This window comes from Barbus barbus (genome assembly GCF_936440315.1).
Source record: "Barbus barbus genome assembly, chromosome: 31".
In the NCBI taxonomy this organism is placed as follows: Eukaryota; Metazoa; Chordata; class Actinopteri; order Cypriniformes; family Cyprinidae; genus Barbus; species Barbus barbus.
Window position 1 is genome coordinate 25288314 of NC_136759.1, and position 144179 is coordinate 25432492.

The following is a 144179-nucleotide window of genomic DNA, read 5'->3' on the forward strand; positions in this document are numbered from 1 at the left end:
CAACATGGGCACTATCTTCTCTAATACATTAGAAGCTGTTGCCCCCCCTCAAATTGAAAGAAGTTAGAGAAAAACGTACTGCTCCATGATACAACAGTTATACCCATTCTCTCAAGAAAGAAACTCGTAATCTTGAGTGCAAATGGAGAAAAACTAACTTGGAAGTTGTTAGAATTGCGTGGAAAAACAGTATGTCCAGCTACAGACAGGCTCTAAAAGCTGCCAGGGCAGAGCACATCCACAAACTCATAGATAATAACCAAAACAATCCAAGGTTCTTATTTAGCACAGTGGCTAGATTAAGAAATAAACAGACGCCACCCGATCTAAATATTCCCTCACAGTTTAATAGTAATGACTTTATGAATTTCTTTACTGATAAAATAGATAACATCAGAAATACAATATCAAATGTAGATTCTACTGCGTCTAGTATTTCAGCTTCATTCTTCGCACCCAAAGAAACTGGGGTCCAGTGCAGTACTCTCTAGCAGATAATCCTGTACTTCTGTGTATCTGCCTGAGAGGTTTTGCAGTCCTTTCTCGTCCAGTGTCATGCTCTGCTCGATCATGGATTTCAAGGGCACAATGAGTGACAGGGTGGTGCTCTTTTCATCAGACAGGACAGTGGTGGCTTTTTTTAGAGGTTTAAGAAGGTTTACTATTTCTTCTGCATCAGTGATGTCGTTATCCAGAGTATCAAGTTGACTGGCATTTTTGCACACCTCTGTGCTCAGGAGCTGCCGTTATAGCCGCTTGTTGCTCGAGATAGCATTCCAGCATATCCATGGAGCTGTTCCATTGGGTTACCACATCCATGATAAGCTTATGTGTTGCGATCTCAAGCATCTTTTGATTTCCCGTGAGCACAGCTGTTGCTGTGGCACTGCGGTGAAAGAAAGCCACGACTTTTCTCACACAACCAAGCACCGTCTTTGGGACTCCGGGGCTTTTATGTCTTTTAATGTCGTCTGTGCTTCTCCAAATAGTGTCAGTTTACCGCTAACTCATAAGGAAATCACCCCAAAACGCATCTATGATCGCCAAAGTCTTTTGGATATCGGCAACGCATACAAACAACAACTCTTGCCGGCGGCTACTGAGAAGCTACGAGGCCTTTGTTTACTGCTGGAGCCGAACCTCGAGACCGCGGCCTCGCCTACTGATGCTACCCGCACAAGGCAGCGTTGCAAGCGGTGTGAGAGAAGACGGAAACGCGGTAAGCGCGAAGGTATACGAGCTAGGCTAAGAGCTAACCCCACAAGACCGGCTCTTCCAACACTCATGCTCTCAAACGTTCGCTCTCTGGAAAACAAACTGGACTTAATTCAACTCAGTCGGTCTACACAGCATGAGGCAAGGGATTGTTGTGTGTTTATTTACACCGAAACATGGCTAAACGACAACATCCCGGACTCCGCCATTCAGCAGCACGGGCTAACCACCTTCCGAGCGGATAGAGATTTGTCACTGTCTGGTAAGACCCGCGGAGGTGGCTTGTGTGTGTATATCAACAAAGACTGGTGTATCAATGCTGCGGTATTATCAAAACACTGTTCATCGCTGGTGGAGTTTATGTTTGTGAAGTGTCGACCGTTCTATCTGCCGCAGGAGTTCACGGTCATTGTTATTGTTGCAGTTTACATTCCCCCGTGTGCAAACACTAAGGACGCGCTTCGTGAACTGTATAGCGCCATCAGCGAACAACAAACAAATAATGCTGACGGCTTTTTCATCATAGCCGGTGACTTCAACCACGCAAACTTAAAGACAGTTTTGCCAAAGTTCTACCAACATGTGAACTTTGCAACAAGGGGAAACAACACACTGGACTTTGTTTACACAACAGTAAAGAACTCTTACAAGGCTGTACCCCGCCCCCACCTCTGGTACTCAGACTGCATCACTGTTATGCTAATCCCAGCATATAGACCACTTCTCAAACTCGCCAAACCGGTTCAAAAGCAGATAACAGTATGGCCAGACAATGCCACCTCAGCACTGCAGGACTGCTTCCAGGACACAGACTGGAACATGTTTAAAGAGGCAGCCACCTACAACAACCACACAGACCTGCATGAGTACACTGAAACTGTGACTGCTTACATCAAAAAGTGCACTGATGATGTGACAGTCACCAAGACCATCACCACACGTGCAAACCAGAAGCCATGGATGACAGCAGAGGTTCGTGGGCTGCTAAAGACCAGAGATGAAGCATTCAGATCAGGAGATAAAGCAGCCCTCAAAACAGCAAGAGCCAGTCTGTCCTGTGGCATCAAAAATGCAAAACGGTCATACGCTCAAAAAATCAACAATCACTTCACAGACAGCAGAGACACACGGAGCCTGTGGCAAGCCATTCAGACCATCACTGACTACAAGCCCCCGCCACAGGCCTGTGATGAGAACACATCCCTCCCAGATGCACTCAACCACTTTTATTCACGGTTTGAAATGCAGAATGACACACCTGCACAAAAACTGCCCACACCTACCAACGACCGGGCGCTCTGTCTGTCTCCAGCCAATGTAAGGAAGACCCTATCTAGGATTAACCCATGCAAGGCTGCGGGACCTGACAACATACCTGGCCGTGTTCTGAGAGACTGTGCTGCACAGCTGACAGATGTCCTAACAGATATCTTCAACACCTCGCTGAGCCAGGCAGTCGTCCCCACGTGTTTCAAATCCACAACAATCATACCGGTACCAAATAAATCACCTGTGTCCTGTCTAAATGACTACCGTCCCATAGCACTGACTCCAATCATGATGAAGTGCTTTGAGAGGTTAGTCATGCACAACATCAAAACCAGACTCCCCAACACACTCGACCCGCTCCAGTTTGCATACCGTCCAAACTGCTCTACGGACGATGCAATTTCCTCCACCCTCCACCTGGCTCTTACCCACCTAGAAAATAAAGACTCCTATGTTAGAATGCTGTTCATTGACTTCAGCTCGGCATTCAACACAATAATCCCACAACAGCTCATAAATAAACTAAACCTGCTGGGCCTTAACAATTCCCTGTGTAATTGGATCCTGGACTTTCTAACCGGAAGACCTCAGTCAGTCCGTGTCGGCCACAACACCTCGAGCTCTACCACACTGAGCACAGGTGCCCCACAAGGCTGTGTGCTCAGCCTGCTGCTCTTCACACTGCTGACCCACGACTGCACTGCCAAGTTCAGCTCAAACCACATCATCAAGTTTGCTGATGACACAACAGTGGTAGGTCTCATCAGCAACAACGATGAAACGCACTACAGAGAGGAAGTGGCACAGCTGGCTGAATGGTGTGGCACTAACAATCTGTCACTCAATGTGGAGAAGACAAAGGAGGTTGTGATGGACTTCAGAAGAAACTCCGTTGACCACCCCCCACTGACCAACGACAGCTTGACTGTGGAGAGAGTCAGCAGCACTAAATTCCTGGGGGTGCACATCACAGAGGATCTTCACCTGGACCACCAACACCATGTCACTCTCCAAAAAGACAACAGCGCCTACACTTTCTCCGCCGGCAAAGAGCAAGTCTCCTTCCACCCATCCTCACCACATTCTACAGGGGCACCATTGAGAGTGTGCTGACCAGCTGCATCACTGTCTGGTACGAGAATTGCAGTGCTGCTGACCGCAAGACCCTCCAGCGGACAGTGAACACAGCTGAAAAGATCATCGTGCCCCTCTCCCCTCCATCCAAGACATTTTCCTTATACGATGCTCCAGCAAAATCAACAGCATCGTGAAGGACTCCACCCATCCCTCCCACAGTCTCTTCCAGCTCCTCCCATCAGGAAGACGGTACCGGAGCATCAGAGCCCGCTCCACCAGACTGCTCAACAGCTTTTTCCCCCAGGCTGTGAGAGCCCTGAACTCAAACCACCCCGCCCCCCTCTGAAACCCCATGCAAACCCCTACTTGCTGAAACATGGACCACGCCAACCTTACCACACCGAAGAAAAAACTATATGGAACTTTTTTGTGTGCAATTTGAAGTGTGCTACACACAGGTGAGTGGGCCTGTACAAACCACCTGTAGTAACACACTCTCCTCTATGTGCACTAGACAGTTTACACACACTGCTGCGTGTACACAATCCCACAAAAGACTCAGCAATATATGTATTTACATGCTCAGGCACTACAAATCATCCTGCTCTGTTCCCCAACCAGCTGCTTGACTCAAAATGTCTCTCTTTGCACATGTACAGTATTTGTGAAGCATTCCTATAGTTTGTATTTTTTATCTTATATTTTTTAGTTTGTATAGGGTAAATATTTATGTGAAGCATTCGTATAGTTTGTATTTTTTATCTTCTATTTTTTAGTTTGTATAGGGTAAATACTTATATATATAGTATACTTGTAGTTAAATCTGTCAGTAGGGTAGTTGTGTATAGGTTTATAGTGTTTTTTTACTTCATTGTTGTATGTCTGTATTTATGTAGCACCGTGGTCCTGTGAGGCATGACATTTCGTTCCACTGTATGTCCCCACATGTAGCGGAATGACAATAAAGCTCAACTTGAACTTGAAGCAACTGACGCGAGAAACATTTAAATCTGCTTGCGACGAAAGATTCAATGTGTGCGCAAAACACTTAATATGCAGTGACAACCTTTCTCTCACTGCCACTTCCATGTTGTGTGTGTTGTCAGTAACAACAGCAGTACTATGAGGTGCCCTTTCAAGCTCCCACTCTTGTGTAGCCGCTTTTAAAACTTCGTGCGTGACTCAAAAAGCAGGCGAGTCTGAAGCACAAAACTTTTAATTTCCCACTCCGTGGTAATAACGTGCTGTGACTGTAATATAGCTCTGACAAGCCTGTGAAGTCCACCCATCAGTTGTTATTGCCACATTCTCTGCTTTTTTCAGACCGTCGACTACCTTTGCTTTAGCTTCGCAGTACAGGGCTGGAACTACCTCTGGACTGAAGTGCGGGCGTGCTGGAATATGGTACCTGGGCTCCAGAACCCTAACCAATTCACGAAATCCAACATTGTCGACCACAGAAAATGGTCTCATGTCTTTTGCAATAAAAACTCAGATGCACCTGGTTATTTCTTGAGCTTTCGCACTTGACTGAGACCACGTTGCAGCAAAACTGCTTTGTATAGATGTTTGGCCTTCTTTCAACCTTTTTGTCACAGGAGTTTGCAGAAGTTTGTTGTTGTGATGCCGTTTTAAATAGCACATCATATTCAAAGTGTTTGACATTGTGTATGGCAGACTTGTTTTACGGTGTTTACAAACAGTTTGTGTTTTGTCTGTAATTTTTTTTTACCATCATCCCGTCGCGTGACCGGAAAACCAAAATGCTGCCAAAAGTCGGACTTATAAGACGACGGGTCATCTTCAATTTCAGTTTCAGCCGAACTCATGTTGCCCTACTAATGTTCAGTTCAAGCGATTTCTGCAACTGCGATGAAAGCACATGTGACGCTGTTGCAGAATAGGTCACGTCGGCAGCTCAACCAATAGGATTAGACTGTCGCCATATCGTAAAAGTATCGCCGCCTATGATACATATCATATACAATCGCTCAACGATTTTTTTTGACATCACATCGTACTTCAACATCACTTCAACAAACTTTCTGTCCAATCAAATGCTCTCTAGAATTCGAAGCGCCCGCCCCTATGGACGCTGAAGCCGCGGCTGAAATAGGTCACCTGTTCACAGAATTAGTATTTTCTGTATGGTGAATGGCATGTAGTGCACTATATAGGGGACAGGAAACTATTCAGACAGTGTAAATATGCTTTCCATTGAAGAAAAAAAGAAGACTGGTTTTGCGCTGTCACGCTAACCATCGCATCGCATCGCATCGCACCGCACACACACTCTGCTCCAGTCCAGAAAGGATCACATGCACGAATCGGCGCAGATCACAAAACTTATCGGACCTATTTGAATTCTATACAGAATACTATATTTTGAGACTCACATGTAATTTCCATGTACAGAACTCTTATTATTCAACTATGCCAAGGTAAATAGTTTTCCACTCTATGGCACCTTTAAATTAATCACCTGCGTTAATGCGCTAATTTCGACAGCACTAAGCTTTATTAATACAAAATCCAGGTCAAACAGGCAGTGTTCAAGACAGACACGGGATTGTGGGAAATTAAGTTGTTACAGTTAGTTTTCGGGTGTTGTTTTCCTCTGGTGGTGATCGGAGGGAGCCATGGTGGCCCCCCACTCATCTACGATGATGGGAGGGGCTCCCTGGTCACTAGCCATCTCCTGGTCCTCTACTCCTCTCGAACTACCAGCAGGCTTAAGCAAAGAAACATGTCAAGTGGGTGAGATACGATTTTTTGAGGGTAAAGCCAATCGGTAAGAAACAGAAGTATTTGTCAGAGAATTTTGAAAGGACCCACGTACCTGGGACTGAGCTCTCTGCAAGGAAGTCGGAGATGGAGGTCTCAAGTGCACAGCCAGACCCATTGACTAGGACGATACTTGGTGCGCTGATGGATTGGGGAACGCTGATTACAGGCGCTGATGACGATCAGCCTGCACACTCGTTCTGCAAATACGCCATTGCAGATGTGCGTGTGCCTCGTTCCAGGTCTCCTCGCTCCATTGTAGCCATGAGTTTATGGCTGATAACTCTGATAAGGTTCTCCGGATGAAAAGCGATCAGTTACAGACAGGATGGTGGTATGACCCATGGATAGAGGCAGATCGGTGATGAAGGTCGTTGGCGAGAGGATTTGGTGACATTTAACGTTGGACAGTCCCGGATGTATGATATCGTGTTGGCCTGCAGTGTGGACCACCAAAAACAGTTGGTGAGTAGTTGCATGGTAGCGGCAATACCAGGATAACAAGAGCTGGTGAGTGAGATATGATGGGCATTCTGGTGGTGGTGGATCTGTGGTGGATCTGTGACGTGAGCCTCCGTGATCTCTGTCATGATGTCCCACTGTACTGGAGCTAGAATGATTGTGAGAGAGATGATGGGTTCGTTGGTTGGTAGTAACATGGATGATTCATATTGTTGCGATATGAGCATCAGCCTTGGTGTTCTGAGAGCCTGGACGATATGTCACTGTGAAATTGAATTGTGTGAAGAACAAAGCCCATTTTGCCTGTCTGTGACAAATATTTTGGCAGATTGAAAATATTCCAGGTTGCGATGATCTGTTAGTACTACAAAGGGGTATTTTGCTCCCTCGAGTGAATGACAACATTCCTCGAAAGCTGCTTTCATGGGGAGAAGTTCCCGGTTGCTGAGATCATAACTTTGTTCTGTGGGACTTAGTTTATGAGAATAAAAGTTACAGGGAAACAATTTGAGAGGATTATGTTTATGTGGATTAGAGGGACCCCCCAAGACCCTCCCCTCTTCGTTATTGTTGCTATGTAGTTGCTATGTGTGGCTCTCACGCCACACATAATGTTCTCACACAGTGAAAATTACATTGCGAAGCAAAGAGGACACCAACAGACAAGACAGAGTAGGTTACTTTTGGTGTGAAACAAGGACTCAACTTTCATATTTTGTCTTTTTTTAAAGAATTTTAATCACCAAATACCATTTTGTGGCTCTTTAATGTGTCATGACAGATCACTGTAGCGCCTCAGTTCAAGCGACACTTGAACCGATCATCTCTTTCTCTTTACTAGTTATAGCATGAAATAAACATCAGAAGGTATCTTATTTCAGCTGCGGAAAGACATCAATACACACCATTTTTCAAGTTCAAGTCCACCAACGTAAACCTACTTTCCGTTCTGGTTTGTTTTCAGACAAAAATGGCAGATTCGGTGTTGTGATTGGTCAGATCACTTCTCAATCAAGCTCCCTGTGAAGAGTCAATTAGATGTAGTCTCATACTTCTCATGCTTTTATATCTTTATTCACAACACTTTTTGATAACACATTGGATAGATATTACAGGAATGATGGATTTTATGTCAGTTTGGTAATTTAATTACATTGTGATGACTTGAGCCGACAGTTCCCATTCAGCACCTCTAAGGGTGATTCGAAACATATGTAAGGCTCCACCCATCCGGCCCAAGGAAGGTCTCCGGTGGTGGATGAAGGTTTCCTGCGTGCTCGGTCTTTCCAAATGTGCACAGTTCTTCAATTTAAGTTAAACTTTAATCTGACTCCATTTTATCATTTAATCTGACTCCATTTCTTTATGACCTCGTATTTAACTTGAAATACAAATTGATTGCTTGTCCATTTCTAATTTATTATTCTGATATTTGATTATTCTAGTTAACTCTTGACTTTATATTTACTCGTTCATTCGGTTGCTCATGTCTTTAACAAGGATGCAACGTAATCTACTAGAGTCAATAATTACAGAGTAGAACAGAATAATGTCAAATGTAACAATTTATTATCAGTCAGGTAAATACTGTATGTATTATTTCAATTCCACAGCAATTCAAAGAGATCAAATCATATCAATACAAAACATCGAATTCTCAAAGATAAATCTATGAGTAAAGAATGCATACCTGACTTTATAGAAATACATAGTGTAAGGTATTACACTACGGGCCTCTGACTACAGAATCGCCCTGATCCTTTTGCCAAACTTCCTTAAGTACTTCAGACCAGAATAAACATCCCCCAAACTCGAGACAGGAACTAACAATTTGGATTTGCTTTGATCAAGCCGAGTTAGCACCTTTTTGGGACAGAAGGTAATTTGCATGAAAACCACTGGGAACTGACCCACCCTCTATAGTATGCAAAATATCTCTGAACTCTCAGGATCTGTATTCCCTTTTAGTTTACTTCTTACAAGAATGAGACCATTGTACCAGTCGCCCTGAGACAATTCAAATGATACCAAACATGACTGTAAATAACACTTGCATTAATGCAGAACATTACATTTCTGCTATTGGCCATTCTGAGTGAGCTGAGTGAAAGGAGAGATGGGTGAGGGGAGAAGTGGATGAAAAGGAACTGATGCATATGTGAGAGAGGCATTTTCTTGTATTCTCTCTCAGTGGGATGTGGAGACAGATGTCTGTATGTTAATGTACTGTGTGTGTGTTATCCATCTCGGGAGTCCAAAGTGTCTGAGTTTCTGTAATTCTTACAGATTTCCTCCCTTTGACCACGTGGGTCAATTCCAAATGATTCCCAAAGAGGTCACTTGTCAGACACTTGCTGTGGTCCTTGTGATGTAGTATTTGCAGCTGTGTATGCCTTTAGAAAGGCCTCTGTGTGTACCAGTCTCAGCAGGTGCATGTAGCTTGAACTCAGCAGGTAGATGAACGGGTTCAGGGTTTCACCTGTCTGGTTGAGAACAACACGTGTGCATCCTTTCATTTCTTGAGTCGTTCCATCATGGAGAAACCTCTGTCTCTAGTGACACTTTCCCTAGGACTTCCTTGCCTCTTTCGTTGAATCTCGTCACCTTCAATTGTGCAGATGTCTGGGCAGACTCCAATAGGTGAAGGTTTCTCGCTGGTTACATACTGCTTTGTGTGAGACACTTAACAGCATCTTAATGGAACAATGATGAACTCGATGTAGAAAGCTGTGAGATTTGGCACAAGAACATATAACAAGGCAAAAAACATAATATCATGTCAACAAGTGCGAATGGTACATTGGGTCTCTGGTGTCATTTGAGGTCTCATTTTAAAACAGTCAAATCCTCACTACCGCTCTGATGGATTTTTAATGGTAGTGGAATTACAGAATGCTTGGTCTGAGTGGCTTATATGAAAAGTAGCAAAAAGTCAGTGTACCTTACATGTTTATAAAAATGGTATGCATCATTGAAACATATGACAATAATAATAAACATTCAATCTCAATTACAAAGGTGTAGACATACATATAATTCTCCAATGCAAAGTCACCTAAGATTTCAAGGTAGTGATCTAAAGTGTGCTTAGGTACGAGAATGGAGATCCTGGATCCTTTGTAATTGTGTGTGTGTGTGTGTATATGTGTGTGTGTGTGTATGTGTATGTGTGTGTTATACAAGCTACGTCACATTCGATGGCATATTCAAGTTGTAAATTTTGTAGTTAATGAACAGAAGTGCCAACACTTCATATAATATTTCTGTTATTAGTGATGTGTTGGGAAACCAGCGGGCCCTCTGGTTTGTCAAAACATCCCAATACCAATCAGAAAGTTTAAATCTTTTGAATTTTCATGGCAGATTTGACTCTGCATTCAGAATTATACATCATCGATTTGTGACAGTAACCATACAAATGTATTATGTTTTCCATGAGTTGGCAGATGGTTGTAAATCATAACTATTGTGTGTGTCTTTCTGAGACTGCCATCATGGGATTAACTAAATCCTATGTGTGAGAATCTATGTGTTTCTGTCAGTGTGAAGATGGACAATAGATCTTTAGTGGGGTACCACATTTGGAATCTAAGCCATCATTGTTTTCTGTGGTGTGCAGTGTTCAGACTGGACAGTCTAGATGAGGTGATGATGCGATGGTGGGGATTTGTGTTCTGTGCTCATGTCTGGGAGATGGGTGAAGTCTAATCTATAACAATCTGTGTTGCAAAAATTTAGTTCCGGTGCTAATCCGGAAAGGCCATGTAGATATTTGTGTGGTAGTGTGCTATTGTGAGATGTGACTGGCCTCTTGAAGTGTTATTGCACCCATCTCCTGCAATTTCAGGTTATTTCTAACAATTCCGCCGTCCTGGCTTGATGCAGCTGGCATCAGGTGCCTTGCTGGTATCTCACTTTCAAGGAATTGCAGTGGTCAACCTGAAACAGAACCAAATACTGAGAGAACCACAGTTAATTTTGAGTATTTTTCACCTCCCTTTTAGCATTTTTCTAGAAAATTTAGAAGATTGGGTGGTTAAAATTTTGGTTGGTGCTACCCAGCGACGAGTGAATTGGTTTGCATTCGCTTGTGCCACACTTATTAAAATGAAAACCCAACTCCTCCCTTTTGGCACTGGGTAGCATAGCATATCAATCTGCAACAAGATCTAAGTTGTCACAAATAGAATTCACGTGTTAATTCATTTAAATATGGAAAGGCAGGTCAGAGCTGATGCAATGCACAATCACTGTTTTTATGTTTTCAAAGGACTATTTGTTTCATTTAGTCTTGCTGATCATTTTCATTAAGACAATTGTGAAATCACTCTGTGGCCACATGGCAATTCTATGCTCCTGTATCTGGTTAAACTGACCAATCAAGATAAATTAAACATAGACACACACATGTAACTTAAAATTGCTATGCAATTCCAGTATTACAGTTATTCTAATTTCACACAAGAGACACGGTCTAGTATGTATGTAGCATCTACAACCTTAAACCTAAGTGTTTCGTACACTTACAGTGAAGCAGTCATGTGTTTCATAAAGAATAAACTTAACTAGCCTATGTGCACATGTAGTAGCACAAACAACTATAATGTGTGTAGCATGCGCACATTGTGTTTAGCACAATTACAAATTTGAAAATTCAAACAAGATCATTGAAACTGGGATGTTTACATATTAAAGTCATCGCTAGTAAGCTGCTAACCCACTAGCAAGTGAAGTCAACATCTGGAGGCCTTGCATCACCAATGCAGTTACCTCACAAAGAGTTTTACATGAGGATGACTTGTTACATATAAACAATTGGTCTTCGCCTTTAGAAGGTGATATCCTATGTTTCAGAAAATAAGGTGGAGGTCTACCTCTTCCCAGTGACCAACATTTTTCCTCTGTGTGGCCTGTTTTAAGACAGGAACTACAAAACCTGCTGTCTTCACCATACAGTTGTCTGCTGTGTTCTCCTGGAGTTTGAGGTTTTTTATGACTCCCTAATGCTTCCTTTACACCATGCATTCTGGTACATGACTCTGTGCTATTATGGTGTTGCATCACCTTAAGGACTGAAACTGGCACGCTATCTTGAGTAGTAGCACATGCTTTCTCTGAACTGAAAGTTCTAGATTTCCATCTGTTGTATCCCTGTTCTATCCTTGAACCCCAACACACTATCGTTCTGAACGTGTTTTCAGTTGGATCTACTCCATTTGACAATGCATTTTGGACTGGAGTGCCAGCATTGTTCTTTATGAGTTGTAATAACGGTTCGTCATCACGGCTTGTATTTTCTAGACCGGAATGTTCTTTGTATGTTACCCACAGACGTTCGGCGTATATTTCAAACGGCTCGTTGCTGCCCTGTTTAATTTCTAGTATCCTGCCCCAATCCGCGCTTGTTGGTCCTCTCAAGTCTAGCAACGCCAGTTTTAATCTTTCATATATAGCCTCGTCAGATTCATTATTGTTTCGCTTGACTACGTCTCCAGATTTCATTTGAGGGGTTAATTTTGATCGGAGTTCTTCCGGGATGGTTAATAGTGCGATTTGCCATACATCTCTAGTTTCTAATTTGTACACTGTGGCTTGTAACATCAGTGCTTCCCAGTATGGTTGGAATGGCCCTCTTTTGGGCATCATTCCCACGATCTGCTTATGTTTTGAACACTCTTCACATGTTAGTGGCCGGCTAATCTTGGTTATTTCATCATTTGCGTTTGTCATGGTTTTGAGTACAGCAACTCTAGCTGACGCGGAGGGCTTTTCGCTGGGTTTAACGTTAGCTCTTGTTATAATCGGACTTCGCTGACTTTGTTCATGTCTCTGAACGGGAGCTCGGTTACGAGTTTCTCTCCGTGTTTGACTCTCTAATGTGGCTACATCATGATCGCTGTTTTTATCAGGATCAAAAGTCTCATCCAGTGCTGCTTTCTTAACTGCGGCCACTGGAAATCCGACATTGTCGCAACATTCTTCAAGAGCAGATATATAATTACTGCCTGTTTGGAGTTTCTCCTGAAGCGCATCTATTTTTCTCGCCATGTTTTCGCTTTTCCTTGCCCAACCTTGTCTTTCGTATGTAAACGCCTCGACCTGTGCTCTAAGCTTTTGTAATTCATCCGAACGCGCTTTCTCAATTTCTCTGAGACTCGCCATTATGTGCTCATTTTCGGCTAATGTTTCTAGGTCGTTTTTCCGAAGTAAGTAGACAATGGCAGCTGTTGTCTTTTTATCTTTTGATTTAGATGTCAATTTTTCTCCTGCCAAAAACCAGGATATGATTTCATTGTTTTTCCACGTAAGGTTTAATCCTTTATCGTTTAAATGAAGAAGGATATTTTTTATGTGTGCGGCGTGAATTCCCATGATCTCTTGATCTGCACTGCTGCTGTACTGTCCCTGAAAAGCCATGTTTTCCAGCTAATTCTTTTGCCCACCGGATTTTTCGGCTCCGGTTCTAAACAGAGGGTATTCCGACCCGTTCTAAAAATGTGTCTATATGTGAGATGCAAAAAGCTTTCCCTCAACACAAAAGTAAAATGAAGGAACTTACCGCAGCGGTTGCAGACAGGGAAGGAGAAGCTCAAACCTCAATATTCTCCGTCAGTGAGAATCAAAGCGAAATTCGCGCTGGAAAGACGTTGCTCGTCTCTTGCGAGATCACGGAGGCTGGTCACCACTTTGTAAGGCTCCACCCATCCGGCCCAAGGAAGGTCTCCGGTGGTGGATGAAGGTTTCCTGCGTGCTCGGTCTTTCCAAATGTGCACAGTTCTTCAATTTAAGTTAAACTTTAATCTGACTCCATTTTATCATTTAATCTGACTCCATTTCTTTATGACCTCGTATTTAACTTGAAATACAAATTGATTGCTTGTCCATTTCTAATTTATTATTCTGATATTTGATTATTCTAGTTAACTCTTGACTTTATATTTACTCGTTCATTCGGTTGCTCATGTCTTTAACAAGGATGCAACGTAATCTACTAGAGTCAATAATTACAGAGTAGAACAGAATAATGTCAAATGTAACAATTTATTATCAGTCAGGTAAATACTGTATGTATTATTTCAATTCCACAGCAATTCAAAGAGATCAAATCATATCAATACAAAACATCGAATTCTCAAAGATAAATCTATGAGTAAAGAATGCATACCTGACTTTATAGAAATACATAGTGTAAGGTATTACACTACGGGCCTCTGACTACAGAATCGCCCTGATCCTTTTGCCAAACTTCCTTAAGTACTTCAGACCAGAATAAACATCCCCCAAACTCGAGACAGGAACTAACAATTTGGATTTGCTTTGATCAAGCCGAGTTAGCACCTTTTTGGGACAGAAGGTAATTTGCATGAAAACCACTGGGAACTGACCCACCCTCTATAGTATGCAAAATATCTCTGAACTCTCAGGATCTGTATTCCCTTTTAGTTTACTTCTTACAAGAATGAGACCATTGTACCAGTCGCCCTGAGACAATTCAAATGATACCAAACATGACTGTAAATAACACTTGCATTAATGCAGAACATTACATTTCTGCTATTGGCCATTCTGAGTGAGCTGAGTGAAAGGAGAGATGGGTGAGGGGAGAAGTGGATGAAAAGGAACTGATGCATATGTGAGAGAGGCATTTTCTTGTATTCTCTCTCAGTGGGATGTGGAGACAGATGTCTGTATGTTAATGTACTGTGTGTGTGTTATCCATCTCGGGAGTCCAAAGTGTCTGAGTTTCTGTAATTCTTACACATATATTATGCTTTGTCTGCTATAATGTTCTGACTGTTAGAATTTCTAAACTGAAGATCAATTGTTGGTCAATTTCTGCAGCCCTGATGTTTATAAAGATGTCTCATCTGTTGTTTATCAGTTCTTGAGCTTGTGTGAGGCATTCCAGATGCTGCTTTAGATCAACTCTCCTGCATCCTTGGTCTGAGTCTTCTTTTAGTAGTTCGACCCCATTCTTTGAGTCGGTTAGGCCCCAGTCTCCTTGGGCCCCACTCTACCTATGTATCCCCAGTGATACTATTTGAACGGGGGCTACTACTAATGATCTGTTGATACAGTTCCTTCAGCGAGCTCTTGAGCAAGCAGTAGCCCCTGGGTGACAGGCCAGGCTTAGTTACTATCCTAAGCGCTTGGTCGTATCCCCTTAAAGGAATCCTTCTTTCTGATTCCAAGCCTTGAGTTTACCCTAGGTCCAGGAGGTCCGGCCTCTATCAGGTAAGTTCCGGAGTATGAAACTCAGGCCTTTGGCCGAAGGGGATAATGTCACTGACAGCCGTCAATTCATCCCAGGGACAACTCCTTTATTTTTTGATAAGAGTTGATGCTTAGTGCTCGCCTTTGGAATGGCATGCACTTCCCTCAGCATGGCGGCATGGGTATATCGTTCCTCATAGCGACCTCTAGAGGACGCAGTTCGAAGTTCCCTTGATAGGGAACGTACCAGGTTACGTATGTAACCATGGTTCCCTGAGAGGGAACGAGACACTGCGTCCTCTAGACTTTAGGCCATGCTTCGGATGCAGCTTCAGACGAAGAAGTGGATGATGCTTTCTCCCGGCGCCCTTTTATACTGTGGCGCACCGGGAGTGACGTCATAGGCTGTCGCCGGCCAATATTTGGTGTTTTTGTATATATGCTTCAGACACGGGTCACGTAGATGGAGTTCCCCCATAGCGACCTCTGTTCCCTCTCAGGGAGTGGTTACATATGTAACCTGGTACGGTCTACATGTAGCGCCATTCTAAGTGCTTCTGTTGTTGTTATGTCAACATTGCAGGGCACAACAACTAAAATGATGGTTTCACTTTTGGAAATATATTTCAGTATCAAGTTTTTGATCTAAAAAAAAAAAAAAGACAGATTCTGATTACAAAGGAGAGAATCTTTAGATCAATATGAAACACCACTGAACCCATTACACTTCCATAATATCCATGAAATGTAAAATGTTGTGCAGGGAAAATAATGCCCATTTTAAGGGAGCATTATATTAGTATGTGGGTCAGGTGACCCAGAATGTATTAAGACACTAAATAAATACACTCAATTCTGAGTTCATGTTGACTTTAAATCACACCAGTCAGCTAAATATTGACTACCTAAAACATTGGATTTTTATAGATTTTAAATTGAATGTTATCTGTCAAAGAGGCAATATGTCAAAAATGTTTCTTTGTTTTTTTTACAGATAATAATGTAATAGCTATTGATCATGCAGTGAAGGCACCATGTACACAAACTTGGTTTTTACAGCAGTTGCTTTGAGGAAACAATACATACTGTCACATCCTGACCAGTCTAGGGTTGGCCAGGCCGATGACAAGAATACAATTAAAGAATATTTCTGCTTCTCATCTCCTGTCCCAGCTCACAATGACCACAAAAGAGGCTTGTTCACAAGCTGAAAAGATTGTTTATTACATCTTAAATCATGGGTTAGAAGCGCATCTCTTCGGAAGGGAATCCAGGCCAAAAGAACAAACCAAAGGAAAACTAATTAGGAGTTTAGAGAGCTTAAATTACCTAACAAAGAAAATTCCCAAAATAAATACAGAAGTCTTCCCTAACTCCCTAGCTAGACAAAAAACAAACAAACAAAAAAAAAAAAACAGGAGAAAACGAGGTTCACAAAAATAAAAGGCAATTCCCAAATCAGGAATAACGAATAATTGTTTACAGATAACAAATAAATGATACATATAACAAATAACTGTCTATGAACAAAATCCCTTGAGTGTTGGATTATGGAGGACTCAAATATAGCTTAGTCCTTGCCGTGCAGGAAACAATGTTTCCGCGGCACAATTCAAAAATGATTACTCACACTATTTTAATGGCAAGTCAACAACACCGTCGTTTAACAACACTACACAATCAATCGTTGTCTGCAGGCGTGCAGATGGCACTAGGGACGGGGGGACATGACCCCCTCAGATTCATACTGACCCGATCCATCCCCCTCACTGTCTCTACGAAAGGTGACATTGGTAAACAGAGGAGTAATCAGGGTTTCCGCTATGTACATTAGCCTAAAGGCCAAAGTATACTTCACTTTCCACGTTCCGTTCCGTCTCGCACACACTGTTTATGTGGTAAGTGAAATTTTAGGTACTGTAACAGTCAACCTTTTAGCAATAGTTATTTGTTTTCAGTGCCTTTCTGAATATGGATTCACACTTCGTGCTTGATCTTGCACAGGTACACCGGTTATACCAGATAGATTGATCAGAGTGAGGTCACAAATACGCAGGAGTATAGTTTTGGTATTGGTAAATTCAAATCTTGTGAAGTCCACCTCTGGACACCAGGGCTGTGTGACGTTCACGACTGAATAGGGAATAAAGTAATTCCAATTTTAATCCCAATACTGAACAAGCCTACTGAGCATAGCTAATTTAATTCATACTCATTATTAGAAAGGTAATCAAATCTTGAATTCTGAGATACAAGTGGTTGGTGCTGGTTAATTTGAATGAGTTCTCATTTTTGTAGGGTTTGTACAAATTACATCATACAATTTCCACCTCATAAAAAATAAATAAATATATATATATATATATATATATATATATATATATATATATATATATATATATATTTTTTTTTTTATACTGACCTTTTCTAACAATGTTAACAACTATTAATAGGTCATAAAAGGTTTCTTTGTGACCACAGTACGAAATGGTCCCTGACCATGGTTCTTTTTTTGCGTTTCCGCAATTTCACCTCAAGAGGACAGCGAATGACAATACTATAAAAGCATAAAGTTTTTCTCTGTACAAATGCACCATTTCACACACAATTTGCACATAGATTAATATTTTACTAAAACAACACAAAACACAGACCCCTTCAAATAAATTAATTGTACTATAGTGTAATATAATACTTGAATGTGATTGATATGACTGGACATAGACAATGAAGTCTCTCCTGCTCTGGTAAGTCAAATGGAGGAGGGAAAAAGGCTTGAAGGATGACCAAATGGATTACCAAGGAAGGCACCTTAGAGACATGACTTGGTCTGGGGTATAGAATCACCTTTACCAGTTAAAATCTAAATGAGAGGAGGCAGCTGTTAAAGTCTGCAGATCTCAGACTCTCTTATAAGTGATGTTAGAGCCAATAACAGAGCAACTTTCAGTCAGAAATGTTTCTGCTACTGTCATAGCTTAGACGGAGCCCCAGATAATCCTTCAAGAACTAGGGAAAGATCCCAAGAAGGAACCCGCAGCCTGCTGCCCACTGAGGCTCCATTGATGAGATTGTGAGAAAGGTGCTCCTCCAGAAAATTCATCACTGAACCAACTGGGCAGTGAACTGGGTCAACTTCAGAAGGTCAACCTCAGAAGACTATGTAGGCAGGCAGAGAGATGGAAAAAGAATAAACTTCAAATCCATTATGAAGTACTTAGAGATTCTTTATTCAAGTTTCAGAAAGCTGTAACGGAAGCAAAAAATACCTACCTTTCTAATCTTATTAGGGCTGAGGCCAGTAATCTGAAATTACTGTTCTCTATTATAAATGCGGTTATAAATCCACCAAATAATATGCACCATAAGTCCTCATCGATTTCCTGTGATAAATTTCTAATTTTTTTTAGTCAGAAGATCGCTGACCAGCGTCTCCAGATTCCGACAGTGGAAATGGACCCATCAGATTCCCCTGCCTGCTGTGCAGAGTGGAGCGAGTTCCAGCCTATTAATATATCCATATTACAAACGATTGTTCAAAACTAGTAGAGAGTCGGCACTACTGAAAGTTTTCAACGATATTTTCTTAGCGTTAGATAAGGGAGACTGTGTTATTCTAGTATTATTGGATCTTAGTGCTGCTTTCGACATGATAGATCATGAAATTCTCATCCGGCGCCTTGAAAATCTGGTAGGCCTGAACGGCACGGTTTTGACATGGTTTCAATCTTTTTTAAGCGATAGATATTTCTCAGTTAATTATGGGGATGCAATTTCAAAGAAAAGATTATTATCATGGGGGGTCCCACAGGGATCAATTCTCTCTCCCACATTGTTTTCTTTATATCTGCTCCCCTTAGGTAGCATTTTTAGAAAGCATGGAGTATCATTCCATTGCTTTGCTGATGACACCCAATTTTACTTGCCACTTAAACATCCAACTAAATCTTTGGCTTCCCTCTAAGCGTTTAGACGATATAAAAAATTGGATGGCAAAAAATGTCCTAATTTTAAATGAAGAAAAGACGGAGGTTATTGTTTTTGGCCAGCCAAAAACTCTACTATATCAGTTTTAGACGTAAGCCCATTAGATTTAGGTTTTCAAATCGATAATAATTTAAAAATGGAAAAACAAATAAATTCTGTGGTACGTGCTTGCTTTTATAAGTCTTATAGCTAAAACCAAAAATTTCTTGTCAAATGCCGACTTCGAAAGAGTCATTCATACGTTTGTTTTGTCACGTCTTGATTTTTGCAATTCGCTGTATGGGGGCATCTCCGCTGCATCCTTGGCTCGATTACAATCAGTCCAGAATGCGGCGGCGAGGCTTCTAAAAAGGGTAAAGAAATTTGACTCTATTTCCCCGGTACTTGCAAACCTGCGCTGGCTTCCTGTGTGTTTTAGAGTTAAATACAAGATTTAAATTTTTGTACATAAATCATTAAACAACCAGGCACCGTTGTACCTCACAAACCTTTTGACACCTTATAACCCCCCTAGAGCCTTGCGCTCAGAAAATTATAAACTTCTGGTAGTGCCTAGGACAATTCGTCATCAAAAAGGCGATAGAGCTTTCTCAGTAACGGGGCCGAGATTGTGGAATGAGTTGCCGCTACATATCAGATCTGCTAAATCTCTGTCAACGTTTAAGAAACTTCTGAAAGCTCACTTTGGGGTGGCAGCTTATGGGAGTTAAACTATGTGATTGTCAGATTGTTTATATGCTTATATGTGTGTGAAGTTGTTTTGGTTGTTTGTTTTTATGTAAAGCACTGTGGGTAACCCTGGGGGTTCTTTTAGTAGAGCTATATAAATAAATAAACTAAACTAAACTAACTTGATGTTATGAAAACCACACCTCAAATAGATGCCTTTTCAGGGCATGTTTTCTCATAGAGAGAGTTCTAACTTTAAAGATGGTCTCAATAACCTGAGTTGCGAGACCAGACTATATTATCTGGGCCATCTCAGGGGCCAGATACACAGCTTCCAAGTCTTGGGCTTGGGGGTCATGTTGTGCCTCGAGTTTGAGAGAGAAGATCCCTCCTAGTCGGAATCTCCTAGGAAGAGCCTTCCAAGAGAGGCCATGTCCGAGAACCACAGTTGGGCTGGTCAGAATGGAGCAACTAACAATAGAGCTGGAGATATTATGGAAAACCAGAGTGGACAGTGGATCAACTACTTGGAAGCAAAAACATCCACCTCCACTGAATATCTGCTATATAAACTCTACTTCCTCTGGGTCTCCATTCCCTCGGGCCCCATTCTCCAACCTCGATAAGATGTCTGCTCACAGTGCCCTGGAATGTAGACTGCCTTCAGGGAGAACAGTCTGCCTTGAGCTCAGAGTAGAATCTTCTGTACCAACACAGTCCTCCCTGGTGATTTAATTCATGAAACTACCAACATGTTGTTGTTGATGCTGTGCTACCGACATGATGCTACCTTATCAACATGTGGTAGCATCTCAGGTCTGAGAGAAAGCATTTGAGAGCCAAAAAAGCTGCCTTCATCTTTAGGCGGTTTATGTGCCAAGAGAGATATTGGCTTTGGTATTGACCTTGGTCTCATGTGTACCTCAGCCTCTGAGGTATGACATTGATGGTAGCTGCCATGAGACTCAAGAACTTGACCAAGACAAGTTTTGTGCCAGAATTCTGTATTTATGATGACCTTAGGGTGCTTTAAAGAGCTTTACAGTTATAATTACTTTTACAATTTTATATAATATATACTTATACACTTGGTTTGCAGTCTATGAGGTCATTGATGCCTGATCATATAAGTCAGGGGTCGTTGTTTTAAATTTGCCTTCAATCCTCAGTTTTTCTTTGTGTTTAGCTGCTTTAATTTGTTAGTTAGGAAGATGCTCTGTAGTGCCGGGCGATGTGGGTTGAGCTTTAGCTTAGCTCAAAGGCCTCCCTGCTTACCCCGTATTTGTTTACGCTCATGGTGATAGGAACTTCCTATCAGACTGGCTGACTCACTTAAGTCTGGGGTTCGGAGTAACTCAGAAGGTAGCAGATGGAGGTCTAATGATAACGTTTGATATCCAATAGTGTGTGGTGACTGCATGAGGTTAATGCAAAGTTGTGATGAACAAATGAACTGAAAATAACTGGAAAAATAATAAATAAGAGAAAGACGCTGAGCCTGGCTTTGTGTATGTGCCACCATTTTGTAAACATGGAAAAAAATCAGCAGGGAACATACTTTACAATGTTCCCAAAAATACTGTAATACTGTAATGAATGAGGTTGGTATCCATTCATCCAGCTGCTAGAGCTGCTGGACTATCTACCTTTGTCTGTAATATATCTGCTTGTTTTACACTCTTTGGCCACCAGGTGGTATTGTGAGCAAATGAAGCCTCCAGAAATTAACCCTTTTGTGGACCACTTGGCTGAAAAGCTGAAAGCTTCATGAGGCTTCTTCTGGCCATCACTAGTTAATAGTAACACTGAAGCAGTGTTAAAGTTAATGAGATAATTAAGAGATTCATTAAGAAATGATTGACCAGTATTGAACACACCTGATGTTAACAAGCAGAATCACCAAAGAAGAAAATCGCAATTTTTAAGTCACCATTATAGTGGTCAGTGAATTTGATGGCCTCTGTTTGTTTCTTCAGTGTGGAGCTGTGGGGACGTGAGGACTTAGAGAGCTGTGGGGCTTCACCTGGTGGAACATCACTCCCTTCCTTTTGCTCACCAATGACGCACATCGCTGCAGCCTGATGTAGAAGCACCAGAGCAAGAAGCAGTTGAGAAGAGCTGCCACTTGTTTGAAAAGAATGCAACTCATGAGTGGATCATGGTCATGTCCTCGCAAGTAGAACATGAACCATCAACGAGCGCTGCTTCAGCATGAGAAAAAAAACAGCCTGTAAAGCATTCAGATTCATGACACAGAGCAAAACAAGCACAATCACTTTGAAAACAATGAATCTTTATTATCATTATATCTAAAATGTAACAATTTATGTAGCAGAAACATATCGTAGAACACCATTTCAGATGTGGCATATGAAATAACTTTTAAAACATTGAATGTCTGCAGCAACCTCTTTCATTTTAATTCTACATTTCATTTACAAGATTCAAAGAAGCAAACTAAATAATAAAAACAATATACAATTAACATATATTTAAAAACAGATAAAAAAAATATGCTCTACATTCTATGCAGAAATACCAAAAGAACAGAGGTAATATATGTAGCAAGATTGCATCGATTTCCACATCAAGGTCCAAGGTTTGGTATGATTATAATGGCCATAACACTTGAGTTAAAGCTCAGCATTCACATTGTGCCTGCAATGTTTAGTGAATATCTTGAAGCTCACTAAACATATGCAATGTGGACCTTAATACAAAGAACACAGATAATAAATAACATTCTTCTTCATTTTTGTCTCCATTTTCACTTTTGCATTGTTATATGTCCCATAACCAGAAAGCATGAAATCTGTGCATAGATGTCAACAAAGAATAAAGCATTAATCAATGACCGTTTAATGTGAATAATAAATGTTTGGTTGATAAACGCCACATGGAGGTGTGTGAGATCCTCTATGATTACTTATATGACCTTTGAATCAATAATTCAGGAAAATCAAAGGCAGTAAACGTGAAATTGTAAACCAAAAAGACATTTCTGAATTTAGAAAGAAAATGTAATGGTTTGCGACCAAACTTTAGTTTGTTAACAGTGATGAGATCCAATAATTGACATTTGAATGAACAAATAAAAGCCATGCATTTTGCAAAAGCTGGCAAAATTCTTATTTGCATATGAAGATGGTTTATCAGACATAATGTGGCCCCACAAACACAGGCAAAAGTCATTAAAGTCTATTGACCAATTTTCCAAACATGCTGTATTGAGCTTTAAAGCTGATGCATGTACTTTTGAATCCTAAAAGAAATTCACAGATTAACCCAAAAGTACACATCCAAAATGTCAGCATGAATTAAATGTCACCACATGCCTTCCCCAGCAAGCCAGTTACTTTTTACAACATCTGTGAGTTGGAGGCGAGACTGTTTGCTCTACCAATGGCAGAAGGGGCTCAAGAAACCTTTTTGAAAACTGCCATTATTTTTGCAGTTGTGTTTGGTGACACTAGTAGCACAAAAATTACACACAGTTAGGATTTGATGCATTTTTCATTCTAATGAGATCAAGTCATCTTGGGCTTTTAGCTCTCTTTCAGTGTTATATTAATGATCACAGTATGTGCATACAACGGTTTTATTTGTTCCTCTGATGGGCTTGAAACCCAAGTTATCATCCCACGACAAGAGAAGCAGCCATTACCGACAGAATGAGAGCTTTTCAGTAATGTTGAAGGAATGTCAGGTAGACCAGCAATTAATTATTGTCCTTTACATCAGACCATAAATAGGAACAAAAACAATCTACATCTATGTGCTCAACCTGGGCACCCTTGTGAAAAAGAAGCACACTTAAGCATACTTTTTAAAAATAGTACTTATTGAAGAAATAATGTAATTTAAAAGAATATACTTGTAAACCAATTGTACTGTTTTTGCACACTTAATCACATTTTAACTGCAATTAAATGAAAAGGCATTTGTGTACGTGTATATTAAATGTAATCAGCCTGAAATTTAGAGCGCTTTTTTGACCCACTTAAGTACACCTTTATATGTAATTACTTCTGTTGTCAGTGAAATATGGTTAAAGTTTAATGCTGAATGTACTGAAAAGCATTTATGGTGAAACAAAATATAATGTGGTTTCAATTAAAACTTTCATGTATATTTGTATATTCATGTTTGTAATGTTTAAGTTACAATATAGCATATTTAAAATATATTACCTTGAAATGTAATATCAAATAACACACTACTGTTTAAATTATAATCAAGTACTTTATATTAAACTAAGATTTTTGATTTGATGTTTTTACAGTGCACTTTTTAAAAGTGTACTTAAATGTATTAAGAAACACTCATGACAGTGTACTCTCTTAAGTGGTATTGTATTTAATTAATATTTTATTATCTGCAAGTACGTTTTAAGATTTGAAGTACACTAAAAGTGCACATTTAAACACACTTCTTTTCACAAGGGCCAGATTCCAGCTCTCCAATACGATCACGCAAAACAGCATTATTACTTTTTCAGTCAAAATCAGAACTGTTCCTGTGAAAGTCTTTCATCAGTTTCTACGAGTTTTCTTCAGAGCGGCCATGTCTCTCTCTCTATCCGTACAGACGTTTGGTTGAGCCCCAAAACTGTTGCGTTCTAAGCTCTTTGTTTTCTTATAAAAGCACGCAAAAGCTGGACATCTACATACTGTGACTTCAAGTTGAGCCCAGGTTTCTGTCCAGTGTGGGAAAACATGGCGATGGTCAGTTTGGAGGGAACAAATCCTCTCTGCTTTGGCTTTCTCAGCCTAGCCCTCCCTGGGCAGTAAAGTCTCGACAGTCCATCAGGTCCTCCACAAGTCTACCGCTCAGCACTGATCTTGTATCGCAGGACGAAGTAGGCGATCAGACGGAGCGACACAAAAAAGATGCCCAGTACAATGAAATCCAGGTAGAGCCTTGCATCCTCAACATCCAGCTCCTTCAAAATAGCTTCTGACTTCTGGAAGTGGCATGTCTCATCTTTGTCGCAGTGCAGGTCTTCACGGTCAAGCCCGTAGATGGACAGAATGACTCCTTCAAAACCATATCTGAAAGGATTTAGAAGAAGACCACTTTAGATATACTGGTATCCTGTTTTGTTGTATTATACAGGTCTCTGGAATACTTGATTCTGATTGGTCAAAAGCAGCATTGTGTTGCAACTATTGCCAGATATTTCATATTTTAACCACTATACATCTCCTACATGGTTTCTGTTAGAGACGTGAACTTAAATGTATTTAATATTCACTTGCAGTGTACTTCAAGTATATTGTTAAAACTACACTTGCAGATTATATCATATTAATTAAATAAAAGTCACTGTCTCTTAACACACTTAAGCACACATTTTTATTTCCTGTGGTCTTCAGGTATAAATAACTAAAGTACAAATAATTTCAGATGATACATACTAAAGGTAATTGCTGTTCCTAATTTCAAATAATCCAGAAGAATGAATTTGGTGCATACAGTATCTACCACAGCTCAATACTGAGTCTAAGCTATAAGGAACATTTCCTGAGGTTGCGTTACCTGACATAGGAAATGTATGATATCCATTGGAGGTATTTTGGAATGGTGTCAAAACTGACAAAGAAGCCAGAAAACAGCAGCACAGGGATGGCTGTGACAGGACCGACAAAAGTTGCTACCTGTCAAAGAAACACAATACTGCATCATTATATCAACATTAAAACATGCATTTTCTATGGCATCGCAATGTATTGATAATGAGCCAAATTGTTCACATAATATCAAGCATATGACAGAACAATACCAGATGAGTCAAACATATTGAGGTATTTACTTGTAATGATGTGGATGCTGCTCCTATCAACAGTCCCAGTGACTGCGCAACCAGTGACGTGAGTGTCCCCAAAGCCAGGAAAAGTATGAAACGAACTGCATCTGGAGGTTGAGATGTCATCCAGTACACTATACTGCAGTAGGCCACTGGGAACACAATCTGTGAGGAAGAAAAGATGGCTCAGATTTATCCTTTTCAGAAAGTATTTTGAAGTATCAGTTTCAGAGAGAAGACGGACAATCTGAATATTCGTCCATTCAATGTTGCGAATTTGATTAGTGACCTTGGGATTTTTCTTGTGACCTTGGAACACATTTTTGTTAAAAAAAAAAACTTTTTTTCCCACCTAATTGGAGAATATTTCTTATAGAGACACTAGAGGACATTTCTGATTTCTGACCAAAGGCTGCTTATGCAATGTTGAAGCAGGATATGTCTAAACTGGGTGAACAGTGATTTGAAAATTAAATCTGCTTCAAGCTCCAATAATGTGTTTATGCCATAAACATAGTGTTCCCTCTTTTCTGCTTTTTGTTCTGTTTTTAACCTGTTATGTTTCTGTACTCTGAGGAAACCCTGCTAATAATCTTGTTGAGCCCAACAACCAAGCATGCACCTTTCCAGGAGGAAACACAATTTCTTTTGTTCCATGTTACCTGAAACGGGACGTCTGCCATTGTTTTGGCCAAGTAGTATGCCTTTAGGCTGTACCAGTAATTCAGATGTTCTCTCAGAAAGACGCCCATCTCAAGAGGAACTACAATAACAATCAGAAAGAACAGTGAGCAACGATAGCATGTTATTATCAAGTTAGTGAAAGTGTGCATCATACAGAATATAATGGACATTTGTACACAAATCATACAGACTCACATGTGAGAACGGTGGGCATCAAAGCTGCAAACATGAGGAACAACATAGAGAAGAACAGGAACCCGGAATTGCTAAGGACCTTCTTGGCCTCGTTGCCAATGCCCAAGTATAAAAGACCGATCAGAATTCCAATCCCAAGATGAGACATGATGCGCAAATGAGTCAACACCTAAACCAAGAAAAACCATGTTCAGATCAAACCTATGTTCCTTCTGTTTTTACTTATCATGTGTCAATCAGTACTGAACTGAGAATGGCTTCTGAATTGCAGCTCAGTTACTCAATTTCAAAATAATATGAATTTAGAGAGCAAACAGGATGCATTTTTTTAATTTAAATTAAATTTAAACAGAATTAAATTCTGCTGTTATGTGATATGTGTATTTTCTACAATATATATATCAGTTTCAATATAGCGTAATCATTTATAAATATATACGTTTTTAATATTCATGCACACAATACGAGACATTTCCAAAAATATTGGATGATTTAAATGAAATGGAAATCTGTTATCCATTTATGCATAATTCATAATAATAATCCTTTTACTGACCATGGTGGAAAACACTAAACATTAAAAGAAAAAAATATATATATATCTTTGAATAACAATTCAGTAAATTTCAGTAAAAACTCACAAAATTTAAATCAATTACCTCGCTCGTAATAATAAAAGGTAAATCGGATCATTATATTATTACAGGATATGTTTAACTGTTTTTGTTGTATAACAGCTGATGATCTCTATGGCATATTTGGCTCTGGGTTACTAAACTTCCCCACAGGGTGGCAATGCTGCTTACCGTATCTCTCATGATGCTGAGAAAAGTTCTCTTGAAAAGGATGCAAAACTGCGTCAGGCAGCTGGCAGAAAAACTATGGCAACCCTCTGACAATGAAGAGTCCTAAAGAAAACAGGTTAAATTATTGCATTTATTGACGCTCAAAAAGAAAAAAGTACAGAAATTGTACATTTTGGGGTGCAGCTTGTTCCTGGGGCAGTACCTACAAAAGAACACCTTTATACCTTCTTTACGCCTAAAGGATGCATATTAGTACCTCAGAGTAGTAATATGTATCTATAAGGTAGCAATATGTAATCTTTTGGTATTTTTATGAACTGTTTTGGAATAAAAAAGGTACAAAGTTGTCTGTTTGAAGGTACTGCCCCAGTGAAAAGCTGTGTACCCCTAAATTTAAAATTTTTGCACTGCCATTTTTCCTAAAAAAAGTGTTGTATAGATATACTACAGATCCCATGTGACATAACACCCACTGCATCATGTTACATAAAGGCTTTATGTATTTACATACCTCATCGGATGGTCTGTGCCACAGGAAGGGATTATGGACCCCGTTACCATTCATTTCACTTTTGTAGTCTTTCTCACACTTGCACTCTTGAACGGCCTTCACCAGCCAAGCCGTCTGGTCACCGTATTCACCAGAGGCCACCTCCATTACTGAAGAAATGAATAAAAACACTCTCAGACTCTGCTGAGCAACTCAAAAAGACACCTGTACTGAGAATACAGATGTGTATTATTTTCATTCTCTCTATTACTCTCACTATATTAATAATTTACATATAGATAGAATTAAAAATAACATGTCAGTGGTGAGTGAACTGGTAAAACTTGCAGCACAATGGCTTTTAAACGTTGATAATAAATAAGCAATGTTTCTTGAGGAGCTAATCATCATATTTGAATAATTTCTGAGTAATAATGCTGAAAATTCAGCTTTGATCACAGCAAAAGATATATATTTTTAAATATATGACAATGGAAAACAGTTATTTAAAATTGTAATACATTTTCACAATATTAGCCTACTGTTTTTTTATTGCACTTTCAGTTAAATAAATGCAGCCTTGGTAAACATAAGAGACCTTTTTCAAAAAGACTGCAAATATTCAAGGGAACAGCAGTAATAATAATACTAATAATAATTTATTTCAGTGATTTCCAATTAGATTTTCTTCAACTTCTGAAAGCAAAACTCCTGCAATTCCTGAGTTTAGTGAATTTGTGTGTGTGCGTGCATGTTAACGTTGGACCACTGTGTACTGAGAGCGTTATTTTCTTACTGAAGTCTGCAGGGTTGTGATAGGTGGGACAGTTGAGTCCCAGTTCTCTGAGATAAGGGATTAAGCTCAATACTCTTCCTCTGTAAATACACTGGCCTTGACTGAGGACATAAAGCTGGAAAAAAACACCAAGAATAAGGTGTAAGAGACAGCATTTCGCATAACAGCATGCATTTAAAAATATTGAAGTATGAATATAAAATCATGATCACCTTATCGAAGAGTTCAAACACTTTAGCGCTGGGCTGGTGAATTGTGCATATGACAGTTCGACCACCCTGAGCAAGAGCCTTCATCAGAGACACCACCTGAAAGCAGGATGAACTGTCCAGTCCACTTCAGAGAGAGAAACAGAGAAATGACGGTTAGCAGCTTCCTGTGGCTGGAGCCGTGTCACAGCAGTAACATACATGATCAAGCTGTGGGGCTCTGTGGTCCTACGTTATGTACCAATTCCCTTCTCCCGTCTCTCTTCCCAAAAATGACTATTTATCTATCAGTCCCATTCAGTCAGTCACGTTCAACGTCACATCGATACAAACTGATGAATTGGGACGTGACGTCTCCGTTCCCTTCTTCAAGGAACGAGAGTTACACCAAGACAGTACTTTTCATTCTAATAAAAACAGGGGCAAGTATTTTTTATTATTGTAGTATATTATATTATATTGCATTATTATAGTTAACTAAACATAAAATCATTAAAAAACTGTCTTAAAGCTGCAGTCCGTAAGTTTTGCCTCTTTGTCGCCATCTCTGTTTGAAAACATGGAATTGCAGCTCTGTGCAGAATTATCTTCCTTGCGTGGGTTGTGCTCCGGCACGGCTCCAGCGTGGATGAATCTAAGCCTACGTCTTGGAATATATGAGCCAAATAAGAATTTTCACCATATATTGTCATCTGAACAAGTAAATAACAAGTCTGCCATGTTTGTTCTGACCAACTGAGGAAAAAAGCATTACAATAAATCGCGCTACCAATGGTGATTTAATCTAAAGATCGGTTAGCTCACATCACATCAAACCCTGCAAATTATTATTATTGTTATACTTTATTGTCAAATTATTAATGTAAGCAAAATCAACATTGCATGACTGAGTATAGTGTGTATTAGCGTGTAGATTTCAATTTCTGTACAGTCTAATCTCTAATTGTCATGCCATTCGAATTTCATATTAAGAAATTATTTAAAAAAGTAAACTATGCTCCCTTCGAACTGATTCTCTTTAAAATACAAATCTAGTGTTATCCCAAGATATCTGTAATCAGAAGCACATTTAAAACTGGAATATAATTTAATCTCATTCACATGTGTTTCATAAACTCATAATCCTTTCTGGATTACAATCCGCCATCAAAATGATAGATTTAATTATTCTAGCTGCTGTGAGAAAAGGCTATAAATGATCCACCTCCTGCAGGATCCACCTGCGGGACAACTTCTTTATGTTTGCAGACGTGACGTAATGATGCTCTGCCATGCTTGAATTTCCAGCGAAAACCTACCCGTACCACTCAAATTAGAAAACAGTATTATAAGCTAACTGTTGTGAAAAGGTAAGGAGATACACTTTTGAACACTGGCTGGTTATGTACTTGCTCAAATATTGAATTTAGATCATTTTTAACCAAAAAAAAGTTACGGACTGCAGCTTTAACTATAAACAAACAAACTAACTTTTATGGAAAACAGTAAACTTATTTTATTTCAGCTAGTTTCTAAGGCAACATTTCTCATTTTCATTTAGTTTCACTTAAATTTAGATGTACTAAACAAATAAAACTAAAACTTAAATAAAAGCTATATATAGACATAAAAAAAGAATTTTAAAATGACAACAAAAGATAACAAAATTATAAAACAATTAACTTTAAAATTGTTTACAATTAAAACAAAAATAGAAAAAAACACCTAATTCAAAATATTAACTATAACAGCATATCAATGATATATTATATAATATTATATTTATAAAAGTCTAACTTATTTTATTTCTGCTAGTATAAAAAATAAGATTAATTAAAATGAAAATAGAAAATATAAAAACAAAAACTATAATTATATGTCCTTAAAATATTAAAATAGCACTGATATTGTCAGACCTCTGTTGTGTGTGTCTTGTGTTTCCATGCCCATATTTGGTTTGTTTCCTGTCCTCGTTTTATGTGATTAGTAGTTTATTCTGTTCCAGGTGTGTGTTTGAGTTAATTATCCCTGGTATTTAAGTCCTGTCTGTGTTGTGAGATGGTGTTTGGTCTACTCGTTACCCCCGGTGTTTGATGTCTGTTAGTTTGCCTTGTCCTGCCCTATCTTCAGTAAAGTCTATTGTTTGAGTTTACGTCCTCCCTGCTGTGTGCACCGTGACAGATATATTGTATTGTATTATATTATATTATAGGATATAACAATATTGCATTATTACTATGGTGCTGCTCAAGTGGGCCAGACAAGGTTAAAGAGATGAGATTAGATTGTAATCTTGACCTCTCTCCATCAAGGCCATATTAATTATCACAGATGACAGAGACACCGCTGGATAAAGTGGAAGACTAAGTGTAATCTAAGTAATCTTAAAGGACAGGATGAGACTGTAGCCTTCAAAACACCATGACATCACTGCACATGCTGCATACAAGCTTCTGATTGGGTGCTCAGCTGATATATTCCTTTGAGGCATGAATGTGTCCTATTTAACTCAGTGACATCAGATGATAACGGTACTGCTCTTGTGCAACCTATAGAAGCTATCTAAAGCCACATGGCTTTGGCTTCCATGAAGGAGAATCTGTTTATCCTTGGATAAGCATGGTAATCGTATAAATGCGATTTGTGAAAGTATCGTTTATGCCAAAATGAATTTAGTTTGCCGCTCTCCAGAGAATCGTTTTTGTTCTTAGCAGGCAATCCCAGAGACGAATGAAGAGCTTAACAGAGCCCGCAGAGACCAGGTCTCAACTGTCCAACAGTATCCCAACTGGGCAAAGCCTGTAAGTGAATATGCAATTAAACTGCATTTACACATTACAAGGACGTAACAGAGAAACCTCATGGGTAAGAGATATATTTGGATCAGGAACGTCACTTATAGTCTGCGTCATAGCCATGCATTTCATAATGTTCACGTGCACTGTAAAAATTATTTTTCGAAGTAGTAAATAAAATAAAGATTATGACTGCAAAATTGACTAGCAGTTTCTGAGTGAAAACTGTAAATCACCATTTTTCTTAAGTATGGAGGAGGCTCACCTTGTGGGCTCATCAAAGAACATGACAGGTGGGTTGTTGACAAGCTCCAGAGCGATGGCCAAACGCTTCCTCTGACCCCCGGACAGGTTGGATGTGCGTGTTTTGGCACATTCTAACAAACCGAGAGCGGTCAGGATTTCGCGAACCTACAACAACACATATGCATCATTATGCACTGGAATAAGGACAGCGCATGCACATACATATCTAAACTACCGTTCAAACGCTTGTGGTCGGTAAGATTTTTTTGTATTTTATGTAAAAACTGTCTCTTATGATAATGAAGGCTGCTTTTTATTTGATAAAAAATAGAAATTGAAATATAATTAGTATTTAAAATAATTGTTTTATATTTCTGTGCATTTTCAAATGTAATTTATTCCTGTGATGCAAAGCTGAACTTGCTGACCACAAATGCTTGAATGGTGGTGTACTTGTTTACTGTGATTTCACTAATTAGGACATCCAGGTCAAGTAATATTTAAGTCACCGATGGCTGACCTTTACCAAAGGTCCCAAAAATTAGGCCGTTCATACATAACCAGTAGGAGAAATTCACACGCCTCTCACTTACCATTTCACGTCTGCCTTCATCCTTTTCCTGGAGTTTAAGATTAGCTGAAACCTGAGCAGGGAGAGTGAGCGATTTAGATGATGGTGAGCATTAGCGGTACAACTAAAGCTAACAGAAGGATTTGCATGAACTCAACAACACAAAAACAACTGCAATCACATGAGACGTTTTCCTGTGAAACTAGCAGTGAGAGCTGATTACATGTTTTCTGGTTGTGTATATTTACCATGAGGTAATGTGCTTGGTATTTTTAATGTGCTTTTCTTGGCTTAATATAAAGCTTACACTAAAAAATGCTGGGTTAAAAATGGACAAACCCAGCAAAAAAAACTGTTGGGTAAAATATTTAATCCAACCTTCTGGGCAGTAACCCAACCGCTGGGTCAAAAACAACCCAATCGCTGGGTTTGTCCATATTTTAGAGTGTATACAGAGGATATATGCAACAAGAGTAATGTAAAGTAAATTATTTTAAGCCCTTTGGGTGATTTATACATTACTACTGAAAGCGGATGTTCATACTTTTACTCAATAACAGTAGCCCCTTTCACACAGTAACACCAGTAGATTACCGTAAAATTACCAGAATGATTTTACCGGTAAATTCAAAAATGTGCTGTTTACGCAACCAACGACATTCCGTCTTGTTTCTGGTAAGGCACCATTAACACATCGGTTTCAAATTACCGGTAAATTCTGTGACATCATTAAATAAAAATGACCTCTTAATGGCTGCGCCTCCTGGTGTTGTGTTTGTAAACATGGAGTGGTATATGAGGACAGTGTTTTTGTTGATGTTGTCATTTTTGTGTCAAACATTCACATTAATGCAGATACTTCAAACCGAACTACACCGTGCGGAGTAAATGTGTCATCTATCAGAATGTTCCGACTGAATTTAGAATTTCAACAGCTCTGGATTGGCCCAGAGTAGACATCTTACACCACTGTGTTCTGAATACATACTCATACTGGTAATCTTCATTCTGCGTACACATAGCATCATTCCAGTAATTTACTGGTAACGTTACAACTTCTCATACAGTAAATTACCGGATTGAATTTCCCAGATTTTTTAAAAAGGGCCTGTTCACACATGATCTCTTAATAGTAATTTACCGGTAATTTTCCAGTAAAGTATGTATGTGTGAAATGGGCTATTTGCAAGGGAAAAAAGTTTACTTACAATTTTTTTTTTTTACCTAAAGGTCCGAAATTCATATCCGAAATTTTCGGACGTTAAAAAATAAATACAACCTCGTGTGTCATGTTTACACATTGCCTCCGAAACTTTCGTCCATCATAAAGAAATAAAATAAATTTGGATGGGGTTCAATTTTCCGTGTTGTTCACATCCGTAGCACTTTTTTTTTGCCTATACAGTACCTACCCTTGTGAAAAGAAGTGTGCTTAATTGTATTGACTGATACATTGGGAGCTACTGTAATGATTTTGTTTTCATTTTGCCTTTTTCCTGGTCATTAGTGGTTCCTAATTAATTATGCACCTGTTTCAGTTCTGGTTGATTCCTTCAGTCTGTGTATTTAAGCCCTTGGTTCTCTTTGTTCAGTGTCTGATCTTGTCACCGTTATATGTGGTTGTGTTTTCCTACACCTGAGTTTTTTCCCCCTGTTCCTATTGGATTTACTTGTTAAAAGACTGTTTCCTGGATACGCTATCTTCATGTGCTTCATTAGCCACTATTGCGTGTCACTAATGCAGCTCAGTGATATCATTTCAGCAGACACGCACCATCATGGCTTCCTGTACGGTGAGGTGTGGCAGTAACATGTCATCCTGCATGATGTAGCAGGACACTTTCCTGAAAGATCGCAGATATCTGGGCTGCCCGTTAATCAGGATCTCCCCCTTCATGCCTGTTTCCCTGTGTATAAATAAATAGTAATTATTTTTATATCAGCAAGTCTTGAGTGATATGTCAGTAAATATGTTAATAGATCTGAATTATACTTAGTATGAAATAAATGTGTTTTAAATATTACTTTTTTACTAGATAGAAGGCACTGCTAGAAGCATCATATCAAAAGTAACCGCTAAATCGTCCAGATTGCTTCAGGCATTCTTCATTTGTAAACTGCTTTGCATAAAAGTGTCCACAAAAAGAATATATTTAAATAAATAATGAAAAGGTTCCAGGAGACGAGACAAAAAAAGCTAAATGTACTATGGCTGTGCTGGATATGTCGAGTTCGTAACTGTTTAGTGATTGGTGGCAAATTCGGTGTCCCACTGACAGCTGTGATTACAGATGGATCTTCATACAAATTTCACACCAATTCACCGAAATGTAAAATAGTTAGTGCCACATGCTTCATGTTTGATGCAATATTTTATGGTCATACTAACCTGTAACCTGCGAGAATGTTCATTAATGTAGACTTCCCGGCCCCTGAGGGTCCCATGATGGCCACCAAAGCACCGCTGGTGAAGTTCCCAGAGATCCCTTTCAGAAGGGTCTTGTAACCTGACACAAGGTAGAACAGAAAAAAAGAGGTGGCCCTGTGAGAAACCTTCCACAGTCTGGATAATAAGCTCAATGAACAACCTGAGCCGTCCCACACAATTGTATAATGTACCTGCCAAAGTCTCATTCAAATTCTCCTGCTTACATAATGGTCGGTGAAAAGGGCTAATTATTTGTTCACCATTGGGTTTCAGAAATTTTCCAGGTGAGTGAACCTGTTTGCCAGTGTGCGTATCTTTAGATAAACCCTGTTCTTACCTCTAACTGAACGTTTTGTTTCTCAATATCAAAGAATAAAGAGCTGATGCTATAACATTCATTCTTTTGTCAAGACGTATAATGCATTCTTCACCATCTTACAGCAGCTTTGTGTGCAGATTGGTAAGCAACTGAACAAATGTTTAGGTTCCTGATTAATGTAAAATACATCAATCTAAAGAAAAACTGCCTGCCAAACTCACATTTTAATAAACTATTTCAAATCACCAATAAAGCTAAAAATGTAGAGTAAATGTTGAGTACAACTTTTTTAAAACAAAATACAAGTAATTATGCAAATACATATAAAGATGCACTTAAGTGGGTCAATAGAAATCTATCGTTCAGCTCATTCCAATTAACATGTAAATTGTAATATATTTTCAAATCACATGCTATTAAGTGTCCACTACTTAATTATATTTTATTAAAGTAATCTTTTTAAAAGCATATGCTAAAATAGATACTTTTTTTCACAGGGTTATATGACCTCTCTTGTTTAGTATATAAAGTGCTATAGGACAGTTTGGAAATGATAACAGTAACACTATTAACTAAGCGTTTTCCCTCAATAAACTCCTAATTTTCTGCGTATTGATAGTAGGCAAGGTAAGCAACTAGCTAATAGTAAACGTGTTATCATGATAACTCATGCTTTTACGCAGCAAAAAGAGGACATCCACAGGATGACCGATTATAACCTGTTATTTATCCAGTAGCTGAAGCTGAGATGCTAATCCATTTGATTGCAGTGGCTGCCAGCGTAATTGGATTGTGCTTACAATCCGTCAGAGCAATACACAAATACCTCTGACCTTCCCCGTCCTCTTTTAGTGCAAGATCCCAGGGTTTCTCCCTCTGATTGTACACTATAGTAACCCCAAAAATACAGAAAGGTGCATCACACTGTTTCTGAAGTGGTACAGTCTCTATTTTGAAGCAAATAACGGCAGGATGATTGTGCTTAGTGCACCTGATGTGCAGCATGTGACAGAAGAGAGAGCTATTCTTGGCCACGAGGGACACCGAGGTTACTTTGAGTCATGATCAAGTGTGCAAGAAGTCAAAATACTATAGAACACCATGTTGTGGCACTACATTACGGTTTCTTTTGCACCGCCACAGTAGGGTAAAAAAACTATTCTCTGTTACTCTTGTACTCATGTCGCACTGGGTTTAATCAGATGAGGCATATGATATGCCCCATAACAACATTCAAATCGCTTGGCAAACACAAATTTGTGCCCTGGGGTTAAATGTAAGTTTGACCAGTAGTCAAATGAAGCGCCTACACACATTCACATCCTACGCAACCAAATAATTTAGAGCATCAACAATGTACTTAACATTCATGTTGATTTTACATAGAGCATCCACCGCTGCACGATTATGTCAGTATAGGTTGAGATATAGTTGAGCTTGATTATGATTTCAGCTGCTAGAAGCACCTCCTCACAGGCTGGGCTCATATCTTCACGTTTTCTAATGTAGAGCCCATATTTATTATTGTATCTAACGCATAACCGCTATCACACAGTAACTTTCAGCTTTATATGACTTTGTCTTATCCGTTTATCCATTTTTAACGTGAATGTGCAAAGCTTCTTCTTTCTTGCATTGCTTGATGTTGCAAACTGGTATTTGTTTTTATACTATTTTCATTTATTATCATGGGAATAAACACACTGGATTGTAGTGCAAATAGTTTTATCGTTTACTGCAATTATCTGAAAGCCGGGACAGGGCGCATATCACTAACAGCAAAGTAAAAAACAATTTATGAAAAAACACCATATCAAAATTAAACAAATGCAACAAGCAGAACATACCATGAACGTACCACGGTATTGCTAGATTTTGCTGTGGTTTACTTTAGACATATTTGCGTACACATTTCCCATAATAAAGTCCTGTTGAGGTACTATGCTACGGTCATGTTATCAGGTTTTAATTCTATAATATTTAATTCTAAAAAAAAAAAAAAAAAACACTATGGTACTAAAGTTCACATACAATACATGGTATTTGCCAAAATACCATGGTAGTATTTTTATGGTATTTTTTGTAAAACAAACAAATCATGGTTATTCTCTGAAGTATTTTGGACAATGATAGAAATACCAAGGTATTTGAATACATTAATCATTCAATACCAAGATATCTATTAAAGTACCATTGTATGATTTTGACCATGTCGAAAATTTCTGTCTTTGCAATGAATCTGAGCCTCAGACGAAGTTCTGACTGCGCACTCCTACAGTCTGAAACCTTTTATAGCTTGCGTCCACTGAAGAAGCAATATGACTCACCATGCGCCATGGACCACCACTCATAGTTTTCCAATTCAAATTCAATTCAAAATTTCCAATAAACTCGCAATCATAACAATAATGTTAGTCCTTAATAGTTGCTACTGTACATATTGACTTCACCCCAGGATAGAAGATTGGGTACTGTACATTTTTCAGTAATTAATTTATATTTTCATTCCATAAATAAAGTCTATGCTTCATATGAATGCCTTAAACTTGAAAAAGCTAGCACAGAATGATGCTTATGGTGTGTGGGTTGCTTCTCCTGAATCGTGCCTAGATGTCTTTGCTACAATTTCTTGTATGGTTATTTACAGTAACTCCTTATCTATTTGTTACAGTGCAGGTTCAGTGCCTTCTTATCTACTTGTTACAGCTCGGTGAGGAAAGCTTCGGTTGGGAAAGAGCTTGGCTACCTCATTCACTGCTTCATTTTAATACCGATCCAAATGTGCAATTCAAAACAACGTTGCTTCCATGCCACTTTAACAGGCAGCTATTTTGGTCTTTCTGACCTATGAAGGAGATCTCATGGGTAATTGAGCCATCAAGCTATTAGTCCTCCCTGCACACACTTCACTTTCTCCCATGCAGCTACTACAACACGAGGGATCAGACGAGGTAAAAATACCAGAGGAGGAGGAGAGGGACCACAGCGTTCACTTTGCTCTTTTACATGCTTCAGTAGGCTGGGCATAGACATTATTTTCTGTGATATTTTCACCCATACAGGAGATTACTCAAGGCTGTGCGAGGTTCTTTAAGGGCTTTTAAATGCTATTAAAAGCTCGACCCACACAAACATTGTGGAAAATGTTGTTTTTAGGCATGGCAAAGTACAGAGAATAAGAGTTTTAAACTTCAACATACTGTCTATATATACTAATATACTTTAAAAGAAAATACGTAGATGTAAAATGAACGTAATGTCTTTTAACACTAAATTGCATGTTAATCGCAATTAAATGAAAATGTATTATAACTTAAATTTACATTAAATGCAATTAGCTGAACTTGGACCGAAGTCTTTGGTATATGGCTAAACTTTACTGCGAATGTACTGACAAGCATTTATGGTAAACTAAATTATTCTTTAATGGCATTTCTAAAGAAAATTGTGTATCATTTAAATATATATGGGATTACACATTTTTACATATTTGCAATGATCAGTGCTGGGGAAAGTTACTTTTAAAAGTAATGCATTAATTTTTTTCGGCAATTTGTAAATTTTTGGCAAATGTAAAATCCCTTTGACACCAAAAGTGAAATGGCTGAAGGCCACAGCTCAAACAAACCTTTCAGCTGTGCTGCCATTCTGGATTGCAGAAGAATAGGATGCAGAAGAACAACATTCAACACTCTTACTTCAACAATGAAACACAAATGTGATTTTTAACTAAAGCCATTCTTGTCTATTAGTAAGTTCGAATTGGATCATTGAAGGACAGCAACAAAGACACTCATTAATAAAATGTAACTAAATACTTAATGGGATCAAATACTTATTTTTAATTTAACATATTTAATTATTGCAGGTTTGAATCATATTCTGAATTTGGATTTCACTGTTTTTATTCATTTTGAGGAATACTGAATCCGTTTTTGTGCAGGTGAGATGAGTAAATGCATGTTCATATTTAGTCTAGAACTACAGAATCATCATGTTAAAACTTCTGATTTTCTGTCAACATGGGAACAGGAGAGCTGCCAGTCAATAAATGGTAAAACAAAATAACTGGCGTTACTTATTTGAAAAAGTAAATCAGACATTTTTCATGTATATTAAAAAGTAATGCATTGCATTAGTAGTTACCTGAAAAAGTAATCTGATTACGTAACTCACATTACTTGTAATGCGCTACCCCCAACACTGTAAATGATGATTGCAATTTAATACATTTGAAATACACATAAAAACAAACTTTAAACGCAATACTGAATACATACTAAAGTTAAAATTAACTTTAAAGACTTTGTTTATATACTTCTAAGTTCTATTTTTTTAAGTACACTACAAGTGCAGATTCAATAGCAATTAAGTGCACTTCTTTTTTTCTCAAGGGTATATAAGACACTTCATGTTTAAGTAATGAAGAAAAAATGTAATTGTGCTAACGAAATGGCCATTAAATAGCCATAAACTTGTGGTCACATGACTTTGACAGATGGGTTGTGAGGACTTTTTCAGGTCACAGAAACAATACCTAAAACAGATTGATCACTCCTGCAGACTGCACTATTAAATATTTATGACACAATCATTGACAATGAATCCATAATGTGAGTGCTCAAATTATAACAACACTTTCAAGGAGGCCCAATATTTGGAAGAAATTCGGTCTCAGAAATTTAATGGCAACATCTAGATATAGCGATCAAGATAATTAAACAATAAGATATTCATGGTTATGTCTCATTTAAACTTTGATGTTCTGGGTCACACATCTAAACGTGCATCATGTTGCAGAACAAGTACAGTAAAATAAAAAATAAATGAGCTCAACTGAATGTCACTGCATGTCGACCCTTCCTGGGTATTTTGCATTGGCCTCCAGGGGTTTATTTTCATTATAATGCAACATATATGGGAAGCGTTCACTAATAATTCATTCTCATATAGTACTCAAAAAAAAAAAAAAAAAAAAAAAAACTTTAAATTTAAATTATTATTAAAAAAAAAAACCAATTAATTAATTATTTTGGTCTAAAAATAAATAAATAACTAAGTAAATAAATTAGAATAGAATAGAATGGAATAGAATTGCCATGAGCCAGGTTTGATTCCAGTTTTCTTTTCCTTTCTATTTCTTGCTCTGCCTCGTAGACTCAGCTGTCGCGCTGATTGGGACGGCACCTGTTTCCTTTTGACACTGATTTGTTCCTCTATTTCTCTCTGCGTTTCTAGACTTCTTTGTCAGATTATTGTGCTTCGCAGCTATTCTGCCAGCTCTCTTTCTATCGGCTACCATTACTCTGTGTTTTGTCAAAAACAGTCCTGTCCTGTCTAGTCAAGTCGAGTCCTCCCGAGTGTCTGACCTGATCTCTGCCCAGTCTCCCAGTTGCTTGTGGCCAGTGGATCGTTTATCAGACTATACAGTCTCCTGTGAAAGTCGCCGCTCTCCTTTCTGGCCGGGACCGTTTGCCCTCTCATTCAAGTCAAATCTGTTTCTATGTTCCAGTTTGTTTCCTGAGTTATTTTCCAGTTCCGCGAATGTCTGATCCGGCTAGCGAACAACAGACTGCCTGAGTTCATTTTCGGACAATAAATTACCTGTTTTGACTTGCCTTTGCCTCTGGGTCCCTTTGTGACGTGACAAGAATAGAATAGAATAGTTCTTAATAAAGTGCCAATTTTTCACTTTAGAAGTTATGCATATAGAACCTGGGGACATGTGATTTGCATACATGATGAAGACTGGAAAATGCACTTTGTAACAGGAATAATCCATTAATGATGGAAAAATGAAGTCATTCCTAAAGTGAACAATCTACATCCAAGATATTCTGACAAGCTACCTAGCGACAGATCAACACGCCTCCTCCACAAGCATTGCTCATTAGCAGCCTTATCTTCACAAGTGCACAGCTGATGGTTTCATCCTGTTCCAGCACGCCCTCATCTCTCAGCAGAGGTTACTGGAGTTTATTGACCGACAGTAACCAACTGTGAGAGTGGAGCTGGGCTGCTGGCAGTGCCTTTGCTCGTTCTCTCTTTCCTCTAAGTATGGATTACAAAGATTTGTTAGACAGCTCAGGCCCGGTTTCTATTGCAGTCAAGTGATAATAGACAAGCCAAAGTTGCCCATCACTTTCTATATCTTTTCAGTAAAACAAAGCTGTTTATAGCATGTCAGACAGACTTTCTTACAGTCATCATGAAAACAAAATTGGTCCTATATATGTATTTTCCTATTTCATTTCCTATGGATGATGCCTCTGTGAACATTATTATATACCTGAATGTGCTACTATATTTGTCATAATGTTCAGTGCACAGCAAAGCACACTGCATGGAATATTTGTTTACGGCAATGAATGCACTTGACCTGACCTTTCATTTCCAGTGTCTCAAATGAACTGAAAGTATCAGCCACATCTTTTTCTAAACTCATTTTAAAATTGAAAATGCAAATTAGTTTTAATTTCCGAGATGATAACTGAATGCCATTTGTAGAATTATACATGAACATAAAGAAGCCATGTGACAAACATAATAAGTACATGTGAAAACATGTAGAATACAAATGTTTATTGTTGCACAGTTCTTATTTTATAGTAGGAAACAGTATATTGTTTAGTAGGCTACTACTCAATTCCAGGTCTTTGGCTTTCTCAAAATATTTCACCAAAACGTTATTTACTTTTATTGTCTTAAAGTTTACTACAGAATGTACTGATAAGTATTTATGGTAAATTAAAATATACTACACTCTAAAAAGTCTGGGCTGGTTCAACCCAACTTTGGGTCAAATATGGACTAACCCAGCTTTTGGTTTGAATTTGTACATTAAATGTTTAACCCAAAAGTTGGGTTAGTCCATATTTGACCCAAAGTTGGGTTGAAACAGTGTATATATAGTCTTGTATTACATGCATTCAAATATATTTGCAATTACACATTTGAAATGATAAAGCTGAAATTTAGTACATTTAAAATATATTAATTTTAAATGAATTATTAGCAAGTACTTTACCAGTCCCTTAGCATGTTAGTCAAAATATCAAAATAAGTGACCCTATTTTGATGTAATATAACAAAGTGTACATTTTAAAAATGTACTTAAACGTGTTAAAACAGCAATTAAAGTGCACTCCCTTTAAGTATGCTTAAGTGGCCTTTTATTTCTTTAATATTGTACTACCTGCAAGTACAGGTTTATATATACAGTATCTCACAGAAGTGAGTACACCCTTTACATTTTTGTAAATATTTTATTATATCTTTTCATGTGACAACACTGAAGAAATGACACTTTGCTACAGTGTAAAGTAGTGAGAGTACAGCTTGTATAACAGTGTAAATTTGCTGTCCCCTCAAAATAACTCAGCACACAGCCATTCATTTCTAAACCGCTGGCCACAAAAGTGAGTACACCCCTAAGTGAAAATGTCCAAATTGGGCCCAAAATGTCAATATTTTGTGTGGCCACCATTATTTTCCAGCACTGTCTTAACCCTCTTGGACATGGAGTTCACAAGAGCTTCACAGGTTGCCACTGGAGTCCTCTTCCACTTCTCCATGACGACATCATGGAGCTGGTGGATGTTAGAGACCTTGCACTCCTCCACCTTCCATTTGAGGATGCCCCACAGATGCTCAATAGGGTTTAGGTCTGGAGACATGCTTGGCCAGTCCATCACCTTTACCCTTAGCTTCTTTAGCAAGGCAGTGGTTGTTATCAAGTTGGAATACTGCCCTGCGGACCAGTCTCTGAAGGGAGGGGATCATACTCTGCTTCAGTATGTCACAGTACATGTTGCCATTCATGGTTCCCTCAATGAACTGTAGCTCCCCAGTGCCGGCAGCACTCATGCAGCCCTAGACCATGACACTCCCACCACCATGCTTGACTGTAGGCAAGACACACTTGTCTTTGTACTCCTCAACTGGTTGTACCACACACACACACACACACATTTAAGATTTGAAGTACACTAAATGCACATTTCTTATTTTTCAACTACTCCCCTCAAATAATCTATTACTTCCAACTTGATTCTCAGTGAATAAAAAATGTTCAAGCCTACATCATTTTAGCGCTGAACATGATATTTCACTCTGAAATTAACACTTTATATAAGTTTGATGGTTGATGCATGCAAGTTGCATGAAGATGTAAACTTAGTTTACTGTGATGCCCTTATAGCATTTGGATTCTTCATCATATAAAAGAGCGTATGTTTAATATTCATAATTATATTTCAATGCATACGTATTCATTATCAATAAGAAGTTTTTGTTAACCTAGTTAGCTGCATCAAATGACATAGCATAGCACATCAGCTGACAATAACACATCAGCTGCATAAATGCTTCAGTCTCGTTGTTCAGCCCGAGGCTCTGAAAGCTTTGATCGCTGCAATGGCACAAAACACCAGGATCAAATCAGCCTGTCCACATCTGCTCCATACTTCCACTATGTGACATCATCATGGTTCTATCCCTGATCGTTTCATGACAAGATCCTTTTATCCATGTCCGGCTGTTTGCCAGTCCAGAGCATTTGCTGGCTGTTTCCAATGCTAATTGCATGACATGTAGGCAGGGCTGTGTGTTGAGCACGCTGTTCTTTTTGGAGAAGGACAAAAAAGCTGATGGCAATCTAAGAGGATTGAACCAAAGTCGATGAGTGAGCCACCAGAATGATGAGCCAGTTGGCTATGGGACCTGGACTTATGTATATTTCATGACACGAAGCGACACTGGAGTGTGGCACTGAAGTTTCATTGAAACTTTCTTCTGTACTTCAGGCTAAAGTTTCCACATTTCAAACCGTAATTATTCACAATGCAGTACAATTTCAATGACAAGTTCAAACTGACAAAGGAATAATTGAACCAGAAATTAAACATTTTCTCTCATGTCATACACAACCTGCACACTGTTGTGTAAGGATTTTTCCAAGGAAAAGGAAAATAGATCATTTAGGCCACTACAAAAGTGCCATATGATGACAAAATTCTCAGACCAATTTCCTAAATTTCCCTGACTAAGCATGAAATTCATTCAATCATTCATTTATTTATAAAGAGCCACAAAATGGATATTAGTCCTGTCTGTTCTGTTAGATTTCGTCTGGTCTACTCATTACCCCCAGTGTTTGATGTCTGTGTTTGCCTTGCCTTGTCCTGCCCTGCCGTGATGTCTCCATTAAAGACATATTATTTGAGTTACATCCTCGTCTCCGTGTTCCTTGTTCCTCCCTGCTGTGTGCGCTGTGTATATTTATTATGCATATATAAATACACACCCATGCATGTATATATTTAAGAAAAATATGTTACGTTAATATACTAGATATATTTACATATAATATAAATGATATGAATATAAAAATATACATGTAAATACATGCAAATATTTTCAAAATATATACTATATGTGTGTGTCTTTATATATACATAATAAATATACACAAAAACTTTTATTCTGGATACAATTAATCGTTTGACAGCACTAATATTTACCAAAACAGTGCAACATCTCAACCAGCCAGGTCTTCATCTGGCACAATGATGAAATTAAATTGATTAAACATTTGTTTTATTTTGCTTTCTAAAGACTAGTCAGAAATCATTAGATTTATCTGGAAGTTTGCATTCATTCAGTCATTCATTCATTCAATTACTAATTTATATATATATTTTTTTTACATTTTATTTATTTACTTACTTATTAATTCATTCATCCATCCATTCTTCATTCAGTCATTCATGACAGTCTTTTGCTCTGTCAGGATAAACACCTTTCTATGTGTGATAAGAATAACCAAACTAAGTGCTAAACACTAACAGCTATTTGTTGTTTTGATCAGAATTTGCATATCCATTTAAAGAAAGCACACTAAATAACTGTTACGTTTGGAAGCATCCCACAAAAGATGGATTTTAGTGTTCTTAGGAACATATTATTATGTTTTTGGACACTTAATTGCATGTTATCTGCAAATGCACATTCAGTCCTATTAAGTGCAGCTCTTATTCACAAGGGTCTCTCTGAACTCATCTGAATTCTGTAGTAAAACCTGAATAGTAATTCTTTACTTTTCTGATATTTACATTCAAATGACATTTACAGTGCTTCAAGGACTGAAGGTCACAGCTTACCTTTTTTTCTCCACCACGGTCCTTCAGGAACCGAGTACGAGAGATCTTTGAATTGGATGTTGACTGCGGGTCTGCGGGGGAGATAGGAAAAGCGCTGGGCCTCGGTCAGATTGTTCTCTACTTTCTTCAGGTGTCCCTGTAACAGCGGCATCTGCTGACTCCCGACGTGACTGGACATCAGCTCATCAATGGACACGCACACGGTTCTGGGGTCTAGCATGAGATCGGGAGGTCCATTTGTATTCTGAGGGAGGACAGACAGAGCGCTTATGTAACACACTGCAACCCAGAGGGAAAAGACCTGAGGAGTTTGTACGGAGCTCTCTGCTGACAAACTTGAGATGTTCAGAAGACATCAAAGATTTTTATCAGAAGTCACACAGAAAAAGTGTACACCACAAAAAGATGACTGAGTACTGAATAAATAATTGCAGATAATATAAAATAGTATGCTGTTACATATTATTATATAAATACTATTTAAAGGTTTGGGATCAGTAAGATTTATTTATTTTATTGTCTCTTATGCCCATCAAGGCTGCATTTATTTAATCAAAAATACAGTAAAAACAATAATATTTTTAAATATTATAACAATTCAAGATAATAGTTCTATTAATAAACTATAATTCATTCCTGTGATAAAGCTGATTTTTCAGCATCATTGCTACAGTCTATGTGTCACATGATCCTTCAGAAATCATTCTAATATGCTGATTTATAATCAGTGTTGGAAACAGTTATGCTGCTTATTTATTTATTTGATTGACTGAACCTGTGAAAATTTTTCACGATTCTTTGAAAAAATAACACTTTTTTTTTTTTGAAAAAAAAAAAATAACAGCATATATACAAAATATATTTTCTAAAACTATTTACTATCACAAAACAAAAAGAAGAAGAAAATGGCTGATGAAAATACAACAGCAATAAATTATATTTTAAAGTATATTAAAATAGAAAACCATTACTTAAAATAGCAATAATATTTCACAATATTAGTGTTTTTTGATTAAATAAATGCAGGCTTGATGAGTATAAGAGACTTCTGTATTTTAATACTTTTATACCTATAAATGATTCCTCTCATAATATCATTGTAAGCACAGTGGTTTAACCACGGTATTTCTTGGCCAAACCATTTTTGTGGTGTACAACAATATTTCCATGGTATATTTTGAAGTACATTACCATCAAATGACCATGTTATTGCTCTCTAATAACATCACAGCTGTAACATGAGACAGTATTTTTGTAACAGAACTCCATGCATCAATTTAACCAGTATATGCACTTGATTGTTTAATGAAACACGTGTTAAGGTTGCAGATTTGAAGAAGGTATAGTAGCCTATATTAATAGTTCATCAGTGAAACGCATGCTAAATATAAAGAGAGGCGACCTAATCCGTCTCCCTCTGGCCACAGAAGACAGATGAGGTTACTATCGGACAAAGCTTATTCTAAGCTCTGGGAAAACAGTACTGCCCAAATGTCAGTTTAGTGTTTTTCATATTAAAACTGTATGATGTAATATAAAAGGATATTAAAATCCACATCATCACGTGAAATTTTAATAATTTATTCAATTTGAGCAAATTTAGTCCTAGCATTACATTTTGAGGGAAATATTGATTTTGCAAACTAAGAATTGTGCATTTGCAATAAGTCATGCAGTCTATGACAACAGATAAGTACATACCACTGAAGCATTTATATCCAGCTTATTAAGAATATGTTTAAAAAATATGAAATCTGATTATTAAATAAAAAATGTTTAAAAACAAGCTGAAACATAATCTTACCATTATGATGGAGTTGGTCACTGTAGTATTGTTGACTGAAAAGGCTGCCATAAGACACGCCATTCCTGTCAAACGTGCTGCGACAAACTCCGGTTGTGTCCGGTGCAGAGAGATGTAGCATCTGTTTGGTCCTGAGCTCTCCTCGCGCTCCTCGCCTCTGTTATTGTTTACACGCGACCTACCTGCGCTCCGTGTTTAGAGGGTGACGTCACAGCAGCGATACACACGCGACGCGACGCGTTTCTGCGACAAAACGGAACGCACCGGAGAGGTCTGCCAGGCGTGTTTAAAAAAAAAAGATGTACTGTTTTTGATAAAACGTGACGCGAGACGCCACGCACAGAACAAGTGACTAATGTCACGTGCAACTATATTTGGACTATAAGCTACAATTCAAATGCACAGTCCATATACAGCTAGTAGTCTATTATATGTAGCATGCATTAAATCAAAATGTTTATTAAAATGAATTCTACATTATTTATTATGCATCGCCTAATATAGAGCTAATATATGATATTGTAAATAGTTGAGAGCCTTAACAGAAATGAAATATAGCCAATGCACTGCTCAACTTTTTATTCTATCAATAAAGCATGCAGAACTGGTTTAATTCACCCACTCCCTCTGGTGGCTGATTACTGAAAATTACATTTTATTGGCAGAGAAATGAACAGCCATAATCGTACTCATTTAAATGTATACCCATTTTATTGTCAGAATATATTCTACTACTACTATTATTATTATTATTAAAATAAATGAACAAATAAATCATACATACATATGTATGGTAAGGTTCTTTACCCAACACTTTTTCAGACTGTGTGTGTGTGTGTGTGTGTGTGTGTGTCCCAGTCACAAGGTACTGCATGTGAGCTGCTGTTGCCGATGCAGTGGGTCCTGAATAGTGCATTTTTGCTGACAGCATTCCTGGCTGTACGCAGTTCCACAACTATCTGTTTATCAATGAGTTTCCACTGCAGAAACACACATATAAGTGTGAAATCAGGTCATTCTAAACATAATGGTGCGGTCTACATTTTTAGGTTAACAATGCTATTCCTATCAGCAGTGATTCTGATCGGGTCTTAGCGTAAAATGTCCCATAACTTGTACAAAACAATGCATATCAAGTAGAAAGAAAAAAATAAATTCTGTTACAAATCCAATAAATAAACCATTATAACCAACTGATACACATCCATCAATTATAGTAGTTCTAATAAATTAATAAAGTAACTAAATAAATAAATGTAGCATTTATACATCTAAATGTAGCTCTAAAATATATATTAATTTTACCATCTGTACTTTTGTGAAATAGTGTGATCGAGGTAGGTATAAAACACTTCCTAAAACAAAATTGACATTGACTATGCTAACAGCTCATGTGTATATAGTACTGAAAGAAAAACCTGCACCCACAATGCAGCGTTACATCACATGCATGGCATAAGCAGCCTATACTTTTTTTTTTTTTTAAGGCTAAAGTTTTTCTAATTTCAATTTTGAACTATCACATTTAAGATCAGATTATTATAAACCAACAAAAGCAGTTTTTACATTTAATACGAATATTATTTATTTCTTTGCATGCTTATACAACAGGCATAACACGTTATGAAACAGCAGACAAGCTTTAAATTATGGGTAAACCGGGATCTTTTCAAAACGTGCTGTGATTAGACAGAGAATGCAGACACATATTCATCAGTGGAATGAAAACTATGTTATTTACAGTAGCACTGACTGGGCCCACAGCCACCCTCCCTCCCCTCCGCCAGAGCTGCTGTACAATATAAATGTGAGCGCCGTCAGCCGTCTGGCCAGAGATGCTATGAGCTACAACATGAGGGCACTGGGACTGATTATCATAACTCTGCTGCTGCTGACAGCGGGTGAAGGTACAGCTGCATGTGCACAATGTGCTGATGTGCATTTGTTTATTAATGACATTATTTACTAACACTACAGTTATGACTGCTGGGCAATATGGGTTGTGGCTTTGCTTATGTTTGATCTTTTCCTGAAAGCTGACGACACAGATGTGCAGCGCTGGACTTGTGGATATCGAGGGCTGTGCAGGAAGCACTGCTATGCGCAGGAGTACATGATTGGCTACCATGGTTGCCCTCGAAGATACAGGTACTCAAATGTTCCTCAGTGGACGTCATTGCTTAGATTTTGATGTTAATTGCATGCTGTAAATTACATTATACAATGATTTGTAAGTAAATCTTAAAATATTTTTCTTCTCAATTTAATATTTGATTCTAAACATTATATTTATTCTTTTTTAGGTGCTGTGCTTTGCGATTTTAACCTTTACGAAGAAGCTCCTGTTTCCCAAGACGGCGTGCAGAACCCCTTCTTTCACAGAACATTAGAAATGCTGTGTTGATTTACGAATGTTAGCATAAAGGTGCGGTCACACTAGCCAAATTTTGCATGCAAAATGGTCCATAATGTGGAAATGCACAAAACCAGTTTCAAAGCAAGCAGTTTTCTGTTGGTAACCGAGGTGAAATCGTGTTAATCCACTCATGCAAAACTCCTGATCCTGCAGAAATCCTGACTGGTTTTTGGTAAATGCGGTAAATACCTGTAGAATGATTTCTGCTGCAAAATGTCACCAAAAGTTTGCACTCTTCTGTCAGCACCTCAGTTAAACCATCACCTGATATAACACTAAGTTGCAGCTAATAAGATATACATTTTGATTGTCAAAAGGATCAGCCAGTACGTACTCAAAATAGATTGATCTATTGTCTATTATTAGACTGGTCGCTTTATCCATGCAGTAGTGTGTTTGCTATTTGCTCTAATTGGATTAATGGAGAAAGCCGCTCAGCTTTGGTTTTCAGGGTATGACCTGCATTGAGCAACAAAAGTTCACTGACCTACATAGGCCTATCTAGTGACAGCTAGCAAACAATCCCATCCAACACACAGAGAGCAAATGCAAGTTTGATGTCTTTTTTAGCAGTTCGGTCAGCTGGATTGCTGAATGCTTTGTGTTGTCATTTTTTGTTTTTGCTATTTCAATTAAATAAAATGAACTATTAAAGAAATATACACAGTTTTTCTTCAGAATGTCAATAAATGTGCAACTTTTTTTTTCTTCTCAGAATTGCATGTTATGTCAAAAGTGCGAGATGAAAGATTCCGACTTTTTATCACAATTGCGTGATTATATTCCGCAACTCTGACTTCTTTTCTCAGAATTGTGAAATATTGCAATTGTGAGTTAGAAGTGCAAGTCCAATTCTGATAAAAATAGTTTACAATTATATTTTCAACTGCGTGTATGCAGTCTGAATTGCGATATATCTGTAAATTCTGAGGAACAAAATCAGACTTGCGTCAATATCTTGCAATTCTGACTTTGTAACTCACAATTATGAGTTTATATCGCACAATTCTGTCAGAACTGCGAGATGCAAACTCACAACTGTGAGAAAAAGGTCACAGCTGACATGTAAACGCAAGAAAAAAGTCAAAATTTGTTTTATTCATTGGCAGAAATGGCCTTCCATAGACCCTCATGTTATGTTAAGCCATTTAAAAAGTATGACCAGCGAAAAAAAAAAAAACCTTGAAAGGTAAACTGTTTGTCTGACTATTTCATTTAAAAAGTAGCCTAATGTGTATTGTTTAATGTGTGGGACATTGAAATCAGCCATATTCAGATTTAAAACACAAATCTAAAATATATTTCCACCTAGTTCAAAGGTGGAGTGTGACTAATGCAGTGTTTTAGAGGCACGTGCAGGACCACTTTCCATCTGTGCATGTGCGAGTCGGTCAGCGTGTTAGAAGCACAATGGAACAAACCCCCACAGATCTGTTTACACAGGCTCCGCCGTCACAATAATGTCTAGGGCACAGACTCACTTTCAGAGTACACAAGGCCTATGCTAAAAATCGGTTCGATTTTTCGGTTGTTGAGTGGATGGAGGCACATCTGAATGTGTTTGCAGTTGATTGTAAGAACGTATTTATTTATATTAATTCTGAGCTCGAAAAATAAACAAAAATAGGATTTTATGGGAATATGGTGCTATATTCAAAAGTCAAAGTGTAAGAAAGTTGCGCACATCCCACAAACACAAATAGGGCTCAGGTGCAGAACACAAAATAATTCAAATTATAGCTAAAGAACAAACGTAATGTCCTCACACTGAATTGACTGCTCCGTATTTATTTATTTTTTCTGTATTGCAATGTTTTGACCATGTTTTGATGGTCGAAGCGTTGCAATAAATAATTTTTTTTTTTTTTTTTTTTTTTTTTAAATGGAGCAGTCAATTCAGTGTGCGGACATTATGTTTGTTCTTAAACTAAATGTTGAAATGGTGTACACGGTGCATTCCTATTTTTTATAATGGTGACTAATATAGCAATAATCTTGTCATGTAAATATTCAATCAGAATTTCTAACTGGAAAATGAGTAAAGGATCCAAAAAAAGAATCAATCAGATCTGGAAAAAGTTACTAAAATAAAATATTGACATCAGAACAGAAATGTAAAAATGCCTTATCACTTTATTTTGTAATTTTTTTCTTGTTTGATAGCAGGCACATACAATACGAGTAGCTAAAGCTGAATATCATTAGACAAAAATGCTAGGTGTCCTTTGCTGAATTTAGCAAGCCTAATATTTCACAATGTGGAGAAACAAACTGCATCCAGATGTACTGTTCTTTCAAAATAAATTATAGATAATCTACTTGAAATTTTTTGTTGACAGAACACAGAAAGAAAACCAGACATTTAAGGTCCATTCACTCCTAAGTGTGAAAACAGGTCAAAACTGATCCAATGCTAAAAAAAAAAATAAAAAAAGGGAACATAAAACAATTATCCCTGGTTTAAGCTTAAATGACCGAACACAAAAAGTATCAACAAAGGGACAACCAACAGATGGACAGTCACTTTTTTGCTTGTCACTGTCACTCAAAGACTAAACAAGTAAAATTCAGAATATATAAAAAAAAAAAAGTGCAGATTGAAAAAAGATTTAATAAGGCTCGGGACAAAATATAGATATACACATCTTCACAAGACGTCATGAAATACGGGAAAACTAATGTATGTCACCTCCAAAAACACGAGTGACTTAATCTGCTTTATGAAAATATAAATATCCTCCCAACACCTAAAAACTTTATGGGAACTGCTCGTGATTATGAGGGAAAAACAACAACAAAAAAAAGAAAAAAAATTGACCAAATTTTCATATTTGGGTGAACTATTTCTTTAAAGTGAGCGTTTAAATTTAACTAAAATCTAATGATATTGTAGAACACTCTTATCTATGCTTGTTGTAGAAATGTCTGGATTTTTAATAAGAGCATTAAATTGAAACACCAAATTAAAGTTACACTAAAAAACAAAACTAAAAAGAGTTAACAAAAAAAACTGGACCATTTCTTTAACAGAAGCAATAATAAAAAAACAGTTGACCTTATGTAATGTTACAGCTGTGAGTTAAACTCTGATAACACTGACTAGCCTGAATAACGTGTTTTGTCCCACTAAAGCCACCGTTACTGCGTGTGCTGGGTTGCTGACGGCCGGCGCCGTCACTTTCTACTAAACGTTACTTTGTCTTCTTGTCTGTAGCCAGTGTGTCATGAAGCTTTGAGACATATTTCTCATATTGGTCCATCACCAGCGTCCCGTTCTCATCGAAGAACGTCCCGACTGACTTGGTAAACTCCATCTCCCTCGACTGCTTGGTTTTCCCATCAGTGAAACTAATTCTTAACGTATACTGGTCATCAAACCTAATGGAAACAAGTCCGTTAGTTGCAACCAATTTAAGAAAAATTACACTTCGGTATGTTTTTTTCTCTCTCTCTCTGCTTTGTACAATACACAAGTTTAACATTTATGCCTATGCCTAACGCTGTGCAATACTGGCAAAAAATTAAATCTTGTTATTTTAGATCAATGTAGGCAATATTGGGAGTGTTTTAATGTTGGTGCCATGGCCAGTAGGTGGCAGCACTACCCTGTCTTAATGACTGACTCGTTGAATCATTCATTCAAACTATTTGTTCAAACGGTTTGATTCATTTAGAAACAAAGCAAATGACTGCTTTTACAAATGGTTCATTGCATTACCGAGTCAAATAAATTGGTTTAAAAAGGAATTACGATACGACACAGTGTTGCTTTGTGACAGCTTTACTCCATCGCTTCTGGAACGATTTTTGTATGGAATTTAGGGCTGCAACGATTCCTCAATTCTATTCAAGTATTTGATTGTAAAAAATCCTCGATTTCATTTTGCTCGAACCGGCAAAATACCAGAAGTGGCACGTTCCAAGGACGAGAATCCATAAAACACAAGTTTCAAGCCTCGCTCTCAGTTTACACATTTTGATGTCCACATAGTCAAGAAATGGCTGTAGCTTTCCTGTCGTAAAGAAATTAGCTAAATATTAAGGATTATGTGGCCATTTTAATTAAATGATGTTTAGCCAATATTAAACAAGGATTAGATTGCGCAGTAAAATATAAAAACTGTTCTCTGGCCATTGGCGCCCCCTGCAGGCATTTGTTATAATTCATAATGTACGTTAGCTCTATTGTTTATAATACATTTTAACAGTTTTGTTCTCATTATATATGTATTATTAGTAATTTCAAGGCCATTTTTCCCTTTTTTACTACCAAAAAATATACAATTATATTAAAATCAACCTAATTATCGACCAATTACCAAAATAATCTTTAGTGACAGCTCCAATCGAATTACCTATATCTTTTTTTCAATCAAATAAAACTGTTTGAGAGCAAAAGTAATTGTATTATAATTACAAAAATAAAACTATTGCAAATTATTGCTAAGAATTTTCAATCGATTAAAACATTAATTGTGATTAATCCCATCGAACATTAAAGTTTATAAATAATGCTTATGTAACACGCGCAGCACGTCCTGATTCTCTCCACAATGGTGGCGCACTGCTGCAGACGGGATGAGGAGGAGAAGAATTGTTGAATAAAGTTGCACAAAAAGTATTCTCGTGGGATCAGAAAATTATGGCTGAATCACTGAGGTCACATGGACTATTTTATCAATTTCTGGGAACGTTGCAGTTGTGTTGCTGTCTATGGGAGGGTCAGAAAGCTCTCGGATTCATCAAAAATACCTTAATTTGTGTTTCCGAAGATGAACAAAGGTCGACATGAGGGTGAGTAATTAATGACAGAATTTTCATTTTTGGGTGAACTATCCCTCTAATAAATGAAAGGAGAAATTAATTTAAAAAACCCACCTTTTTAGGCTGGAGGAGAGCTGCCAGATGTGAGCCGGGTCCATGCCAGCTGGGTCCTTCTGCATGGCCACGAGGAAGATGTTCTTCTCGTTGTAAGAGGTGTAGAGGGTCAAAATCCCCATCATTATGAAGTATGTGTGGATCTGTTAAGGATAAGAACTGAAGCACTGCTAAATTTATGTTCATTTACACTATCAAACCTCCAATGCAAAATGTCATCTCCATTCTGTTTGGAGTTTGCTCTGAGAAGGATATGAAACCACACAGCAGGCCAACACAGGCTTGGACTCTGGGAATGGGTGCAGGTAATCCCAAATTAAAGCTACAATGGCGAAAAGGCAGGAGATTGTGCAAATGAACAGACGTCCATCGACTAAGTTGAAGTTTTCAATGTAGCCATATTTTTCTATCAGAACCTATGGTTGAAACAGAAACGTCATTCATTTAAAACTCATCTAATATAACAAAAATATATGCAAATAAACCAGATGATAAATATATCCACCCACATACAGGTGAGATCAGAATTAGGGATGCACCGAATTTATATAACATAATATATCTCTGAAGGATCATGTGACACTGAAGACTGGAGTAAATATTTTCAATAATTTCACAATATTACTGTTTTTATCATGTTTTGATAAAAATAAATGCATTATAATAATTTATTCGACCATAGTTTTATATAGAAACACACACCTTCTTAGCTGCATCATCTAGAGAGTTCTTCACCGCGGCACCATCCCATTTGTCGATCTTGACTGGCTTTTCATCAATCCTCCACTGAAATCAAGGAATTAATGAAGATGCACACGATTTTAGATCTCACTGTCAAACCCAAATTACTTTCATATTTGCAGAAAAGATAGGAATGCAAACTAAACATAGTTTGGGCTGCTGCTAAAGTCGCAGGCATAAAGTAAATTACAGTTATCAGTTTGAAGCGGATGTGATGATATACAAATGCTAAGACAATGCATCTTTCTATTGCAGGGTCTTGACCCCGAAACATACGCTTGCAACTAGTGTAGCATGATTCTTTTAATGAATCCCTCAAAAAGACTTGTGCTGTGTTATTAACAAGTTATCAGTTCAATGAATCCTTCACCAAATGAGTGAACAAAAACATGTCATCTAACATCAGAAAGCCATTCCTTTCAGCCACGTCAGACTCTAAAAGGTACTGTTTTGGGGTTTTTGTGAAACTAAAACCAGTATTATTGACGATGTTACAACACATTAACAACTAGTTTAGTTAGAAAACATTTGCAACAAGTAAATATTTTTAATATTTGTAAAACTTGCATAAAAGTGCATGCAATATAGATTTCCGTTTAAATGATAACTGTCAGAATTTTTCCTTGGCATTTTATCCTAAATGTTTTTTTTTTTAAAGCTTGTGCATTGAAATGCATGAAGTGTTTTATTTAAACCCGCTTGTGTGAGCGTGTGGGTTTCTGATCACATTAAATATAGTCACTAGCCGCAGATAAAGCAGAGTTTTAACGCCATATGCTTGCGTCTGACGCTGAAGATGAGCGCGACTCAGTGTTGTGCAATCTTCTGTATCTACACACGTAAACCAAATTAAAAAGTTTTGATATGCATTTAATACTATACAAATGCACATTGAATGACGTACAAGTTAACGCTTTGGCCAAACAAGAGCGACGGCCGCATCAACAATCCGAGTAACGGGTACAAAACATGAAACATATATAAAATAACACATTTCTATTGGGCTCTAAGGATGGCTGCGCATATATAAACGTATCTCTAAAAACGCGACATACAATAAAGATTTCTTACTTTTTCTAGTAGACCATTCTTTCCGTTCCTCGCCGCCATCTTTTCTTCCTGTTCATTTGCTGTGACTTGGGTGAGTGTGATTGGCTAAAATCACACAAAAACCGTCCAATAGAAATCGATCTGAAACAGAGCGCCTTGAGGGCGGGATTAAGAGGCAAGGATGAGCTCTTTGATTGGCTAGACGCGATGACGTTACCCCTCTGCGGTAAGAACGGCTATTCTTATGTTCGAAAATTAAACCTGTGAATTTTTGTGTTATTTGGTGGTTGCAATCATGTTATTACAATCTTTTGAAGAAATATATCATATGCATGCTATTAGTCCGTGTAAATCAGCCTCCTTTTGTTATAAAGGGTCATTTTAATTTGCTGAGATGCAAGTCCAAGTCACTTGTACATCAACATCCACAACGTTACATACATTATAGTTAGAAAAAGCCCTTTGCTGCAAGACAGTGATCAAATATTTTTATATATTTTACAGTCTATGGTCTTAAAGCTTTGCTTTATCAGAAGAGTAACCCTGGACCACAAAACCAGTCTTAAGTGTAATTTTATATATAAACTGAGAATAAATAATCTTTCCATTGGTGTATGGTTTGTTATGATCGGATAATATTTGTCTGAGATACAACTATTTGAAAATCTGGAATCTGAGAGTGCAAAAAAAAATCTAAATATTGAGAAAATCGCCTTTAAAGTTGTCCAAATGAAGTTCTTAGCAATGCATATTACTAATCAAAAATTAAGTTTTGATATATTTACAGTAAGAAATGTACAAAATATCTTCATGAAACATGATCTTTACTTAATATCCTAATGATTTTTGGCATAAAAGAAAAATTTGACCCATACAGTGTATTGTTGGCTATTTCTACAAATATACCCCCGCGACCTAAGACTGGTTTTGTGCTCCAGGGTCACATTTGGTAAAACCTCAAAAAAAAAAAAAAAAAGATTTATCCGTTTCACTTTTTGAATCCCCAGGGTTTGTGTCCCACAGTCACCAAGCCCAGGCTGATCCAGGGTTTCCACCAAGATAATATACCTATAGAGAGCTATTTCATTCAGGTTGCCTACATTTAGCACCTTTCTTTGCAGAGAATATGCAGAGGTATATTTGTCAAGCTATGAAATAAAGGCCAAGACCTCTAATTCACATTTAACTCTTATTTTACTTTATTAATTAGATTTTTTTTATTATCTTGATTTTCTTAAATGAATTCCTTCATGGTAAACATGACAAAATATGAAAAGAATGATTGGCAAACGTATCAAGTGAAGAAAAAAAAAAGTTGACAGTGAATACCTTTAGAAAAGACTAAATGTCTGTCATAAGGGAGCAAGGCATGTATAATTAAAGACAGTGATATATATATATATATATATATAACCCTCCTGAGCATCTAATAAGTTGTGTAATAAAACAAAAAAATCTTAAAATACTTTTGAAAACACAAAAACGTATATTTGTAAATTCTGAATGAATGCTACATTTTTCATTCTTGTCAAGTCAGTTATGATGATCATAGTGTTTCGTTGACTAAAACAAGAAAATCCTGTTTTTTTGTTGTTTTTTTTAAATGCAATATTTAAAAAGATGACATTATTACAAAGTACTGTTCAAATAAATATAATGTGCTTTACATCTCCACAGAATCCAAACATATGCAACATTTTCTTTCAAATCCAGCGATACCTTTCAATGGAAGACAATCCAAGTGCTTTGAAAGCCCGTCAGAAACAGTTCCTATTAACATCTTTGCATCAGTATCAATATAAGAGAGTCATATTTCCAAAATAGTACAGTAATGCATACAAATCTATTTTATCTTCTCCAATAGTACATCTGGTAGCCTACAGAATTGTATATAACTTAAATTACCTACATTTAAAAAAGAAAAACACACACACACACAAAGGAAAGATTTCCTCAGACATGTTGGCACATTACAAAGAAGTCTACAGTATAGAAATAAATCTGTTTGTAATAAAAAAAAGATCAAGGTCAAAGGTAGACAGGATTAAATGTATGTGCATTTACATGTGGTCCAACTGAATGTGTCATTTTTCAGCAAAAGTAACATTAAAGCTTTCTTGGCAGACACAAGTCACAAAATAGATCTTTCTAGTAATCAAAACTTAATAGATACAGTTCTGAAATGAAAGTAGCCCTTAAGAGTACTGTGAACATCAAGCTAAAAGTGAAACGTGAATAAAATACAAAGACAGAAAACCAATGTCTTAAAGCTAATTCTCATACTGGTTTTGCTTGTGAGAGCACGCTAGATTTGTTGTGGTGGTGTTATATATTTTGAAGAAGTGTCCAAATTAAGATTACAGTTTGGAGAGTGTCAAAACACTTGAGATAGAAAATAAATCTATAAATAAAGACAAATAAAACAATCAGATTTCTTTAGAAATATTAACTATGTCAACACTGTTACACAATGCCTTTTAGCATTTTAAAAACCATTTTATAGATATTTTATTTAATAGTGTGAAACATATTAGCACAGTTAGGCTTAAAACATACTCTACACAAATATGCAAATGCAAACTCTTGCTACTCAAGTTTGATTTTACACAATGAAGTGTGTAACAAAATTTGTACTGCCTGCAACACAAGTATGTGTTGCATTCTTTGCACGGCCACAAGGGGTGCTAGCAGGCACAGGAATAATCAGTTATCTTCAATGGAGTTTCTATGGTGAACTACTTGCCAACTTCCTTGAGGTTTATTTTCCTTTGGCCCTTCTGTAAATAGCCTACATCAACGCACACTCCTTAAAGGCATAGTTCACCCAAAAATGAAAATTCTGTCATCATTTACTCACCCTCAAGTAGTTCCAAACCTGTATGAACATCTTTGTTCTGCCGAACACATAGGAAGATATTTGTAACCAGGCTGTTTTGGGGCACCATTGACTTCCATAGTAGGAAAAAATTAAAAATTAAAATACTATGGAAGTCAATGGTGCCCCTGAACTGCTCTGTTTCCCACATTCTTCACAATATCTTCCTTTGTGTTCAGCAGAACAAAGACATTCATACAGGTTTGGAAGGTGAGTAAATGAACACAGTAACCACAGATCTTGCTGTACAGGGAGATACCGATCTTCACAGCTAAAAAAATAAAGCATAACGGTCAACTTGGATCATGGTGTGCCTCGTAAACCAATCAAATTATTACCTTGATGTAACTAAATTGCTTTTGGAGTTGTACAACAGTCAATCACTGTTTTCAGATGAAATATAAATAGCCAGATGACCAAATTAAAGTATACTTCGTGTTTGTACGTGATGTGTACGCCTTTCAAAGTATACTCCATTTGACACATGCGCTCCAAAAAGCTTCATCTTTGTCCTGCATCTGCTCCATTTTTTCTCCAGAAGTTATGATAGATACAAATATTGTACTCTAAATTTGTACTCTTTTAAACTAAAGTTGCTGCTCTATCATAACCCTCTCACACAAGCGCTTGTCAATGGGACCATCTGTTGTTGTTGCATTCAGTTGCTTCTTGTGGAACAACTGAATAGTGCAAAGTCAAATCATTGCACATGTGACTTGCATGTACAAATTACAAAAACTGGATGGTGCGAGTACTACTTTGATGGTGGAATTTGCGTCACGTGCATTGTACACCGTACGCGTAAAAAACAAAGTATACACTTAAAAATAAAGTGCTTCAAGCGATGCCATAGAAGAACCAGTTTTGGTTCCAAATAGAACCATTCAGTCAAAGGTTATTTAAAGAACCATCTCTTGCTTATATTTTTATAATCTGAAGAACCTTATTCGCCACAAAGAACCTTTTGTGAAACAGAAAGGTTCTTTATGGAACCATTTAGACAAACATGTTCTTCTATGGCATCGTGAAGCACCTTTATTTTTAAGAGTGTATTTTGGCCAACATATTCATAACTAGTCAGCTAAAAAATACATTTTGGTTAATGGCACAAATATTTGAAGGCAATTCTATCACTGCCTTGAGTACTGAGGTTTGTTTCCACCACAGTAAAACAAGAACAAAGTAAACAGATTACTTTCAATAAGACTGCGGTCTTGCAAATTGTTGAGCAAGCATTTGCATCTATGTACTTGTGTCGAGTAGTTTTCTGGCCTAAATCTACAATTTTTACTAATTTCCGCGTAAATTGTTCACAAAAAAATAAAAAAAATAAAAATTATATATATATATATATATATATATATATATATATATATATATATATATATATATATATATATATATATATATATATATATGTGTGTGTGTGTGTGTGTGTGTGTGTGTACGAGTTGTCTGATAGATGGATATGTCAAGAGAAATCTTTCAAAGCCACTGGAAACACGGGAAATGCAAAAGAAAAAGAGTTATGCTACAGTTTTGTACAAAACACCTTCAGTTTCAACAAATGTCCTATGATAACCTTTAAACATGCAAACAAACTTCTTGAGGAGCAATTGTGATTGTGATGAGCACAAAGATATTGGAGTACTGTCGTCACTGGCTTGAAGTACTAAAAAGCCTTATAAATAATTCTGCATGTTTTTCTTCCCCCAAACAACATATACATCGTTTCCTCTCTTTTTGAGTAGTAGAAGCCAGTTTAACAGTACCAGAGCTTGAAACAAAACACTGCAGCTTCAAATCCAGATCCCCATACATGGGAAAGTTACTGAGAGTCCAAACTTGTCCTACCACCATTTTGCCCCAAGCAAAGGCACTTAACCCCAGCTTGGTCTAGGACAGGGGTGCCCAATCCTGTTCCTGGAGACCTACCTGCAGAGTTCAGATCCAACCCTGAGTCAACAAACCTGTCTGTAATTATCTAATGCTCATGAAGATCTTAAATAGCTGGTTCAGTTGTGTTTGATCAGGGTTTAAGCTGAAGTTTTTAAGATCTCCAGGACCAGGATTGGCCACCTCTGCTCTAGGTGGACTTAATGCAAGTTGCTTTGGATGAAAAGTAAATACCTTATCTTGCAATACTAATCCAGATGTTAGAAAGCCTCTGTGGTGCCTCAAAGAAAATGTTTGTGACTGCAACAAATCATTACAATAAAACACTACCATAACCGGAGGTCCCTTTAACAGCTGTAGTTAAAGTGCTCGTTTCTTTTGGAGATTCTTCCTGATCTGCGTGTATTGTGTCCTACCATCCCATCATTTGTAGCCCAGGACCGGAGTTCGTATTTGTTACGACTCATTTTGTGTCTGTCCACTTTTTGACATTCTCTGTCAAACTGTCTTTGTAGCTTTAGTGCCAGTTCTCGGTCCTCCTTTTCCTGATTCATTCGCTGGACAATCATATCATCAAGCCTGTCATAAGCACCTGTCCGGGACATTTTTGTCTGTAGAGTGTCTTCCAAATGTTTTGTTTTTTGGCTTCTCTTCTTGCCCCTTCTTGAGGTAGGTCTGTTAAGGACACAGCTCCTGGTGTTAGGCTCATTTATGAAGTTCTCGGGGTCTTTCGTACCCTGATTACAGTGTGCAGCGTGTTTATTAAGCATCGCTTCACAAATTTCTGTGGGCTCACAGAGTTCTTCACATCTGCTACGCCTTTTTGCGGATAAAGTATCTGCGATGGTTTGAGTTGTCGACCTGATGTGAATGCTAGCAGGCTGTGTACCTTCCTCTTTGTTACACTGATCAAATACAAGCCGCCGTTTATTACAGATTACAGGTTTATCCTTCCGATCCTTAGCACTTGAATCACAAATGCACTGATGATCCTGCGAGCTGTCCTTGGCTACAGCACAGCTGCAGAGTCGGCTGTCCTGTTCTTCAACGGGACTCAGTTTAAGGCTTAGATCCTCTGCGATCGGACTCGTGACTGTACCTTTTGAGGTCACCTTGATGCACTGACGATCAACTTCAATCTGCTTCCACTTCTGCAAGATGGTCGGGCTGGCCTCATAGCTTGTGGACTTTTGCAGAGTGCGTGTCAAGTTCCTAGGGGTTGACTTCACGATCGTAGGCTCCAAGAGTCGCCCATCGGGCAACCTTTTGGGTGGAGTGCACGGCGAGCAGACAATAGGCTTGAAATGGTTGAGTTCTTCCGATATGCTATCATTGCTCTCGGGGCTAATGGACCTCTCTGGTTTCGTTTGAAGCACGAGTGACGCGGATGAGGTGTGGATACCCCGCCAGTGGTGTCTTTTATCTAGGCTCAATACCGGGGCTGAGAAAGAGCGACTGTTTTCCGAGGAGAGAAGGATTCCAGCGTTGTAACTATGAGTGATGATAGCCTAGAGTGGGAAAAGAGTGGTTGAGTGGCATTACTGAATATAAAAATAACTAATTTGCCTATTGCCAATCCTGCCACAACATTTGCCATTTCCTAGAATGGGGATGTACAGTCCTGCTCCTTAAAGGGTTAGTTCACCCAAAAATTAAAATTAGCCTGTGTTTTACTCACCCTCAAAGCATCCTAGTTGCATATGACTTTCTTCTTTCAGACGAATCCAATCGGAGTTATATTAAAAATTGTCCTGGCCCCTCCAAGCCTTAAGGCCGTTTCACACGGAGCGCATTTTGCACCGCAGGAACCTTTTCAACTACCCACTTTTTGGCGTTTTTGCACCGTGGGAACTAGGAACAGTTTTAGTTCCAGGAACTCCGTTTGGAGGAACTAAATTAGCTCCTATTTCAGAGTAGGGTCTAAAACAAGGAACTATCCATGACGTAACGCTGATTGGCTAAACCCGTACGAAAACACCCTCACCCGCCATGATTTAAAACACTGTGTAAACATTGTATCATACTGAGAGCATTTATAAATGCCATTTACCTGAAGACTTTGTCTACGGTGTTTTGTGTTTCTATCAGCCTCAGTGAAATGTAACACCACAAATTGTCATTGGAGATTCTTAGTCCTCCTTTCCGTTCTTTCAATCGCTTGACGTATGTCAAAATTCCATGTCCATTATTGTGAAACCCGCGAGACACAACAAAAACACAGCTCCGATCACAGCATCCTCCATCCTCCTGTTGATAACATTGTTCTTCTTGGTTTACGTTGCTGAACGCCGCGTGCAAATAACGTCGCTGTCGCCCGGCTTACGTCACTTCTTAGTACTCACTGTCGGTGCGAATGCAACCCTTTAAATGGTACTGGGAAATAGTTCCACAAAAGTACTTTAGAACTGTAATTTTAGTTCTGGAACTAAAGCAGTGCGAAAGGCCCTAATGTGAAAAAGTGAGACAAATTGCAGACGAACGTTGCTTTCACACCGAGTGCGCAACGAATGATCTCCTTCTGCTAATTCACGCCTGCACACTAGGTGGCGCTGACCAACAATGCATTTTTCCTCAGATATGTGTCTCCATATTTCAAACGTAATAAACACTTTTTTCTCACTTCCGCTGACTGTGGTACTTGGAAGCTGTTCCTGCGGATGACGTAGGACATAGGCGCCGCGCGTGCCTCTGAGATATGCAGGAGCAAAGGAAACAAAGTTTCCTTACTTTAGCAAAGGAAAACCAGTCTCTTTTGGCTTACATCGAAATCCTCCAACATTTTTCTGTACAAATCCTTGTTTTTGTGCTTCTAATTAATGACCGGCATTTTGTTTTGTTCTCTCTCTGCGTTAATTGCCTAATCAAACAACGCCGACATCCTACCTCATCCGCTGGAACAACTTCCAAGTACGACAGTCAGCAGAAGTGAGAAAAAAAGTGTTTATTACGTTTGAAATATGGATATTTATCTTACAAAAACACATGGATTCGCTACAGGAGGCCTTTATTCACCCCCCGAAGCCGTGTGAGGCATGTTTTATTAAAGATGCGCATACTTTATTTCACATCTTGAACTGTTGACAACAAACACCCGCTTTCCCCCATTGTAAGGCTTTTATATAACTCCGTTTCGATTTGTCTGAAGGAAGAAAGTCCTTTACACTTAGGATGCTTTGAGGGCGAGTAAAACACAGGCTAATTTACCTTTTTGGGTGAACTAACCCTTTAAGTTTCAACATCGGGCAGAGTTTTATGCCAACCTGCCCCAACACACTTGCCTGGAAGTTTCCAGTGATCCTGAAGATTTTGATTAGAAGTTCAGGTCTGTTTAACCAGGATTGGAGCTAAACTTCAGAAGCAGGGCATAGGTGCTGTGGCCTAGTGGGTAATGTTTAAGGGGGATTATACACTAAAGCTCTGGCTATGCATTTGAGAAATAGGAATGCACAAGATCCATTTAGAGGGCGTGGAAAAAATAAAGGTGGTTGTAAAATCAAGTGTGAATATCACAGATTTCACTTCTGAAAGCACAACTCCACCTTCCTGAAATTCTCATTTTGGTGTGGTGCAGATGTTAAAATTTGGTTGAATGACCAAGTGTCACTTTTCAAAATGAAATGTGTTAGCCAGTGTTTTTTTGGTGTAGTTTAAACAAAGTAAGGCCTGAAACATCATCATTGTGGATGTAAGCAAGGCCAAAAGCAAACTTGTCATGTCCACAATCCATGCCGGATAGCGGCCTGCCTGTGTGACCATGCAGACAACAGCACAGCTACATGTGATTTGAAAGAGATATTCTGGCCATGCTCATGGTCGAAGGAGGTTTGTGTGCTCAACTGTGCGTAAGATGGGACAGAACATACCTGGGCCTATAACCTCAGGTTTCTTTAGGGCAGTGTTTTTGTTCCTGGAGTCCCCCACCAACAGTGCACATTTTGCATGTCTCCTTAATTAAACACATCTGATAAGTAGTTGACTGATATAGATTTTTTTTTTAATGGCCAATGCTGCTTTCTTTGAAAGCAGATATCACACCATATAATTTAAAAATATTATAAACACATGCATAACAAATGCTGAAGTTTAGATTTGTTGATGAATGCTGACAGTAGATGATTAAAGTATTACGTTTACCAATATTTATTAGTAACAGAAAGGAAACGCTGTAATACTTTTTCTCTTTACTTTTTTTTTTTTTTAAGAAAATTAATGAACATGATGAATGGGTGCTCTGTGCACTCAGAAACTGGCATTTTCTTACACGTCGACCCAACAGAAAAACTGATAATTTAAAAAAAATGGTAAGTATTGCCCGATACATCAGCCTTATTGATACACTGTTCCAACCACTACACCCGATTCAGATCATCGGCTCATTAGTAGAGACTCCAGGATCTGAAATAAGTGTTTCATACAAAGAAGATCCTCCAGGAACAGGGTTAAAAACCACTGCTCTGGACCAGGGTTCTTTAAATCTGACGCTGGATTGGTGTTTTCAGGTGTGTTTAATTAGAGTTGGAGGTAAACTCTACAGAACAGTGGACCTCTAGTGCCATTTATGAAGAACCCGGCTCTAGCAAAAAGTATGAAAAGTTGCTTTGGATAAATAAGTCTTCTTCTATATAGTTTTACTATATAGAATATTTTATATTCAGCAACTAAAGATGAGAGCCAAACACATTTTTTGAAACAGGATTGGTGTTCTTAAATTAGACCGCTGATTATTTGAATATACTCATTAAAGCATTAACTGAAATATAATACCTTGTCAGGAACGGCATGATGTGTGTGAGCTCTGGCTTTTCCTCTTCCATCCTCAGAGTCTGTACAGCTCCTGCTCCTCTGAACAGCACTGCTATGAAGACAACTGTAATACAGCACAATGACCGTATGGATGTTTATCTCTCTTTAACACAATCAGAAAACAGCTTATTGAGAGAAGCATCAAAATTTAAGTCTCAATTTCCGTCAATTTCCACAAAGTTCATGTTTGTGGCAGTTGTATCACTATAAAGGCAATTTGTTTTAAAATAACTCTCTGTTTTTTGTGAATTTTGAGTGAATATTGTTAAATATGTTTAAGTGTATGGCTGCAGTCTAGACAAATGGCTTCTCTGAATAACTTCTAACACACTATATTTTTGATTTGCTTGACACTTTACATAATTTCTATTCCTCTGTTATTTTATAGTTTTGATGACTGTTATCCTAAAATGTCATAATGAACAATAAAGTAGTGTGTGTTTGTTCATAGTAGCGTATCCCATTATTTCATGCCCTCCACTCTAGAGACAATAAATCAATAAAAAACATATAATTTGACCACTAATAATAAGTATATTTAAAAAAATCATCATGTCAAATTCTATAAGCGCAATACCCTCTATTGAAAGCAGGGGAGCATCTTGTTTTTCTCACAAATGCTGAGACATGTCTGGTCCTCTTTCCCACCGGCTCTTCATTCTCAGAGTCTGACACCCCACAGAGCTGAAACACAGTAAACTACCGTGAGAAACGAACGATCAGACATAATTGAGCGGTTACTAAACAGTTAAAGGGACAGTTCACCCCAAAAATGAAAATTCTGTCATCATTTACTTTATCCTCATGACGTCCTAAACCTGCACGAGTTACTTTCTTATGTTGAACATAAAAGATATTTAGAAGAATGCTGGTAATCAAACGTTGATGTCCCCCCCATTGACTTCCATAGTATGTCTTTCCCTACAATGGAAGTCAATAGGGACTATCAACTGTTTGGCTCTTCAAATATCTTCTTTTGTGTTCAACATAAGACACTTGGAAGGTTTGGAATGACATAAGGGTGAGTAAACGATGGCAAAATTTCATTTTTGGGTCAATTATTCCTTTAATACAAGAAATATCCCAAATTATGAAGTGAATGTGTCCGTGTTTAGACCCAAGTAGGTAACGATAGAAAGAAGAGTTTTGAACATACAGGATATTGACAAAGTTTCAGCATCCCACACTCTTCTTTTCTGTGGATTTTTTTCTTTCTCTCTTCCGTTTCTTCACTGCTTCCACCCTAAAGAGATAACACTGAGCTTTATATATGACTATTACTGTATTTCAGGCTATAATGAGAGCATATAATAAAACAAGCTTATTAGAGATCAGAAGTGCTTTGCATTTTACCAAATGTCGTACAAGAGATGTTTGTGGATGTTTCCACGTTGTTGGAATAGTTTAGGAATTTTATTAAATGTTAAAATCGTAGTGCATAGTACCACAAATATTTTAAAACTATATGTTTTTTGTGTGTAAGTTTTTAAATAAGTTCATGTGAGAAAACTGCAAGGAAGACTTTACTCGGTAGCTTACCTTCGTCTTTTGTTTCTCATACTCTTGACGCATTTCTCCAGATTTATGAATTGGTACAGGTGCACGAAAAATGTCTAAGAAATGAAAGCATAAATAGGCTATATGACCACAGTAAACACATTGGATGCTGTTTAGAAACTGAGTTCTGTCACTAGCTCCACCCACTGGACACACACATGCCTGGACAAGTCACCACAACCAGGATATATACTACTACTATAATACTGACAAATGCCTTGTAAGTATATAAGTCAGATGTGGGTAATAAACATACACAAAACTAAAAGTAAGTTCTTTACAAAAACAAAATCTATTTTAAGTACTCAGTTCATATGAAATGATTTGATCAGGTTTTACCAAACTAGAGTGTTTGCTCCAGTTTGACATAAAATCAGCAAAACGCCATTTACATGCTCCAACAATTGTGTTTAACGTTTTTGGTAAAACAAGCCTTTAAAAATCGTGTTTAGTAGCCATACGACAGAGTACTGAGCCGCGACGCGACTGGGCGTTATACAGCGCAGCCGGAACGCGTCGAGTGTGAACGCCCCCCAACAAAACACCGCTGTTTTTCCTCCAGACTCCAGCTTGTTTTTTCAAACCCTACTTACTTGTTTTTGAACATTTACGTTGTTACGCTGTCCAGTGCAAAAATATTACATTTATAAAATAAATGTTTTAGTTGTATTTCTAACCACTCAAATGTATCGACTGAACTGAAATCAGTGAAGCTGGAAAACTGTCATGCCGCGATTAGTCGAAGCGTAAATAACTTCAAACTCATGATTATGTAATATAAGCGCCACGAGCCTCCGTCTGCGGTCTGTCCGTCTCTCTGCTCCATCCTCCGCCTGCATCTCTCCGGGTGACTGAGGCGGATCAGCTCCCAGAGCTCGGCGTTCACCAGGCTCTTCTCCCGGGACTGTTTGCGGGCCCAGCTGGACACCCGCAGCCGGCACAGCGGACAGCACAGGCTGGTCAGCTTCACCGTGCGCTGGAAACACTGCAGGCACACCGAGTGTCCGCACGGCATCGTCACCGGCTCTAGCAGGATCTCGGAGCACACCGGGCACCGGGCCTCCTCCAGACTCAGAGGAGCGCTTCTCTGCCCCAGTCCAGCGGATTTGGCGGACCCCAGCGCCGCCATCTTCAGTGCCGTGAGCCAGCGTCTGGGTTTGAAAACAAGCCCCGCCCGCCCAGCCATGGCGTCACATGCAGCGGAAAACAAGCCCCGCCCAGCCATGGCGTCACATGCAGCGACACAGTATTTACAATAACTACTTCATTTATTATTATTATTAATGTATTTTATACAGTGGCCACAAAGTATTTGGGGATTTAAATAATTTCTAAAAAGTAATTAAATAAGCCATGTTTTATCATCTTAAACAAATAAATGTTATAACAAACTAACTACAATGAACAACAACAACAACAAAAAACTAAAATGAATATTCTTCACTATTTCTTGATGACCACTGAAAATTAATCGTGACAATGAAAATGCTCATCGGAAACTACCATTCAAAAGTTTAGAGGATTTTTTTTTTTAAATAGAGAAATTAATTGTTTTATTCAACAAAGATGTGTTAAATTGATCAAAATTGACTGTACTGGCTTTTACATTCTTACAAAAAATAAAATAAAAATAAAAAATTGAACGTTATATTCATTTAAAAAAATCCTGAAACGCATCATTGCTTCCACAAAACGTGAGGCCTACTCACCCTCAGTTGCTCCAAAACTGTATAAAGTTTTTTCTTTCTTTCTTTCTTTCTTTCTTTCTTTCTTTCTTTCTTTCTTTCTTTCTTTCTTTCTTTCTTCTTGTTGTTGTTCTTCTTCTTTTTCTTCCTCTTATTATTATTATTTTATTTATTTTTATTTTTTGTAATGATGATGTCTATTTTTTTGTAAGCCGTCTCTTTAAAGTAGGTAGCGCACCAAACCAGTAGATGGTACCGAATATGACAACTAAGAATTATAGCAGAATTTGTATGGGTGCCTGCTCATGTTGGAGAGAAGGAAATGAGGAGATGGACAAGATAGTGAAACAGGCTCTTAAGCACAAAAATATCCACATACATATAGCCTTGAGTAAACCAGAAATTAAAGATTTAATTAAAGTAGCTGTCAGAAAGATGTGGCAAGAGAGATGGGATGAAAGAAGCAAAGGGCGACATTTTTATAATATAGTATAATATATATATATATATATATATATATATAAATAAACAATTTGGCCATGTCAGAAGTGCTTATGGTAATAGAAGGGATGCTACAGTTATATCTCGATTGAGAATTGGACACTCTACTCTTAATAAATCACTCCAGATGATAGGAAAACATGAATCCGGTCGATGTAATCATTGTGGACTTCCAGAAACATGTGCTGATTAACTGTAGAGCATATGAAAGGGAAAGCATCCAGTTAAAAGAGGAATTAAAATCTGCTGGCATTAATTGTATGACAGTTCTCATAAAGGTTACAAAGCTCTTAGAAGTTTCCTGAAAAGAACAAATGTGACCCTGGACCACAAAACCAGTCTTAAGTGTCAATTTTTTTTAAATTGAGATTTAAACACCATCTGCAAGCTGAATAAATAAGCTGTCCACTGATGTATATGGCCGAGATACAACTATTTGAAAATCTGTAATCTGAGGGTGCAAAAAAAAATCGAAATATTGAGAAAATCGTCTTTAAAGTTGTTCAAATGAAGTTCTTAGCAATGCATATTACTGCCTCACACTCCATCCCAGTAGGTGGAGGAATATGCACCAAAAGCTGGTTTGCCAACCGCCATGAAACATCAAAAGAAGAAAGCAGTAGTTGCAGCAAAGCGCCTCTCTCTGTGGAGTTCAAGCAGAGAAGGTTCAGTGCTGGCAGTAATATGGCAGCGTACAGTAAGAAATGACTCTCCTTTACATCAGTTTATGTTTGTACTTGTTGTTTTCGTTCGGTGGATCTGGTGTTAAAGCTGCTGTGAAATGAAGCCATCACAGTTAGTGTTGGATTCCTCTTGAAATGTTGCTGGTCAATTGCATTTTTTTATTTGTTGTTATTATTATGATTTTCCAAGACAACTTTCTATCTTTTTGTCATTGCATCGGTTTTGTAGTTGATTAACTATATAAATTGTTATTTTTATTGTAACTTGGGCATAATACAGCCTACACATAACATGATTCCATAAAACTGCATTCCTCTTTATATAATAATAATAATAAATTTAATCAGCTTTTATTTATTAACAAAAATGTTTTAATAGTTTTAGATGCAGTGTATCATGTCACACTATTAGTGATTCACATTGCCATTCCAACCTTTTATGTATTAATTAATGCTGTCAAACGATTAATTGCATTCAAAATAAACGTTTTTGTTTACATAATATATGTGTGTGTAAATACACACACGTGCATGTATATATTTAAGAAAATATGCTACGTTTATATATTAAATATATTATATAAATATATACATGGAAATATTTAAAAAAATATATGCTATTTATGTGTGTTTTGATTAATCGTTTGACAGCACTAATATTAATACAAATAAAATAAAGGAAGTAATTGTGACCTTGTTTTCTGTCTCTTTAGTTGATGTTTCAAAAGTTGCCCAAGTGAAGACACAATGACAGTCGCTAGGGCAGCTGTGAAGGTGGTGCGTTTAGGGAGGATTTCCTACCGCAGTGCCTTGAAGGTCCAGCAGCAGCACATAAAGCAGCATCTGGATTCACCCAGCACCATCCCAAACACTTTATTACTGTGTGAACACGAGCCTGTGTACACCGTCGGCATCAGACAGGCTCCTTACCCACCTGAGGAGGAGCAGAGACTCACATCGCTGGGCGCAGACTTCTTCCGTACCAATCGAGGAGGTCTAATAACGTTTCACGGTCCTGGTCAGCTGGTGTGTTATCCCGTTCTCAACCTGGCCTGCTTTAAGAAGAGTGTGAGATGGTATGTGTGTGAACTGGAAAGGACGGTGATCAAGATGTGCAGTAAATTTGGGATCCAAGCCTCCACTTCTCCGGATACAGGTGTCTGGGTGGGCGACAACAAAATCTGTGCAATTGGTAAATACATTTTTATGTTTATATTTTTCTTTATATGTGTTGATTACTGGTCAAAACTTTGGGCACCTCTGTGTGTTATTTATTATTATTATGTCCCCCTTTTAGAATAATAGTATCAAATCTAGGGAAAAAAATACATGTATTGGAATTATTTTTATATTTGTTCACAAAAGTAATTTAAAACATTTCTATCACAACTAATAAAATACTTTTTTGTTTTTAAAGTGGATGAATTTCTTTCAAAAAAAAAAAAAAGGTTTGTAATTTTTGAAGTCTTTTCACTGCTGTAGCATTTCATGAAGTACAACATTTTGAACTATTAGATTTTTTTTAATTCACATTTATTTATTTAGTGTTTTATACAGTAGAGATAGCTTCAAAATAGTTATTTAAAATATCTTCAAAGTATATGTAAAGGTTATTATTATTATTATTACATTTACATTTAGTCATTTAGCAGACTCTTTTATCCAAAGCGACTTACACATGAGGACAATAGAAGCAATCAAAATCAACAAAAGAGCAATAATATGCAAGTGCTGTAAGAAGTCTCATTTAGCCCAACGCAGTTATATAATAAAAACAAAACAGATAGAATAGAGCAAGCTTGTGTTAGAGGCATTATTGCTTTTGATAATTATATAATAGATAAAAAGAAAACGTCTCAGGTTACGTATGTAACCATGGTTCCCTGATAGTTGGGAACGAGACACTGCATCCTTTAGGGGTCGCTATTGGGGAACGCCTCGGCGTGACCGGTGTCTTGAAGCATATATCTAATCACGACAATAACATTGGCCGTCGACAGCCTATGACGTTACTACCGGCGTGGCCACAGTATAAAGGGGCGCCGGGAAAATGCGTCATTCACTTCTTCATCTGAAGCTTGCGTCCACAGCATGGCACCGAACCTAGAGGATGCAGTGTCTCATTTCCCTACTCTCAGGGAAACATACGTAACCTGAGACGTTCCCTTTCGAGGGAACTTCGAACTGCGTCCTCTAGGGGTCGCTATGGGGAATAGAATACCCACGCCACCATGCTGAGGGGAGTGCAAGCCAAGCACAAAAGGCAAGCACTAAGTACCAACTCTACCCAGCTAAGGGAGTTGCCCCTGGGACGGTACGACGGCTGTCAGTGACATTATCCCCTTCGGCCAAAGGCCTAAGCTGTACCACTTACCATAACATGGATTGGTAAACACCGTCTTTTCAGATGCTCGGGAGGGAGCAGCATGCTCATAGGTGACCCTCTAAGGTGAGGGGAGCAATGCTAGCTTGCTGAATGACAGAGCTCCGGGGAGCGGAGAACCTAACTCTCAGCATGAGTGGGAACTCGGACGCTCAGAAGGGAGCGGCATGCTCATAGGTAACCCTCTATGGTGAGGGGAGCAATGCTAGCTCGACCAAAAAACAGCCTACCAGGGAGGCAGAAGGTGGCCCAACAACCTGGCATGACTGCTAACCGGAGCTCTAGAGAGCGGAGGCCTAACTCTCAAAATAGGAGAGGGACTCAGATGCTCAGTTTTGGGAGCGGTGTGCTCATAGGTGACCATCTAGGGTGAGGGGGGCACTGCTGAGCTCAACCAACAAGGACAGCAACCTAACAGGGAAGCAGAGAGGAGCCTAACAACCTGAAGTTGCTGCTCAACGGAACTCCAGGGGGAACAGGACCCAGTGAGAGGAGTCCTCAGACCCTCGACCGGGAGTGGCATGCTCAAAAGTAACCTCTAGGTGAGGAGAGCATTGCCAGGCCTGACCAACGGGGTAACTCAACAGGGAGGCAGCAAGAGGCCAACTTCCTGGTGTCATTGCCACAGAGCTCTTAAAGAACCTCCCGCAGTGAGGTTTTGGAGCACTGCCATGTTCAGAGCGGCGCTCTCAGCCCTCTGGCTGAGGCGGTCCCTACGACACAATCTGGGAACAGGAGGTGCATAGCTAGCTCTCGCAATGAGGGGAGCACACCCTAGCTCGACCAGAAGGCAGTGCCAGAATAAAAGGACAGTCCAGCAGCACCCAAAGGGAGACTGTCATCTGTTAGTAGGCGAACGTAGTCCTACACTCTCCATCTTGATAGAGAGCATAGACCAACGGGTTAGCCAATAACCATACATGTCTGAAGAGCTATCGCTCCTCAGAGTTAAAGCACTCAGGAAGGGTTTCCGCAGAAACACCTCACTCGTACCTCCGGGAAAGCAGTGTACTCAGGCCCACTCCACGGAGGGGCGATTCACTAGTTCGACTATAAGGACAGTGTGACTCAAATCTCAGGAAGCCTCTCGATGCGAGACACGAGTAGCGCATCCTGGCCGGGGCAGCTTCTCGAAGCAAACACCAAGCCAGGAGTTCAGGGAGCACATCACGAAGCATTAATCTCCGAATAAGGCTCCGCCTGAATGGAGGACCCGCAAGTCCTGGGTTGCAGCGCTATACTGGGACCTGAAGGCCAAGGAGGCTCCCGCAGAAGCCTAGCAACTTGGCTGCATGATCCAGCAAGCATGAGGTCGAAGATGTAGGCCATCATCCAGGCTGGATCTAGTACTGACAGGTGAGACCATATCCACAGGATCGAGAGGGCTCCCGGAGTGCAGTATAATGTGGTTAGAACATGCTATAACTCATCTGTCCAATAACTGCAGACAGATACCCACATCGCAATTCCTTACTGATAGGGAAATTACTGATAGGGAAGATTCAGCAGTGTTTATACATCATCAGTTACATCAACTGCTGACGTCAGTTCCCTGTTCGCTATTCCAGTGAGAGGCGAACACACTCATGCAGACACGGGTATTACAATTTGGGTAAAAACTGAAGCACTCACTTTCCCTCTCAGTAGTCGCGCGAATGCATCACGATGAGCACACGAGCGCATTCAACTCCCTCGAGAGCTGAACATGTTTGCTCTTCACCACACACACACACAACCCGCGAGCCGTGTGAAACTGTGGGTATCAGAACAAAGCCTCCGTGCGAGAGAACATGCACTCCTAGTCGTGCTTAGCTTCTGCTAACATAAACAAACGGTCAGTGAAGACGAAGAAGAGAATGACGTATTATTGCGCCGGTAGTAACGTCATAGGCTGTTGCCGGCCAATGTTATTGTCGTGATTAGATATATGCTTCAAGACACCGAGGCGTTCCCCCATAGCGACCCCTAGAGGACGCAGTTCGAAGTTTACAAATTTTTTTTAAGAATAGAATTAGAATAGAGAGTGCTAGAGTTAGAGGGTCGAATAAAGATGGAAGAGATGTGTTTTTAGCCGATTCTTGAAGATGGGCTAAGGATTCAGCTGCTCAGACTGAGTTGGGCAGGTCATTCCACCAGGAGGGAACATTTAACTTAAAAGTCTGTGAAAGTGATTATTATTGATTATTATTAATCAATAATAATCTATTGATTATTATTATTATTATTATTATGTTTTTGAAAGAAGTTTTACCAAGGCTCAACAAAACTGCATTCAATTTGATTAAAATAAAGTAAAACAATTATTTTTGAGACTTTTTTTTTTTACAATTTAATATTTCTATTTTAATAAATTATAAAATGTCAGTGTCACATATTTCTTCAGAAATCATGAGTGTACTCACAAAAAATATCCTATTATTATCCATGTTGATATGGTTGTAGAAGCCATGATGCAGTTCGATATTTTTTAATGAATATAATGTTCAAAAAATATTATGTATTTAAGATAAAAAAAATAAAATAAAATAAAACAAATGACTCACTTTTGATCAATTTAATGCACCTTTGTTAAATCAAATAATTAATTTCTCTCTTTAAAAAAACTTGACCGTAAACTTTTAACAATAGTGCCACAATTTGTTTACATTTCACTGGTCACTAGAAATATTGCAGAATATAAATTTTAGTTTGTTATAACATTTATTTGTTTAAAATGATAAAAACAGGTTTATTTACAATTTCGAGGTTTAATAAAAAAAATAAAACTGGACACCGTTGTACCTGTTGTCAACAAAATAAAGTTCAAGATAAGACTGAGAGAAAGTATGATTATGTTGTTTTGCAGGTATTCATTGTGGAAGATACATCACCTCCCATGGACTGGCTCTGAACTGCAACACAGACATGAGTTGGTTTGATAACATTGTTCCATGTGGGATTGTGGGTAAAGGTGTGACGTCACTGAGCCGAGAGCTGGGACGGGACGTACCAACTGAGGAAGCCGTACCAAAACTGCTGGAAGCCTTTACCGAACAGTTTAACTGTACTTTAATGTATAATCAATAAATGTATAAATAATTTTAAGTGTTTGAAATTATTTGCTATTTATGTGCAATATCATTTTACCTCTGTGGGAAAATACTGCGGTGGTACCATGGTACAATGATCTTATCAGATGGAAATGGTACAGCATGCTTGGAGTACTCATGGAGTAAAGTTGCTTCAAGTAATATCATGCTCCAAAAATGTTGTTCATGGTTGACCAAACAGATTTTCTTCATGGGTTTTGTTGAGAAATGTTGCTTGAGCAAGTGAACAGTATAAACAGTGAAGACCAGGAGTCAAAGATCTTCACATTTTCAAAGGCAGAAGTGATACAATACAGCAATACATTTTAGGATCTAACCTCAAACAATGTAAAATATAAAAACGCTAATAATAAATACAGGTATATGCTAAATTAATTGAGGTCAAAATACTAAGATCCTGACTGGTCATGAAAGAAAATAATAATTGTGTTCCACAAAATAAAAGTAGATATTAAGAAAAATGTATCTCTCTTATACCAATTACACATGTTGGCTCTAACATTCATAAATTATTAAAAAGAAAACCTCAATGAGATTACCATTGTGATCACCGTATCTAATGTGGAAGTTGTGGCCTAATGGTTAGAGAGTCGGACTTGTAATCCAAAGGTTGCGGGTTCGAGTCTCGGGCCGGCAGGAATTGTAGGTGGGGGGAGTGAATGTCCAGCGCTCTCTCCACCCTCAATACCACGACTGAGGTGCCCTTGAGCAAGGCACCGAACCCCCAACTGCTCCCCGGGCGCCGCAGCATAAATGGCTGCCCACTGCTCCGGGTGTGTGTTCACGGTGTGTGTGTTCACTGCTGTGTGTGTGCACTTTGGATGGGTTAAATGCCGAGCACGAATTCCGAGTATGGGTCACCATACTTGGCAGTATGTCACTTCACTTCATAAATACAGTTCCCTCCAAAAGTATTGTAACAGTAAAGACAAAATTGCTCTGTTGGCTGTGGAGTCAAGACATTTACAAATATGATTAAAAGATGAATATGAGACAAAACTACAGAATGTTACATTTTATTATTAGCCGTTTCAACACACAAATGTTTTACCAGCTAAGACGTTCAGCACTTTTAGAGTTTCATCCCTCTATCTGATGTGAGCATAAGTATTGGAGCAGTTGCCTCACAGGTCTTTCTAAGTGATCAGCTGTGTCCTGTTGCATTAATTCTTCAGATATTAAACGCAGGGAATGCATTGTATCAGTTATATCCATTACTTCTGTATTCTGAATCTTGCATTCGATGATGACACGCACAAACCAGGATGAAGATGAGGGAGCTGACGTTGAGAGAAAAGCAAGCAATTTGGATGCTAAAAGAAAAGAGGAAGTCAGTTAGAGCTCTACCAAAAACAAAGGGCATGGAGAAATCAAGAGTTTGGAAACCACCAGCAACCAACAGTGATCTGATCGGCTTCGAAAACAAGTTGATGACAGACAAATCATAAAAGCTGTGATAATGAACCCTAAAAGACGTGTCAGTAAAATCACCAACAACTTCCAGAAAGCTGGGGTGATGCTCTGACAATCTACTGTCCTCAGGAGACTTTGACACAGAATTACAGATGCTACACAGCAAGATGCAAACCTCTGACCAGCACCAAAAATAGAAAGACAAGATTAGAGTTTGCAGAAAAGCACAAAGGTGAGCCAGAAGAGTCTTGTAACTGGGTTTATGGACCGAAGAGACAAAGATTAACCTTTATCTAAGTGATGGGAAAGCAAAAATGTGGAGAAAAAAAAGGGAACTACAATGATCCCAAGCATACAGCCTCATCTGTAAAGCATGGTGGAGGTGGTGTCATGGCATGGGCATGCATGGCTGTCTCTGGAACAGGCCTCTCAACTTTACTGATGACTTAATGTATGATGACAGTAGCAGAATGAATTTGGAAGGGTACAAAACCATCTTGCCTACCAATATTCAAGAAAATGCCACCAGATTCATTGGGAAGTGCTTCATATTGCAGTAAAGGCAGAAACTCCCCAAAACAAGCAACATATTAGAATGATTTCTGAAGGATCATGTGACACTGAAGACTTGAGTAATGATACTGAAAATTCAGCTTTACATTATAGGAATGACATTTTACACAAACACACACACACACACACACACACACAAGAGATAACTTCTGAAGAATGACTTGTGACTTCTGAAGAAACGAAAAGTGTCTTTATGAGGGTGTCTATAGCAAAGTGAGACTTCTACACAATTCTATCAGTCTCAACTCTTTCTGTCCAACCTTTGGTTTATGTGAAACCAGTGCCAAATTTAACAAGCTGTAATTATGTTTTGGAGGATCTCTCTGTAAAGACTCCATTTTTGTAAACATGATTTATATTCTGTCATGCTTGTGGAAATGGCGGGCCTGTGGTGTAGCAGCAGTGATTTATCGGTGTTTTTCCTCTGATCATTGCAGCTAAATTCAATTACACGTCCTGTCCTCTTCAGATGTGTGTCCTTGAGGCCAAAATCTTATCAACACATTTGTCACTGCTGAAATCTCACCTTTTGAAGCAGAGAATAATTATGATTTTATAGTTGATATGATATGGTGTTTCTGCATTTGCTTGGTAGCAAAAATACTGTGTATAGTGTGTTTGGAAGAATCACACCATTTCAATCTCCGACAATGACAAAAAAAAGCACCATTAATGTAGTCAATACTTGTGTTTATTCCAAATCATGATAACACTTGCTTCATAGGTGCCATATTTCATATTTAATGGATGTGGTGGAGTTTTCCAGTGCATTTATCTCTGTTCCTCACTCAAAGCTTTAGTATTTAGTATCATGTGACTTGCATATTGTTTTATGGTGCAAAATATAAAGTTTTCAATTTGTTATTAAAATTGTTAATATATTTAACAATATTGTGGTTTACTGTATTTGAACACCAAAAAGTTGCATTTACACAAAATTTGTATTGGTAGTGTACATTTATTGTATGGAACATTTATTATTTGAAAAAGTTTCCTTTTGGCACACAATTTTTGAGTGAACTGTTTCTTTAAGTAAGAGGTATTTACAAACTTCATCCAATAGATGGCAGCGCTTCAATGCGTATCTGCTTTGTGATGATGCATTTGCAGTGAATAGTTCTGTGGCATTTGTAATGTGGAACCAAGCCTTGAAATATCTGGATGCTTTGGATTAGAAGTAACCTTTTGTGACCTTTCATGTTTATGAATCAAGTGAGCTTCAACACATACACATGGACACCTACAGACAGTAAAATGGAATCCTTTTGGAAAAAAGGTAACAGTGTCTATATCCTGCCTGGTAGAGCTTCATCGTTCCATTTATTGATTGTGGCAATTGATCATTTATTTCATATTCATATGCAAGTCAGAACAGTCCACTGAATTGGAATCAGATCGTGCAATAAATCTGCTGTCAGCCCAGAAATGTGTGTAAAAAGAAACCATCCATTGATTCACTCCATCACAACAATAAGGATTGGAAAAAAGCAGCCTGAAAGCATGACACTATTACGGCCCAACAAAACTGAACAGCTGGAATGCGTACAGTATTTATAGGCCAATAAAGATGAAAGTTTGACATTAAAAAACAGATACAAAAGAAGTTTGTAAGAGCTGTACTTAAATGCATCCCTAATGCAGTCTGTCCTCAGGATTTGAATGGCTCTCTAGAGGATTTTTACATGTAGCAGTCAGCAAACAAGAACACTGCTATCCTTCACAGTGTGCAGTGGTCACACGGTTCCCTCTGCTCAAACACTCTCATTGATGGCCAGTTGTAACGAGGCAAGCACTGTGATTGGATCACACAGCAGCGGCGCAAGGACGCGCTTTTCCTCCTGGAGAGAGTCCTAAAAGGAAGCTTGAGTGAGAAACAGCATGTTCTGCCACCCCAGCTCTCTGGATTAGACCATCTGGATGACCATTTTTCAACGATTTGCTGTAATTAAAGAAAAACTTAACGATGTATTTTATTATATTTTCCTTTTTTGAAGATTAGTTTGAAGATTAAGCTCACCATATGGTGCATTTTAACATTAATACTTTCACCAAAGCTGCAGTTCCACTCAAAGTAGGAATATTCCTACTTCATAAGCGATCCACTGCTAGACAATGTATAAGAAAACACAACGGCTACCATTAGCATTCAATCATCAAGAAAGAAATGCTCCATTGGTAATTAGTGCAATTATTAAATGACAAGCAGGACGTCCTTGTACTCAGAATTGAATGTTTCTACTCTTTTAGCACCAAAATGAATGTGCAATTGGTGAAATCGGACTTTCCAAGTTCAAAGTTTGACTTAAAATGCCGTTCGTTTGCAGTTTTCCAACAGCCTGGCCCAGTGATGTCATTTTGTGGCAACTAATTAGTGCGTACACAGTACTCATGTTTAGAAAAATCTAATCACACGCACACAATGCTAACATCATTTACGCATACTGTACACATACCGTAGCAGCACATACTCAAAAGTATGTTTTGGTTTTTACACACATGCTCAGGTATATTGCATCATAGCATTTGCATAATGTACAACCTGACTTTTCTTGCACAGGCACCTTGATTTTAGTTTTTTGCAGTAATTAGTTATTCCAGAAGATGGCAACACTAGACCGGCCCTTTGTTTCACATGATATTCTGGCCTTACAAGTTATAAATACAGGTTCTATGATTACATGAGTGATTTCTTTTGACTACATCTTGCATATGGTAATTCTGTAATTGACAGGAATGCATGGGATCCTTGACCTACCAATGCATTTCACATTTTACGTTTGACTCAAAATATCCTTCTGCTGCATTTTTCTTGTAACGATCACTCACTGTAATAGTAGAAGTAGCTGTGAGCCACATCGCTGGTGTATGTGTGAAAACTCTCCTCAAATCAGCCATCATGAGAAGCAGGAGGATGTGATAAAGATGCTGCTGCCAGTGCTGCAGGCATAAGCCGTAGTGTGGAAACACTCTGTTATCCTTATGCTACTCTGGGATCTCTAGCAGCAGGGGTTGAGATGATGCCCGGGGGTGAAGAAGTTGGTGTCAGGAGAGTTTAATGAAGAAGCTGGAAAGTGGCGCTTGTCATCGATCTTTACACATTGAGAACAATAGGTATGCCAAAATAGACCCCAGCTAGCCTACTTACAATCAAAACCCCTGACTCTGTTGCAAAGTATGTCGTGTTCCTGCTCAAGTGTGTAATTCCTGTGAACTAGCAACATCAAAGGTCAAATTATCCAGAGAAAAATGTATGGCTCAGAGTTTGCTCTTCCTAAGACTTTGTTGGGATTCTCATATATCTCTCATTTTAGTATCAACAGCATTTCAGATGTTTCTCCTAAAATTCCTTAGGATGCGGTGAAAGTAACAGAATAATTTTTTTCTGTCTTGCTGCAATCTCTTTCAAGAATCCATTTTAAGAATATTTTATTGCTTAGAGGTGTAAAAATGTAGAAAAATATCTAGCATCTCTAATTAAGGAGAAAAATAGTGTTTGATGTTGTTGAGATTACTTCTAAAGCTTTAAAGGAGACAAATGTGAGAGATCCTGTGTCTTTGGCTAAGGAAAAAAAAAACTAAAATCTGAGCATATGTGTGGCGATGATGAGATTTCTTCCAAAAATTTAAAGGAGACCAATGTGAGAGTCATACATTTTTTGTCAAGTTTGAGAAGCAGGAAACTCAAGCAAACGTCTCCATTTGATGTTAAAGTAAACTCATTTCTCTGCCTTGAAGAAATCAAAACAAAAATATTTTATTCTAGCTTCATGCATTCTTTTTTAAACACTTGAATGTGGGTAAGTTTCATCAATAAAAAAATAAAGAAATATCATTTTGAACAAAAAGCTTAAAAAAGATTATGAATTAGATTCAGAATGATAGTCGATCAACACCCCAAAGCTTGACAGTCATTATTACCTCTTCATTGGTCAACATTTTATTCCATAATGGATGTATCTGTTGTTTCGGTTTCTTCTTCACTTGTGTTTTTTGGAAATTCTGAACAGAAGATGTGTACTAGCACCCCCTACCATATAACAATGAAAACACGGGTTCTCGGAGCACAAGTATAGCTCAAATACATTGACAATTTTTTAAGGCAAGTATACTTAAATGTCATTTTAAGTATATTTCTGCAAAGTTTTTAAAGCCCATTTCTGAGAAGTACATAAAAAGTAGACTAAAAGTAAATTTTCTTATTTTGTAGTTTAAAAGAAGTATAATAGCACACTTGAATAAACTTATTGTTTGTAAGGGATATGATGCAAATGATACAAATGTTGTCAGCAGCATAGTACATGTGAACTGTAGCATGTACACTGTAAAAAGTGATGTTGACTTAACTTAAAAAAATTGAGGAAACCTGTTGCCTTAAAATGATATTAATTAAAAAAAATAAGTTAAGTGAACTTATCACTCTTTGGAGTGTACAGTCTGACGTTTTTCATGAAGCATGGTCAGTTTGTTTATTTGTTTATGTATTCATTCATTCATTCATTCATACAATAATTAGTTAATTCACAAGGTTCCAATGGAAGAGATGGAACAACAAGAACAATATATTATAAACCACAACAAAATAGTGAAGCAGCAAAGTAGTGTGAGGCATCTAGTTAAGTGGTATCTAGTTATAAAGAGTACAAAGATATTGGCCATAACTTTTGAAAACTAGCACAGACAGACAAAGATGAATCTTTCTAGTGTGCAAATGTTGACCACCTGTGTTTGTGCATGCTGTAAAATGAAAGTTGAAGATGAAGGCAATTTATTTTCCAACAAACAGGATTTAGCCCAAATCCCAAGCCAGACACATTAAATTTACAAATGTCCGTGTCCTTATGGGAAAAATACCCATAATGCCCAAGGTGAACATCAGCCCTCCGTGTCCCCCTTATGGTCCACTCACTGCCCTTGTGATGCAAATTTAATAATCATATTTGTCTGTTGACATCCGTGCACACCGTCCGCATGCAGCTCAATTTTTTGTGACCACTGTCCATGTACAGCAGTGCAGGCATGAGGTGAATTTTGAGGCTGTGCACCAAACGGAACAGAACACAGAAAGTGAAGAATACTCAGGCCTTTAGCCTTACCCTAAGATCTGATTGGTCTGTTGATCCAGGAACACACTACTCAGTCAAATCACAGTCGTCTGAGAGGAATGTTATTTCAAAAAGACCCTCCCCAACCTCCCTCCTTCCAAAGAAATATCAGATGAATGGTGAAAATTGAGGCCAGTTCTAAACAGGGCTGACCGCTCTGTGTGGCTTATAGGATAGAGACACAGAGGAATAAAAAGAGTGGCTGAAAGAGGGATGTATTTTCCCAAGCGCTGTGGCAATGCAGCAGTGCGTGCAACATGCTGTTAGAACAGGAGTGCAACTATTTTGGGCTGCTGAGCTGTCGCTGGCTAGTTTGACGGGAAAGCTGAAGGAGTGGAGTGAATGAGGGAGTGAGGGCAAATGTGAAAGTGAGCAGCGTTTTGAAAATGAGCTTTACAAGGTGTCATACATTGAAATGGACGGAGAGAATTTTCTATTGGATTACAAAGCAGAGTCAAAGTGATCCTGCGGCTGGATAACCTACATGTGCTTGCACTCACATACTTTCTCCTGGAGGCCCATTAGCCACAGCGAAGGAGCTGTTATTGATCCGTGTACCTCCAGACTCCTTGTTGTCTGAGTGCAACATAACTGCAGTGAATTATTGACATCGTAAACCATTAATTCTGTTATGTTTCACAGTGAATCAAACATGCTGTCCTTATGGCAAATTACACCCTCATCTGAATTACAGCTTACTCAGGAAATTAATTGTATGTAAAGAAATAAATATAAACCTAAAGCCATTTGGAACGATGGTGTGTTTAAGCAAGATAAACAGCCTTTGATTAATGTTTGGAAAACAATCTAAATGAAATGTTAAGTGTTTTATGTTAATATGTTTACTGTAAGAAGTCACTCATTGAAAAATGTAAAAATCATTGTTCTTTGAAATTTGTTAAGCCAAAGGAGGTCAGTATACAATAATACATGGAGAAAGCTAACTGTTAGCATCCCCATGCATCAAGTTTCTTGGCTGGCGCAAGGCTGAAGAATTTGATTTCAATTCAGCCATTTTTTCTCATGCGTTCAATTCTGGACACATAAAAGGACAAAACTGTAAATGTCATGTGACCAATCACTCTGGAGCCACTCCACTTTGCTGACCTTGTTGCAAATTTGAGGTTAATTCAAAGGAAATGGACTGGATTTGAAAGTAATGCATTGGCCTGCATTCCACATAGACCCACATAAAAGCTGCGTTCACACAACCACACAGTTTAAATCCAAATCCGAATTCTAAAGATTTTCCACCAAAATCAGTAGAGAGAGAAAAAAAATTAAATTATAATAAAGATTCCATAGATAGTTACATCACTATTGCAGGTAATGAGTACTGATGATAATAATGTATTTTGTGATTTATTTGCAAGTTGCAAGCCCATTTATAAGAGAAGCAAGTTACTCTGCAGCTTGGTTTAGAGCAATTTTTTTATTTTTTGCTGTAGCCTGCAATTAATTCTCCTCTTGATGTTAATTTCACTGCCTGAAACCTTATTTGCATTTACCAGGGGATCCTGCTTAATTTTATTTGGCACACCAAATGATTGTGTTACGCATACCTTAATGCTTTGCTGATCATAACAGCGTCAGCAATATTAATAGTAATTGGACACACAATGTACTAACTGAGCATGTAATGCTTTTAAGTAAGCACATACTATGCTCCTTTTCTTTCCTTGCATTTCTTTTGTTTTCGCATTGAAAAAGGAAATAATGTCAAAATGTCAATGCTGCTCTTTTCCAGAAAAGGAAATTAATCTATTCAAAGTTGCAATTTTGCGTGGGTTATTAAAAAGTTATTCAGATTATTAGATAGATAGATAGATAGATAGATAGATAGATAGATAGATAGATAGATAGATAGATAGATAGATGTGCTTACAGATTTGTGTTCATTCTTTGCTGTCTTTCAAGGACAGTGTGCAGAAAGACTTTCCACATCATTCCACATTTATCCACAGTCCGTAGAGGCGTCCCTCCGACCCGACACACTCACTCAAAGGAAGTGCTATTTCTGCTTGGTTTTCTCCGTGTCTTCAGGTGAATGCAGTGCTGTATAGAAGAAGTCCTTCCTGCCATGGAGTGCTGTGATTCAGTGTGTCAGTACAAAGGCAGCCAACCATGGGATCGGGGGTTCTGGTCAGGCTGGATCCTGTAATTGGACTGGTGCATACCGGCCCATCACTGATGGTCAGGGTCGAACGGCCTGTCAATCAAAGTGTCGGCCTGCTGCGTTAGTATTCAAGCACAGTGCTCGTGGGTGAATGGAAAGGAGGAAACGGGGCAGGACTTGGACTGCAGTGGCAAGATGGAAGACACCTCAGTATGCAGTGTGAAATGAAGGTTTAAATGAGGCCGAATGGAGGACGACGAGTCCTGATGAGAAATAACTCTCCCGAGCTGGTGCTTTTGTCAGATGAAACTAAATGCAATGTTCCCTAACCTACAAAACATTTTCAGCCTCCATAAACAACACTACAATCGGCCATATTGATTAGAAGCACCCATACTCGAAAGTGTCACGCAGAGAGAGACTCATATAAAACCCTTCAGCCTGTCAAATTAAAGCGAGATATGACTCTCCGGCGAGGGTGCAAAAGCGCACCAGAATGAACGCTTTTCTGCAGAGAGCTTCTTGCCCCTATTTTGTGTCTGTGAATCAGGAAGGGCTTATTCTCTCTTCAGGGCAATCGATTACCGATCCAGTCTTAAACAGGCATTAAGGGGGTGGGAGAACGCTTGGGCTGGTGCTTTTGCCCCTTGAGACTTCAAGGTGTACAGGAGCTCCAGAAGAATAATTTCTGCCATTAAGAGTTTCCTGTGAGTAGTCACAAAACCAGACTTTTGACTACGGCATAATATCTGGTCTACTTTGTAACAGAACCGCTCATTTAGACAGAAGAGTCATCTGAATGTGAGCACACACACAATTTATTTTACTATTATGTGCCATTTAGGAGCAGATACTTTATACAAAGTATGAGTTGGTCTAAAACACTGCAGAAGAAATAACTCATTCATAATCTTTTTTAAGTTGGTAAATTAATAATTACTTAATCTACTGTAAATAATGAACTGTCACATCTTCCTCATATCACTCATAAAATTATTATTTTATTTTATTTTATTATTATGGCTAATCCTTGGAAAAAGAAGAGCACTTAATTGTAAATGTTCACTTGTGTCCTATCTTGTACTTGCAGCTAAAATAATATTAATGAAATCAAACACCGCTTAAGTGTATTTGAAGAGCGTTCACTTTCCTGACTGTTTATAAAGACACTTAAGTACAATTTAAAATGTGCAGTTTGTAATAATGTCAAATGAAAGGTTCTCCACAAATGCTTGCCAGTACATTTGAAAGGACACATGAACTATATTCTTCTTCTTCGAATAACTCCTTGCCTCTGCAACCCATGACACCACTTAAGTAGGCAAAAAAAACAACAACTCATAAGTATAACTGACTGCATTTAATAACCTTTTAATTTAATTGCAATATAACGTGCAATTGAGTGTCTGAAAATATTTCATTCAGTTACATTTACGTAGTCTTTTAACATTATTAATGTCTCAAGTACTTTTTAAAGTATGTTAATGTGTACTTTTTCACAAGGGATAGCTTGGTAGACAAAATTAATTTAGTCAAGAAGTGTTTTTTTTATCCATCGGCCATGTTTTATCTTGTCGAAGACATTAAGTGAGCCAGAACAGACCCTAAGAAAAAAAAACAAAGTGTAGTGTTTTACTCATCTTTTGATATTATCCAATTTCAGTAGGTTTATCAGACAGGATGGAATAAGGGAGACAAACTGGCTAGTACCACAAAACATCACAATCAAATCCATGACTGTATGTGCTGTTTATTTCCCATCAAAAGGATCTCATGTCCTGGAGAATGACATCAAGAAACCAGCCTATGTTAGCTTTTTCTGCCATTGTAGAAGCCCAGTATCTGTCTGGTATAGTAGACACATTTTCTTCCTTGAAAGACCAGCAAAAACCTCCAGGAAACTTCAGGAAAAAAATAGCATAAAGCCACCCAATAAGATTAAAGAGCTATAGGCTATTAAGCTATAGGCTTTCTCAAAATTAATCAGAATGGACTGTGGGCTGTGAGACAACTTTCTCTGCTGTTGTAAAGAGGCTGAAAAGAGTTACTGCGGTGAATTAACGAGGTGACCTCTATTCTTTTTATACCCTCTTTCTTTAATCTATCTTGGATGCTCAGTTCCCACTTTTATGTGAATGCATTTAGTAGGATCTATTATTAGTATACAGTTTAGCTGCCAAGGCGCTCATAGCTTTAGCACTTGTTCTGCCATCAAACAGACTCAAGGTTTGATTGAATGGGCGATAGTGGAGAAAGGGGAGTGAAAGTAAATACACTGAGACTGAATGGACTTGAAATGGCTTGCTGTCATTGTTTGAAGAGCGTGACACAGTGACGCACAACACCAGCCTCCCTCCTTCAGCCAGCAGTTTTTCATTTCCCATCTCTCAAACCAAACAGACTTGACTAGGTTTTTGTGTCAGAGCATCTTTCCAAGCATATATTTTCCATATATATGTCATCCAAGCAAATAGATTTTTCCTCCCCTTTGTACCCTTTATGGCACCAGTAAAGGCCATTTGTGGCTGATTTTGAAGTTTTGAGATATTCCACCTCCCCTGAGGACATTTCCATATAGTAAGCAAAAACGCTTTCTTATTACCTTTATATTCAAGATGAAACCGCATTAAAAAGCCATTGCACCTCACTAATATGACACATTACTAAGTAAAAAAGGAGTTTCAAAGAGGCATTACAACCCTAGATATTAATACATTGACACGTAGATGCATGTAAATGTGTACTGTATATGTATTTATGCAGTGTGAATCTATTTTCAGACTACGTTTGCGTATTTGAAGTGTTATGTGTGTCCAAACAATCCAGCATTTTCTTCGCCAATTACGCTAGTTGTTATGGATACCAGTAGAAAAAGCTCATGGCAATGCTGAGGCTCATGTTGGTAGCGGCAAAGTGATGCATTTCCCTCATCAGTCTAATTAAGCTAAGTGGCAGCCCTTTGAATACGGCTGTCTAGTGACATTGTTATGAAGGTCTTTGCTTTCTGGTGGGGATTGATAGAGTGGATTGAATTCCAGTAAGAGGTTGTGTAGAAGCCAGTCAAGAGATCAAAAGAGAACATGGTGCACCTGGGAGACAATTCTGTGACATGGTGACCTCTATATGGAGTTTGCTATAAAATCACTGTGATGACAGGTGCTGGGGTGACATCATCACCACCGCGGTGGCGAGAGCATGTGAAGTCTGTACAAATAACCGTTTTATGTCTCTTTTGCATTTCTGTTGACTAGGTTGTAGTTATTAAGTTCATTATTCTTTAATGGTAATGTTTAATACAGTTTAAGATATCATGTGGTTTGTGTTGACTGCAGATAGGTGCACATATCAGTGGTTATCGCAACGTGTCATGTTCCCTTATGATATATTTTCTCATTAACCACACAGAGACAAGTTGTAGTTGTGTTATTTATTATTTCGAGTCTGCATTTATTTTTACATTTGTAAACCGCTACCTTGCATGCTGTGTACTCACCATATCTTGGTCTTGTGAGTCCTCAAAGGAAGAGGCGAGACTAGTGTCCCTTTTTCTTGAATTGGGTTAAACCATTTCTATTAATAAGGAGGGGGCTTAACCCTTGGTGATGCAGACATGAAAGATGTCATATGATGTTGTTTACGTTTTGCTTATGTTAAAGAATTTCATTTGTTTTTATTTTATGTATTTTTGAAGTTTAATGATTTAAATGGTTAAAAGAGCTTGTGTTTATGCTTCCAAGTTTTCTGATATTGGTGCCCCTGTAGTTGGTTTGGTCTTAGGCGTAATGAGTCTGTCTTAGGCTATATAAGCCAGTCTAAACTGAACTTTGGGAGGACAAGGGGTGGGTATGCTGCTTAAAGTGATTGATGTAGATTTTGCTGCCTGAAGCAATTTGTTTTGCTTGGTCGTTTAATGTCAAAGGGGACACGGAGTTAAATTCCTATTTATTTTTGAATATATATATATATATATTTGTTTGTTTGATTAGTTTTCTAATTTTGTTTATTTTTAATTTTTCCTCTCTTACTGTGAATGTGTATACCCCTACTTCTCCACTGGCATTTAATAAAAGTCCTCTTTGGAAGATATCTGAGTCCTGCGCCTATCTACCACCTCCCTTTGACCAGCACGGGACACGTTACGACAATCACCCAGACTTCAGCTGCTCCCTATTGAGTTATTATGGAAAGAAACAACACAATAGATTGTCCTCATGGGAATGAAATGAAAAAGACCTATCATGATATTGTCACGGTGCACACAGCAGGGAGGATCAAGGACACGCAGAAGAGGATATAACTTCAAATAATAGTCTTTACTGATGACATCAAGGCAGGGCAGGACACAGACAGGAACACCAGGGAGTAACGAGTAGACCAGACCAAATCTAACTGAACAGACAGGACTATAAATACACAGGTTAATCATAGATAATTAGACGTACACGGGTGGACAAGACTTAACTAAAACACATAACAAGGACAGGAAACAAACCAAAATGTGAACACAAGAGGCAGGAATACATGACACACACAACAGAGGACTGACAGATATTGCCATGTTTCACTGGCGATAATACCATATATGACCCTGGAGCACAAAAGCAGTCTTAAGTCGCTGGGGTATATTTGTAGCAATAGCCAAAAATCCATTGTATGGATCAAAATTATTGATTTTTCTTTTATGCCAAAAATCATTAGGATATTAAGTAAAGATCATGTTCCATGAAGATATTTTGTAAATTTCCTACCCTAAATATATCAAAACTTCATTTTTGATTAGTAATATTGCTAAGAACTTCATTTGAACAACTTTAAAGGCGATTTTCTCAATATTTAGATTTTTTTGCACCCTCAGATTGCAGATTTTCAAATAGTTTTATCTCAGCCAAATATTGTCCTATCATAACAAACCATACATCAATGGAAAGATTATTTATTCAGCTTTCAGTTGTATGAATCCCAATAAAAAAAAATGACCCTTGTGACTGGTTTTGTGGTCCAGGATCACGAAAGGATGCAATTGAGGCAGTGCAGTACATAAAGTGGGAAATAAAGTAAAACAATTACAAAATTTGAAATCAAGTAGTGTAAAACATTAAAGCACAAAAAAGTAAATGTGCAACTCAAGGTTTCAGAGGAAAGCAGTGTCTTTTTTGCCTTTCTTGAGCTCATTGCATTTTAAATGAAAAGTCAGTGCCTCAATAGTGCTATGATTGGCCGAATACCCTAACAATGGACAAATTCATAATGATACTGCAACCTGTTACATAAAACAACATGATTTTACATAATAAACAATAAAATAATATTTAATTTGCTGTGTTGCCCAACAGAGATATTGCTTTTAAAGTGACTTCTATGTGAACTCTACAGTACACCGCACTTTCTACACTATTGACAATAGACAATGGGCTTTTTTATTCTGTGAAATTTTGCTGAAACGTTGCTTATTGTAAACTATAAATTGCATGCTAACTTTTCTAACATTTCATACACAATATTTCCATTAAATTTGTATATTTGAGCGCCACCAATGAAAATAGATGGAAACAGATCCACAACGTTAACTCAGTGTTAAGTGGTGTTTCGTTCCTTTGTGAGTGAATGATTCAATGATTTGCTCAAATATATCATATGGCACAAATTATATAAGCGCGTGGTCAAATATGTCTGTCTAGTGCGTGTTTACATAAAAAAACAATGGAAAAATAGAGCAGTGGAATGGCAAAATGTATTCTGTGCGAACAGCCCCTTACTGCCGAGATCCTTTACAGTTATAATACATCACTACACCACATAAGGAAAGTTTCTTAGTCTTATAAACTTCCTTCATGCCAGTGCTTACCAGGCTTGGTTGCATTATTTGTCTTCATCATGTTGACTCTTGTGGTTGCATTTAATCCATTTCATTTTCATGGCTGGTTAAGACTGTATGAGCATTTCTCAGATAATGGCCAACAACTCATCCCCACCTCTATTTGTGCCCTTATCCTCACCTCTGCTTGTTATTTATGGATAAAGCAAATGGCAGCATTTCAGGTGGAAATGTCGAGTCAACACACAGGAGTGATGAAGATGCAACACCTCCACCTAATATAACACATCTCCCACAATTTCAAGGCAATGTTCTTTTGATTGAGGCACATCACATGCGGACAGATGAGATGAAAAATGTTAGACAAATGAAATGGCGTTACTGATGTGGCGAGATGTGGGGAGAGCTAATGCAATTTCTCCATTTATTGCTCTGCAGAGAGCTGCCATGGGAAATCATAACACCTCTTGTCTGCCATGCTTGTGGTGAGATCTATCATTTGAGCGATTCATTTGTTCCATAGTTTTAAAGGAATTGTTCACCTCAGAATTTGCTGAAACTTGATTCACCCTCAAGCCATCTAAGATGTAGATGAGTTTGTTATGTCAAGGGAACAGATCTGGAGAAATGTAGCATCCTCTGTGGTGAATGGGTGCCGTCAGAATTAGAGTCCAAACAGCTGATAAAAACATCACAATAATCCACTAGTAATCCAGACCACTCTAGTCCATCAGTTAACATTTTATGAAATGTGGATTTGTTTTTTACAAACATACAGTTTTTCTCTACACAAGATGTTAATTGATAGACTGGAGTGGTGTGGATAATTTGTTTCAAGTCCCATTCCCCAGGTAAAAATAAAGTAAACTTGAATGCACTAAAACAAAAAAAAAAGAAATACTTATATGCATGCAAGTACATTTGTAGTACATTCTTATTTTTTTGTGCCAAATAAAATTATAAATGTTATACACTATAAATAGATTAATTGAATGTATATATGTACTTTAGTAGTACTTCAGTCCAATTGCAAAAGTATATTAAATACCACTGATATTAAAGGGATAGTTCACCCAAAAATGAAAATTCTGTCATCATTTACTCACCCTCAAGTAATTCCAAACCTGTATGAATGTCTTTGTTCTGCTGAACACAAAGGAAGATATTCTGAAGAATGTGGGAAACAGAGCAGTTCAGGGGAACCATTGACTTCCATAGTATTTTTTTTTCCTACTATGGAAGTCAATGGTGCCCCGAAACAGCCTGGTTACAAACTTTCTTCAAAATATCTTCCTTTGTGTTCGGCAGAACAAAGACATCCATACAGGTTTGGAACTATTTGAGGGTGAGTAAATGATGACATAATTTTCGGGTGAACTATCCCTTTAAACTGATTTTTAGTGCAGTGAATTAAAGTATACGACTGCTCTACTGCTATACAGAGGATACTTTTATAAGTGTATTTCTTAAAAGTGTGCTTTGAATGATTTAAAAATTAGTTCAATGTTAGTACAATTTTATTTAGTTATCCTAAGTTTAAATTAAATACATTTTATTTAATATATATATATATATATACTGTAAAAAAAAAAAAGATCTTTTAACACTCAGTAGACTGACTTTTATTCGTTAAATGAACTGAAGTTTTTAAGTTGTCGGTTGCTAGTTGAGTTAACTTAAAAAGTTGAGTGTGTTAGGTCGGGTCTGACAGCACCCATTCACTGCATGATGCAGAATTTAAAGGAATATTAGTATAATATAATACAAGTCAAGTACATTTGTTTTTGAAGACTTCCCAGATTTCCAATGTGATCTCATTGACAGTATATGTTTTTAAGTTGACATGTAGATTTGAAGCACTTTGTGATTTAGGAATGACAATTTAAAACATAAAAAAACGCAGTTGCTCCCGGATTCCCCTACAGCAGGGTATTTGTTGGCAGTTCTGAAAAGCTTGAAAACACTAGTGTCAAAACCAAATTTTAAACTGTGATACAGACTAACCCATGTCCCAGCGGGGGAGCCAAAAAAAGCCTGTCAAGCCTTCTACTGCTTCTCTATCAGGCTACTGTGAACTGTGAATATCATGTTTTGCTGGAACAGGCTCAGAAATGGAATCACAGAGCAACTATAATGCAGACAGTTTAAGAAATTATAACAATACGTAAAAAAATGTAGTCAGGTTAATTTCACAATATTGCTGAGTAATCAAATGAATTGCAATTAATTGTATACAATATTACTATTTGCTGAAAAATTTCAATATTGTGATCTTTTAAATATTTGATTATTGTGGCTGGTCAGTAAATAATCAAATAGACAAAAAATGGCATTAGAATAGTCAAATAAATTTCCAGGCAACATGTATGTGTCGAAACGGCTTCTGTGAGATACTGTATATATACATATATTATATATGATATATTATATATATATATGTGTGTGTGTATTGTCAGGACTGGTCCTGTTTTGTCATGTGTTGCCTCTGTTTCAGTTCCTGTTTTTCCATATATGGTCTTTTTCCTGTTCTTGTTTAGTTTGATAGCTTTATGATTCTTTGCACCTGTGTTGGTAATTATCCTGTGTATTTAAGTTCCTGTTTGTTCCTTTCTGCCAGGTCTACTTGTTGAGTTTGTGCGTTTGCTCCTGTTTCCATGTTGGATTCTCCCTAGTGGTTTGTCAATAAAGACGGTTTATGATTACTTGTGCCTCCTGTGTTCTCCCTGCAACAACCTACTGTGACATGTATATATCCACACATACATGACACAGTAAATTTGTTCATATTTGGATACATATATTTTGCATGCATGTTCACATATATATGTGACATTATATTGCATATGTTAAATTACATGTGTAGCCAATATTTATATATTTACAAATATATAATTCCATATATGAAAATATTTTAAATTAAATATTTACGTTGAATGGTTCATATATTGCTAATGCATATTCCCATATAAATGTGACTATATGAGCACTATATATGTTCACATATATTCCCAAATATATGGAAAGCGGCAATTCCTTATGTATTATTCAGTATATTGTAATTCATTACCACAATTATTCTATATAATTACCAATATACTGAAAATTATTTGATATATTGACCGCTCATATATAATAAAATATATGATTTCCTTACATGTGCTTGAGGGGCAGTCTGATGAAGAACAAGTGGCTCTGTGGAACTGGTAGATCTAGACCTGCCTGCCTGTCCTGATGAATTATGTAGAGGACCATGCTGGCCAAGGTCTGCCTGAGAGATAGCTGCCCTCAGTGGACTTGACAGCCGGGATCCAGCACAAGCTCTAAACAAGTCCCTCCACCGAACTGGGGAGGCTCTGTGATCCCACAAGACAGGCCAGAAGTGAAGAACAGGCACGATACAAGAGAAACAAATGTCAGGAGACCACACAAACACACTCTGGGGAGAATGAAAGAGTTCATTCTTACAAGCACTGGTCTAGTGTAGGTACATTACTCAAATGATGCCATTTATCTACGAGAGAGGCTTGTTTGGCTATTCACTTCTGTTGGCTGTTTTACAGACCCCATAAAAACACAAGGGGGCTTCAACAAATTGCTTTGGCTTATTATGCTAAGCACTTTTCTGAAGATGTTCTCTTATATCCTCAATTGTCCTGGTCCCTCAGTTTCAATTTTTAAGTTCAACCGTAAGTCATTTTTGCCTCTGTAATATGTTCTGTCACATAGTCTTATATAACGAGTATATTTTTGTCTTGTCCTATAAAGTAATTACTGACTATATGGAAGAAACAGTCTTTGAGACATGGCAATATTAGACCATATTTAAAGAAATAGTTCACCCAAAAAAAATTTTGATCAACCTTATGTTGTTCCAGACCGGTATGAGTTTCTTTCTTCTGTTGAACACAAAAGAGGATATTTTGAAGAGTTTTGGTAACCAAATTGGTGCTGGTAGCCATTGACTTGGACCACAATGCAATGGGAGTCAATGGGTACCAGCAGCTGTCGTTACCAACATTCTTAAAAATATCTTCTTTTCTGCTCAACAGGTTTGGATAATTAAGTGATGAGTAAATGGTGACAGAATTTTCATTTTTTTTGGGTGAGCTATCGCTTTAATAGGCCTCCAGACCCTCTGTCTTTTACCGTCTAAAATGATGTGATCTTGCATCAGATTTGCTGAAAACAGTGCCTGCAGTAATCTATCTGAGGTTATGTCACTCTGAATCCTCCCTGTCCTATGATATCAAATAAGTGTTAAATAATATCCTCCCCTCTAGTCAAGCTACAGGGCTCACAATGTTCAGCCTGGAGCGCTGTCCCACACACAAATCAAAATACGCCACCGTTGCTGATATACTGACAAAAATACAGAATTGTGATTGGTTAATTTTTAAATGGTCAGTCAGGCAAGAGTCACGACCCGTCGCTCATAGAGCCAGAAATATTTCTCTGAGCCACAACATGCTGAAATCCTGAAATCAAGAAGCTGACACAGTCCAAGAAGATTTCTTACTTTATGAGATTTATTTAATATTTTAGAATTTGTAAATGTACTACTGGTAGCTACATATATCCTACACTGTTAAAAATTTAGTGTGAAATTACAGTATATTCCAGGTTAATAATTGCATTTCGTTCACAGTAGGACTTATCTTGTATCTAACTGCACTTTCAGAAATATCTAAACAAACAGCATCGTACTGTTTCTACAGTGCATATGTACTGTGAAGTAAGCCCCAGAATGTCAAGTATTGATGCACGTCTTTCAAAGACGTATCTCAGCAGAAAGATCCATTCACAAACAGTTACGAATATGAAGTTATTGATTAATCTTCATTCTTAAATAATGCTAAAATAAAATCTTACTAACTTAATGTTAGCCAATGAGCTTATTTCATATTCTAGCTTGTCATCATTTTGAGAAACGTTTTAATTTGTCACACTTCTAACATGTCTAGATCAGAAATTTAAATATAAAAGGTCCAAGACCCCAAACAAATAGCAAACACTAATCACTGTTATGGTGACTTCAAACCAAATACAATAGTAAACAACAAAATTTCTCTTAAAGACATCTTTATGATGTGAATTCACAGTAAAACAGGAGCAGTAAATTACTTTGATGTTAGCATCATTCTGCTGTTCAATTACAGTCATTTGTAAGAAAATGACCCAGCATGCACTGAATTCACAGTAAACTTCTAACTACATTAATTTATTGTAAAATAATACTCTTTAATCCTGTAAATTCCTGTAAATAGCTTTTTAGCATGTTTTTGCACAATGCTATGTTTATAGCAAGATTTATCATATTGATATTTAGTTTTTTTTTTGGACTATAGATAGATAGATAGATAGATAGATCGACAGATAGATAGATAGACAGATAGATCCTTCAAGCATCACTGATAATCACCATCCACATTAACAACCTTACACAGTTATATTTGTGTTAGAGCAGCCTCTATTAATGTGTTTCGTGAAGCGCTTATAGGCTTTGAGTGATATTTCTGAAGCGTTCAGCAAGCAGTACAAGAACAAGGCTTAGGACCTCATCCGTCAACTCTCAGCCACTGCTCCATTACAATGTTTAATTAAGGTCATTAATCCTGCTTATTTTTCATGAATTTCTCATTCATTCCATCACATACCCAGCCTAAACTTGCTGCGGGCACACACATTTGTCTAGGGCAACATCCCAGTTAATTACAGCTAGCACTGTTTCATTATGAAAAAAAATGCTGTAGATAAAGTCTTGGACATCACAGGAACTCCTTGAGGTACCCTTGTGGCTCAGCATTGAAATGTGCTAATTGCTAACAGGGTTGCAAAAAAGAGAGCGCTTTATTCTGTCGAGAGCTCCTGGCTTTATGTATGCAAGTGGCAGCGTTTGCAGACGTCACTGCAGGGTCTTGTGTGCTGCTCAGCCAGCCAGGAGTCAAGACGTAAAGTCTTCTCTAATTATTGATCAAACGTCTGTCTCCAAGCCTGCAGACGCTTGATAAGTCTTCTTGACGTTTGCAGGGTTTGAGTCGAGTATTCTGTGGCAACACCTTAGAGCCCTTCAATCAAAAGAAGAATAAATGATGGATATTTCAATTGTGCCTTTGTTGAATTGTTCTTTTGTTAAGTCTTTGACGTTGAGATTACTTATTTTCACTCTGAAATTTTAGATTCATATTAAAATGTCTGTCAGTGGCTAATCAAATCAGGGTCAGACTGACTAAATGTGTCTTTAAAGACACATTTTAATAAACTAAACTAAAACATGGTGTAGCGCATAAAGCTACAGATGTGAAAAGAAGGTCTATTTCTTGTATGAATACACATTACTGTAAAGTTTTAAAGGAACATTCAGCCTGGACTCGCATATTTACATAACATACAGGAACATAATCTTTTTTGTATGTTTGTTTGGGTAATGCTAAAACATACAATATGGATACAGCATCTACAATATGAGAAATATTACCTCATACATATTAAAACATACAGTATATTTACAACAGAGACATACAATATTTAGGAATCTTTTACATCACAAATATATTTATATTGTTACATTGTTAACCTATTCATAAACATAAACAAAACCTACTTTTGACAGCATGTTGCATTCAAAGTACTCTTTAATTTAAAATGATGTAATCTTTTTAAACGTGTTGGCAGAAGTAATTCAGAACAGAGGTTAAACTTTCAAAGTAAGTAAACTAACCAACTGTGGTAAATAAATGTGATTAAAACAATCTCATTGAGTACAAATTTAATAAAAGCAACCAATTAATTCTAGAAATTAAATATTCATCAATGAAGAAGCATTCAAAAACATTTGTCCATCTGTGAAGTTATTCATACGTAAATTATTTTTGTTTTAGATGCTGTAAATATGCCAGTATTGTACGTTTGATAGAACCGCATTTTATGTAAAATACATACTCATGAGATAATATTGCTACTGTACATCCCATATTCAATACGTTAAAGAGAGAGTTCATCCCAAAAATAAATTAATGAATTTCTGTCATCGTTTACTCAACACATTTTAAGTAATTTTTACTGCTACAGTTCTGTACAAAACGGAAGTTCTAAGCGGCCATGCATTATTATAAATTTTCTGTCTTGTATTCTCGTGATCATGACATAGCGAGCTGTTTTCTCGTTATCACGACTTCTCAAGTGTCGAACACTTATGTGTAAGTTGTCAATCACTGACAGACACAGAGCTAAAATGGCCGAGTATGAATATGCATGAAAAGTATTCTATCATGGATCAATGTAGTCGGTCACACACACAACACCTTCAATATTTGGGATGGTACTTATACCATATTTTTATTTTTATTATTTCAGTTTGAGTGAGTCCCTGATCAAAGTAAAAGCGAATACGATCATCCATGATGCTGCGATGATGCTGCTTCTATAGCATTTTATCATGCCGAATACACAGAGAAAATTAAGTCGTGATAACGACAAAACAACTTTCGTTATGTCGAGATCAAGAGAAAATTAAGTCGTGATAACGACAAAACAACTTTCGTTATGTCGAGATCACGAGAAAATTAAGTCGTGATAACGACAAAACAACTTTCGTTATGTCGAGATCAAGAGAAAATTAAATCGTGATAACGACAAAACAACTTTCGTTATGTCGAGCTCATGAGAAAATTAAGTCGTGATAGCGACAAAACAACTTTCGTTACGTCGAGATCACGAGAAAATTAAGTCGTGATAACGACAAAACAACTTTCGTTATGTCGAGATCACGAGAAAATTAAGTTGTGATAACGACAAAACAACTTTCGTTATGTCGAGATCACGAGAAAATTAAGTCGTGATCATGAGAAAACAACTTTCGTTATGTCGAGATCATGAGAAAATTAAGTCGTGATAACGACAAAACAACTTTCGTTATGTCGAGATCACGAGAAAATCAAGTCGTGATAACGACAAAACAACTTTCGTTATGTCGAGATCATGAGAAAATTAAGTCGTGATAACAACAAAACAACTTTCGTTATGTCGAGATCACGAGAAAATTAAGTCGTGATAACGACAAAACAACTTTCGTTATGTCGAGATCACGAGAAAATTAAGTCGTGATCATGAGAAAACAACTTTCGTTATGTCGAGATCACGAGAAAATTAAGTCGTGATAACGACAAAACAACTTTCGTTATGTCGAGATCATGAGAAAATTAAGTCGTGATAACAACAAAACAACTTTCGTTATGTCGAGATCACGAGAAAATTAAGTCGTGATCACGAGAAAACTTTCGTTACGTCGAGATCACGAGAAAATTAAGTCGTGATCATGAGAAAACAACTTTCGTTATGTCGAGATCATGAGAAAATTAAGTCGTGATAACGACAAAACAACTTTCGTTATGTCGAGATCACGAGAAAATTAAGTCGTGATAACGACAAAACAACTTTCGTTATGTCGAGATCACGAGAAAACAAGACAGAAAAATTATAATAATGCATGGCCTCTTAGAACTTCCGTAGTACAATCTACTTATTCAACTTAATCATGAATAAATTAAGTAAATATTACATATATAATTTAACATATAGAATTAAGTTAAATCTACTCATCTAAATTAAGTACATTTAACAACAACAACAAAAAATAACTAGTCTGGCCAATAATAGTTTCAGTAATGTTTACTTAGTCAAAACTTGCTTGACAATTCTTTGACTGCGTGCGTAATATAACACCTAATTAAACCATGCTTTTAAAGTGTATTTTACTTAGAAACATTTAAGTAAATTATACAATAGATATCACATAGACACCATATCGACAATATTAGTATTGTGACACTCATCCAGACACAGAGACCTCAATACTTGGAACACAATACACAATGATGGTAACATTCTGTGGTTCATTTCTGAGTATAAATGTGTCATTTTGGGGGGGGGGGGGTGTCAACCTAATTCATTTTTCATGTACTGCACTGGCAGCATTTTTGTGGTAACATCAGTATCACAAAAGGTGGTTAGTTTTAGGAAAGGCAAAAAAAGGAAAAGACGTGATGTGTGGCCTGGTATGGTGTCCCATACTCAGAATTTGTGCTCTGCATTTCACCCATCCAAGTGTAGCTGCAAATATTGGACCCTATTGTCTTCCATTGTATGGACAAAAACAACAACAACACAACAACACTAAAACTCTCATAATATCTTCTTTTAAGTTTCACAGAAGAAAGAAACTTGTAGCATTATGCTGATTACCCTTATTTTGAATTGTCCCTCAATGAAAAAAGCATAATATTGAAATTCTGAAATTCATAATATTGTAATAAGACAAAGATAATATAGATGTTATATCATAATGTATGAATAAGTTCAAATGTCTTACATTTAACTAAGGGTTCATAAAAACACAAGCACTTGTATAGAGTTGTCCTGACGCTTCCCCTTGAAGTGTGCGTGCAGCAGTAGCGAGCAGAATTTGTACACAAACGGAGGAAGCTGAGTTATTAATGTTGTTTAACGTTTTAACCAGTTAAAAAGTTTCCAAAGGCAGTGATAGCAGAGATTCTTGCCATCAAGAGTGTTTAGCTCACTGCATCTTCCAAGTCAGACTTCCAAACAAAGCTTGATCACAAACCAAAACTCAGCTTTTACTTTGGAAACTCTCCAGTACCCAGTGAGTGAAAAGAGAGAATAATTGGAAGACTGAACTCCATACCAGAAGTGCTTGCACAGTATGACTTTGGTTGCACTGACAAAATTAAACATTGTATAAACCTCAAAGATGAAACACAGTTTAAGCATAGAGAGAGGCCCATACACCCTCAAGACACAGAAGCTGTGTGTAACCATTTCCAGCAACTTCTAGATGCAGACATCATCCATGAATCTGAATCCCGTTTCTCCTCACCAATTGTAGTCATCAGGAAAAAGAATGGTTATTTCAGACTGTGTTTCGATTACAGGAAACTGAACCTCCAGATGATAAAGGACTCCCACACCCTGCCTAATTTAGAAGAATCTTTTTTTCTGCACTGACTGCGTCCAGATGGTTCTCGGTGCTGGATCTCAAATCTGTTTTTTATCAAATTCAAATAGAGAAAGCAGACAAACATAAAACTGGCTTTGTTTGCCCGTTAGGATTCTTCAAGTTCAGTAGGATGTAGTAATGAGCTTCCTAGTACATTCCAGAGGCTCATGGAGCAATGTATAGGAGAGCTAAACTTGAAGCAAACCCTAGTCTTTCTGGATGATCTTATCGTTTTCTCCCCAACACTGGAAGAACAGGAGGAGAGGCTTGTGCGGGTACTCAACCAACTAAAAGTGTATGGCCTGAAGCTCTGAAGTTCTTTCAGACGTCTGTGAACTACTGTCAAGTACACTGACTACGTTTCCATGGACATCAGTAATCTAATTATTTACCTTATTCTGAATAAGACAATATTATGATTAAGGTGTTTACATGAGTTGGTTTTCGAACAATCCTTTCATGTTCCTGTTTTACATGTTATAGAGTACATAGATCGATTAATGCCACGCATCATTATGTTCCCCTGTGACGCCATCTAAAGTCCCTCCAGAACGTCCTTTCGTCTTCACGATGATGCCATATACAGTTTTGGGTGTTTCATTTTTAATTTCATAAACGCTTCAAATGCAGTTACTTATTTGTACGTGCATACAGACAACGGCGGTGTTGAAGCTCTTTTATTTGCCGTCAAACGGTTGACCACTGCCGTGTGTGTATCCTGTCGCAAAATGCGGCAAAAAGTCCTACATGACGGTAATAATTTGATTAAGGTGTGTAAATGTCTGCACTGCACCTCGATAATGCGACTAAAATACGAATAAAATTATCCATCACAATATTCGTATTACATGTCTTAATTCGATTATGACTTTAGATGGATTAAGGTAATCAAAAATCTCTGTTTACATGGTAGATTCTTAATCAGAGTATTGTCTTAATCTTATTAAAATCGGAGCATTGTTGTCCATGTAAACGTAGTTAATGTGTCTGAAAAGGACATTGAAACAGAACCAGCGAAGATAGTAGCATTAAAAACCTGGCCAAAACCCACTCTGAAAGTGTTAAGAACCTTCTTGGGATTTTGTGGCTTCTACTGCAGATTCATCAAAGATTACTCAAAGATCGTTAAGTCACTCAACAAGCTGACTGCTGTATACTCACCATTAAGAAAGTAAAAGTTACCATTTATATTACACACAGATGCCAGCACCACATGCTTGGGCATCACCCTTTACCAGGTGCAACAAGGTCAGAAATGGATCATTGTTTATGCAAGCTATGGGCTGTAAAAGCAGGTACCCTGCCCAAAAATTAGACTTCTTTGCTCTTAAATGGGCCATAACGGAAAAGTTCCAGGATTACCTGTATGGCAGCCCATTCCTTGTTGTCACAGACAGCAATCAACTAACATATTTCCTCACCTCCGCTAAATTTGATGCCACAAGCTACAGATTGGCTGCTCTGTTGATGTTTGACTTCCAGCTGCAGTATAGAGCAGGGAAACAAAAACCAGGATGCAAAAGGACAGTCCAGGCAGCCACATTGCAGATTATCTGATGACAGATTATCACAGAAGGAGGAGGAGAGAACACAACTGTTTACAAAGAGGCATTTGGAGCCTTAGCATGTGACTGTAAATGAGAACACCATTAAATCCCTTTGCGATAAACACTTTCACAGAAACAGTTAATCTAGTGGTCAACAATCCACCTGGGGAGACATTGCCCAAAACTGTTTTTGTTGTGTCCCTTGCCCACCATCTGAAGGCTCTTCCTGAAGACTTTGAAGAGGAGGACCAGCTCGATGGCTTACCTGTCATAGCCCCAATTGCACCGGATGAGCTAAGAGAAAAACAAAAAGCAGACTCCTGCATCTGTGAGGTACTTAAACAAATTAAATTAGGAGAAACCATTCCACCATCTCTCAGTAAAGAACTCCCTGAACTCTTTCTTCTGTTGAGAGAATGGAACAAACTTGAGATTATGAATGGCATTCTTTATCGGAAACAGCAGGATGGTATGCAAACTTGTGCTTCCTGGGATTTTGAGACCTTTGGATTCTGAAAAGACTGTATGACCATGTGGGCCAGATGTGTGTGGAACGAACCTCAGACTTTGTTTGAAAAATGTTTTTACTGGCCTAAGATGGCTTGTGTGGTGATATCAGTGTTGGATAGCCTCACACATTTAAATAGCACCACAACTGTAATGGCTTTAGGCTTATATATTAAAGGGGTCCTATTATGCTTTTTCACTTTTTGGATTTAAAGATCCTAAAAGATCTGTGCCTAAAAAGATCTACAAAGTTACGAATCTCAAAATCCACTCAAAAGGGAGAGGTTTCGTTTTAAAAAAAAAAAACCTTTTCAAGAACTACAACGATTGACTCATTTGGACTACAGCATTGTTTTCCACGTGTTGTGATATCAGAAAGCGGCCCATTAGAATATCATTAAAATAAATCCCGCCTACGTGCATCTGAATAATTATGGATGTAAATATGAATGTTACAATTATGAAAACGTTTTTATAAATTACTGACAGTGCAATACTTGACAAAGATGTAATCTGAAGAATTTACACTTTAATTGTGAAACTACAGTGTTTCCCATACATTTATTTATTTGTGGAGCCCACCACAGTATCACAACTGACCACCACAAATAGATTTTCCAAAAAGCATTGACTTTGTTGAAAAAATATGCACACTGTGCGTTTCAAAATCGAAACCCGGTGCGGGTGTTTTTATATTACTGTATTTCTGAAAATACTGTATTACTGCACTACTGTCTTCAGAAAATTTGGGATGTAATTTTAATTAGATCTTGCATGTAATGTCTGATATATGTTTGTAAGCCTGCTTTGTGTACAGGGTTACCGGGGAAGCCTTGATCTCTAACACTCTAACTGCTGGGAGAATTAATTTCTATATACATGTATATGCCGCCACAAATAGAGTGTCTGTGGGAAACTCTGGACTATGGTATAAATAAATTCAACTGTATAACAGGTTCACCGCAATTCGTGTTATTAATGTTATTATTTATCTATGACATTTATCTATACATAGCAAATGCAGTTATTTTTAAGTGGTTGTTGACATCCTACCTAAAACGTTATTTAGCCAAAAAATAAAAAACGTTACCACACTAATATGTCTTTCAATATCCGTGCGTGCAAAGGATCCTCTTGTTCAATATTATCGGGGTCTGAATCCGACTCAAATTGATATGGCAAAATTGATGCCATCCTGCTTTGGCAAGGGGCGGGGCAATATTGAAACGCTGTCTAAGCTGTTCGCCAATCACAACGCACTGGTACAGCTAACCAATCACAACACATTTCGTTTTTGGAAGGCAGGCCTTCATCAAACCCGGAACTAATCAAGCCATTTGTGTCAGGCTGGGGAGAAAGGTATTGTAATAATCCGCTGTCTTGTCTTGAAGAGAACCTTTTAATATTTCCTGAAATTAAGGAGGGATTTGCAAGTTGGCATTTTCCAGGTCCAGCGTTTTGAATAACCAATGCTTTTGGAGGTGGCCATGGTATTGCCCCTCTCTGATGTGAGGACTATTTGTCTACTATGGAATCCCCAAGAAACTCCATAGAGAGCAAGGGCCTGACTTTCAGTCCAGGATTATAGAGTTGTGCGAGCTCATTGGTACGCAGAAAGTAAGAATCACACCATATCATCCAAGGAGAAATCCTGTTGAGTGTTTGAACAGGACTCTACTTAACATGTTTGGAACCCTCAAGAATAATAAAAAAAAAAAGAGTCAACAGCGAGATTATGTTAAACTCTTGTACATGCTTATAATTGTACTAAAAATAAAGTGACAGGATTTAGTCCATATGAATTGGTGTTCCTGTTCAGGTGTCTGCACATCAGCCTAGCCTAACCAGAATCATACTCGCAGTATGTCCATAACCTGAGGTCTTCAGCACAGCAAAAAGTGCAAACTAGACAGCGGATCACAACAAAGCAAGATTTGATAAGCACATTGTGAACTCCACCTTATGGGAAGGAGATAATATCTTGGTCAGGAATGTACACATCCAGGGCAAACATAAATTAGGTGACTGGTGGAAGTCAGATCTGTATGTTGTCTTAAAACAGACTGAAGGTATTCCTGTATACGAACCCACAAAGAACTCTTCATAATGTTCTGCTGCTGCAATGTGGGTTCCTTCCTATGACCCCAGTGGAAGCTGAAGCTGATATCACAAAAGTAGCAAGATGGCCGAGGAGTCGACAACATCCCAACAAGGACCTATCTGGTGAAACTTAAGAGGATGATTCAGAAGCCTAAAGGCCTGTTCACACCGGGACGAATTTCGCGCACGATATTCGCCGACGTTTAACGCCTCGTGACTAAACAAAGGGTGCCAATGTGTAAAAGCGTAAAAGCGTCATTTAAAAAAAAAAACCCGCCTCGGGTTCGTTTTTTTGGTTTGACGCGCCGCGTCAAAAACTATCCGACCAATGAGATTGGCGCTTTTGCTCACGTGTCTGGAGCTGCTGAAGTTACAGTAAAACACAACTTGGGGGCGCTCAAACACATAACGGTCTTGCCGAGCACACATACGTAACGACGAAGAAGATATACACCAAGTAGCATCTACACTGCCAGGAAGAAATAAGAAGATGAAGAAGATGCAAGGCAAGATGAAAGTAGAGCTGCTGGTCTTGTTGGTGACTGAACACAAAGAACTTTATGACAAACGCGACAGCGACTACAAAAATCTCAATAAAAGAGAAATGTTATGGAGTGGAATTGCAGAGCAAATGGGATTCGATGTTGAGTTTCATTTCACTTAATTGTCTTTCATGTACATAGGCTTGTAACTTTTTCCCACAAACTTTTGACCATCGCCATCATTTGTTTGCTGTAGTGGAGGAGGTAAAACAGAAATGGAAAAGCCTGCGAGATACATATACAAGAAAAAAGCGCGAAGATGATTGCCGAAGTGGACAGGCTGCTAAAAACAAGAAGCTGTGGAAGTATATGAAGGTGATGGAGTTCCTCGTAACATCAACTGAATTTCGAAGGTATTAACATTAGAACATTGCAATACATAGCTGTGTGAGCTATACTATATGTAATGCATTGACATTAAACAGTGATTAACATGATATCATTGCATGTTCCCTGTTCACCATGCGATCACACCTCTAGTTCAATATATTAGTTTGTGTTCTGTGTATTGGATAACCTCTGCTGAAATTGTGATGCCAGACATATGGTACATTAAAATTAGTATGAATCTAAACTAAATTAGTAATCAAACATTAATCAGAATCAGAATCAGAATCAGAATGAGCTTTATTGGCCAAGTATGTTTACACATACAAGGAATTTGTTGTAGTGACAGAAGCTCCACAGTGCAACAGAAAGACAGTAACAGGACAGGACACAGGTAATGAAACAAAATAACAGGAAATAGCCAATAACCAATGTACAAAGCAGCAAAAAAAATAAAAAATACACAATATATAATATATAATATAGGCGACTATGTATGTACAGGTGAAGTATGTGCAAATTAGAAATGAGAAAATAAAATAAGTGAGTGTGGTGAATGGATAATGTATTAGTTGTGTGTTCTACGTTTATTTATTGAGTGTTCATGAGATGTATTGACTGAGGGAAGAAACTGTTCCTGTGTCTGGTCGTTCTGGTGCTCAGAGCTCTGTAGCGTCGACCAGATGGTAACAGTTCAAAGAGGTTGTGTGCTGGATGTGAGGGGTCCAGAGTGATTTTACCAGCCCTTTTGCTCACTCTGGATAAGTACAGTTCTTGGAGAGTGGGGAGGGTTGTACCAATGATTCGCTCAGCAGTCCGGACTACCCTCCGTAGTCTTCTGAGGTCAGATTTGGTAGCTGAGCTGAACCAGACAGTTATTGAGGTGCAGAGGATGGATTCAATGATGGCAGAGTAGAACTGTTTCAGTAAGTCCTGTGGCAGGTTGAACTTCCTCAGCTGGCGAAGAAAGTACAGCCTCTGCTGGGCCTTCCTGACAATGGAGTCAATGTGAATATCCCACTTTAGGTCCTGAGAGATGGTGGTGCCCAGGAATCTGAATGACTCCACTGCAGTCACGGTGCTGTTCATGATGGTAAGTGGGGGGAGAGCAGGGGGGTTTCTCCTGAAGTCCACGATCATCTCCACAGTTTTGAGCGTGTTAAGCTCCAGGTTGTTGAGACTGCACCAGACAGCCAGCTCCTTAACCTCCTGTCTGTAAGCAGACTCGTCACCGTCCTGGATGAGGCCGATCAGTGTGGTGTCGTCTGCAAACTTCAGGAGCTTGACAGAGGGGTCTTTAGATGTGCAGTCGTTGGTGTAGAGGGAGAAGAGCAGTGGGGAGAGTACGCAGCCCTGAGGAGCTCCAGTGCTGATGGTTCGAGTGCTGGATGAGAATTTGCCAAGCTTTACTAACTGCTGTCTGTCTGTCAGGAAGCTGTTGATCCACTGGCAGACGGAGGTGGGGACGGAGAGCTGGGTTAGTTTATTTTGAAGGGTTTCCGGGATAATGGTGTTAAAAGCAGAGCTGAAGTCCACAAACAGGATCCTCACATAAGTCCCTGGTCTGTCCAGATGCTGCAGGATGAAGTGCAGTCCCATGTTGACTGCATCATCCACAGACCTGTTTGCTCTGTAGGCAAACTGCAGGGGGTCCAGTAAGGGTCCAGTGATGTCCTTCAGATGAGCCAGAACCAGTCTTTCGAATGATTTCATGGCTACAGACGTTAGTGCCACAGGTCTGTAGTCATTAAGTCCAGTAATTTTGTGTTTCTTTGGGACGGGGATGATGGTGGAGCGTTTGAAGCATGAGGGGACTTCACACAGCTCCAGTGATCTATTGAAGATCTGTGTGAAGATGGGGGCCAGCTGCTCAGCACAGATTTTTAGGCAGGCTGGTGACACACCATCTGGACCAGGTGCTTTCCTTCTTTTGTTTTTCCTGAAGACCTGGCACACATCGTCTTCGCTGATTTGAATTGTAGGTGTGGGGGAGAGAGGGGTTGCTGGAGGTGTGAATGGTTGTGTGGAGGGGTGTTCTGGGCGGGTGTGGGGTGGTCGTTCAAAACGACAAAAGAACTCGTTTAAGTCGTCTGCCAGGTGTTGATTCTCCAGAGTGCTGGGGGGTGGTGTTTTGTAGCTGGTGATGTCCTTTAATCCAAGCCACACTGAAGCCGGATCGCTGGAAGAGAATTTGTTCCTGAGCTTGTCAGAATAATTCCTCTTTGCCGCTATGATCTCCTTTTCCAGTGTGTATTTGGCCTGTTTGTACAAGACTTTATCCCCCTTTCTGTGAGCATCTTCTTTGGCCTGACGGAGCTGTCTGAGTTTGGCAGTGAACCATGGTTTGTCATTGTTGTAGAATAGATGAGTCCTGGTAGGAATGCACATGTCCTCACAGAAACTGATATATGATGTTACAGTCTCTGTGAGCTCGTCCAGGTCATTTGCTGCAGCTTCAAAAACAGACCAATCAGTCAGGTCGAAACAGGCTTGTAGATCCCGCTCTGTTTCGTTAGTCCATCTTTTAACAGATCTTAATACAGGCTTCGCAGACTTAAGTTTCTGCCTGTAGGATGGAATAAGATGAACCAAACAGTGATCAGAGAGTCCTAAAGCTGCTCGTGGAACCGAGTGATATGCGTCCTTTATTGTTGTGTAACAGTGATCCAATATATTACTGTCTCTGGTGGGACATGTAACATGCTGTCTGTATTTTGGCAGTTCACGGGAGAGATTTGCTTTATTAAAGTCCCCGAGAATGATTAAAACAGAGTCCGGGTGTTGTTGTTCACTCTCTGTGATCAGATCAGCGAGTTTCTGTAGAGCTGTGCTCACGTGCGCTTGCGGTGGAATGTAAACACTCACGAGAATGAACGAGCAGAACTCCCGCGGCGAATAGAACGGCTTGCAGTTAATGAAGAGCGTTTCTAGATCTGAGCAGCACATCTTCTTTAAAACAGTTACATCTGTACACCACCTCTCATTGATGTAAAAGCATGTCCCGCCGCCGCGCGATTTCCCCGTTGATTCTGTGTCCCGATCTTCTCTTATCAGCTGGTAATTAGGCAGATGGATCGCGCTGTCCGGTATGTCGCCATTCAACCAGGTTTCCGTGAAACATAGAGCAGCAGAGTTAGAAAAGTCCTTGTTTGTCCGGGAGAGCAGAAGGAGTTCGTCCGTTTTGTTGGGTAGAGAGCGGAGATTCGCCAGATGGATGCTAGGCAACGCCGTTCTAAATCCGCGCTGACGAAGTTTCACGAGCGCGCCGGCTCTCTTTCCACGTCTGCGCCTCCTGTAGCGTTTGACCAGAGCTACAGCTCCGCCAACTACAATGTCCAGCAAAACGTCCGAAAAATCAAAAACCGGTAGAAGATTTTGTGGTGTGTTCTGCCGAATGTTCAGTAGATCATCCCTGGTAAAGCTGATCTTATTTGAAAAACAAAAAACAGGAAAAACAAACAAAAACAATACAAACACCGAGGAGCAACGCACAATAGCTGCCATCAGCGGCGCCATTTTGTTTACTATTAAGCTCTGGGGTATTTTGTCAAGATGGGTATGAAGTGTGGCATGGCCCACAGTGTGAGTTATTGTTTCTGATGTAAACTGAATTTGTCTTTACAGTGTTTACAGCAATATTTCTCCTGAAAACATGGATGAAGGGGTTGACCACATGGTGGTCCAAAATGAAGTGAGCGACAGTGAGGAGGCACCAGCAAACACATCTCCAGGATCATCCTTCTCCAGCCCAACTGTGACAAGGTCTAATGTAAACAAAGGAAAACAGCCAGAGACACCAGACTTCTTGGACAGGTATCTCTTATCCAAAGAAGCCAGGGAAAGTGAGAAAGAGGAGCGCAGAGAGCAACGAAGAGAGCAACAAAATGATGACAATTACTTGTTTGCTCTTGGCTTGATACCAGCACTAAGGAGATTGTCCCCAGCCGTACAGTCTTCGGTCAAATTAAAAATACATCAGCTGTTGCATGATGCTGAGTTTGGCCAGGCCCCTTCTGCTTTTTTTCCTCACCAGTCGCCGGTGTCCTACCATCAGGTCACCCCGCAGACCCCAACAAACTATGGCTGCTCTACAACTTCTTGGCCACACTAATAGATGTTTATTATATGCATTTTAATTCTGTATTTTTAGTATTTTTTTACATTCAAGAAATATAGTTGAAAATGTCTATTTCATAAATGTTTATTTGCACTATTGTTCACTTGAACTATTGTTATTGTGACTTATTTGCACTGCTGTTTTTTTTGCATATATATGCCATTTTATTTTGTTTTTTTATTTACATTCAAGAAATAGTTGAATGTGTATGTGTACTACTGTTCACTTGCACTAGAGTCATTGTGACTTATTTGCACTCCTTTTTTTACTTTTACTCTTATGTTTGTGATTGTTATTGCAACTTGATATAGACAAATACTAGTTTTTAACAACGCTTCACTTATGTTTTTACAACATTCATTGAAGTGAATAACAATGTAGACGAACTCACTGTAAACACACGGCCAAACACTGCTCTGGGTCGATTGGTTTACGGTAGTGTGTCTGTTCCTTTGTCAGTGAGGGAGCCAGTTGTTGAAGTAAATTTTCGAACTCACTGACGGACATTCTAAAATACCCCCGAAAACGCTCATGATACATTTTCAGCTCTTGTACCAGTCGATAAAACTCCCCATGTTCTTCTCTTCTCGTAACTATGGGATGTATCCAATATCGGCGTCTTTTCTGGCGTCTTTCCTCATTCAACAGAACAATAATTTCTTCATCGCTGGAGCTGCTGGAGCTGGAGCTACTGGTGCTTGAAATATCCATGTTTTCTTTGTATGATTTTGACAAGCGTGTAAATACTTGCTCTCTTCTTCTGAGTGACAAGCGAGTGTCAGAAGCGTAAAGTTGCGCAGCGCCACCTTGTGTACCGGGGTATTTCTGTTTTACATTAAGCGTCATCTAATGTCAGGGAATGAATTTGCATGTTCACTCGGTTCATCATCAGCGAAAATCGCTTGGGTGGGAACACAAAAAACAAGTTGAAAATCGCTGGCGAATAATGCGCGCCAATATTCGGTGTGTACGGCCCTTAAGAGTGGAAACCTTGGGTATAGACGATACCTCAGCCATTGTAAAGTATTTACCAGGGAGAATGGAACCAGATCTTTCCAATGTGTTGACCGCTGCAGAGCAAACCCCTTCAGGTGCAGCTAAAGCTTTCCCTGAAGACGATTCAGTAGAGGTTCATGACCCATACCTACCTGTTTCCTAAGACAAAAATCGCCAATTCCTGGAGTGAGGGGCGTGGGGGTACGTTCGACCCCACCAGGGTGATCTCTCTCTGGGCCTGGCATCGCTCGAAAAAGCCCCTGGAGCTCCGCTTTTCATCAGGAACTTACCTGATCCTGAGGAGAGGAGCCTAGGAGCCTAGTTGTGTAGAGGTTAACTTACCTGTCGGGCAGAGATCTGACATACCTGAAAGAGAATAGAGCAGTGTTCATTGTCCAAATTACTCCAGAAAGGAATTGAAGCAGAGGTGTCATACACCAAACAGAACCTGAAATTGAAGGGAGATGTTTCAGAAGATCTACTAGAGACAGGTAAGCAACTAGGCATCTAACTTACCCTGAACTGGGCAATATGTTATTTACAATGGTCCAGTCCCTTTTGCAGAGTCTGAGTGAAGCACTTGTAGATTCCCTGGTACAACTCAGCTCAGTCAAGACAAACACTGAAATTCATAATATTGCAATAAGACAAAGATAATAAATATTTCATAATAACTTAATAACAAAAATTTGTTTTAATCACCTGTGAAGGCAATGAGGAACCCATTCAATCCCACCAGTCACAATAGTGACCGTAAAAAAGGTTTTCATTTGCAAAGCTCTCAAAACCTTACAGAATGATGTTTTAGTGCACTTCCTGCAAATATGGAAAAAATAAAGGGTCTCAGTTAAATACAGTGCCCTCCATAAGTATTGGAACAGTAAAGACAAAATTGCTCTGTTGGCTGTGGAGTAAAGACATTTGCAAATATGATTAAAAGATGAATATGAGACAAAACTACAGAATGTCACATTTTATTATTGGGTGATTGAACACAAAGATGTTTTACCAAATAAAAAGAACAGCACTTTGAGTTCATCCCACTCATTGATGTGAGCATAAGTATTGGGACAGTTGAACATAAGGCAGATATAAAAGATTAAAAGCTATTATTTAGTTGCAGATCCCTTGCTCACAATCACAGAAGTGAGTCTGTGACCCATAGACATCACCAGACTCTTGGTCTCATCCACTGAAATACTTTTCCCAGCCTTTAATGCAGCCAATTCCAATTGTTGCTTGTTTTGGGGAGTTTCTGCCTTTACTCTCCTCTCCAGCTGGTGAAATTCATGTTCAATCAGATTTAAATCTGGAGATTGACTTGGGCAATCTAAGACTTTCCATTTCTTTGCCCTTATAAATTCCTTGACTGAACTGACAGGGTGTTTTGGGTCATTGTCCTGATGCAATATGAAGCACTTCCCAATGAATCTGGTGGCATTTTCTTGAATATTGGTAGGCAAGATGGTTTAGTACCCTTCCAAATTCATTCTGCTACTGTCATCATACATTAAGTCATCAGTAAAGTTGAGAGGGCCTGTTCCAGAGACAGCCATGCATGCCCATGCCATGACACCACCTCCACCATGCTTTACAAACTCTTCTGGCTCACCTTTGTGCTTTTTTGCAAACTTTAATCTTGCCTTTCTATTTTTGGTGCTGGTCAGAGGTTTGCATCTTGCTGTGTAGCATCTGTAATTCTGTGTCAAAGTCGTAGTAGATTGTCAGAGCATCACCCCAGCTTTCTGGAAGTTGTGGGTGATTTTACAGACAAGTCTTTTAGGGTTAATTTTCCAAAGCTTTTATGATTTGTCTGTCATCAACTACTGTTGTTTTCTCAGCCGATCAGATCGTTGTTGGTTGCTGGTGGTTTCCAAACTCTTGATTTCTCCATGCTCTTTATTTTTGCTATAGCTCTAATTGACTTCCTCTTTTCTTTTAGCATCCAAATAGCTTTTCTCTCAAAGTCGGCTCCCTCGTCTTCATCCTGGTTTGTGTGTGTCATCATCGAATGCAAGATTCAGAATACAGAAGTAATGGATATAACTGATACGACACATTCCCTGCTTTTAATATCTGAAGAATTAATGCAACAGGACACAGCTGATCACTTAGAAATACCTGAGAGGCAACTGCTCCAATACTTCTGCTCACATCAGATAGAGAGACTAAACTCTAAAAGTGCTGAACTTCTTAGCTGGTAAAACATCTATGTGTTGAATCACCCAATAATAAAATGTGACATTCTGTAGTTTTGTCTCATATTCATTTTTTATTCATATTTGTATATGTCTTGACTCCACAGCCAACAGAGCAATTTTCTTTACTGTTCCAATACTTTTGGAGGGCACTGTATGTGCAGTTTCACATGATCAGTGCAAATTGTCACATGACTAGAGCAGTTTATTTCCTGTTTGCGTCTTGAGAAGATGAGGACTGTATCAAAATTCCAAAACGAAAGTATTTTTGGTTCACGTGATCTTTAAGGTGTCTAGTATCAATATATGAATTCTCATATATTCAGTTTTGTTTAGTGTGGTCAAAGAATGGGTAAACATGTTGATGGACACAATAGTGGGATAATGGTGAACTTAGGTATACAATATAATATATATATATATATATATATATATATATATATATATATATATATATATATATATATATATATATAATATATAATAATACAATATATAATAGCACTAATATAAAAATTTGATGTTATATTTTACAAAAGAGTAACTTTTTTTTGTCTTTTATGTCAGTATTCCTATCAATGTTGTATAAAGTTTTTTTTTTTTTTTTTTTTTTTTTATGCATAATAATAACCCTAGAATGTGATAAACGAGTTTAAAATAGCTGGGCTAAGATATATAAGAATGTTTATGACTGCAGAAATATGTTAATTCAGTACACACATTATCCCACCAGTCACAATTTTCACACACTTTTCCAAAAAAAAGGCAAAAAATAATTATTGATTATCTCAAAGGGTTACTAATGACACATCATTTGAATATTTTCATGTCTGGGAAAAATTTGGGATTAAACGGACCGGAAAAAGAAGGAAATTAGTTTAATCCTAATTATTATTAAATAACTAGTCTGATCTAATCATCCAGCCCGGGCGGATTTCTAAATAAAATTATTGCTAATTTAGGAAAAAAAAAGAATGAAAGAGTTTCTTTCATTTGCCTTTTGTTACCTGTGTTTTCCCAGCTGATCCCCACAATTGATTTGTGTTTGCTGTGTTACAGTAAAGTGATTTTACCTCTGGTTTCCTGTTTTTATATCTCTCCTTTCGAGTCTAGAACTGGTCCAGTTTATGTTTAATTTAATTTTAACTTGTCATAATACCTAAAATCCTTAAGATACAGAAGCTACTGATGTAATCTAAATAATGAACGTATCCTTCTCCACTTCCACACTTTCTTTTACTGTTTAAACTTTCATTCCACACGAAATGGAAAATCTGGGAGATAGAAAAAGATATATTTAAGCTACTTTATCGTAAATTGCTGGATAAGCAGCTCCACATTCAGTGAGTGACATCCAACCCAAAATGACAGCAGTTTCATTCTGAAAGCTCTTCTTTCTTCTACAGTCAAAGATCAAATTTTCTCTGACAGCGACATCAGAGCAGTTGTCCGTTTATAATGCTTCAGCTGAGAGAATGATCTTACCAGCTGATGACTGTAACCTTAGAGTTCTCCTCGGCCTTGAGTCACTGAGAGTTTTCAAGTGCTTTACCCATTTTATACACTGTGCTTTGTATTCACTGCATGCCTTTATTGTGTTCAGAGGAGATTCAGAAGATAATGCAGGTCATTTTCTAGCTGAGAATGGGAATGCTTTAACATAAGGGAACATCATTCTCTAAAAATAATCTCTGTACTGTCTTAAAGGCCAAAGTTTGTAAAAGAGATAAATAGCAATATACTGTACCTAAATTAAGATTAACTTCTTTAAGGTGTGTTCCCAAAACTTCAAAATCTTTGTCATTCTATCACACAAAGCACACAAGAAACTCAATTACCCAGACAACAGGGAGCAATCTCAGAACTTTGGCAAAATGAGAGTTTATAATTAATTTATAGTTGATCTAAGGAAAATTCTGAGAACATTTTAAAAAGGTTTTCTCAGAGTTATGGGGGAAAAACAAGCGGTTGCATATGTAAGCAGATGCGTGTGTAAAAAAAAAACGATGATCAAGCATTAAACAGCATGTAAATCAAAATTATATAATGTTAGTTGGCGCCAGAAGCCTTGTGGACAGTGCACCGATATATAGTGGCATTGTGCTTTGGGCGTCCCGAGTTCGAGTCCTGCCTCGCAGACTTTTCTCGACCCCGCCCCTTCTCTCTCTCTCCCGCTTCGCTTCCTGTCTAATGTATTGTCCTATCCTAATAAAGGCCAAAAAAAAAAATTAATAAAATAAAAATTTATATATATATATATTTTTTTATATATATAAAGGAAAAAATGCCCAACATTACAGAATAAAATGTCGACCCAGGAAGAAGACTGTGCAGACCTTGGGGATGATTATCTATGATTTGATCATGGTTCTAAATCCTATTTGGATGTAGTCTTTCACAAAAATGTGATTTTGTCAGTTTTTTGTTCTTATTCATGGAATTTACCCACATTCGAGTGTTGATAAAAAAGAAAGCATGAAGCTTTTGTTGTGTGTTTGTTTAAAAGCAGAGCCTCTGCTCTTTCTTTTGACATATTGCATATTCAGATATCCATACAACTAATTTTCAAATATTTGATTATTTATTTATTTATTTTTGCTTATTTTATTTTATTTTGAGGATCAAATTATCAAGAATGCTGGTGGTGGCACACCAAAAAAAAATTGCTGATGGGGAAAGAGATTATAATGTTCTCAAGATGTTTGCACAATAACCAACATTTACACATTGCTCATTAACTTTTGATTTTTCTTCTAAAAAGTTTTAGTTAAAACGTTAAAAGTGAACATTCCAAAATAATGTTTTCATTTGATTTGAAAATTAGCAAACTATTCTTAGAACATTTTAGTTAACTGGGTAGTGTCATGTACCTGTGGCTGTGCGCTTGTTGACTTTTATGTTATTTCCTGTCTTGTGTCTTGTTTTGTAGTTCTTTGTAGTTTTCCCTGTTGATTAGGTCCCCAGGAGTTTCTCATTAACCACACCCCCTTGTTCTCTTGTTGAGCTTGTTTCCCTTGTATATAAATGGTTTGCTTTCCCTTGTCCCAGCTTTTTCCTGTTTCTTTATTAAAGTTTACCTGCACTTACATACACTTCCCTGTCTGCCCTTTGTCACATGCTTGACAAATAGTAGATAAGCTGCATTCATGCTATGCCATAATTACTGCAATTCTGTGATGTTCTACTCAGAGCTGTTCCATGTCTTCAGATTCTGTTTTGTGATAAATGAATCTGGTCATCTTTGGCATTAACATGTTGCTAAGCTAACCATGTGGTAGCGTAGCCTACTTAGCTATGCTAAGCAAAAAAACATAGCACACACAAATAATATTGTGCTTTTTAAATAAATTTTAGTCTGAGATATTTATTATACATACTTTGCAGTGTCTTTCAAGATTTCTTCTGTTACTTTGTTGTAGTACATTCTAGGAATGCCTTGTCTGAGAAGGATTCATGCAATGCTGGCACATAATGAGGCCTAAACAATGTATCGTATCATAATTATTTTGCTGTCTACTCTTTGGAGCAACCTTTTGTCATCCCCTATGATATGAATGCTGTCTAGGTAGGAAGCACTACATGTGTCGAAACAGATCTCTTGAGTTTACGTCATTATCAGTTTGACAGAGAAGCCATAGTTTCATTAATTGGGTGCTCTACGTTCCTGCAATTGACACACAATTTGCATTCTAGCAGGTTATTGCATATGCTCTCGGAGGTGACAAAAGCAGTGTGTGAATTCTGGCAAGCTTTTCATTAGCTAATGCTAATTTGATCTAACATTTTCCATTGCTAGGTGACAGCATGTAAATGGCAGGCTGGTCTGACACCAAGAAATTAGGTAACACTATCAAATTTTAAAGTAAAATAGTATTTATAGATGAATCTTGAATTAACTGATGCGTTCAAATATGACTGCATTCAAAATACCTGGACTATTTTGACTGCAGTCATATACCTCTGTCAACTCTATATTGTTCACTTATGAAGACCAAGTAGTCCAATTACGTAACAAAAAATAAAAAATAAATCTTGAATATACCAGTTGGTGAAAATATTTCTGATGGTGCCTTGGCGTAGGAACATGCTGATTGTTGGCTCTAGCACTATGTATAAAAAAATCCAGTTCTTGGTGTAAAAGCAGATACTTTTACATGGCATTCTGAGCTACTAGAGAGAGGAGGAAACACGGTCCATACATAAAGATTTGTTACAAAGTGTCATATTTAAATAATTGTAAAGAATGTTTACACAACAGATATAGCAAATTAGAATCATGCTGACATTTCAGTTTTTGGGACTGATTGATTAATTAATTGTTTAAATGTTTTAACTGATTTATTGATTTTTTTTAATATAAGTTTTTTTAATATAAGTTTTTTTTAATGGATTTAAATGGAAAATGTACTGTATATTTTTGATGATTGACTGCTTTTTTATTATTATTTGTTTTATTGTCTTTATTTATTTAATTGAATGTACCACAAAACAGCATACATGTATATACAAACATATTGTAACCGTAAATTGCAAGGCATATTTTTCTCACTTACCTTATAACATACAGAAGGGCTCTCACTGACTGTCTCTGTTATATTCTCGACAATAACCTTCTACAGTAATATAACCCCTAATTAATTAGGCACCACCGTGCCCAAGGGCACAGCTTGGCCATTTGACTGTTAGCTATCGGGCATTGTGCCAGACTGTGAGTTGTATTGATACTGTACACATTCAGACACTGCTGCATTTTCTTCACAATCTCAGTTTTTTTTTTTTGTCTTTACACGATATCTGATTAATTGAGACATTGTACGAAAAGCCTGCAACAACAAAATCAGTTTGTGAAAGAGATTTATATTCAGCATATTTCACTCTGTAAAGGTCATTGCTGCTCTGAAAAAGTGGCATACACAGCAAGGCAATGATAGGTTTTATTTTCTGGAAATAAGTGCAAGGTTGGTCAGTTATTTGAATATACAGTAAGGCTTCTCACAGTTGTTTAAAAAAGGTAATGTACTTAGCATCCGTTATAGAAACTTTGCTATAATAATGATATAAGTCAGCAGCAGGATGCCAAGAGTCTTTCTCATCTCATCAAGAGATGAGAGCAGCTGTCAGTGCAAAGAAAAGATGGAAAACCAGGAAATTGTGGCTGTGCTCAGGTCCATCATGACATCTCACCACAGCGATGAAGATGCATAAGAGACCATAACCGTCTGAACTATTTTACATTTTCATACTATGTCTAAAACTGATTCATCATTCAACCATGTATTCACTACATAGTAAATGTTACATGTAGTTCACTATATGAAGAAAGAATGACTAGAATGAGGTTATTGCATTACAGATTGGCAAATATGGTCATTGAGACAGAGATGCATTCTGCAAATAAATGTGTTATAATTGGATTTTTAAAACATATGGATGTGATTTGGATTGGGTTTGCAAATGGGTTTTTATGTATGTATGCATGCATGCATGCAAGTATGCATTCATTCTATTTTTTCCCCTCTTGCAGTAATATTCTATAAATAGCAGAACCATTTCTGGCTTCTGAACAATGCTCTGTGCTGCAAAGGGATCTAGGATCTATTTGCAAAACAGCCATAATGGTACCTGTGCTTGCTGGCAACAAATATGCTCATTTTCTTTGAAGTTGGTAAATAGCCCAGGGTTTGGATAACAAAAGTACAATGTTATAATACATTACCATGGTGATTTATGACAGTGCACCTCACAGCATTTGAGTTGTGCCAATGCATATACCATATGTTGCTTCTCAATGATTATAAATCTTGTTTAAGCTCACAACCATGAGCAATCCACTTGGGCGAAAAAATAAATTAAGAATCCCATGTCCAATCAACATTATCCTTGTTTTTTATGTCAGCAAAAATGATGAATCCTCATTTCAACCCCTTTGGGTGATGTGAAACAGATTAAGGCTCTCATGTTTATGATTATTTAATGTAAATGAATGATTTCAGGTTTAGTACGTTAAAAAAGTGCTTTTTGCATTTTACTGTTTATGAAAAAAAATGTAAATACTTTTTTTTTGTAATTCAATTTTTTGTTGTTTTCATCCAGTACATGACAATATCATACAGAACACAGATTACAGATTTATACAAATACTGCATGTACGGCCAATACACTGTATATACAGTGGCTGAAATTAATAGAGATAGACAGAATACTAAATAAGGAAAGATTAAAAAATTTTTTTTTTTATCTTTCATACTTTTGGGACTGGCTTAGTACAAAATATGTTGTATATATATATAAAAAAAATAATAATAATAATAATACATCATTAGATCATTGGCTTTTATTTATGGTGATGTTATGTTGTAAAAAGTACAACAAATAATATTTTGACTTTTGATTTCAGTTTTAAACAAACATTGATTAAAAAAAATGTATTGCTTGTTTTGCAATTTATTGTTTATGAAAAATATTATTTATTTTAGTAATTTTGTGATGGTTCATTTTATGATTAATTTTTGACTTTTTTTTATTTTCATTAACACACTCACAGGAATACCTGGACACTAATCAGACATTGTGTATTCTTCTTTCTTCATTTGATTATTATTTTTATTTTTATTTTCTCTGCCTATTTAACAAAAAAGCTCTCAAATTTTAAAAACTATTTTATACTTTCAGGCCAGGCGTTGTGAAGTTTGTTTCTCACATAAAGTTGTTCAGCTTTTATTATACATTTAGGCTGCTTTCCTTTCTTTTTTTTTGAGATTTATCATAAATTCTTATTTTGTTTTCCCCAGGATAAAATAACAGCATATGCATTTAAAACATTGAGAGAGGGAGTAAATAATGACAGCTGCAGTCATGTGTATGTGGCCAATCAGTCATCCACCTCCTTTTTCAATTTATCTGGGCTCTGCTTTGGTAAACTCAGTCCTGCTGGCTTGCATCACCTTGTCCTTATCTCTCTCCACCATGCTAAATCCTTTGGTTTAGTCTGTGAGGTTATCTATCCATTGTCCAACTGTTCCTCTAAACACTATAGGAGATGAATCCACTAAACGACTGTGCCAGTTGTGTTTACAGAATTACTTTTGTGCTGCTTTTTTTCCACTAAACCACCCCTGGTCCAGCTGATATTTGCACTGGTATAGCACCAGGTGACTTTAGGTGGTAAACCAGGGACATTTTCTAGTTCAGTGGTCTAACATGGTATCTATAAATAAAGAAAGATAAAAAAGGATTAAATTATAGCAAACTGTGACTATATTGTGAATATATTTCTAAATATGCTCTGTAGAGCAATTATAAGTGTTTTTATGACTGTGCTTTTGGAAGTGGATCTTTACTATCCCTAAATATCCCTTTTTATTTAGCATTTTAGACTCATATTAAGCATACTATATGTTACCCTCGTCCAGATATGTGTTTCCCAAAAGCAAGTCAACCAGCTATGGTTGTAACATTCATCATTATCAACATAGTTCAATGATTTGGTGTTTCCGAATCCATAGTTTCAACAAATATTCACAAACAGCATCGCAAAGTTGTCACATCCAGTTCATGGATTTCAGATCAAGGACTCTTAAGCTTCAAGAAGTTGGAAATTTGGAGTATCTATTAGAACTTTTTCAAGACCGAGAGGAAACTCGGAGGAACCACAACAACCCTGAAAATGGCTGGTCAGTGCATAAACATAAGTGAAACAGTAGTAGGCTAATGTATTGCTCATTAGCACTTCTATTTGTCTGTCTCAATAAACTGCACACAGTACTATCCAACCTCTATCTGTGGAGGCGATACTTCCACATTAGCTGCATAATTACTGATTTTATTTGTTTTTATCAACTGGTATTGCCAGCAATGGACTCGTCCTTCTTGGTTTCAGACTTTTGTACTGAAGGCAGTCAACTCCGTTGTGACATCGTTCCCAGCTCTGAGATTCGACTTCGACTTGTACGACAGTGAAACTCTTAAATTTGATGCACGAGTTTCCGAATTGGGCAACATAAACTTTAAACATGGTGGAGGGGTAACTGACTATCACAGCAGCTACAGTGCATATATTGATTTATAAATAACCATGCATATAATATATTTTATACACTGCAAAAATAATACATATTAGCGAAATTATAACAACGAAATTCCAGAATTGTCAGCAAGCTGCGTATCTAGATAGCACGGTGAAAGTGCATGGTAGATCTGATGATGAATGTTTCACAATTGACAGGAAGCTGTACATTGCAACAAACTCTTACGACTGCAGAACTGGAAAGCAGGAAATTTTCTGAATTTAATCGTTTGAATTAAATTGAAGCGATTTACATTGTTCTTCATGGCTAAAGCCTGTGACACGCTGCACAATTTTCGACTATCCTAGACAAAAGATTGGCATCGTGAAACAATCATGGCGATTAATCGGTGGTCCTGTGTCGTACAGTGAGAGAGGCTCAAAGCCACGACCACAGATAGCCTACTATACTTTTCTGAGAGTGTCAGATCAAATTCAGCATGATCATCGCACAATGTGTTTGCTGCTATGACATACGTCTACTGACCAGCCAATAAAAATGCAACATGAAATGGCGTGTTGATCAACGCAACATGGCGTTAAAACCTAAAACTGGACTGTCCCAGAAAACGGCAACGTCTGGTCACTCTGGTAGTGTTACTCCATCCATATATAAATTCAAGATGGTCCGTAGCATTTTGGGATGTGTTTGAGTTGTTAGCTAATTTGCATGATGGGTGTAATTACTGGGGTGCATGCTAATTAATGTAAACATCACATGAAAATAAATGACACTATTAGTGGATGCAATAAATTTTTAGTGAATTCTTCTTATATATGTTTCATCTGTTTATAATAAATTAACTTATTTTTACCACATTAAATCCTGCCTCCAGAAAGTATTTATGGCTTACATTTACTTTGGGCTAATTTGTGGATGATGATGATTTAGCAGAGCAGTCTGCTCATACATCTGTGTACACGCTCTCAGACAACCGAACGGCCCGTCAGCTGGGAAGTGTTCGGATATGAATTTTCTTGTCTTTTGACAGGACATCTAGTTAAGCACCCTGGGAGCAGCCATCATTGTTATTGTGTGGTGTGATTTCTCAGATGAGAGCCTCAGCTATCGCAGTGGTCCTGCCTGCTGACATGCATTAGTCATGCATCACTTATAAGGGATTGTGCCTTGTAACGGTAGCTGTCATTCATGCCTAATTAAGAAATCTACTAATTAATTGGATATTGCAATATTGGACGTTTAAGTCCAATGACATAACAGATGGATCATTTAAAGGTTTTACAGTTTAACAATCCAATGAGAAAGACTATACAACAGGCATGTAACTGTGGGTCAGTATGGAGATTCTACCAATGACTTATGTTTGTAGTCTCTATATATTAAAGGAATAGTTCACCCAGAAATGAAAATCAACAGAAAATTCACTCACCCTCAGGTCATTCGTGATGTAGGTGTGTTTGTTTCTTCATAGGAACAGATTTGGAGAAATGCGGCATTCCATCACTTGCTCATGAATGGATTCAGTCAAGTCAAGTCAGCTTTATTTATATAGCGCTTTTAACAATGTAAATTGTGTCAAAGCAACTGCACAATACCCCCCCCCCCCCCCCCCCCCCCCCCCCAAAAAAAAAGGAAATAGTGTGTCAATAGTGTAAAATGAAAAAAGAAAGAAAAAATTGCAATCAGGTCGACGATATCGCTGGAAATGAATTGTCCCCAACGAATCAAGCCAGAGGCGACAGCGGCAAGGAACAAAAACTCCATCAGAGACAGAATGGAGAAAAAAACCTCGGGAGAAACCAGGCTCAGTCGGGGGCCAGTTCTCCTCTGGCCAAACGAACCAGCAGTTCAATTCCAACTGCAGCAAAGTCAGATTGTAAGGTCTCAACTGGTTCCAGTGGTCATTTGGTAATTATGTATGTTGTCTGAGCGTTGGCATCCTCCGAAATCCTCTGAGGGGTTGGCATTATCTTTCCTCAGGTGTTCGGTCATCTCAGATCATTTAGGGGTTGGATCCAGACTGAAGCTTCTGTCATTCCTAGTTACCACGGGATGTTAATCCTGTGACAGAAACAGAGACAAATAGATACATAATTAGTGTAGCTGCTGTTCCATCTAAGCAAAAAATTATTTGTTCAACCCAAGCTAAAGAATAATAATAATGTACATTTGATCAGATATACTACTGTACAAGATTATAAGATGCATTATGGGAATGCTTGGCTAAAGAGATGTGTCTTTAATCTAGATTTAAACAGAGAGAGTGTGTCTGAACCCCGAATGTTAACAGGAAGGCTATTCCAAAGTTTAGGAGCCAAATGTGAAAAAGCTCTACCTCCTTTAGTGGACTTTGCTATCCTAGGTACTACCAAAAGTCCAGAGTTTTGCGACCTTAGGGAGCGGGTTGGATTGTAGCGTGGTAGAAGACAAGTTAGGTACGCAGGAGCTAAACCATTTAGGTCCTTATAGGCAAGTAATAATAATTTGTAAATGATACGGAACTGAATAGGTAGCCAGTGCAGAGACTGTAAAATTGGAGTAATATGATCATATTTTCTTGATCTGGTAAGAACTCTAGCCGCTGCATTTTGGACTATCTGTAGCTTGTTTATTGAAGATGCAGGACAAACACCTAGCAGTGCATTACAATAGTCCAGTCTAGAGGTCATGAATGCATGAACTAGCTTTTCTGCAGGTAGCATGTTTTGAAGCTTGGCAATGTTTCTAAGATGGAAGATTGCTGTTTTTGTAACATGGGAAATATGATTTTTAAAGGACAAGTTGCTGTCTAATATAACACCCAGATTTTTGACTTTAGAGGATGTGACGGCGCATCCGTCTAGTTGCAAATTGTAATCCAAGAGATTCTGTGTATTGTTTTTTGGTCCAATAAGTAATATCTCTGTCTTATCTGAATTTAATAGGAGGAAATTATTGGTCATCCAATCTTTTACATTTTTACACAATCTATTACTTTAGATAGTTTAGAAGTTCTGGTTTTGTTGAGATATATAGTTGAGTATCATCAGCATAACAATGAAAACTAATCCCGTATTTTCTAATAATATTACCAAGAGGCAGCATGTATATTGAAAATAGAAGAGGACCTAGGACAGATCCTTGTGGTACTCCACACTTTACTTGTGATAATTGTGATGACTCTCCATTTAAATGAACAAAGTGGTAGCGATCGGACAGGTAGGATCTAAACCATCTTAAAGCCTGCCCTTGCATACCAGTATAGTTTTGTAATCGATCTATGAGTATATCATGGTCTATAGTGTCGAACGCAGCACTGAGATCAAGTAATACTAGCAATGAGATGCAGCCTTGATCTGAAGCAAGAAGCAAGTCATTTGTAATTTTAACAAGTGCAGTTTCTGTACTATGGTGAGGCCTGAAACCTGACTGAAATTCTTCATCGAGATAATTTTTTTGCAAGAAGGAGCACAATTGAGCAGACACAACTTTTTCTAAAATTTTTGACATAAACGGAAGATTTGAAATGGGTCTGTAATTTGCCAGTTCAACTGTTGTACCATGGAGCAGTACGGTTTTCTCTAACCTTTTTCAATTTTAGGGGGGCAACAGCTTCTAATGTATTAGAGAAGATAGTGCCCATGTTGCTAGTTATTTCTTCTAGTTCATGTGTATTTATGGGTACACAGAGCAGTTGAGATAAATCAGGCAGGTTATTTGTGAATCTGTCTTTGGTGGCTGGAACAATAGTTCTGCCCGGACGATAACGCGGAGCCATATAATTAATATCAGTAATACGCAGCATGCACGATACAAGGAAATGATCAGTAACATCAACACTTTGAGGTATGATATCTATATCGGTAAGATCAATTCCATGCGATATAATTAAATCTAGCGTATGATTAAAACGATGAGTGGGCCCGGTGACGTTTTGCTTGACTCCAAAAGAGTTTATTAGGTCAGTAAACGCAAGTCCTAGCACATCATTTGTATTATCAACGTGAATGTTAAAATCTCCGACAATTAGCAGTTTATCAACACTAACCAATAGATCTGAGAGGAAATCTGCAAATTCTTTTAGGAAATCTGTATATGGCCCTGGCGGTATATACACAGTAGCCAAAGCAAGAGATGGGAGAGATTTATTTTGCATATCTAACAGTGTGACATTAAGCAGAAGTATTTCGAATGAGTTAAACCTCCTGTATCCTGTTTTCTGAGTAACATTGAGAATATCACTATATATTGTTGCCACACCGCCGCCACGACCAGTCTGACGGGGCTCATGTTTATAATATTAAATTCAGTATTATATTCAGTGAATGGGTGCCATCAGAATGAGAGTCCAAACAGCTGATAAGAACATCACAATAATCCACAAATAATCCACACCACTCCAGGGGGCTGTTTCATAAAACAAGTTAACCAAACAAGCAAGGCTTATTTCACTTAGTCTGACTTGAACCAAATCAACAGACAATAAGTCAGACTAACTGAAATAAACCTGTCTTATTTGGTAAACTTGTTTTATGAAACAAGCCCCAGTCCATCAATTAATTTATTGTGAAGCCAAAATCTGCATGTTTCTAAAAAACAAATCCAATTTTTTTAACATAAAACTGTTTCTTCCCCTGTTGAAAAAAAACAGCATATGCTGGTTAGGTATGTTTTGAAGCATACTGTAGGTGCTGGTTTGAGCTGGTCCTTAGTCGGTCATGAGCTGGTTTAAGATGGTCCTTAGCTGGTCATGAGCTGGTTTAAGATGGTTCTTAGTTGGTCATGAGCTGGTCCTTAGCTGGTCATGAGCTGGTCTTACGCTGGTCCTAAGCAACTACTTTCTGCTCAGAACCAGTTTAGGACCACGTTTATTTCATGTTTCACGTTTATTTCATGTTTATTTCATTTCATGTTGTCTTTAAACTGTTTATGACCTTTCTTCAATAAAAGAACACTGCTTGAGACATTTACACATTTATGACTCCTTTAAGATTAATTAATCTAAGACTATGCATGGAAACCCACTCAATTTACACTAAATACATTTCTTGAACTTTCTATAGCCATGTTTCTGTTTTTTTTTTCCCCAGTAGATTCCCAAAGGTACTTTGCTGCCAAAAATCCAAAGAAAAGTATTAAAATCTGCAAAGATAAGTCAATTTGAAAGAATATACATTACTAAATGTAACTTTTAGTGTTGTAAATATAATTATTATTATTATTTGTACTAAATGTTAAAGTGACAGCCGGGGTTAAACAGGGGTAAACATTGGCAGTGGTTTTACAAAATAGAGGAATTTGATAAAATGTTTGAGTTTCAGTTGATATGAAGAACTTTCAGTGTGTCAATGTGGAGAGGGTTTGGCCAGGCACAGGTGGACCTGTTTGCGACTCAGGAGACAGCGCAATGTCCCTTCTATTAGCTGGGACTCCTCCTGCTCCTCTGGGACTGGATGCTATGGTGCAGACTTGGCCGAGGCTTCGTTTGTACGCTTTTCCCCCTATCGCTCTGCTCCCGAGAGTTCTGGCGAGAGTGTGCTGGGACGAGGTCAGTCTACTACTGGTAGCGCCGTTCTGGCCAGGCCGAGTATGGTTCTCGGACCTGATTTCTCTCCTCGACGGCACTCTATGGGAGATTCCCGTCAGGAGAGATCTCCTCTCACAGGCGGGGGGCACTATCGTCCACCCTCACCCGGAGCTATGGAAGCTGTGGGTGTGTCCACTGAGGGGGCACAGCTCATAGCTTCCGGTCTCTTAACCGTGGTTGTCGAGACCATCCTCCAATCCAGGGCCCACTCTACGAGGAAACTGTACGCCCTGAAGTGGAGACTCTTCACTTTATGGTGCGGAGACCGCCAGCTCGACTCAGTTAACTGCCCGATTGGTACAGTGCTGGAGTTCCTGCAGGCCCGTTTCTCCGCAGGGTTAACCCACTCCACCATTAAAGTTTACGTGGCGGCCATTGCGGCCTACCACGCTTCTGTCCGTGGTCAGTCTTGGGTAGACACCCCCTCGTTACACTTTCCGCCATGGTGCGCTGAGGCTGAGGACGCTGGTACATTCACGTGTCCCCATGTGGGACTTGGCTGTGGTGCTAGAGGCTCTTTGCAAGGCTCCCTTCGAGCCCATCGAGGAGATATCTGACAGAATCCTCACTATCAAGACTACCTTCCTTTTGGCTATTTCCTCTCTCAAGAGAGTTAGTGATCTTCAGGCCCTATCAGTGGCCCCTGTCTATCTTGACTTTGCTCCCGGCATGGCCAAAGTGTTTCTCTACTGAGCACTGGGCTGCCCTGTGGAGCAAGGCGGACCAACTGCTTGTGTGCTATGGTCCCTCTAAGAGCAGTCTTCCTCATTGACGCTCAGTAGGTGGATAGTGGGTGCGATTAACTCTGCCTATGAGTCCTCTCAGCTCCCCTCGCCGATAGGAGTCAGAGCTCACTCAACCCGAGGTGTGGCGGCCTCCAAGGCCTTCTTAGCAGGTGTGTCGATGCAGGATATCTGCAACGCCGCTGGGTGGTCCACGCCCCTCACTTTCGTGAGGTTGTATGGCCTCGACATGCGAGCCACTCCGGGCTCTTCTGTTCTCTCTTCCTAGTACACACTAGGCAGGGACTTGTCAGTCTGGCGGCGTGGGTATCTCATACCCAAAGGGTTTTCGGACACAGCTCGAGTTCCTGAAGGGGAACGTCTCAGGTTACGTATGTAACCATTGTTCCCCGAAGGGAACGAGACGCTGTGTCTCGAGGCCACACTTCCAGCATCCCTGCCAGCTCTTGCTTCATTGCTAGAAGCTGACGCCAGCTCCGCCGCACGTGCTTTTAAGCTTCCTGGTCGTGACATCACCCTGGTCCGTGACGCCTTGCCCTACCATTGGACTGATTGCACATGTGATTCAGAGAGCGGTCACGCTGAAGGCGTTCCCAAAGCGGTTTCGGACGCAGCGTCTCCTTCCCTTCGGGGAACCATGGTTACATACGTAACCTGAGACGTTTTTTACCATTAGCATGTTTATTTTTTTTTATTTTTTTTAGAAACACTGCTGTTAGGAAGACACGGGCATAACGAAGATAACAGAAACAAATAATTTTAATTGCAAGACACACAGTGAAACATCTACAATACTGGACAAAGGAGAACAACAAGTGGCCAATTAATATACAGTGGATAAAGAGGGTGATAAACAAGACACAGGTGAAGGGAGGTTAACTAATGATGATGGGAACAGGAACATGACGAAATAAGGGCACACAGGAACTAACTAATGAAAGAGAGACAGAAACAAGGTCAATGAACACATAAGGGATGAAAACACAACAAAAGTCCAATGGGGTGCGACAACTACTTAGTTGAAGAATTGTTAATTCCACTCATGTATTCAACTCTTTATAGTAATATATTTAACTTTTAAATGGACATCGGTGTCTTTAATGATGTTGCTGTTGCCTCCATTTTCTAGTGGATAACTGTCAATAATTAAAGGAATTCAGTCACAAATTAAAATTCTGTCATTGTTTACTCAACCTCAGGTTGTTCCAAATCCATAATGTTATTATTTTTCAATGGAGAATTTGTAAAATCCATTATTTTTTTGAGGTTGTCAGACACTATCAACTAGAAAAGAAGGAAATGGAAACAAAATGTTATTTAATATTCTTTAAAAATGATCATATTGTGATGCATGAAAGACAATTTTTTTAATTTGGGGTAACTGAAAGCATACACTGAAAAATTTGTTGCAAATTTTATAAATAGTTACAAGAAAATGGCAAGCAAAACGTTGAATTAAACATTACATTTATAAGTAGAAAATAGTATTTTATTTGTTTTTGTATTTGGTACTCCACAATTCTCATTTTTTTACTGTAGTTTTTATATCACAAAATCTAGGAGACAGCCAGACAGTCCGCAACGGTCTTGAAATAAACTGCACTGCACTGAACCAAAATACTTGCTGCAATGCCTTATTACATTGATTTTTAATGTTTGTTCTCCCAGCCCACAGCTGTCCTCCTACAGTTTTTGCTTGCTTATGGGTAAAACGCAGCTCTCAGAGTTGAAAGTCACTGGATTATATCTCAGTGTTTGTTTTCCTCTCTGTACTCAATAGAGCTAACATTCTCTTGACATGTGACCTGCCTATTTTTGGCTGATCTTCTCAGGTAGAGAGACTCTTAGCTTAATAATTGCACTGCTTGTTAAGCTACAGGTCATACAGCATATATATATATATATAAGTTGATATTTAAACAAGTTGCTTTATGGATTTACATGCAATTAATATCAATCAATCAATCAATCAATCAATCAAACTTTATTTATAAAGCACTTTAAAAACACCTAAGTGGACCAAACTGCTGAAAATAAAACTCATACAAACATAAAATACAAAAAAACATCAACATCAGGTGTCAAAGACCAAGGAAAAAAGATATGTTTTAAGAGACGTTTTAAATAAAGACAATGAAGAAGCCTGCCTAATGGGCAGAGGCAAATCATTCCATAATTTAGGAGCTGCCACAGCAAAGGCACAGTCCCTTCTAAGCTTACGCTTTGTTTTTGGCACATTCAGGAACAACTGATCAGCTGACCTGAGAGAACAGGTAGGCATGTAAGGGTGTAGCAGCTCAGTAATGTAAGATGGGAAAAGCCCATTTAGGGATTTAAAAACAAATAGAAGAATTTTAAATTGAATCCTAAAATGTACGGGCAGCCAGTGAAGCGAAGCTAAAATGGGGGAAATATGCTCATATTTACGTGTTCCAGTTAAAAGACGTGCTGCAGCGTTTTGGACCATCTGAAACGAGCAACAGAGGACCCACTAACCCCCACATACAATGCATTACAGAAATCCAGTCGAGTGGTTACAAAGGCATGGATCACTGTCTCAAAACGTTGCCTTGGAAGATATGGCTTTATCTTGGCCAGCTGCCTCAGTTGGAAAAAACTTGATTTAACTACTGCACTGTTCTGGCTGTCGAACTTAAGATCTGAGTCCATTTTCACCCCTAAGTTAGTGATGGTTGACTTGATGTACTGAGCCAAGGCACCTAAATCAGCCACAGGGGTCCCAGTGGTCCCACCAAAAACCATCACTTCTGTCTTGTTTTAATTGAAACAATTGAAAAAATTAAGAGCCATCCATGCCTTTATATCATCAAGACAATCAAGTAATGGTCTAATTGTGTCATTCTTTCTAAGTGGAACATAAATCTGGCTATCATCCGCATAACAATGGAATGACAAGCCATGCTTCCTGATTATTAAACCAAGGGGGAGCAAATAAAGAGAGAAAAGGAGACAACAGAATAATGCAAAAACACATTTACATGATGCGTCTTTTTATTAAAACCGTTATCATGTAAATGCCTAAACATAATTATTTTCAAATTATTTAACTAGATTTCAGCTCGTTATCCCAATTTCACTTTTTATCTAAATGCCTGACAGATTATTCAATGTGTGCATGAATGTCTGTTCACATTTTGACAAAAAATGTCAGAATCTCATGTAAACAATATTCCTGCAGAGTCGGTTTTATAATGAGCAGATTTTTAGTATCAGAGTTTAGTTGTACAAATGACAATCAATCAGATAAACAAGCAAAAATCCAAAGTAGGCGTGTCAGCCTTTAATCATTTGACCTTTGCAGAAATAAAACACAGTCTTAGATGTTTACATGACATGTTGTCAACTTGTTAAGCATAATTAATTTTAGATTGCGCATATAAACAGACTCAATAACAGACTCCCACACTATTGCTTGACAACAAGTATGCCAGGCAATTCCTACAAAGGAAGAAAGCTTGAATAAATTCTATATGTATTATAGCGATATTATAGCGACTTATAGCGATAATATATTGCTGGTCTTGCAACAGAAAAAAGGACAGTGAGTATTTCAAACAGCACAGTCCCTTGCTGATACATGCATTAGGCAATAAATCCAAAGAGACACAACCCCCCAAACCACTGCCTTTAGAAAACTGAGTTAGGTACACTGTTTACAAAAGCACAAATATAGAAGTCCCATGACAGCATGCATCCCCAGGGGCTAGCTCTGAACATCCACGAATTCAAGTAAAAGATAAATTATACATAAACTTTGATTAAATCAACAAAGCCTGAGGAAAAGGTAGAATAACCCCAGAGTTTATCTCACTTTCCCACAGCAGCTACCTTGCAGAATGAGACAGAATATTGAGTGTTGCACACATATTGCACTAGAAAATCATGTGACATGGGCAGAAACCTGAGATTTGGATCTGAACTTGCTTGATTCAGTACATTCAAAATTTAAGGCTGACTTAACATCACATCATTTCACATGATGGTGGTTTAAAGATGTCTTCAGGGGTGAACGCCAGCTGAACATCTTCCAAGGATATCATATTCATATTCTCAGGTATAGAAGTACCTTTGCACGAGGGTTGTACCAACTGTGATAGACTGAGCTAGGACATGGCAGATGGAAAAACTTTGTTCAAGAAAGACCTTTTAAATGGAAAATGTATTTATCAATGATATTCAGATGGGATTGAAAAAAGACAAATTGTTTTTACTTGTTATACATAGTAGGCGTATATAATTATTAAAGCTCAAATAAGGGAAACACGTCCATGTTGTGGATATTAAAATAATATTCCAGGTTCAGTACAAGTTACGCTCAATCAGCAGCATTCATAATTTTGATTATCACAAAATAAAATAAACATTTATTTCAAAGTGAAATTGAGAAATCATTACCAGGGACATGGGAATTTGTCAAATGCGTTAAAAAGTTTTCACTTTAAAATGATTATTTAACCAACTTTACAGCTCAAACATTTGTCAGACCCAGAGTTTATGTAGGAATATCTACAAATACATACAATGCATGATGACACAAATCAGAATTATGGGCCTACTTTATTTACTCTGAAATTTATGCTGATCCAAATCCCAGATTTATGTTCATCCCACGAGAAGAAATAAACATATAAGGCTTCAGTACAGAGTGCATGCAGTCTCAAACAAGATTTTGAATAACATCATAAATCAATGAATATTCACATAACCTATTAATAACTGGCCCTCCAGACCATTTAATCTCTGACTGAACTCCTATTCAATGGCAGTCATCTGGCTGAATAGAACTTTAATGGCAATGTTGACCTTCTGAGGATTATGACTGCAAATTCCCCTTCTGGCTAATTAAGAAGGGTACCAGTTAGACGCGAGAGCATTGGACAGTTTTATGTCTTATGACCTTTTTCAAAAATTAGGAAATAAAAGGCATCTGTCATCATTTGTTCACCCTCATGCCATTCTCATATGACACTGACAGGCTTATGATTAATGATATGGAAATGAAAAAAATATATTAAACAAAGCAGAGTGTATAGTTTTGTCTACTTTTTAAAAGTGCGCTTTTATATTGGGCTAAACGAAAATCATGGTTTGCAGTTTTAAACTTGTTTTGTTCAGTTTGTCAAGCAAATAACACTCACCTAGAAAAAAAAAAGGAATACATCAAATAAAAAATTGCACATACTAGCATTATTGACTAGCTTTATTAAAAAAAAACATAACAGAACAGTACATAACAGAAAGACAGACTGAAAAAAAAGTTAGTTTTATCCTAAATCAAAATTCTACTTATGTAATTTAGCTTTTGTTTATAGTGAAGTGAAATTGTAAATAAATAAATACATATTTCACATTAAGTAGCATTTTGGCATGTGCTTAAAGAAAATATGTTGATTGTATGTATGGTCTTTCTAATAAATAATCATATGCATGTTTGGTCACACTTTTTTGGTCAAATTCTTGCCATTAACAAGCCATTAACTACGACTTTTGCTTCAATAATTTTCTGCCTATTAACCGTTAGTAAGGTAGTTGTTAAGTTTAGGTAATGCGTCAGATTAGGGATGTAGAATATGCTCATGTAGAATATCTGCTTTATAAGCACTAATAAATAGCCAATATTTTAATAATAGCATGCTGATAAGCAACATTAAGCAAGTTAATAGTGAGAATTGGTCGCTATACTAAAGTGTTACCATGTGTTTTTGTCTTTGAGAAAATAAATGTATTTGGTTAATATTAAATCAAAAACATTAGGTTTGAATTGAACCATAAATATAAATCAAGAAAAAACAAATACATTTGGCTGTAACAAATTAGAGTGTTATAGTTTTAAGATTTTTTTTATCAGTGTATTAACAAGTGCCATAAAACCAGCCAATCAGATTAAACCCTACAGCATCAACCATTACTTGCCACTTTTGTGTGCTGTATGCATCAGACGGTCAGTAAAGGACCGTGGGTGGGAATGCCATCTGAGGCTGAGGCAGCATGACATTTCCTCATTTACATTTGAATGGCATTTTCTGGGGACAAACTCACAGCTTTAGAGAACAAATCATTAAAATATTCAACTCTGAAGCTTCCTTCATTAGCCGAACTGGTGTTCAAGGGTGCGATAAACAGCGAGAGGAATAATATCTGTCTTATTACCTTGTACAAAAAGACAGGAGAATGCCATTATTACAAGATACAAACTCCAAAAGTGCAGATCTCATTGAGATCTGTAAGACTGACACACAGATCATGTCTTGATTAGCTCAGGAGGCGCCGTTCTCATTGCATTCTATTGCAAATGATCCTTCTTGGATCTTGCAAGGGAGTTCAGTTTCCAAATGAATTCTAGAGGGCAATCCATAATTGCATTGTGATTATTAGAGTGAAACTGCCATTGCGGTGGGATAATGTGCTTGATTTGTCTTGTGTATAGCAAACAAAACAGTGTGATTCCATTAGGGTCTTCCCATAAGGCCACAGAGTACAGAACTGTAATTATCAATGTCAGGAAATGATGCCATACCTACAATGTGATATGCTGATTGCAGAAAGAAGTGAAAGTGACATGTGGCCAAGTACGGTGATCCATACTCGGAATGGGTCTATACAGTATATATATATATATATACTGTATAGACCCATTCCGAGTATGGCTCACCGTACTTGGCCACATGTCACTTTCACTTCTTTCTAGATATATATATTGTGGCGGGAGGAGCAAACGACAGACACAGTGGGTGTGGCGTCAGGCCTCCGAGAGGTTTTTATTAAACAATAAAAAATCAAAAATAGTGTCCAAGGGGAAAAAGTGTCCAAAATAAACAGGGGATCTGGTGTCCTCGTCGTGCTGCGGGGCTTGTGAAGGAGGGCAGTGTTCAGGAGGGAAGTGTCCAGGGAAGGGGCGGAGTCCGGTGGCCGCACGCGCTCCCCTCTCGGGACCGGGAGCGAGTGACGGCGGCTTCTCTCGAGCGGCTTCGTCCTACTCCTTGGCCCCCGGAGCTTCTGGGGGACTCGACGGCCCGGCATCCTGGCCCGTCAGCCGTCTAACGGGTGCGGCAGCCCTCCTACTTGACGCGCCCTTCCTGGACCCACGAGGACACCAGCGTGCATGCACGGGGAAGAGACCGGTCTCCCGAGGAGAGGCGCGCTCGGCATTTAAACGGCGGCGGTGATGAGGCTCTATTCACATCAGGTGCGCCTCATCACACGCCGCCAGCCCTGGCTGTTTCGGCGCCCCTCCTCTCTCACACACCCACTCCCGTCGGGAGCCTGGTGAAGGGCGGCGAATACGGAACGGGGTGGTGATGATGATAAGGGGGGAGGCAGCCGACTCGTCGCAATATATATATATATATATATATAACTGTCCGTCACTAAATAAAAAAAAGTAATTGTGAAAAAGGTAATTTTATCTCACAATTCTGACTTTTTTTCTATGCAATTCTGAGTTTTATTTCCTTCTTCTTCTCAGAACTGCATCATAGAAACCTGCAATTGTGGAAAAAAAAATTAAAAAGTGAGATTTAAACTTCTAATTGTGGGAAAAAGATGCAATTGCAAGATATAAACTCAAAATTCAGACTATTTTTTTCTCACAATTGTGACTTTATATCCTGCAATCCTGACTTTGCCTGGCAAATGCGAGTTCATATATCATAATTATATCTCACAAGTTAGAATTTCAAGTTTATATCAAACAATTGACCCTTCGCAAATATTTATTTTACGTTTGCTCTTTTAGTTGTGATGTTCAGAGTTTTCTCTGAATATTTTGTTGACTGTCACCATTGTTGAGATTCATATGCTGATTCTTGATGTCTGTGTTCTTTGACTTCCCACAGATGAAAACTTTTTGTGCATTGCAAATTTGTGATTTGAAAAAAGTGATTTGTAAATTATTCAAATTATCTGATATTTACAATACTGCAAGATCTGAAGCGATAAAAAAAATCTAAAGCATTGCATTGCATTGTCCATCCATATAATCAGATATTGGTCTTGGAGTGAGGTCAGTGGATCATTTGCCCACAACTCTTTTTCACTTGACTCTGTTGGCAAAGCTAAGTGTGCGCTATATGAACAAACGATTAAAGCAACCAACATAATATTAACACCACAATGTTAAGGGTCAAGAGCCCGACAAAAGGAAACTCTGGTCTCTTTGATGGTGATTTCAAACAAAATAATAAAGCATCTAAACCTCTGTTAATTCTCAATAAGATCTTTTCTAGAAGTCTGACAGAAATAAAGTCAATCTGGTCAATCTGTTGCTGTTTGTGAAGCTGTTTAATCAGAACTTAAAGGATTTAATGTTTTATTATAATATATATGTTTGTTTTTTACACCGTATTCATGTGCATATTTATTTGAGCGGTACCATTTTAAATGGTAGTTTTCTTTAAAACATCGGAGATGCAAAGCACATTATAAGTCCACTGTATGCAGATTTTAAGGAAAGTGTGCATCGCTCTCACGCTCTTTCTGAGAATTTTTTTTCCTGGGCACAAATCCGTCAAAGAGGAGTATCTGTCACGAAACTGAGGCGGAAGCAAAGATGCAGGTGAAGTTATATTTAATAGTCAGATACACAGCACAATACAGACAACAGTCTCTCGGATGATGTCGTGGCGCAGGGACCAGATGAACAGCGTGCAGGTGGAGAGTGTCGGTGATGAATCCAGTGCAGGTGAAGAGTGTCGGGGATGAATCCAGTGCAGGTGAAGATCCGGGTGGGACGAAGACTTCTGACACACTCGAACACGAACAGGAAGACAAAGGTACACGAAGAGACACTGACTGAGGCACATCCAACACATCCAGGAACATTCAACGATCTGACAAGGGAGAGAAGATTTAGTGAGGCTTTATAGCTGAGTGAATTGGCAGCAGCTGGTGTGGGAATTGAGATCAGCTGGCGCGCTGATCACGAGTGAGGGACACGCCCACAATACACAGACACAGACAATGATACACGAGACATGAAGGAGGCAGTAGATTAATATACCGTGACAGTACCCTCCCTCCTAGGAACGCCTCCTGGCGTCCCCAGACTCCCTTACCTGTCGATTGTAATCATCGATAAGGGAGTGATCCAGAATGTCTCTAGCAGGCACCCAACTTCTCTCCTCCGGACCGTAACCTTCCCAGTCCACCAAGTACTGGAATCCGCGTCCCCTCCGCCTAGAGTCCAGAATACGATCGACCGAATAAGCAGGTTCCCCTTCTACGAGTCGCGGCGGTGGGGGAACCGGGGCTGGCGGATTAATGCGGGAATAAAAAATGGGTTTAATTTTGGACACATGGAAGACGGGATGAATTCTCCTGTACACTGGAGGAAGATTGAGGCGAACTGCCACCGGACTAATGATTTTAGTGACAGCAAACGGGCCAATGAATTTGGGAGCAAGTTTATTAGAAACGGAGCGGAGAGGAATGTTCTTGGTAGAAAGCCACACTTTGGAACCGACGACATATACGGGAGGTCTAGACCGGTGGCGATCGGCCTTGGCCTTGGTGCGCGCTCCCACTTGGAGTAGAGTCTCGCGGGCTCTAGTCCAAGTGCGATGACACCTCTGGACAAAGGCGTGAGCGGAGGGGACCGCGACCTCGGATTCCAGACTAGGAAAAATTGGTGGCTGGTAACCTATACTACCTTCAAACGGAGATAGGCCCGTAGATGACACTGGCAACGAATTGTGGGCGTACTCCACCATTGACAGTTGTTGGCTCCATGAGGAAGGATTCTTGGAGACCAGACATCGCAACGTTCTCTCCAAATCCTGGTTGGCTCTCTCGGTTTGACCATTGCTCTGGGGATGAAACCCTGAGGACAGACTAACAGTAGCACCCAGCAATTTACAAAACTCTCGCCAAAATTTGGACACAAATTGGGGACCTCTGTCGGAAACCACGTCCGTCGGGAGGCCATGTAACCGAAAGACGTGGTCAACGACTGTTACCGCTGTCTCCTTGGCTGAGGGTAATTTGGGCAAGGGAATAAAGTGAGCCGCCTTCGAGAACCGGTCCACCACGGTCAAAACTACCGTGTTACCCTGAGAGGGTGGGAGGGCGGTGACAAAATCTAGAGCGATATGGGACCAGGGTCTCGAAGGGACCGGCAGCGGTTGAAGGAGCCCATCTGGGGGTCTATTGGAAGTCTTACCAGTGGCACAAACTGAGCAAGCCAAAACAAAACTGTGAACATCGCGAGCCATAAGTGGCCACCAAAATCGTTGCTTGACTAAAGATGTAGTGCGACTGACTCCTGGATGACAAGCCACACTGGAACAATGACCCTACTGAATAACGTCGGACCGTAATCCCTCTGGCACAAATAACCGGTTCGGTGGGCAACCGACCGGAGGCGTTACCCCTTGCAAGGCCGTCTTGACCTTCGATTCGACCTCCCATGTGAGTGCGGAGATGATAAGGGTCTCCGGAAAAATACACTCGGGAGTAGACGGGCGATCGGAACGGTCAAAAATGCGTGATAAAGAATCGGGCTTGATGTTCTTGGAGCCCGGGCGGTACGAGAGAGTGAAGTCAAAACGTCCGAAAAAAAGTGCCCACCGAGCCTGCCTAGAGTTCAATCTTTTGGCAGTTTTAATGTATTCTAAATTCTTGTGATCGGTCCATACGATGAAAGGTACCCCCGACCCTTCCAACCAGTGGCGCCATTCTTCCAATGCTAGCTTGACTGCCAACAACTCTCTGTTACCAATGTCATAATTACTCTCGGCAGGGGACAAACGGTGGGACAAAAACGTGCATGGATGCATTCTGTCGTCTGCCGGAGAGCGCTGGGATAGCACTGCACCTACCCCCACCTCTGACGCATCGACCTCCACCACGAACTGACGTGATGGATCAGGGGTAATTAAGATGGGGGCTGAAACAAAGCGGTCCTTCAGTTTGGCAAACGCAGCCTCAGCTGCGTTTGACCACCTGAACGTAGTTCTGGGGGAGGTCAAGGCGGTCAGAGGAGAGGCTAGTTGGCTGAAATTGCGAATAAACCGCCGGTAAAAATTGGCGAACCCCAGAAACCTCTGCAGGGCCTTGCGGGAGTCTGGGCTTGGCCAATCCACCACAGCCTTAACCTTGTCAGGGTCCATGCGCACTCCCTCAGACGACACGATGTACCCTAGGAAAGGAACCGACTGTGCATGAAAAGCGCATTTCTCCGCCTTGACAAAAAGCCCATTCTCTAACAGCCTCTGAAGCACTCGTCGAACGTGCTGCACGTGCTCCTGGAGAGAAGAAGAAAAAATCAATATGTCATCCAGGTAAACATATATGAATTGATCGACCATATCTCGCAGCACGTCGTTGACGAGTGCCTGGAAGACTGCCGGGGAGTTGGACAGCCCGAAGGGCATGACCAAGTATTCAAAGTGCCCCCTGGGGGTGTTAAAAGCAGTCTTCCATTCGTCCCCCCTCCTGATGCGGACCAAATGATAAGCGTTACGTAAGTCCAATTTAGTGAAGATCGACGCTCCCTGCAACCTCTCGAAAGCTGAAGACATCAGCGGCAAAGGATAGGTATTCTTTACCGTGATGCTGTTCAACCCTCGGTAGTCAATGCAAGGTCGCAGTGATCCGTCCTTCTTCCCCACAAAAAAGAACCCCGCCCCCGCGGGAGAAGAGGAGGGCCGGATGAACCCCGCTGCTAGAGAATCAGAAATATATTTCTCCATAACCTCTCTCTCTGGAACAGAAAGTGAATATAATTTGCCCTTAGGCGGAGACGTACCTGGCAATAACTCTATGGCACAGTCATAGGGACTATGTGGAGGGAGAGAAGCAGCACGAGACTTACTGAACACCTCCTTCAGGTCTAGATACTCCGTGGGCACGTTAGACAAATCCCCTGCCTCCTCCTGCAAAGTGGAAACAGAAACAGACGGACAAGCAGACACAAGACAAGACTCATGACATTTAGTGCTCCATTCCGATACAGATTTCTGCTGCCAATCTATCCTGGGGTTGTGCTTGGTAAGCCAGGGGTGTCCTAAAACAATGGGTGCCAGGGGGGAGTCCAGAATGTAAAATGAAATGATTTCAGTGTGATTGCCAGATACAATGAGTGTGATGGGTCCAGTGGTGAAGGAAATGGTAGGCAAGGTTTGGCCATTGAGGGCGTGGACTGAGATGGTATGAGTGAGGGGTAGGAGGGGAACCTGAATCCGGAGGGCAAACTTGTGGTCCATAAAATTACCTTCTGCCCCAGAGTCCAATAGTGCTTGACCGTCGTGAGTGTGTGCTGTCCACCTTAGTCTTACCGGGAGGAGTGTAGATGTAAATGAGGTCTTTTCAGCGGAAATCCCACCCGACAGTAGCCTCAGATTCACTGCCGGGCTTGGCCTTTTACTGGGCAGTTGTATGCGAAATGTCCCGCCGTACCACAGTAAAGGCAAAGGCCCTGGGACCTCCGCCTCTCCTTCTCCTCCCGAGACAGCCGAGCTCGCCCGACCTGCATGGGCTCGGGATCGTAGACGGGGCTGACCGCGTCCCTGTCACTGGCTCTGAGTGTCGGCGTTTCCTCCGGAAATCGAGTAGGAACCCTCCGTCGTTCAACTCGCGAGAGTCGGGAGTCCACCCGAAGAGCCAGTTCGATCAGCCCATTCAGGGTGGTGGGTAAATCCAGCATATAGATCTCCCTCTGGACGCGGTCAGCCAGCCCATGCAGGAACATATCCCACTGCGCCTCCTCGTTCCACTGACACTCTGCCGCCAAGGTCCGGAACTCGATGGAGTAATCCGCTACCGATCTCTCCCCTTGTCTCAGATCCGCGAGGATCCGGGCCGCCTCCTTTCCCGCGGCCGCGCGGTCAAAGACTCTTTTCATCTCGGCGGAGAGTGTCTGAAACGAGGTACAGCATGGATCCTGGTTCTCCCACACTGCCGTTCCCCATAGTGCTGCTCTCCCAGTCAGAAGGGTGAGCACGAACGCCACCCTGCTCTGTTCGTTGGCGAAGGTCCTAGGCTGCAGAGCAAAATGCATAGAACAACGCGTAAGAAATGCTCTGCAATAGTTCGGCTCACCACTATACCTTTCCGGAGCTGGTAGGCGGGGCTCTGGCTGGGAGACGCTCTCTGGTGGTATGAGGGGAGCTGGCGGTGTGGGTGGCGCAGCAGAGATTTGCAGATGTTCCATTTTCTGGGTGAGCTCGGACACCTGCGCCATGAGAGCATGAATCGCCAGCCCGGACTCGTTCATGCTCTTCTCCTGGGCATCCATCCGAGAGACGCTGGCTCTGAGGAAGTCCTCCAGAGATGAGGATGATCCGCCTGCTGCTTCCATTCTCTGGTCAGATCGTTCTGTCACGAAACTGAGGCGGAAGCAAAGATGCAGGTGAAGTTATATTTAATAGTCAGATACACAGCACAATACAGACAACAGTCTCTCGGATGATGTCGTGGCGCAGGGACCAGATGAACAGCGTGCAGGTGGAGAGTGTCAGTGATGAATCCAGTGCAGGTGAAGAGTGTCGGGGATGAATCCAGTGCAGGTGAAGATCCGGGTGGGACGAAGACTTCTGACACACTCGAACACGAACAGGAAGACAAAGGTACACGAAGAGACACTGACTGAGGCACATCCAACACATCCAGGAACATTCAACGATCTGACAAGGGAGAGAAGATTTAGTGAGGCTTTATAGCTGAGTGAATTGGCAGCAGCTGGTGTGGGAATTGAGATCAGCTGGCGCGCTGATCACGAGCGAGGGACACGCCCACAATACACAGACACAGACAATGATACACGAGACATGAAGGAGGCAGTAGATTAATATACCGTGACAGTATCAAAGGACTGTAGGTAAGTGGTGTAGAAATCGGTTTAAATGAGACTAATCTGATAAATGACATTCACTTGATAACATCTTTCTGTGACCTCTGGAAGTAACCCAATAATCAGAATTTCCTTCAGGATTTCCACTGTGGTTGGATGCATTGATGACAAGCATATCCCCACCATCGCCCCTTCTGAAAATGAAACTGATTACTGTATGGAATGGAAGGCTGCCAGATGGTAGGGTAGTACGAGCCGTAACCACCACCACAGCTGTTAAATAAACAAATGATTCATAATTTTTTTGGTCATTTTTATTTCCTAATACAAAAGCAAAAGTTATTCTTTTTACTTTTGGATTTTTAGAAATCTTTCAATACTCGACCATCTCCTCTTCATCTGTCAGTGGTGCTGGTGCTTGCTGTCGACAAGTCAGTAGTTCATATTATTACTCTAATTAAGATATGTAACAGGTTGAATTAGAGAATATTTAATTATGGGAAAAGAGTGTTAGACTATGTGGAAAAAGCTGCATCGCATTGAAATAGACATTGAATGATATTTAATGTGAAATGTCTGTAAAGTCATTTATCCCACACCCATGAACCTTTTATGTTTAAAGCTTTACCTTGATTGAATTGTGTTTTTATACTTCATTTGTAGCTGCTGCCACGTTCTTGTTTCTTTTTTGTCTTTTTCCTTTTTTTTTTTTTGGCCATCGGATACCATTAAAATGAATATTAGTTAAATAATAAATAATTTACAGTTTTCACCTCTGATATTATGACAGTTATTAGGTTATTGACAGTTATTAAGAATTAAAATTACGCGCTGACGTCTATTTGGCGGGATCTGTTGCCATGGTGAATCGTAATTTCGGCGCTCCGCTGATCATGACTTTTCATAGTCGTGGTGCACGCGCTTAACTCAGAGTCAACCTACTCAAGTTGAGTAAACTAACACAATTCAGCTGTTCTGTAACCGAAAACTCTGAGTTTCCCATCTCAGAGTAAGTCAACTCAGAGTTCAAGTTTAAACTCCAAGTTGTTTGAACCTCCTTATTGAAACGGGCCCCAGGTGTTCATCATTAATGATCAATCATCACATAATTATCTTCTTAACTCCAGCACTGCTTCAATTGAACACTCTGTAGTGTGGAAACACATGAACACTGAGCAGTGTGGGGACTTTGCTGTGAATTATTACATAAATCTTACCTGTTTCATTCACGTATGACTGATGCATATGAATCACATTAAGTTTATTGATTTATGTTAAAACTATGTAATCTAAATGGATGGAAAATTGTTATGCAAACAAATTACATAAAATGTCAATTTAGATCGAATCATTTTTTTGAGTGTACTTTAATAATCGTTTGTCATGTTTTAAAGTACACTTATGCAGATGTGTTGACATGAAGTTATTATAATTTAACTAGTGTTTTATTCAATATTGCATTTTAAGATAATATATTATAATTGTACTAAATTGCAACTTAATTCAAATAATTGCATATAATATGCATATAATACACAGTACATATGCATATGATTTACATTTGTGACCCTGGACCCCAAAACCAGTCTTAAGTCGCTGGGGTATATTTGTAGCAATAGCCAAAAATACATTATATGAGTCAAAATGATCAGGTTTTTTTTATGCCAAAAATCATTAGGATATTAAGTAAAGATCATGTTCCATGAAGATATTTTGTAAATTTCTTACCGTAAATATTTCAAAACTTCATTTTTGATTAATAATATGCATTGCTAAGAACTTCATTTGGACAACTTTAAAGGCAATTTTCACAATATTTAAATTTTTTTGCACCCTCAGATTCCAGATTTTCAAATAGTTGTATCTCAGCCAAATATTGTCCTATCATAACAAACCATACATCGAATGGAAATTATTTATTCAGCTTCCAGATGCCGTATAAATCTGTTTCGAAAAACTGACACTTAAGACTTTTGTGGTCCAGGATCACATTTAATCTATAATACGGTTTCATTTAATTGCAACCAACATGCAGTAAAGTGTCCGAAAACAATACATTGGGTTTGCATTTAAGTTATGTGTATTCATTTAAAGTGTGCTATTTCCATAATAAACACTCTTTATAAAAGTATGTTTAAGTGTACTTTTTCACAATGGTTGGCGAGTTTATGGTTGGCTTCATTGTATACTGGATATTATAAATTCTGATAAAACATTTGTCTGTCAAATCAAATTTATGAGGTGCAGCCAGCAAACAAAAGCAAGTAAAAGAATAAACATTAAACTATATTTTATATAGGACTCTCATGTATTTGTGTGTGTGTGCTTTTTTTCTTACACATTATATATTACACATTATATATTTTTTAGAGTCATTACATTTAATCTTGGCATAACTACATTATTATAATTTTTTTTGGTAACACTTTATTTCAATAGTCCACTTTAGACATTCTACTAACAATAAGTAACTTTGCAACTACATGTCAGCTAGCAGTCATTAGAGTATTAGTAGACTGACTGCTTAATATCTTCTAACACTTTATTTTGATGGGTCCACAACATACAACATACTGACTATTAGAAACTTTGCAAGTATGTCAACTTATTATACTAAACCTAAACCTACCCTACTGAGAGTTAGTAGATATGTAGTTGCAAATTAATGAGAAGTAGTTGACATGTAGTTACAAAGTTACTTATAGTTAGTAGAATGTCTAAAGTGGACTATCGAAATAAAGTGTAACCTTTTTTTATTAGCTTCAGCACTCTCAAATCCAATTAGTTTTGTTAAATATGTATGCTTTTTGTTCAAAATAATAACAATCATAAAGGAATTCGATAGGACCAGATGAAAATCCATGGGTCTGAAGATTAATGTGATCCCTTCATGGTTTTGCTCAGGGAGTTAAGAAGGGGCAGACACCTTCTCAACCAGAGGCAAGGGTTGTTGTCCTAGGTGGCCCAGATAAAAAGATACAGCACATATGCTACACACCAATGCAGTTACAGACTTCCTCGGAAGCTTAGATAAGAATTTATGGCTGCAGTGATGGGATGCGGTGGGCAGCAGCTGCAGTTTTCCCACGCTGTCTTCAGCGCTTCATCATGCCGCTGCGTTTCTGGTGAATGCCTATTGTTTTGCAGTG

The 144179-nt window shown here is 38.5% G+C and overlaps 5 protein-coding genes across 8 annotated transcripts; 2 read left to right on the forward strand and 3 right to left on the reverse strand.

Moving 5' to 3' along the window:
* Positions 1-21950: 21950 nt before the first annotated feature.
* LOC306851576 (ATP-binding cassette sub-family G member 1-like) lies at positions 21951-47287 on the reverse strand. The gene is made up of 15 exons (XM_079387920.1): positions 46966-47287; positions 45162-45405; positions 34644-34761; positions 34029-34161; positions 32277-32327; positions 31703-31848; positions 28667-28790; positions 28455-28569; positions 27680-27828; positions 27169-27270; positions 26363-26531; positions 26146-26246; positions 25490-25648; positions 25216-25334; positions 21951-24728 (listed from the first exon to the last, which is right to left on the reverse strand). The coding sequence occupies exons 1-15, from the start codon at positions 47026-47028 to the stop codon at positions 24500-24502; spliced, it is 2022 nt and encodes a 673-aa protein (XP_079244046.1). The 5' UTR covers positions 47029-47287; the 3' UTR covers positions 21951-24499.
* A 1243-nt stretch (positions 47288-48530) lies between these two features.
* Positions 48531-56152, reverse strand: spcs2 (signal peptidase complex subunit 2). 3 transcript variants are annotated; one of them, XR_013782519.1, is made up of 6 exons: positions 56072-56152; positions 54962-55045; positions 54515-54675; positions 54260-54394; positions 51310-52759; positions 50471-51142 (listed from the first exon to the last, which is right to left on the reverse strand). XR_013782519.1 is itself a non-coding variant. In XM_079387970.1 (5 exons), exons 1-5 carry the CDS (start codon positions 56108-56110, stop codon positions 52573-52575), a joined length of 606 nt encoding a protein of 201 aa, XP_079244096.1. In that variant the 5' UTR covers positions 56111-56152; the 3' UTR covers positions 48531-52572. The 3 variants fall into 3 exon arrangements, 2 of the variants coding, with proteins under 2 accessions (XP_079244096.1, XP_079244097.1); XM_079387970.1 differs by having other exon boundaries at positions 48531-52759; XM_079387971.1 differs by lacking the exon at positions 50471-51142 and having other exon boundaries at positions 51502-52759; positions 54260-54402; positions 54523-54675; positions 56072-56128.
* On the forward strand, positions 48589-50065 carry defbl3 (defensin, beta-like 3). The gene is made up of 3 exons (XM_079387972.1): positions 48589-48872; positions 49002-49113; positions 49269-50065. Exons 1-3 carry the CDS (start codon positions 48662-48664, stop codon positions 49288-49290), a joined length of 345 nt encoding a protein of 114 aa, XP_079244098.1. The 5' UTR covers positions 48589-48661; the 3' UTR covers positions 49291-50065.
* A 4884-nt stretch (positions 56153-61036) lies between the features above and the next one.
* rnf169 (ring finger protein 169) lies at positions 61037-68324 on the reverse strand. Its single transcript, XM_079387973.1, has 6 exons — positions 67974-68324; positions 67164-67237; positions 66781-66867; positions 66202-66308; positions 65586-65688; positions 61037-62329 (listed from the first exon to the last, which is right to left on the reverse strand). Exons 1-6 carry the CDS (start codon positions 68308-68310, stop codon positions 61169-61171), a joined length of 1869 nt encoding a protein of 622 aa, XP_079244099.1. The 5' UTR covers positions 68311-68324; the 3' UTR covers positions 61037-61168.
* Positions 68325-69940: 1616 nt separating this feature from the next.
* lipt2 (lipoyl(octanoyl) transferase 2) lies at positions 69941-76517 on the forward strand. Of its 2 annotated transcripts, none has more exons than XM_079387974.1 (3): positions 69941-70064; positions 70764-71242; positions 75279-76517. In XM_079387974.1, exons 2-3 carry the CDS (start codon positions 70798-70800, stop codon positions 75497-75499), a joined length of 666 nt encoding a protein of 221 aa, XP_079244100.1. In that variant the 5' UTR covers positions 69941-70064; positions 70764-70797; the 3' UTR covers positions 75500-76517. The 2 variants fall into 2 exon arrangements, with proteins under 2 accessions (XP_079244100.1, XP_079244101.1); XM_079387975.1 differs by having other exon boundaries at positions 69977-70162; positions 75279-75515.
* Positions 76518-144179: the final 67662 nt, after the last annotated feature.

Coding starts and splice junctions, on each gene's coding strand:
- LOC306851576 (XM_079387920.1), bottom strand. CDS start 47,028: ATGGCGTGTCTTATGGCAGCCTTTTCAGTCAACAATACTACAGTGACC. Junction 28,791..31,702: donor TTCTTTGATGAGCCCACAAG/GTGAGCCTCCTC, acceptor CTCTCTCTGAAG/TGGACTGGACAGTTCATCCT. Junction 28,570..28,666: donor TGTTTGAACTCTTCGATAAG/GTGATCATGATT, acceptor GTTTTTTTCCAG/CTTTATGTCCTCAGTCAAGG.
- defbl3 (XM_079387972.1), top strand. CDS start 48,662: ATGCAGACACATATTCATCAGTGGAATGAAAACTATGTTATTTACAGT. Junction 48,873..49,001: donor GCTGCTGACAGCGGGTGAAG/GTACAGCTGCAT, acceptor TTTTCCTGAAAG/CTGACGACACAGATGTGCAG. Junction 49,114..49,268: donor GGTTGCCCTCGAAGATACAG/GTACTCAAATGT, acceptor ATTCTTTTTTAG/GTGCTGTGCTTTGCGATTTT.
- spcs2 (XM_079387970.1), bottom strand. CDS start 56,110: ATGGCGGCGAGGAACGGAAAGAATGGTCTACTAGAAAAA. Junction 54,676..54,961: donor TAGATGATGCAGCTAAGAAG/GTGTGTGTTTCT, acceptor TTTCAACCATAG/GTTCTGATAGAAAAATATGG. Junction 54,395..54,514: donor TTGGCCTGCTGTGTGGTTTC/ATATCCTTCTCA, acceptor ACAGATCCACAC/ATACTTCATAATGATGGGGA.
- rnf169 (XM_079387973.1), bottom strand. CDS start 68,310: ATGGCGGCGCTGGGGTCCGCCAAATCCGCTGGACTGGGGCAGAGAAGC. Junction 67,238..67,973: donor CGGACAGACCGCAGACGGAG/GCTCGTGGCGCT, acceptor TTCATTTCTTAG/ACATTTTTCGTGCACCTGTA. Junction 66,309..66,780: donor TGAAACTTTGTCAATATCCT/GTATGTTCAAAA, acceptor ACTGTGTTTCAG/CTCTGTGGGGTGTCAGACTC.
- lipt2 (XM_079387974.1), top strand. CDS start 70,798: ATGACAGTCGCTAGGGCAGCTGTGAAGGTGGTGCGTTTAGGGAGGATT. Junction 71,243..75,278: donor CAACAAAATCTGTGCAATTG/GTAAATACATTT, acceptor GTTGTTTTGCAG/GTATTCATTGTGGAAGATAC.